General features: G+C 45.1%; 2 protein-coding genes across 4 annotated transcripts; one reads left to right on the top strand and one right to left on the bottom strand.

The window, feature by feature from the left end:
* The first annotated feature begins 9,920 nt into the window (after window positions 1–9,920).
* Window positions 9,921–74,863, top strand: CPM (carboxypeptidase M). Of its 2 annotated transcripts, XM_083182520.1 has the most exons (9): window positions 9,921–10,218; window positions 12,572–12,731; window positions 47,035–47,132; window positions 55,224–55,396; window positions 55,806–55,990; window positions 59,558–59,701; window positions 68,349–68,501; window positions 71,720–71,868; window positions 72,124–74,862. In XM_083182520.1, exons 1-9 carry the CDS (start codon window positions 10,210–10,212, stop codon window positions 72,349–72,351), a joined length of 1,299 nt encoding a protein of 432 aa, XP_083038646.1. In that variant the 5' UTR covers window positions 9,921–10,209; the 3' UTR covers window positions 72,352–74,862. The 2 variants fall into 2 exon arrangements, with proteins under 2 accessions (XP_083038646.1, XP_083038645.1); XM_083182519.1 differs by lacking the exons at window positions 9,921–10,218; window positions 12,572–12,731 and adding an exon at window positions 20,421–20,693 and having other exon boundaries at window positions 72,124–74,863.
* An 18,741-nt stretch (window positions 74,864–93,604) lies between these two features.
* MDM2 (MDM2 proto-oncogene) lies at window positions 93,605–120,492 on the bottom strand. Of its 2 annotated transcripts, none has more exons than XM_083182521.1 (11): window positions 120,311–120,492; window positions 119,377–119,461; window positions 118,541–118,615; window positions 118,272–118,405; window positions 114,136–114,185; window positions 110,559–110,626; window positions 110,249–110,327; window positions 109,999–110,159; window positions 100,038–100,199; window positions 97,365–97,442; window positions 93,605–96,598 (listed from the first exon to the last, which is right to left on the bottom strand). In XM_083182521.1, the coding sequence occupies exons 1-11, from the start codon at window positions 120,340–120,342 to the stop codon at window positions 96,035–96,037; spliced, it is 1,488 nt and encodes a 495-aa protein (XP_083038647.1). In that variant the 5' UTR covers window positions 120,343–120,492; the 3' UTR covers window positions 93,605–96,034. The 2 variants fall into 2 exon arrangements, with proteins under 2 accessions (XP_083038647.1, XP_083038648.1); XM_083182522.1 differs by lacking the exon at window positions 120,311–120,492 and adding an exon at window positions 119,733–120,173.
* Window positions 120,493–144,179: the final 23,687 nt, after the last annotated feature.

Genomic DNA, 144,179 nt, shown 5'->3' on the forward strand with positions numbered 1-144,179 from the left:
CCAGCTAACTAGTGGATATAGGTGACTCCCCATCTGCACAAGCTGGTCTGTCTGCATATCTCCCAACTGTTCCGCTCATCACGGGAACGTCCTGTTTTTTTGGGATGTTCCCGCATCCCTCCTGTGGCCAGCAGTGTCCCGCGGGGCAGTTGTTAGTTCCCCCCTGTCATCAATGAACAGACGCTGTGCGCATGCGCAGCTTCTATTCCTGCAGCCGGAGGGGCTGGGGGCATAGCCAGCAGCTCACACAGCGGCGAAACGGGGCATGGCCTCGCAGTAGCACCACAAGTATAGGCCACGCCCCCTCCTGCGGGGCTACACCCCAAAAATTTTGCCACACGCCTGCGCCACGCACATTGTCCCGACGGGCATCGGCAGAATGTTGGGCGGTATGTATCTGAGTCCAGAATCATGTTGCATAACATTACTTTATCATTTCTCAAACCTGTACCGAAGACCTGTTGGAACCTAAAACTAGCTCACTGACCAGCTGAATACTATAGAAAATGCTTTTGCATGCAATGTTACCTCACTTTTGATGTATGCAGATCATTTGAGCTTTGTGCACCAACTTCCTCAATCACTCTTTTGTCACGTGTTACACCTGTGGTTAGATCTTGTCTGGAAGTAACCACAGGCTTAGGGGCTGTCTGTTACTGGAACCTAGGAGCCTTGATGAGGGTACTGTGCATGTCAGAGACCATAAGACAGCAGCTAGACATGACCACGGAGTAAAAGATAAAGGGGCAGATTTATTAAGCTTGGTGAAGAGATACACTGGAGATAAAGCGGAGAAAAGGTAAAAGGAGATAAAGCACCAGCCAATCAACTTCCAACTGTCTTTTTCAAACACAGCTGATTGGCTGGTGCTTTATCTCCTTTTACCTTTTCTCTGCTTTATCTCCAGTTTATCTCTTCTCCAAGCTTAATAAATCTGCCCCAAAGTCTTTATTGACCACAGAAGACAGTATCATAAACGGTAGACTTTGGATAATGATAAGGTATTGCAGGTAATCACAGGCAGTAGAAGATATGCATTAATAGTAATATCTAGATGGCAATATCTGCAATGTGGGACTGATGAAGGACTGATGTAGGACTGATGAAGTCCAACAACATATAGCATATGTGGTAAAGGTAGCTGGTACAGTGTAGTAACACCGATGGAGCCCAGAGCATATATGGTCATAACTGGTACAGTGTAGGAACACTGAAGACGTCCAGAATAGAAATAATGCAGATGGTTGACCACTCTGGACCTGGAGAATACCACGGAAGCCCGGTCATGGCATGGAAGCACTGATGGTGGGAAATATCGACCAGGAGATCACCAGTGAAGGAGAGAGTCGCAGATGCTAAGTATCAATGGAGGACATGGATGGTGGTAGGTATCGATGAAGGATGCACCTTTAGCGATCAGTCGTGATGTAGGAACATCGATGGCGATGAAGGTAAATGAATAACACACCAATGGAATTGAAGTGTCGTTGACGGAGCACTGATGATGAGAAGTACTGATGGCGAAGCACCAATGAGAAGTACTGATGGCAGAGCACCGATGGTGAGTAGTACCGATGGTGAGAAGTACGGATGGTGGAGCACCGATGGCAGACCACCAATGGAGCAAGGCAGCTGCTGGTACTTGTGTATTATCACGGTGCCCCCAATGTTGGTCGCACAATGTTTTTATCGCATCGCATGCCATACACCCGATGGCATGCGATGCGATTTTACACCACTATTCGATTAAAAATTGTACAAGCACCCTAATGGGTGGTTTTAAGCACCCTAATGGGTGCTTACAATGTAAAATGCACCCCCACGCCCCCCCCCCCCCACTATAAACGTGAACCCGAAGCATGGCGAGCGCAGGGAGCCCGCGAGGGGGCGGCGGTACGCATCATACGACCTTTTCATACCCCCACTATCCACGTCGCCGTGGAGTTGATTTTAAATAGTGTGGCGAGCGCAGTGAGCCACCGAGCCCGAAGCGTGGCGAGCGCAGCGAGCCCCGTGAGGGGACGTGTATACCTGTGAAGTTATGCACGTCCCCTTGCGGGGCTCACTGCGCTCGCCACGCTTCGGGCTCGGTGGCCATTGTAAGCATCCATTAGGGTGCATTTAACATTGTAAGCAGCCATTAGGGTGCTTACACAACTTTTGGTAGTTTACCTAGAACGGCGCCCACAATCTATATCGCGGGTATCTTGCCGCAAATCGCAGGCATCGCATGCATCTTATGTGTTTGTAATGTTAAATTCCCTTCCAATCAACCAGATCAACCCAATGGACCCGATTTTACATAGGGAACAATCTTAAATTCCCTTCCAATCAACCAGATCAACCCAATGGACACGATTTTACATAGGGAACAATGTTAAATAGCCCCCAGACCACAAATTGAATTGAATATCCACCCTGAAGTGTGAAATGCCCCCCCCCCCATTGTTAACGTCACCCCGCGGTCAACGTCATCCCGAAGCGTGGCGAGCGCAGCAAGCCCGCGAGGGGCGGCGGTACGCGTCCTTTGGGCTAGGTGGCTCGCTGTGCTCGCCACACTTTCTACTCTTAACTCCACGCCGACGTGGATAGTGGGGGTATGAAAAGGTCGGAGGACGCGTACCGCCGCCGCTCGCCACGCTTCGGGATGCCGTTGACCGTGGGGTGACGTTAACAATGGGGGGGGGGGGGGGGGGCATTTCACACTTCAGGGTGGTTATTCTATTCAATTTGTGGTCTGGGGGCTATTTAACATTGTTCCCTATGTAAAATCGTGTCCATTGGGTTGATCTGGTTGATTGGAAGGGAATTTAACATTGTTCCCTATGTAAAATCGGGGCCATTGGGTTGATCTGGTAGATTAGAAGGTAATTTAACATTGTTCCCTATATAAAATCGCTACAATCGCACCCATCGCATCGCAGGCATCGCATGCCACTATAATGGCATGTGATGTACATGCGATCAACGCGATGGGCGCCGTGCTAGGTAAACAGTACCCAATTTTTAATCGCATCTCATCGCATTGGCCCTTATTCTGGTTGGTGCGGCCAGAGCCGCACACGGGGCTCCAGCCGCACAAACCAATCCCCGCCCACCCTACGGATCGCCACGGCCGTCCGTACACGGACGGCTGGCGATCCGCACGAAAATGGTGGAGGCGTACGCCTCCACCATGCTGGGAGCTGCCCCCTGCATTCGATGGTCGTCGACCATCGAAGGCAGGTCCGCACGCCGCGGCAGCTCCCGCAAGCTGAGACCACACGGACAATCGTCCGTGTGGTAGCTTGTATGGGGGCTGAAAGCTGACATCCGGCGACGTCAGCTTTCCGCCCCCATGAGTGGCGTCATGCCCCCATTACCATGCATACGCCCCGCGTTTGCATGGGAACGCCCATGAAACGCGGGGCGTACACATAGGGAAATGAGGGCATGATGCCTCTCACGCCCCTATACGCCCCCTTTGCGGCGGACGAAATACGTCTGCGGCGAAGGGGGCTGCACATGCGCAGATTGACCTCTGCGCATGTGCAGTGTCAAAACATCGGCGGTACGGCCGCACGCGGGCCGTACCGATCCGATTAGAATAAGGGCCCTTGTATGGCATTGTATGCCATATACAATGTCATACAATTTTAAAATTGTATGCCATTGTACAACATTGCGTGATATCGCATCGCATACCATCGTATGCGATGCGATGGGCGCCGTGATAATACACAAGTACCCAGCTGCTTGCTGGAGATGACACAGGACCTGGAAGGAGCAAAATCCTCTGAAACAGGGAACCGGGAAAGCAGCTTGAAAACACAGACACCATGCAGGTAATACACTCAGGATGAGATCAGTAGCACTGGCAACTGGCCTTACTTACCAAACATAGATATAGGAAGTGGATTGGCTGGGCAATTAACCAGACTGGGGAACTGACAGGATTGGCTGTGAACGGCCATGTGAAAGGGAAAGACATGACTGCTTCCATGTCTGAGAAAGCATGTTTGTTTGGCACATGGTCTGAGGCCTACAGTAATGGTGACATTGTGGAAGCCGCATGCAGGGCTGGTGTAAGGCTTCTTAGTACCCTAGGCAAAAATTCAACTTACCCCCCCCCCCGCCCCTCCCCATACTGCCACCAGTACCCACTTTCCAACCTCTTAAATCATACTTGCCTAACATTCCGAAAAAGCAGGGAAGTTCCCAAAAATCCCCAGATCCCGGCCGTCTAGGCAGCTGCCTAAAGATAGAGCCGGCCCTGGCCGCATGAGACTGAAGCTGGGCATCGGAGATGACAGGCAGGGGGCAGAGTGCAGGCGGGAGACTGCTGATGTTGTACACTGCAGGCTAATCACACACAGCTCTGTTCAAAACTATGTCTAGAGTACAGTGCCAGCCTTCTCGGGCATCTGGAAGGTAAATATGCCTGCTGTAATACCTGGATGGTGACAACTGGCTTTCTGGAGTCTGGTGTTAAACTCTCACTTCCAAGGCAAACCATGATGATTTCACAAAGAATAAAATCCTTTGTTGGTTCTACCGCTATCTGCAGCTTGGAGAATAAGGAAACACCAGCCAGTATTCAACAATGGCCCTAGATCAGTGATTTTCAACCTTTTTACCTTGCGGCACACTAAATAAGATTTTAAAATTGCCAAGGCACACCATGAGATCCCCACAGGGCAAAACACACTGGCCCCACAGGAAGAAAAAAAAACCTATTGCCCCCCATATAAAAAACAATCACACTAGTCCCAACAGGTAACACAAATAAAATACATTGGCCCTTTAAATGAAAAGAAGAGACCAGTAAACAACACTTGAATTGACGGTGGCTGTAAACTAGTTTGGGCATCTCTAGATCTGGAGGCACACTTGAGAACAGCTCAAGGCACACTAGTGTGCCACGGCACAGTGGTTGAAAAACACTGCCCTAGATCCTCAACTTCCACTGATCTTCCCAAGCAAAGCTAATAGTTATTGAAGGGGTTACTTACCCTCAGAACATTTCTCCAAAGGAGGACTATAGGTTCTCTATGTTCTTTCTACTAATGTGGAGGACAATACTAGGTCTATGGGCCTGATTCAGACCCACTAGCTGGTCTGCAAATTTGCTGCCCGGGCACTGTGAGCAGGGGGAAATAATTTGATGGTAAATGATTTTCCCACTGTGTGCACAGCTGCAAACGCATTTACAGCTGTGCACAGGGGTGGGGGTTGTTTACCTGCTCACTGGGCTCCAAACATTTGCAGACCAAAGAGCAGGTCTGAATCATGCCCCATAAGTTGGGCTTGTGTGGTGCTACTGCTCTAGACATTCCCCACTTCTGTTGCGGTAGCTATCGCCCCACATGTGCTACCCCTGAACATAACGTTGTGTCTCAGGCACCTCATCACCAATCATCTTAGCAACCTAATGGCCAGAGGAAGCATTATTAGTGCTATGTACCACGCTAAGGCTATCCCACCAAATCTGAGCTGCTTAACGGCTAGCTACCCCTCCTAACTTCACTACACACTTTTTTCCCTTAAGGTGCCCATACATGGTACGATGATCGCACCCGTTATGGGCTGGATCGCAACGCGATCCGCGGACAGTACAAAAAGTATGTGCAGCGCATACTTATTGTACTGTAAGATGCAATGCCCACGGGATCGCGCATCGCAACGCATGCGTTTTGCATGCAATGCGATCCGCAGACAGTACAAAAAGTATGTGCAGCGCATACTTCTTGTACTGTAAGATGCAATGCCTGCAAGATCGCACATCGCATTGCATGGTGCTATCACACTGTGTATGGCCACCTTCAGTCATATCCTGATCAAAAACGGACTAAAATTCTCACAAGTTTCTCCGCACTGCCCAGAATGCAGGGCCTTATAGTGTGACTTTGATAAAGGGCCTAATTCAGGTTGGCTCACAAAAATCTCTCTCTAATGGGCAAAACCATGTGCACTTCATTTGGGTGGGGTTTGTTCAAGCTGAAATCTAAATTGCAGTGTAAAAATAAAGCTGTCAGTATTTTCTCTGCACATAAACAAAATAACTCACCCAAATGAAACTCCCTCTGCACATGTTACATCTGCCCCACCTGCAGTGCACATGGTTTTGTTCATTAAAGAAGGAGTTTGCTCTTGCAAACCAATCTGAATCACCCCCATAGGGTTATGAAAATGTGGCATGCCTTCTTCGTCTGAGGTAGCATCTCAGTGCTGACTGTACAATTGATCTCTACACATTATACACAATCAGTTTTTCTTTAAATAATGCAATTTTTTATTTGCCAAGTTCTGTAATTCATTTGAGGGTAAATGAAGCCCATGTGAGTATAAATAACTGTACAGAATGTACTGAGTTTTTGTATTCCATTGTTACAAAGAATTATTTAATGTATTTTTAGAATTTTTAAAGAAACAATCCTGAAAGTCTGCCTGAGTAGGACTAGCATAAACCACAGCAATATAAAATATTTACAGCTAACCTTTAAATGTTTACAGCTAAAAGAAGTTTTAATAACAGTGAGTCATTGAGACACATGAGACATTTGCAGTTGTCCTTCCACTTAACCCATGACTTAAAAAACAGAAAATGATAGAATACACAGCTTAATTCATATTTTTTCCCATTGAAAAATGTAAAGTGGCTGTTGTAGGGTCTGCGGCGGGTGCAACCACAATGCCAGGTCTCTCACTCATCCAAGGCACCACACCCCCCCCCCCCCCCTTTAAAGGCCCTTACACACTGGGCAAAGCAGCAAATTTTTGGTGTTTTGAGAACTGCTTTTAGCCCAAAACCTCCCAGTGTGTATGACCCGGCAATGAGCGGTAAGCACACTCCCGCATCATCGCCGTCCGTCGCCGCTCATCTGCTGGTATGACCAGCCAAGTGGAAGGCTATCCATAACGACCTACTATGGAAAGCCGTTCACCCCACATGAAAATCAATGGGCCAGTCAAAAATCACTCAGTGTGTATGCACTGTGCAGTTTTCAGCCCATCAAGTTTCACAGAGTTGCTCTGCATACACGCTGGGCAAAAACGTATAGGCACCTTAAGAATACAGCAAACCTGAGGCCTGTTCTGAGTGACTCTTGTCCACTAATGGGTGCCTGGAAGGCTAGTGTCATCACCGTGCCGTTGTCACGGCCTGGATATTCTGTGTTCCCGGCAATGACCTGGGTGAGCCAGTGGAGGGCGCAGGGAAACGGAAGCTGGGAGGTTTTAGATATCTGGAGCTCATGCACGGAGAGATGGGGTTGATAACCTGCTGGGGACACAGAGGATTGGCTAGACCTAAAGCAGAGGCGCGGAGTATAAGCCGACAGTGGTATTCACCAGTGACCCCACAAGGGGAACTGCCGACCAGGTCACGGCCCTCTGCCCAGGTTCCTATGTGACTTCGCAGGGATGATACTATGGAGACGGGTAGAGCAGAGATGCTCTACTTAAACCATCAATGGTGGATCGATGGTACTGAATGCTTGGGTAGCAACACAGAGGGCACAGAAGAATAATGGTAGCAAGGTGTGCTCAGAGGAGACTGGGTACAGAAGATGAGCCTGGGAGCCGGTCGATGGTATTTGATGATGCGGCCTGGGAGCCGGATGAAGATACTCAATGGTGCGGCTTGGGAGCCGGTTGATGGTACTCGATGGGAAACGATGGTGATCACTGGAGATCGCTGGAGCGGCCTGGAAGCCGAAAGGAAACAGTTAAGGGAACCCACTGATATCCGGAGACTTCTACTAGTAACCTGGGCTGCAGACAGATAGCTGAATCACACGGAAGATGGAACTCGTGGAAACTTCTGGCAGGAGTGGAATGACCAGGTAAGCAGCAGATGGTAGCAGGTAACAGCGGGACACAGGTAACCGGATCTCTGGAGCAAGTGGGGAGTCTTGAAGAGAGCTTGACTCTAAAGAACTTGCAGGGGAACTGACATGTTGTTCATCCATCTCTGGTCGCCGATGAAAAGGGGGCATTGAGCGATATATCGCTTGGTAATATATCGCCCGGCAATATATCACCGGGTGATATATTGCCCCGTGTGTACGCACCTATAGAGGCAAAATGGACAAAACCATGTGCACTGCAGGTGGGGCAGATAAAGCATGTGCAGATATAATTAGATTTGGGTGGGGTTTTTCTTCAAAGTGAGATCTATATTGCAGTGTAAAAATAAAGCAGTCAGTATTTTACCTGCACAGAAACTAAATAATTCACCCAAATCTAATTCTATGTGCACCTGTTACATCTGCCCCCCTGCAGTGCACATGGTTTTGTCCATCTGAGAAGGATTTTGCCTCTAATAGTGAACTAGAATAAGGCCCATCATTAATCATGGATTTGACCCCGTTCCACAGTTTCGACATTACAAGCATTGTGAGACAAGGACACCTCGGCTGTGGTGGTGGTTGTGTGCTGCAGGGGGAGTAAGTAGGTAGTGCTGGTCGGAAGACTTGCCCACTTTTCTGGGGTGCCAGGAGCGCCAACCGATTTTCAGGAGCCTCCCATTCATTCCGGGAGAGTAGACAAGTATGCTGTTATGTATGGCCAGACATATCAAGTGGCCAATCAATAAGTGTATATGCTTATCAGAATCAGTCACTTGGTCGCCAGATATGTGGGTTGCAGAGAAGAACTCAGTAAAGTTTATAGACTTATACCCCTTTTCCACTAGCCTAAATAACCCGGGTTTTTGCATGGGAGCGCGCAAAACCCGGGATTTTAGGCAGGTGGAAATGCTCCCTGTTGAAATATCCCAGGTCGTGAGACCCGGCATTTCTATCCAGGTAGTGACCAGGGTTGAACACGGGTTCATCCTGGTTCACTGTGTAGTGTAAACAGGTAACCGGGTCGATGCGACCTGGGTCCCATTCACTACAGTGCAATAGCCGGCACTGGGAGATGCTCTCATCTCCCAGCGCCGCCCGACCCCACCTCCCGATGAGATCACTTGCCCGGCATTATGCCGGGTGGAGACTCTAGTGTGAATGGGTTAGCAAGCCGGTTCGCACCCAGGTTGTAGCCGGGTACAAAATCCTGGGTGCGACCCGGGTTGTAGATGGAAAAGGGGTATTATTTTCATGGTGTGAGACTTCTGCTTTTCACATTTTGGGAAAGATGTACTAAAAGCCTTGTGGAGAGATGAAGTGGCCAGAGACATACTTGCCTACTTTTGAAAACTAGTTTCAGAGAGATTATATTTGGCAGTAGAATTTTGCATAGCACCCCATTGAAGGGGCATGTCATGCTCCACTTAAAGGGCGTGTCTAGTTCCATAAATGGAGAGATTGTGGAAAGAGATTGTGAACGTGGCACCTAGAAGCGTGGGTGTGTTCTGATACATGTGAGAGGAATCTTTTAAAATTACGTATATCCAAATGTAGCTGAGCCCCAAAGTAGTTAGTAAGATCTACTATACTTGGTAAAGTGCTGGAAATGGTGCAGATGATTCAATGTTAATGTATCTCTCTCATTCCTTTTCTCCCCACAAATGTTAAGTGTAATGTGGGCTAGGGTTAATTAGGAAGGGAGAGAGGGAGATTGCTGCTATTTCAGGGAGTCTCCTGCAGAATGCAGGAGGGTAGGCAGCTATGGAAAGTACCAGACAATAAACTCCTAACTTTGAAAAGTGTCAGGAGCTGGTTAGTTAGCTACATCTGCCATCATAACTTACTGAACGATTGCCAACTTCTGGGCAGGCCGTTATAAGCAATGACTGCAATGAAACGAGTAACATACCAGGGGGAGCATACTGGTAGGTCTACATGCACAGACTTCTCTTGTCATGTTAGCTGTTGCACATGTTGAGACATACACATTGAGCTAACAGTGAGATATTTGTCCATCTGCTTCCTGTACTTGTAACCCTCCCATTAATCACATTAATGCTTTATTATGACAGCCAACTTGAGAGAAGGATCTGATATTTACTGTGAGTTGTACAACCACCGCTAGGTGGCGTTAAGCTGTGTGGACGCTATGAGAGAGAAGACTACATGCACTGTTTGCTCCAGAGAGACAACTTTACATTGTGCACTCTATGAAGAGACAACCTGGAGTGTCACTTGCGGGGGAGAGTGAGTGCGGCTGGATTAGAGGCAGCACCGGTGACAGCAGAGAGAGGACGAGCACCTGGGCAGCACTACAAGCTCGGAGCCAGCCTGTCATCACGGAAAGTTTCTGGACAAGTCCCACTAACTACTAAGGATAATGCACTGGGTAATGGAGAAGGCAGTGCTGACATTTGTACATAATATACATCCATTTGTCACTTCTGACCTACTCGGATGATCTATAATTATTTCTGCTGTATAATATTTGTTAACCTAATAACCTGTTGTTGATTATGTTGGGTGGTGGCACAGCTGTGTTGTAGAATATGTTAATGTTTGGATACTTGTTTTATTGTATTTCCTATACCACATTTTATTTCTATGAAGTGTATAATATATACAGTATAGATTTGCTTTTCCTATTGTGCAGCACCTTGCAGAAATGAATGGTTAAAATGTGGCCTGACAGACATCATCCTTTATTTTTATTATATAGTATAATATTGAGATGTTTTTTTAATTGCACGTGGGTGAAATAGGTAGGGAGGGAGGGATTGGGAAAACACCATTCTCTTACTACTAGTGTAGCGGCACATTACTAACCTCAAATAGACTTGGCAACTTCTACAGTTATAGCCATACCAAGTTTGTGCACATTATGCTGCCTACATATTGCCTTGTTTTGTCAGTGTAGCTGGTTTCATTTAAAATGACCACACATTATTCTATAGCTGGGACAAAAACATAAAGTGATCTCAATGGAAATGTGTCAGATGCTTTTACTGTGGAGTAAATCAACCAAGTGTTTTAAATAGGAGCCTGGGCATGATGTGCCAAATGGTAAACTAAAAGCTATGCCACCATTCACACTCCTGTGTATGTCCATATTGACCACAGGCTTCCTCAAGATCTGACTCAAGGGCACTTAAAAACAGTTTATATTTATATTTCACTTTTTTTTTTTTTGTATCAGCAACATCACCATTAGACACAATGTAATCTTATCAGAACAATTAGACACAATGTATTGTATCAGCACTTTTACTCAGTGTGATTGGCTTCTAATAGCAGCTGACTGGTGGTATAAATGTGCCCATACAATGCCTGATCGTCTGCCCAGCATTTACAAAAACTCCTCCTTTATCATACCTCCCAACATGACCCTCTCCAGGAGGGACACAATGCTCTGTTTCTGGACCTTATAAATGTATGATTGCCATCACCTGTTTTAAACAGGTTAATTTATTTATTAAAAAAGGTGTTTCACCACAGGTGATGGTAATCTTAAATTAAGAGGGAAGTCCAGAAATATAACATTGTGTCCCTCCTGGAGAGGATCATGTTGGAAGGTATGCTTTATGTGTATTAAACCAATTAATGCAACTGGACTCGGACCATAGTCACAGCCCAGCCTTAAGGAGCCCATACACGGTCCGTTTTGTACTATGCGATGCGCGCTCCTGCGCATCACATAGTACGGTACAAAAAGTATGTGCTGCACATACTTTTTGTACTAGCTATACATCAGATCGGATCGCAGTGCATGCACACTGCATGCACAAGGGATGCGATCCGATGTGTGCTGTTTAAGCACACAACGGATCCGATTAACGGACCGTGTATGGGGGGCTTAAGTTATTGCTATCCGATGGTTTGGCACATTAGGGCATGATTCTGAGGTGGGAATAAAGTAAAGGTGCATACACACTAGACAACAATTTTAAACTGTATACACCATAACAAAATTACTCCCACGAGTCGATAGCAATGTCCCTGCAAGCTAACAGAGTTGGATTAACCCCTTTTCTACTGAGCAGTGCAATAACATTGGATTTAGTGGCTGTGGAAAAGGGGTATTAATTGCACTCTTTGTCTTTTGTTCTTAAAGGTCCATACACACTGGCGTGTATGGACAGCGATGATCGCGGTCATCGCCTGGGGGGGAAGCCGCTCAGTGCATACACACTGAGCAGCTTTCCCCTTGCCCAGCACCATCAGGGGGGGCACTGGGGACGGCTTTGCATAGCTCAGAGCAACGCTGTCCTAAGCAGCTCATCTGCTGGTATTACCAGCAGATGAACGGCTTTCTCGGCGATGATGCTGGAGCGCGCCACAGCGCTCACCGCTAATTGCCAGGGCATACACACTGGCGGGTTTGAGCTGAAAGCCGCTCAAACACGCTGTTTTGAGCGACTTTCTGTTCAAAGTCGCATTGTGTGTATGGGCCTTAACTCTCTAAGGGCCAGATGTATCAAGCTTCAAAAAGTGATATAATAGAGTGATAAACAGATAGCCAATCAGCTCCTACCTGTGCTGTTACAGGCTGGGTTTGAAACTTTGAAGCTTGATACATCTGGCCCTAAATACTAGTAAAATTTACCTTTCCTTAAACACATTTACAATTCCCACTTTACTTTTCTTTTTTTTTTTTTTGTAATAAACTATTTACAAAAATGTACAAAAGCAAAATGCTTTACGGAAACAATGTAATAAAGGCCTTTGAAATCTCTATCACACAGGTGATCATGTCCTGCATGTGTCTGGGAGGGCTCCATCTCTCCATACAGAGCCTAGATTTTTCATATCACAACACTTTAGAAATGGAAAATATATTAAAGGAGTTCAACAGCAATTACCCAGCAATAACTTATCTCCACAGCATTGGGAAGTCAGTGGAAGGTAAGTGCCCTAATGCAAACTGTTCTGTAGTAGAAAAATGGGTACTTGTTTCCTAGCACGGCGCCCACGATATTCAGTCGTACAGCATCGCATGCCATATGCCGGTATGCGATGCGATGTGATTTTAAATTGTATAAGCACGCTATACAATTTTTAATTGTTTAAGCACCCTAATGGGTGCTTACAATGTTAAATGCACCCCCACTATCAACGCCCACTATCCACCTTGGCGTGGAGTTGATTTTATATAGTGTGGCGAGCGCAGCGAGCCACCAAGTCCGAAGCATGGCGAGCTCACGCGTATTACTTTACATGTATTCCGCGTCCCCTCACAGGGCTCGCTGCGCTCGCCACGCTTCGGGCTCGGTGGCTCGCTGCGCTCGCCACACTATATAAAGTCAACTCCATGCCGATGTGGATAGTGGGGGTATGAAAACATTTAACATTGAAAACACCCATTAGGGTGCTTATACAATTTGAAATCATATACCATTGTATATGGCATACAATGGCATACAATTTGATGGTATACAATTTAAAATTGTATAACATCGGCTGCCATCGCGTAACATTGCATCGCATACCATCGTATGCCTTATGGTATGCGATGCGATGGGCACCTTGCTAGGAAACAAGTACCGAAAAATGTATGAACCTCTTAAGTGGTCTTTGTAGCGATGTCACTTTTAGATTCCCCTGGGACCGCAAGGGCTGATCGCGGCACCTGGGAATCAGAAAAATGCATTAAACACTTAAACCCGCCCCCGGGCTCCTATTGGTCTGGCGGGGGGCTTAACTGTTAGGGGTGTGGTTTTTGGATTCCGCACTAAGTTCTTACCCACCTAGGGTGAGAGAGCTCAAGAGAGATCTAGTCTCACCTGTGGTGGGGGGCGGCCTGGGTAGCCTGTAACCAATTTTCAAAAAACAATGTCTATCTCCCAAATTGGGTACAGCTATTTTGAAGAGTTGGTGGTGCTCCCCTGAGTCCAAATGTACAGTAGCAATGGAAAGGAGAAAAGAGGACTCTCTTTGTGGGGCACTCTTGGTATGTCAATTGGTTATGTTTAAAACCTAACTTTTATTTAGTTTTAATTTAAGATAGGTGGGACAAATAGGCCTGTCGTATAAAATCGGATTAAATAAATTGAATACTTCCTATATCCCTTTTGCAGTGAGCCTTTATGATATATGCTATGCACTAGGGCAGGGGTTCCCAATCTTTTTTGAATCCTGGCACCCTAGAGTATCGGAATTTTTTCACGGCACCCCTAGGCCCCCCAAAAAATTATTAGATTGGGTTTATATGCAATTCTTAGGTTCAGTTATGTGGTAAAGGCCAGGATTTGCTTCTGTTTGTACACATTTTACCATTGGCAGCCACCAGCACTGGTTTTGCCCATTAATAATTAACCATAAATAATTTGAATTGGTCCTGGATCACCAACCCGGGGCACCCCTGCAAGTGTTCCGAGGCACCCCAGGGAGCCACGGCACACAGTTTGGGAACCACTGCACTAGGGGATGTTTTTATTAGTAGGAAGGATTATTCCCCTGTGGGGGTCTTAAATCAACGATGTTAACCCAGAGTGGCCGAAGCTCTGTGGTCTGGGGATCGTTTGGAGGCAAAAGTTTATTTTTATAGAATCCTGTATAGGTAATTAAGGGTTGTATTCCCTATTATTGAAGGAGTATTCTAAATATTATTGATGAGGAGGGGACTGCTATTATTATAGTACCAGATATTGTATGTTCAGGGTCTGACTACAGTAAATAAATGTCTGTGAATGCATTGGCCCTTATTCTGATTGACGCGGACTTTACCGCGTACTTACGGATCGCGTCTTTACGGCGTCTGCGCATGCGTGGCGAACGCTACGCGCATGTGCCACGCCTTGACTCGGTACCAGTTCGGGCAAATCCCGTCCAAAACTGTTCACCGCTATCAGTCGGGAAATAGGGGCGTATTATGGGCGTCATGCGGAATGACACATGGGCGTAGTTTCAAAGTGGGCAAAACGGGGCGGAAACATGGGCGGACACGGGGGAGTACACTTATGTTGGGGGGCGTACATTCGGAAACCACTCCGAATGCACGCGATCAAAAAGGGCAGAAATGTGCGGTGTCCACAAGTGTACTATTGCTTTGCGGACACCACTCGTTCATGCGGTAGGCGAACGTACGCCTAATGACTACAACCATTAACACCTGAACCCAATAGAATCTACTCCTTTACTCATTACTCACTAATAGGCCGCTTGTCAGTGCTTTAATTGAAACCATTGCTGCTTCAAGGAAACCTTACTAGTCCCCCACATATGCTGTACTTGTCAGACACTTTCAAACTGCTAACAATGGACATGACAGAATATTAATACTAGCAATACACATGTGTTACTTCATAGTGGGTTGTTTGGCGTAAATACTCCGCTTACGTGCGGTAGCACCGCTTGGCTCCCGTTCGGATGCGGTATTCCCGAGCATACTCTGTAATACTCTGTAATACCGTGCCGAATCGGAGTGTTTCTCCCGCACACGCATGCTTTGTATGTCGTCCGTAAACACGCCCTGTTCTTAAAGAGTGAGTCCGTCCGAATGCGGAGGACACGTGGGCGTTTCTACGGACGATGGCCGCACGCGGCAAAACACCGTGGCGTGCGGACCGCTCCGTAAGAATGCGGGAATATCCGCACCGATCAGAATAAGGGCCATTATGCTGATTCCTGGGCACGGCAAATTAACACTGGTGATTTTCCCCCATGCACTTCCCCCTGCATATTCATCTGGCCGCAAGATTATAGTAGCATATCACACCCAATTTCTGGTTATTGGTGCGTACTCACAGTATTCCCACTATATAATTGGGTGTTAACATTTTTACTTAAAAACTTGTCTTAAATTTTGTAGCTTTAAAAAACAACAACTTATTCTTATTGGTTATCAATATTAATATCAATGATTCCTCTTACCACCTAAGTCCCAGTACAAAGCAGGAAAAGAGAAAAGTCTCTCTTGTAATAAGTAATCAGAAATTTAGATTTGAACTTTTAATATAAAATATAGTGTTTATGGACATACAATAATATAATAACATCTATCAAAGGAAAAAGAAAGACATTTCTTGTTAAATAAACAAGAGAAGATTCTGTTGTATTTACAATATCAGTAATCACAGTAATCAATTATTCCCTTTTCACATCGCACTTTTAAAACGGTATATTGCCGTTTTTTTTCCATTTTAAAACGTTTAAGGCTGCAATGTGAAAGTGCCAGAGTTGATTTACCGGTTAAAGTTAACCGGTATTTCAACACGGTTAAAAAGCAGAGTCCTGCACGTTTTAAAGCCGTTTTATTGGCAGTTTGAACAGCTTGAAACGTGTCCCTTGGGGGTTAAACGGGTTGAATGTTTGAATTAAAACGGTTTTCACCTGCAATGTGAAAGGTCTCAAGGCTCAGACCCGTTTTAAAGTCCCATTTAAGAGTACCGTGTCATTACCCATTTCTGCAATGTGAAAGCAGTATTCGTATGCTTATCATAGAATTTTTGTGCAAGTTTCAAAATATAACACACACACATATATATATATATATATATATATATATATATATATATATATATATATTTTTTATAGATAATAGTCTCAAAATATAGCAGCTCTACAGGTTGTTACCTATACTTTCCAAGAATAACCTAGGAATAATATACAATCTGCATAAATATGCAGATAGATTTTTGCAAATTCTTGAGGAAATAGAAGTCTCAGACCTCAAATTTTATTGTACAAACACTTAATTAAATAGATAACAAATAGACACAGTTCAAAGTCTATTGGCAATATTTATATGAAGTAAGATTAATATAACTGTTGCTGCTTGCTTGGTTAGATAACCTGTCTCATAATAAACAAGTGAGTGAGTTATACCTGTTTATTACACCAATTGGGAGTGGAAAGTGCAGCCTGTCCTGGCTAGTAAGTACGGTGCCCAGAGTAGCCGATAGTCAGTGCAGTGCATTTGCACCCGGAGGCCCAGATGAGAGTGCCCAGAGTATATAGGTTATAGAAGGAAAGACGGTCTTCTAAACTCACAGATCTGAGTGCTGCTGTTCCTCACTTGCCGTTGGTATAGGTGCGGAATGAGTGTCCCATATAGCGAGAGAGCACCTGGAATAATAGCCTTAAGGGCTGGTAAGCAGCACCTGGAGAAGGGAGAAAAGTGTGTGGTCACCGCTGTTACCTCTTTGTGGATCTGCTCTATATCAGGTGACATCCTATAGAGAAGACCAGGAACTTGTGGTGTGTGCAACTGCCTGATGTGGAATGGGGATGAGCCGCCATATGCGGCATGGGATTCAAACAGACGGCCGTTTCGCACCTGCTTGCTCCTTCTGACTGAGCAGGATCCTCATACCTCTTTATCAGTCTGTTTGTTTTATTGCTGTTGTTTATAATTGTAAGAAGCACGGGAATATGCCTTGCTATATAAGAAACTAAATAAATCTGGATTAAGTAATCTACTCCTGCATGCACCTCTTTTAGCATTAGTAACATTAAACACTTTCACATTTGTGTGATTAAAATGATCCACATTTACAATGTTGACATTAGAATCTTACATGGATTGAATGTCAGCATTGTGATTGTTGACAAGTTAGAATGTTAACATACAGTAGTATTTTTTAATAGTAATTTAGCCGTAACTTCAGCCTAATCTGAACCATAACCCTAAACTTCGCATTTAGCATGTTCTACTGACATTCACAATGTCAGCATTATGGCAGTGTTGCAATAATGAGCAAGTACCCTCTATATTTACACACAACCATTAAAAAATGTGACGTATTTTACTTTCTCTGCTGTTGTACATCGTTTTCACTGGTAACTTCCCATTTTAACTTTTGCTTTTTTTTTTTTTTTTGCTCAAAGCTGTTGCTACAAGTTTTACGTTAAAGTCTTGCAAGTAAATAGCAAAGTATGTGTTGCTAATAAGCTATAGGAAGGGTGCAGGCACTGATATTTGATCAGGGGATTGATCTTCCATTCTGAAATGCATAGTGATACTGGTTTTCTGTAGTCTGAATTTTCTCTTTGAAAACTATCCCTTGCTGCACTGAAGTAAAATAACTGATGGCAGCTAAGGTGTCATGCTAGCATTACTATTTTGTTAAGGACTATGGTAGTACCATATTGTCTATTTAGTAGTTAACTGAATCCGTAATTTAACATGGCTGCTACATATTAATACATAGGCCCTTATTCTGATCGATGCGGCCAGGACCGTGCGTGCGAAACCCCGCCTTCCATACGGATCGCCAATTCCGTCCGTACGCGGTAAGAAGCTGGCCGAACGGACCGCACGTGTATTTTTCACGGAATACGCCTCCTCCATCTCAGGGAACCTCCCCCATCATTCGATGGTCGCAGACCATCGAATGCTGGACCGAGTGTTCCACCAGCTCCCGCAACCTCAGACCATTTTACCGTGCAAAAGCAGTGATCTGGGCGGGCAGCTGACATCCGGCGATGTCATATGTCCGCCCCCTACACGTGCGTCACGACTGCATTACCATACGTACGCCCAGCGTTTGCATGGGAACGCACATGAAACGCGGGGCGTATGCATATGGTAATGAGCCCAAATAGCCCTTCACGCCCCTCTCCACCCCCTGTTCGTAGTGTCCACATTTCATGCGGGATTTGGCCGTACCCTCCGCTCGCACATGCGCAGAGACGCCTCTGCACATGCGCAGACACAAAACATCGGCGGCACGAACGCACGCGGTTATTACAGCACCAACCAGAATAAGGGCCATAGTGCACGAGCAATTTAATAAAGTGCAACACAATGCTGTGGTTTTGCATATATCAAAAAAATCCATGCAAATGTGTGCCCTCCTTCTAGGACAAAACCTGTCATTAAATAAAACTAATAGTCATTATTTTAGTCTCCATTTATGGCTCATGCAAGTGAGGGGATTTAATATTGTCTTTATTACGTTAGGCGTTTTTCGGCGTGAAGCTTTGTTATGTTGCATAAAAAAACAGGTACTTGTTTCCTAGCACGGCGCCACCGATTTTGATTGTATCCATCAGGTCGGAAAAATCGGGTCGATCGCATCGCATGCCAACCAAATCGCATGGAATCAATGTAAAATGGTCCCTGAGACCCGATTTTACATTGATTTCAATGTAAAAAGCCCCAAAACCCCCCATTTTAATACTAAACCCCCCCTCATGTTTCAAATGCCCCCCCCCCCACTGTTAACGCCACCCCACTATCGACGCCAACCCGAATCGTGGCGAGTGGCGGCGGTACGCGTCCTCCGACCTTTTCATATCCACGTCGGCGTGGAGTTGATTTTATATAGTGTGGCGAACCCCGTGAGGGGACGTGGATACCTTCACTGGTATCTGCGTCCCCTTGCGGGCTTCACAGGTATCCGCGTCCCCTTGCGGGGCTCGCCACGCTTCAAGGGCTCGGTGGCTCGCTGCGCTTGCCACACTATATATAATCAACTGCACGCCGACGTGGATAGTAGGGGTATGAAAAGGTCGGAGGACGCGTACCGCCGCCCCTCGCGGGCTCGCTGCGCTCTCAACGCTTCGGGTTGGCGTCAATAGTGGGGTGGTGTTAACAATGGGGGGGCATTAAACATCATTTTTAACCATATTCAATGTGAAATGGGCCATATTGGCCCATTTCACATTGTCACCTATGTAAAATAGGGTTTATCGCGTTGATCGCATCGCGGCCCATTATAATGGGCCGCGATCAACCCGATTTTCACTTTAAAAAAAATTAACATTGTTCCCTATGAGAAAAATCGGGTTGATCGCGTCGGTCACATCGCGGCCCCTTATTAGGGGCCGCGATGGACGCGATCAACCCGATTTTTTCTTTCACCGGCAAATTAGCTGGTGATTGAGACAAAATTGGGTCCATCGCGTTGATTGTATGCCTTAAGTGCCTTAAACTTAAGGCATACAATCAACGAGATGGGCGCCGTGCTAGGAAACAAGTACCAAAAAACAAACATAGAAAATTTTAAAGTACTCTCATTAATTAAAGTAAGTCTTGATTAAATCATGCTAGTGAATGTAGGTGTCACCAGAAATATAAGCTGCACCTTGAGGTTAATTATTAATGTTACAGTAAAAGGAAGTAGTGCAAGGTGAAGTCGTATACTGTCTGCTGATATTCCTATTGTGTTCTAAACTAGTTTGACTCGGCTATCTCTTGCGTTTCTGAAATACCAGAGATATTTCATACATGAGCAGAAAAAGAAAACCTTTGTAGCTTGTACTGCTATTTGAAGAATATCTTCTATATTTAGCCAGATCTGTCAATTACCTGTAACTAGTGCTGGGCGGAGTTACATGGGTTGATTGACAGGCCCCCCCAACCAGCGTTATACACACAGGGTGATTCACAGATTACCATATTGCCCCCCCCCCACACCCAGCGTAATACACACAGACGCCCCCTGCCAGCATTATAACACAGACCCCCCCACCCGCCCATCGTTATACACAAGCTAGGCCCCCCCAACCTTATGCACACACACACATACACATGGGCCTAATACATACCCTCCAACTGTACCGTTTTAGCCGGTACAGTACCGTTTTTTAACGGTCTGTACCGGCTAAAATAAACTGTACCGAATGTACCGGTTTTTTTAACATCAGCTCTGGCTGACTGGGGGACTCTGGGAGATGTAGTTCATTATACTGCCGACTGCTCCCCAGGGAGCATGGAGGAGCAGCCAGCCGGGACTACATCTCCCAGGGTGCACGGCGGAGGGCTGTGTTACGTTCAGCTCCCCCTGCTCAGGGAGAGACTGTGGAGGATGTCACGGATGTGCAGGGACTACAAGTCCCGGCCGCACAAGCCACCACCTCCTGGGCGGCGTGACATCAGTGCAGCGGGCGATGTTATGGCCAGACATCACACAGTGGAACGAGGTAGGAACACTTAAAGAAATTGGCCATGTAGTCGAAAAGTAAAGTGGCCAAGGCCACGCCCCCTTTTGCCCATGGCCACGCCCATCTATCATTGGCCACACCCCTGTACCGTTTTTTAAGTTGGGAATGTTGGAGGGTATGCTAATAGCCTATGAGCTTACTTCGCCCGTCTCCATTCTCTCCTTCGGAAAATAAACCAAGACAGCAATGGTGGATGCCTTCATTGCCCCTGATCAGTGGGGCTCCCAGCAGCACAGCATCCATGGCCCCACCCCTCCGCGAGCTACCACCAGTTTCCATCTCCACTCTCCCCCCGCAATCTGCCGCCAGCATCTCCACACCGCCGACCGTGCTACCAAGACCGCCCAGAGCTATCAGGGCTGGTGCTGGTGTGGGCAGCAGGGACCATATTTGTTTAAGGCGATGCTGCCCTTCTATGCAGGCTCCAGGCTGCAGCCGCGGTTTGCAGATGGATGATGTCATCCGCTAGCGGACTGCAGACTGGAACCTGAAGGAAGGTCAGTAACACCCCCCCCCCCCCCCCCCCTTGGCATCAGTGCATCCCCCAGCGCCCCCTTCCCCCAGGCAGTAATGCTCCCTCCCCCCTAAAGTAGCGCATCACACAGCCCCCCCAACCCCCCCCCCCCCCCCCTGTGCACCAGCGCATCCCCCAGCGCCCCCCTACCAGGCAGTAGCGCGCGCCTCCCCTGCTCCATCCCTGGAGCTGTTGTCGGCAGCCGCACACATATTTGTTTAAGGCTATGCCGCCCTTCAATGCAGGCTCCAGGCTGCGGCCGCTGGTCGCAGTCTGGATGACGTCACCCATGAGCAGACTGCAGCGTAGAACCTGAAGGCAGGTCAGTAACACCCCCCAGCCCTGCCACCAGCACATCCCCCAGGGCCCCCACCCCTCTAATAGCGCATCCCCCAGCAAACCCCTTCCAGCACCCCCCCTCCGGCCTGCATCACAATTGTTCCCAACCCAGATATCTATGCCAATCCTCCCTTGACACACATCCATCTCAACCTGCACCCTCCCCACTAGCTCCCGGTTGTTTCCATGCCCGCACCCTCCCCCACGCGATCTGTGGCAGCATCGCCACAACCCCCCCCCCCCCCATCTCCACCCGCTTCCATGCCCGCACCCCCCCCCTCCCCCTCTAGCTGCTGCCAGCATCTATGCCACAACAGTGTCACTAACCCCAATACACACCCACACAACCCCCCTCCACCAGGAGAACTAGGCAACGCAGCATCCATGCCCACCCCCCTCTCTCCACAATCTGCCGCCAGCATCTCCGCACCCGCCCATCTCCACCTGCACCCCCCTGGCTCCCACCTGCTTCCATGCCCGCACCCTCCCACATGCGATCTACAGCAGCATCTCGGCCAAACACACCATCCACACCCCCAATCACCCCCCCTATCTCCAAACCGTGTCCCCAGCCCTCAGTCTCCCAACAACATCACCATCTGCCCCTCCCCCCAAACTGCAATCTCCCAGCAGAGTCCACAGACCTTCAGTCCCCCGACAGCATCACCAGCCTCACCCCGCACCCTCTCACCAGTGTCCCCAGCCCTCACTCCCCCAGCAGCATCACCATCCGCACCGCACTCAATCTCTATCCCCCCCAATCTCCAGCGCCCTCATTCCCCCGGCAACATCGCCAGCAGAACTGCAATCCCCCACCCATCTCCGGACAGTGTCCCCATCCCTCAGTCTCCCATCAGCCTCACCAGCTGCCCCCCCCCCCCCCAAAAAAAAAGCCGCACCACCCCCGATCTCCTGCCACTGTCCTCAGTCCCCCTCATCACCCCTTACGATGGTGTGAAGAGCGCCCGGAGGGCACGATTAATCACCTAGTGATACAGTATTTTACTTATTTTATGCTACTTCTTTAGTTTATGTGTGTATTGTCAGGCAACAATGTACTGGGTGTGCATAACTAGCTCACTTTTATTTTTCACATTACTATTGAAAACATGTTGAGAACATGAAACCACATACAGGTCTAACTGCACACATTCCTATAAGCACGCAGTTGGCTAATGTTGGATGGTATTTCATTTTTTATTACCGGTTATGTATATAGCGTGCACATATTCCACAGCACTACAGATAATATTTGAACATTTACATAAGTCCCTGTGGTGAGCCAGTTAACCACAATTTTTTGGATTGTGGGAGGAAACCGGAGTACCCGGAGGAACCCACACAAGTATGGGGAGAATATAAAAACTAATATACATGTGATAGGTCAATGTTGAGTTGGGAGCCAAAGGAAAGATAAGAGCATTGAGGCCTCTTCTATCATTGTAAATATTTTGACCAAAGAAGGAGCCAGCACTGTACAAAATAGGCAATTTGTCTTGCCAAATAGTGTATGCATAATACATTCTAAAATGCATTACATTCATCAAGGATTCCTCTCTAAGTCCACATTCATTTTGTGGCAGCCAGATGTCTGGAGCCCCTAGGCAGCTTTCTAAAGGGGCCTAATGGTATAGCCAGCCCTGGTAGTCACCATTTTGAGGTATGTGTCCCAATAAATAGACCTGAAAGGGTTAGGGCCTATCATATCATGTCTGTTACTTCACCAGACCACGATTGCCAATTGGCAGATCAGAGTGGAATTAATTTATATGAATTTCCTGACCTAATAAATGATTGCTACTAAAAAAATGTGTACATCATTTTGGCTATAAATGTATAAAATGATGGCATGCAGACTGCTATTGTGTTGGACAACATACAAAGTAGAGAGCATGAAAATAAGCATGCCTGCTCTGTACGTTGATTGACTTTGTGCTGTTTATTTTCTTGCAGTTAACTTAATTGGATGCCAGATACACCGGGATAAAAACTCTACTTTGGCATTTACTTTATTTACTTGGTAGCTTTTATGCAAAGAAGTGCAGCCTGACAATGGAGTATATTGCAAAATTTGGATTTATGTGAATAAGAGCATATCAGAATGTTTCACCTGGAGCTGCTATTCATTGTGTAATATTGATAATAGCTCTAAGGAACAAATGTGACACTTACAAAACCAGCTGGTTGCATATACCTGAAATGAATGGTATGATTATACTTTTGTTGGATCTGGCATGCATGAACACTTTCTATAATACATAAATATAGCCAGATTACATGAACAAATGTTGTACTTGTCTGTGTGACCATAATGCACCTACTGTATGTATATGCTTGTGGAAATAGCCATCACCATTAACAGAATGCACATTCGCTATCTCTATAGCTGGTGCAAAGATCCATATATAAAATCCAATGCAAATGCATAGCCCACAGTTCTTTTTACACAGCCATGACACTCATTTAAGCCTCAGTTTAAAAGCCCATTGCCATCCAATTACAGTCCTTTAGCTTCTTGTGGAGAAGAGTCTGACGTGTGACTCAGAATAGACCAAAGTTGTTCATAGTTGTATACACTTAGCTATAGATCATGAGCAATGTAGTGTTCATTCTAGCACCCGCCAACTTTGAAAACTCATGCAGTTCCTCTTCCCTGCCTTTGGTGTCGCTGTCTGCTGTGGTGCTTCTAGCACAGTATGGTCTGTATATCAGCACTGATTTGCAAACCAGACCTGTCCTAGAAACCCCACAGCAGACTGTGACACCCCAGGCAGGGAAGAGGAACTGCATGGGTTTTCAAAGATGGCGGGTGCTAGAATGAACACTACAATGCTAAAAATTGCAAGATCTGTCCACAAAAATGACATTCTGCCAGTCTGCCTTAGCCCCTTTCTGAGCAATGTCTTGTAGATGATTGTTACTTATATTATTGCTCTAGGTCTTCTTTTGTAGCATGTGGATTTATTTTTAATCTTGCATATTTGTCAAATATTGGTTTTATGACCTGTTCACATCTCTGCAGAATATTACTTGGTTGGCATGGTTGGCAGATGCACAAATGTTCTGTGATGTAAATTTTTGAGCTTTGTCTTGGTTCAGGCTGTCGCACAAAATGTTTTTGTCCATATTGAACAAAATCTTAGTTTTTACTGTAGACTGTTTGTAGTTAAATGGAGAAATACATGCTAGCTTTCTGACCAAACGAACACGGCACAGTCACCATGTTACAACCACAAAGAACCACTGCTAGATATAGCTGCCGTACCTTCACTTTAGGATTGTGACATATGCGACATTATGCACACTTCACATACCATCTACCCATTTACAGTCTTCAGCTTGACAACAAATTGAACACTATATGGCTGTAACATTACACATGGCACAAAACAGTTACTTGTTAAAGCGACTGAAAAAAATTACAATATTGTTCTGTATGGACAGAACTGTTATGGGTGAGACAGCCCTTCCTCTTTATAAACTAAAGGTTCCCAGCAATAGCTGGTAGCAGCAAGGATCTGTATCAAGCTATTACAGTTCATAAAAGTGTTATGTTAGTTAAAGTTTAACAAATTGTGATTTATCGCCATAACAGCAACAATAGCATACGCTGTTTGAGTTGTCTCAGTAGTGTGCAAATGTTTCCCTTTTTAACACTTCTTCAGAGGACCTTTCAGGTCTTGGGAAGGGCCGGATTAAGTTTTGGGAGAAAGAGTGGTGTATCAAATTGTGCATAGCTGTCAACATGACCCATTCCTGGAGGGACAAAATGCTCTCTATCTGGACTTCCCTCTCTCTATATAATTGGCGGCACCTTTGTTCAACTATGTTATATGTAATAAAAAATTTTAAACCCAGGTGATTTACATATCAGCTTTACATATTTACATTCACATAAATTTAGAGGGAAGTCCAGGTAGAGAGGATTTTTTCCCTCCTGGTATGGGTTCTTTTTCGGAGGTTTGGCTTATGTATATTTGCTTTAACCCCTTCCTGACAGAGCCAGTTTTTGCGTTCCTGACAGAGCCCTTTTTTTCAAATCTGACATGTATCACTTAAGTGGGGATAACTTTTTTTTGCTTTTACTTATCCCAGTGATTTTGAGATTGTTTTTTCGTGACACATTGTACTTCAAATTAGTGGTAAATTTGGGTCGATACAGTCTGTGTTTTTTTGTGAAAAATACCAAAATGTTGTAAAAAAATGGAAAATTTAGCAATTTGCAAAATGTTAAATTTTCTGCTTGTGAGACAAATAATCATACCACTCAAAATAGTTAATAACTAACATAGACCATATGTCTACTTTATGTTTCCATCATTATTTCAACTTCCTTTTAATTTTTTTGGACACTAGGAGGCTTACAATATGAATAGCAAATTCTCAAATTTTCAAGAAAATTTCAAACACTGATTTTTTTAGGGACCAGTTCAGTTCTGATGTGACTTTGAGGGACTTGTATGTGAGACACCCCCATAAATGATACCATTTCAAAAACTGCACCCCTCACAGTATTCAAAACAGCATTTTGGAAGTTTGTTAACCCTTTAGGTGTTTCACAGGAATTAAAACAAAGTGTAGGTGAAATTTCAAAATTTCATTTTTTTTGCAGATTTGCAATTTTAATACATTTTTCTAAGGAACACAGTACATTTTACTAGAGAAATGTGACTAAAAATTGATTCCCCCCAATTCTTTTGTTTTCATAAATATCCTATATGTGGCCCTAGTGTGCACGTTGACCAAACCACAGGCTTCATAATAGAAGGAGCACCTACTTGATTTTGGAGCCTCCTTTTTATGAGATTATTTTTTAGGCACCATGTAGGTTTCTAGGCACCATAAGATGCTAAAATTTAGGAACCCCCCCACAAGTGACCCCATTTTGCAAACTACACCCCTCAGGGAATTCATCTAGGGGTATAGTGTACATTTCAAACCCCCAGGGGTTTCACCAATTGTGGTACAACTGGGCAGTGAAAATGAAAAATTAATTTTTTTACACAAAAATGCAGTTCTGGCTCCAAATTTTTCATTTTCACAAGGAATGAAGGAGAAAAAGCACCCCAAAATCTGTGCCCCAATTTCTCCCGAGTACGGCAATGCCTCACATGTGACCAAAAAATACCATTTGGGTGCATGGCAGGACTCAGAAGGGAAGGAGTGATTTTTGGATTTTGCAGCTCAGATTCTGGTGGAATGTTGGTGGGTGCTATGTTGCATTAGCAAGACCCCCCAAGCACCAATACAGTGGAACCCCCCCACAAGTGACCCCATTTTGCAAACTACACCCCTCAGGGAATTCATCTAGGGGTATAGTGTACATTTCAAACCCCCAGGGGTTTCACCAATTTTGATACAACTGGGCAGTGAAAATTAAAAATTACATTTTTTTACACAAAAATGCAGTTCTGGCTCAAAATTTTTCATTTTCATAAGGTATGAAGGAGAAAAAGCACCCCAAAATCTGTGCCCCAATTTCTCCCGAGTATGGCAATGCCTCATATGTGACCAAAAAATACCAGTTGGGTGCATGGCAGGACTCAGAAGGGAAGGAGTGATTTTTGGTGGTGGAATGTTGGTGGGTGCTATGTCGCATTAGCAAGACCCCCAAAGCACCAATACAGTGGAACCCCCCCACAAGTGACCCCATTTTGCAAACTACACCCCTCAGGGAATTCATCTAGGGGTATAGTGTACATTTCAAACCCCCAGGGGTTTCACCAATTTTGATACAACTGGGCAGTGAAAATTAAAAATTACATTTTTTTACACAAAAATGCAGTTCTGGCTCAATTTTTCATTTTCAGAAGGTATGAAGGAGAAAAAGCACCCCAAAATCTGTGCCCCAATTTCTCCCGAGTACGGCAATGCCTCACATGTGACCAAAAAATACCAGTTGGGTGCATGGCAGGACTCAGAAGGGAAGGAGTGATTTTTGGATTTTGCAGCTCAGATTCTGGTGGAATTTTGGTGGGTGCTATGTCGCATTAGCAAGACCCCCCAAGCACCAATACAGTGGAACCCCCCCACAAGTGACCCCATTTTGCAAACTACACCCCTCAGGGAATTCATCTAGGGGTATAGTGTACATTTCAAACCCCCAGGGGTTTCACCAATTTTGATAAAACTGGGCTGTGCAAATGAAAAATTACATTTTTTACACATAAATGCAGGTCTGGCTCAAAATTTTTCATTTTCACAAGGAATGAAGGAGACAAAGCACCCCAAAATCTGTGCCCCAATTTCTCCCGAGTACGGCAATGCCTCACATGTGACCAAAAAATACCATTTGGGTGCATGGCAGGACTCAGAAAGGAAGGAGTGATTTTTGGATTTTGCAGCTCAGATTCTGGTGGAATGTTGGTGGGTGCTATGTTGCATTAGCAAGACCCCCCAAGCACCAATACAGTGGAACCCCCCCACAAGTGACCCCATTTTGCAAACTACACCCCTCAGGGAATTCATCTAGGGGTATAGTGTACATTTCAAACCCCCAGGGGTTTCACCAATTTTGATACAACTGGGCTGTGCAAATGAAAAATTACATTTTTTACACAAAAATGCAGTTCTGGCTCAAAATTTTTCATTTTCACAAGGAATGAAAGAGACAAAGCACCCCAAAATCTGTGCCCCAATTTCTCCCGAGTACGGCAATGCCTCACATGTGACCAAAAAATACCATTTGGGTGCATGGCAGGACTCAGAAAGGAAGGAGTGATTTTTGGATTTTGCAGCTCAGATTCTGGTGGAATGTTGGTGGGTGCTATGTTGCATTAGCAAGACCCCCCAAGCACCAATACAGTGGAACCCCCCCACAAGTGACCCCATTTTGCAAACTACAGCCCTCAGGGAATTCATCTAGGGGTATAGTGTACATTTCAAACCCCCAGGGGTTTCACCAATTTTGATACAACTGGGCAGTGAAAATGAAAAATTACATTTTTTTACACAAAAATGCAGTTCTGGCTCAAAATTTTTCATTTTCAGAAGGTATGAAGGAGAAAAAGCACCCCAAAATCTGTGCCCCAATTTCTCCCGAGTATGGCAATGCCTCATATGTGACCAAAAAATACCAGTTGGGTGCATGGCAGGACTCAGAAGGGAAGGAGTGATTTTTGGTGGTGGAATGTTGGTGGGTGCTATGTCGCATTAGCAAGACCCCCAAAGCACCAATACAGTGGAACCCCCCCACAAGTGACCCCATTTTGCAAACTACACCCCTCAGGGAATTCATCTAGGGGTATAGTGTACATTTCAAACCCCCAGGGGTTTCACCAATTTTGATACAACTGGGCAGTGAAAATGAAAAATTACATTTTTTTACACAAAAATGCAGTTCTGGCTCAAAATTTTTCATTTTCAGAAGGTATGAAGGAGAAAAAGCACCCCAAAATCTGTGCCCCAATTTCTCCCGAGTACGGCAATGCCTCATGTGTGACCAAAAAGTGGCAGGACTCAGAAGGGAAGGAGTGATATTTGGATTTTGCAGCACAAATTCTGGTGGAATGTTGGTGGGTGCTATGTCGCATTAGCAAGACCCCCAAAGCACCAATACAGTGGAACCACCCCACAAGTGACCCCATTTTGCAAACTACACCCCTCAGGGAATTCATCTAGGGGTATAGTGTACATTTCAAACCCCCAGGGGTTTCACCAATTTTGATACAACTGGGCAGTGAAAATGAAAAATTACATTTTTTTACACAAAAATGCAGTTCTGGCTCAAAATTTTTCATTTTCAGAAGGTATGAAGGAGAAAAAGCACCCCAAAATCTGTGCCCCAATTTCTCCCGAGTATGGCAATGCCTCATATGTGACCAAAAAATACCAGTTGGGTGCATGGCAGGACTCAGAAGGGAAGGAGTGATTTTTGGATTTTGCAGCTCAGATTCTGGTGGAATGTTGGTGGGTGCTATGTGGCATTAGCAAGACCCCCGAAGCACGGTGAAATGATGAACCTAATAATCCATAGATGTGTGGTATATTTTAAAACACTCCTTTATACATAGGCCGGGTTTGTCGGGGCAAGTTTCACAGTGGAAAATAGTTTCCTTTCTTATTCCCTTTTTATAGCAAACTTTGCACCTTTTTTGTGTCCTGCCCTTTCTTGCAGTGGAGGGGATTTCGTTCGGAAAATGCTGCCCTGGTACAATACGGGAGCCAGTACTAGAAGTACTGGGGCCCTCTGCCTGTTGGTTCCCAAATACTAGGCCCTTTATGACTTCCTCTTGAAAGTGCATAAATGTCCCCCTCTGGCCGGTAGAACGGAATAGCACGTAAGCGTTATACAGTGCCATCTGGATGATATACACGGCCAGCTTCTTGTACCAGATTTTTGTTTTCCGCAGGGCACTGTACGGCTTCAGTACCTGATCTGAAAGATCCACTCCGCCCATGTACCTATTGTAATCCAGGATACAATTAGGTTTTGAGGTGTGGGTACTGGTACCTCGTACAGGGACGGAGGTGGTACTGTCTCCGTGAATTGTTGTCAGTATAAGGACATCCCTCTTGTCCTTATATTTGACCAACAACATATTTTCTGTGCATATTCCCCTGCTTTCACCCCTTCTCATTACTTGGGCAATGTGCGTTTTTGGGAGGCCTCTTTGGTTCTTGCGCACAGTACCGCAAGCTGCTGTACCTCTTGAACCAAGGGCCTTAAACAGGGGGATGCTAGTGTAAAAGTTATCCACATAGAGGTGATAACCTTTATCCAGGAAGGGGTGCACTAAATCCCAGACAATTTTTCCACTAACACCTACGAGGGAGGGGGGGCATTCTGGCGGTTCAATTCTTGAATCCTTCCCTTCATATACCCTAAACCTGTGAGTGTATACCCTGAGGTGCTTTCACACAGCTTATACATTTTTATGCCATACCTTGCCCTCTTACTGGGAAGGTACTGGCGGAATTTAACCCTTCCTTTAAAATGTATAAGGGACTCGTCTATGCAAATGAATTTATCTGGGATGTACATCTCTTCAAATTTGGCACTGAAATGATCAATGACCGGCCTGACTTTGAATAGCCGGTCAAAGGTGGGATCATCTCTGGGTGGGCACTGTGCATTATCGTTGTAATGCAAAAATTTAAGGATCGTCTCAAATCGAGCCCGGGGCATGGCCATACGGTAAAATGGGGTGCTGTACAGAACATCTGTACTCCAATATTGCCTAATTTCTGGCTTTTTTACTATGCCCATATGAAACACCAGACCCCAAAACGTCATCATCTCTACTGCATCTACAGGGGTCCACCTAGCAAATGATGACGTGGGGTTTTGAGCAATAAACTGCTGGGCATATAAATTAGTTTGGTCCACCATTAAATTTATAAAATCATCAGAGAAAAATAATTTGAAAAAGTCAATTTCTCTGAGACCTGTGGAATCAAATTGGATTCCTGGCATGGCCAAAAACTCAGGAACCTGGGGCTCAAAATTGTCTGGTGGTGGGGTCCATACGAGATCAATTATTGGGGGGGGGGTCTCAGCTGCTCTACGGGGACGTCTTTGAGGGGGTCCCTCATCACCAGAGGAGAAAGAGGAGCTTAAGACGAATCCTTCAAATTCCCCGCTTGCCTCACTGGCTGTGTCAGAGTCAGAGGCAAGCATGGCATATGCTTTCTCCACTGAATACATTCTTCTGGATGACTGGGATGACATTTGGGATGACATTTGGGATGCCATTTTTATTTTTGTGTTACTGGTAGTGAAATGTTTCAACAAGTGTATAGTGTAGGGGGGGTACAAACTTTATTTCAACCCGGGGGGTATGTAGTGTGTAGTGTGTATGTAGTGCAGAAAAAAAAAATACTTTATACAAAAAAAAAAAATTGAAGGGGTTAAAAAAAAAAAAAATTGAAGGGGTTAAAAAAAAAAAAAAAAAAAAGGTCCTGCGCCAAAAATTGAGCACAGATGTTGGTCAGTAACGTCCGTCACTGAACAGCGCTCAAAGGCAACAGGAATTTGATCAAAAAAAAAATAAAAAATAGATCAACCCTGTGCCGAAAAAGCTGATCAGTGATGTACGTCACTGATCAGCGCACAGTGGCCACAGGACACCCACAAAATCACAGTGTGTGTAAAAAAAAAAATTAAAAAAAGACCCCACAACACCCACAAAAAAAAAAAAGGTGATCAGTGATGCGACACTGATTACCAGTGAGGGGCAGCAGGTGCACAACCTTTGGTGCAACTGACAGTGCAACTGGCAGCAACTGACAGGTATATATAAAAAAAAAAAACTCTGCACCCCCAAAAAGTTGCTGATCACCTCAGATATAGTGATCAGCACAAAAGGCGGGGGCAGCAGACACAAAATATATCACTCTCTATCACTCTCTGTCACTATCTCTCTCTATCTCTCTATCTCTCTATCTATCACTCTATGACACTGCAGCAGCAGCACTGACAGTTATATATATGAAAAATAACCCCTGCACCCCCAAAAAGTTGCTGGGGGTGCACAAAAGGGGGGCAGCAGACACAAAATATAGCAGTCTCTATCACTCTCTGTCACTATCTCTCTCTATCTCTCTATCTCTCTATCTCTCACTCTATGACACTGCAGCAGCAGCACTGACAGGTATATATATCTAAAAAAAAAACCTGCGCCCCCAAAAAGTTGCTGATCAGTTAATTTATACTGATCAGCACAAAAGGGGGGGCAGCAGTCAGTTATATAAAAAATATATAGCACAATCTGTCACTATCTCTCTATCTTTCTCTATCTCTCTCTCTCTATCTCTCTCTATCTCTCTATCTATAGCTCTATCACACTGCAGCAGCACAAAATATAGCACTCTCTGTCACTAGGCCTCTCTATCTCTCTCTCTCTATCTCTCTATCTAATAACTCGCAGCAGCACAACACAGCACAGGATGTCACAGGATGTCACAAGAATAAGCAAGATCCAGGCAGTGATCAGGTAAGTATTTTGCAAGGTTCTGGTCAGGGTATCGCGGCAGCCAGGCACGGTGACCGCACTGCACGCAATTCCAGACCGGAATGGCGTCTGCAGTGCAGTCACCGTTAGTTTAAACCCCCCTCCATGGCTGTGATTGGTTCGTCGGTCCGACGAACCAATCAAGGCCTTTGGGGGCGGGCGGGGTGAGGTGGGGTGACACCAGTGTCACCCTTACACCCCGCGGTGATTGGTGCTGTACTTTACAGCACCAATCACCTCCGATCCCTGTGTCACCGGCGACCGTTATTCGCCGGTGACACAGAAAACGCTGTGAATGGCTGTTTACACTGAACAGCCAATCACAGCGATCGCGGACGGGGGGGGCGGCATCACAGCCCCCCCTGGGCATGCAGGGACATGTCTGCTGTCAGGGACAGCAGACATCGTCCCTCTGTCACTGCGTCTCTAGACGCAGTGACAGTTAGAAGTCATGACGTATATATACGTCATGTGTCGGGAAGTACTTCCCGGCCATGACGTATATATACGTCAAATGTCGGGAAGGGGTTAAACTAATAGTTTACTAATGCCTGGGTACTGTTTATAGCTCCACCTAATTTAATTTTTTTAATAAAGAGTACAATTATTCCGATGGGATCATTTACAGGCGCTACTGTGGGCTTCTCTCAATTATCAGCAGTTTAATTATAGGGAAAGTCAGTCCCTTGTGTATAGACATGTAGATGTAGATATTGAAAAGTACACGCTGTATGAAATCAAATCTTTCCTCTTTCTTCTTCCCTTTCCATTTAATTTTTTTATAAAGCTTTCTTACAATGGAACAAAGACTACACCTTATAATACACATAGAAAAATAATCTACTGTATCATCTTGTCACATGCATAAATAGCAGCAGCCTCTGTACTACTTACACACCGGGACAGGAATCAGGAGAGCTAGTCACTTTGCTTAGACAGGGGCCCCCTGACATAGGGGGGCCCGGGGTACAGCTGTCAAGTATGATTTTGATACTGATGCCATCATACAGCATCTGCATATAGTGGGATTCATTTTTTTTTATGTGAATAATGTGAGGAGTAATGTACATTAGGTAAAGTGGTACTACAGTGTGATGTAACGTGAATAAGGGACACCATTGCATGATATAATGTGAATAAAGTGGCACTACTGTGTGGCATAATTTGAATTTGGGGTACTATTGTGTGGCCATGCCCCTTCCCAGCAAGAACAAACCCCTGTTTGGGCTGCGCACCGAATGTGTGCACTGTTTCTATTTAAAATATTGCGGGTTGGAGCACCAAAATGATAACTGCTATGATGAGGGTTGATGGTGCTGGGAAATGGGAGCAGGGTCAGAGGCGGAACTAGTGGCGTTGCTAGGGGGCACCAGCCAAAATCTTGCCTAGGGCATCAGTTAGGCTAGGGCCGGCTCTGCTGTTAGATTACAGTGGGGGCTAAGGATGTATTTTCTGTAACAGTACAGTGCATGACTATTGCTCAGGCGCTAAAAAGGACATTCTGCCCTGTTGCGGTAACTACCTACATGGTAATGCCTTGTACAGTAGTTAAAACCCCTACTCTGCTTACACACTGCCATATAAGTTACCCTTTAATCACTGAGAAGTAAATTCTATCCCTTTGTTTTTTCAGTATAGGAGATATTAATCTAACCTGTACCATTATCTTGACCAATGTATCAAAGTGAGCTTTGTAGTGTAACCCACTTCTGGCTGCCTGTACTGGGAATGGAAACAATAAATGCAAGCTTTGTCGCTGGAACCTTTTTGAGTCCTCTCAAAACACTTGTAAGTTACTTTTGTTTTTCAATTTCAAAAAAAGTAAAAACCCGTACACACTAGGCAACAGGTGCAGGGAGCTGGGCGAAGTCCACATCGCTCAGCACACATGCACCTGTGATGTGTGCTGAGCGATCCATGCGGCGCTGCATTGATAGGCAAAATAATGAGATCTAAACAGGATACGATGGTGACGTGCATCCCGTGCGTCACCATCACTATAGCCTGCGCATACCCAGCAATCTGGGCTTATTTTCTAAGCGATCTAGTCATATTGCTTAGAAAATAGCCTCAAATCGTCCCAGGTGTACAGACCTTTACTCTGTTTATTGTCTATAAACACACACACACATATAGTGGTTATGATATATATATATGGATTTTTGGCACAATTCCTAGTAAAGGAATTGGCGTATAACCTTCAGAGCACACAGGGCAAGCATGTAAAAGTCCAAACTACTAATACTGTAGTAGACCCTGCGCCATTTAGTATCATTTGTAGCTAACAGTAATAAGAAAGAGGAAACACAAGGGCTGCTTTTATTCATTGTGGCAACTCTAGCTGTTTAACTATTTGCTACATTTATGACTGAGCTTGAAATTGGATACACAAAATGGTTTTCCTTATGACCAGACCAGAATAGCTAGTGATTCAAGTCCTCTTGTCATTTTCCTGTAAGAAAATGTTTAAAGTATAAAGACTATAATATAATAATAATAATAATAATAATAATAATAATAATAATAAGAGATAATGATGTTTGGAAGATGTTAGAAAAAAATGAAAATGCGTTCTGTTTTTCAACCTATCCTATTAGAAAATCACAAAAGCTGGTGACCTGCAATGACAAATACCAGTGAAAAGTGTTGGTGAAATAGGGAAATCAGCATGTAAACCCTGCCCGCCCCCCTTATGTCGCCACACGAAACATGTCAAAAGGTCGACACACACATTAGGTTGACATTAGGAAGGTCAACATGGGTTTTTCAAATTTATTTGTCACAGTCGACATGGACACAGAAAAAATGCTACGCGTCCCCCTGCATGGCTAACTGTGCTCCTAATGCTTCGTGGTCAATGCCTCGCTACGCTTGACACACTATTCTATACTCCCTCCACGCCCTAGTAGATGGTAGGCATGGAATACCATCTGTCAGCACATTTCGGCTCATAAATAACCTGAAAAACCCATGTTGACCTTCTCAAAGTCGACCAAATGCTTGTATCAGCCTTTTGTCCCCATTGACCTTCGGTATTTCAACCTTTTTCATGAGTCGACCTTCAGTGGTTGACCCAATGTATGTTGACCTTAATAGTGTTGACCTAACGACCATATACCGACCTGTGCTGGCTGGTCCCTATCATGCGAGAGAAAGCGAATGCAGTTTTGCTATTTTAGCAAAACTGCAACTACACCCGATGCGCATGATTCAGCATGGATCGCAAATCAGAGAAAAAGCTGATCAGAAAGCTGCCACCCATAAAGAGAAAACACCCTGTGCAAAATTGCATGTAGATCGCGATGCATTCATCACCGTGTACTTTCCTTCTGAGTAAGTCTGAGGGGATGCGGTCAATTTGCCGGCGGTCGGGATCCCGGCGTTCAGAATCCCGACACTGGAATCCCGACCGCCGAAATCCCGAAACTTTCTCCCTCCGTGGGTGTCCACGACACCCATAGAGGGAGAATAAAATAGCTTGCCGAGCGTAGCGAGGCACTGGTCCCGCTGCGTGGCGAGCGCAGCGAGCCCGCAGGGGGGGGGCGATCCACGTCCCCCCCATGTCGGGATTTCGGCGGTCGGGATTCCGACTGCCGGGATTCCGTTCGCCGGCATTACGTATCGGATCCAGTCTGAGGTGTCCACTAATCTGTGACCGATCCACCCCAAAAATGCCTTGGCTGACCTGCTTTTCTTTATACACACCCAGAAAATTCCCTGTTTCCACTCATCTTCATTTCAGTCGCAATGTGAGCGCGGTACGTGCGTAGTTGGCTGATATTCACTGTAATTAGCGATCCTTGCTGATTTGGGAATGTAGCGAGCAAACACTGCGATTTTGCAAAAGACCTAAGGATATATTCAGTGGCCACATACAGGACTATGCGGTTGTGGATGATATCCTCGTATTGAGCTGCATCTAGGGCTGTCCAGAAGACATTGTTTATAACCGTGCGTACACACTGGGCAATTTTAAAGATTTTTAGTTACAATTGATGCGCAGTGGTCACATGAACAAGTCACAAACAGTCCTATAATGTGTTTTAGATTTTGTTTCTAAATTGCAAGTGTTTGCAGTCTAATACTTGAGCGTCAGACAATTATACTGCTTTGCTAAGAAGCATTTTCAGCTAGTAAATGAGAGATGGCTGGAGGTTTTAAAGTGTTTTTGTAATAATTATATATGTCACTCAACAATTGGCTGGAAAATGGGATAGTACTTGTAACACTGACATGAGCTCATTGTATAAAATGTTGTTTTAATAGAAAGGAGTGGTGGGCCAAACACCCCACAATGCAGGTTTGCTTTTCTGCAGTGATGCTTATTAAAAGACATTCACACACCTAAAAAAAAAACCATAAGGAGGCTTACGTTCAAAAAAGAAACAGAGCCCATTTATTTTACAGAAGGATCTTTGATTTCTTTAGCACTGTGCAGCTCCTTGTGTGGCACTAATTGTTTTAGGTTTTTGGGCAGGGTAACGTGGCGCTGATTCGTAGGGATCAGCCTGGTCTATACCAAAAGGATATCCCAAATGAACAAATTCGAAAGAGTGGTGTGAGGTATAGACACTTAGGTGCTCCTTTTTGTTTTTCGACAATGATGGGGAACAAAGGGGGTCTATCACAAAAAAACAATATAAGGATAACTTCCCTTCTCCTTATTTTGTCTGTTTCCCTTGTGAATTTCTCCTGTTCAACAATTTTCAACTCCCAATGCGATATGAAAAGAGATACAAATATAGAACCAATGTGAAGGACAATTTTATGCTGAGTAAATTTCTCAGAAAGAATTGATTTTATAGTGGAGTGGATTGGCGTCACAATAAAATGTAAATTAACACACATCAAGGTATCTTTGTGGATAATCACAAAGGCGTACCGGTACTCACGGTGAGATGTGGGAAATAACGCTCATCAAGGTATCTGTTTCCTTTGTAAAATTTATTGCCAGATAAATAACTTTAATAGACTAAAAATGTAGAAGATCTGTATGGATTGAAATGGTGGTAGATAAGTAGCGCTCCAGGTTGTCCTATTAGTAGGTTCTATCCGGATATCGCCCACAAAAAAGGTATAACCTGATAGCTAACTGACCTTAAGCACCTTCCTCCGTCTGGATCACACTAGATCTGGATCAACATGTTTCGAGAGCCTCTCTTCCTCAGGATGCCAGACTAGTGTGTACAGGAAGTTCCTTTTATTCCTCCCTCCCCTTCTGGTTCCGGGTGACCTGCCCCAAAAGTGCATCCCCATGTCCGTACTGAATCTAAAAAGATATTTTATTTGCTCTTTAAAATGTTGTAAAACATAATATAGGTGCTGTGAATCTTCTCCTTGTGTGGCACTGTAAGAAGCTGCTGGCCATTCTAATAGACTCTACACACTGAGCGATATTCAGCCACTTTCTGAACGATTTTACATAATCGCTCAGAAAGTGGCTTACTATCGCTGTGTGTGTAGCCCACACAGCAACCTAGATGCGCGGCCCCGTGCGACCCCGATTCAGAACAGCCCTGACTGTTATTGCCGCTCAGAAGGCCCACACATTTCTGTTTGTGTGGTGGCCTCTGAGCGATCAGCTGCCTGAGTCCCGCCCAGCAGCTGTCATTCAGCCGCCCTGAGCTCCACAGGAGACGCCGGAGTGGGAGCAGCGGTCAGTGATGGTAGCGAGCACCCTGGCCCGAGTCCCACCCCGGCACTGGCAGCACTCCGCCATGGCTGACCGCTAAGAGGAGAGCGCAGGAAGAGCACTCCCCGGGCAGTGTCACGGGACATGGTGGCAGGGGCGGATCCAGGATAAAATGACAGGGGGGGGCACCATGATAAAAGAGGGTTTAGGTGGGGGAGGGGCAGTGTTAGTGGTGCCAGTGTACATGCTAAGAGAGCGGCAGAGAGAGGGTGGGAATGGTATTAAAAATAGGCCCTGGCGGTTAAAGTACGCAGGCCCACCATGGCGACAAAAGTGAAGGATGTAATTGTGCGCGCGCCAGAAAAGGGGGTGTGGCCACTCAACAGGGGGCATGTCCTTGAGTGTAGTGTACAACACCATATACAACTTCTACACATTATGCAACAAAATACTAGACCCCATTATACTTGCCCCTTACACATGATGCCAAATGGAATGAGCCAAAATTCACATAATGCCACACGGATTGAGCCAGAATTTACATAATGCCACACGGATTGAGACAAAATTCACATAATGCCAAATGGATTGAGACAAAATTCACATAATGCCACATGGATTGAGCCAGAATTCACATAATGCCACATGGATTGAGCCAGAATTCACATAATGCCACACAGATTAAGCCAAAATTCACAATACGCTTCATAAACAGGGAAATTGTGCGCCAAAGGCGCGCATTAAACATTTACACCATAATGTCCATTACACGTTAAGTTACAAGCTATTATGTCCATTGTGTATTATGCCAAACACCATAATGCCTATTAAAAAATTATGCTACATAAGTGCTGCTTATCTACATGCTCATTGCCAAGGGTTCCATGCTCATTGCCAGAGGTTCCATGCTCGTTGCCATGTGGGATTACATGCTCATTGCCAAGGGGGAATACATGCTCGCGGTAAACGGGGACAGCTGCCGCAAGGCAGAAGTGATAGCCACTGACAGAGGCAGAGCCTGGCTGTATTCAGAGCACTGCAGGTCCCGGCTATTTGTAAAAATACCCCTTTCACACCAGAAAATGCATTCCCAGGTTGGCCCCTTTTACACCAGCCTAGTCCCTGCATTTTCTGGTGTGAGGGGGAGAGAAAACCACCCCTTCCCCTTTAACCAGTTATCTAATTTAACCGGCTTTATCTTCGGAACCAACTGACCCATTTATATGAGACAAATATCATATTGAAGAACTTTTGAGTGGGCTTTGAATGATTTTGGTCCAGTGAAACTGGAACATTTGGTTCCAGAGTAATCTGCCCTCAAAGAACATGAACAGCCATGAAATGACATTTCAAAAATAAAAAAATTGGTTTACATGCAATATCTCTGAAACTGATTGACCGATATGGACCAGCCTGGTATCATATTGAAGGCCCAGCGATTTGGAATGGAATGAGATCAACCACAAGCTTCTGCGATGCCAGGAGGGGAACTGGCAGCTGCCGGAACCAGGTGGGGGGGTTTGGAATTGACGGGTCCCATATTATGCTATGGGGAAAAAAACGTTACAGATTTGCCAGGCGATATCTCCGGTTCCCGGGAGGCTAGAGACACGGGGCTGGGCTCGTTGGAAAGCCCTGGTTCTCAGCTACAAAATTAATGACTGGGGCGGCATGTGCCAGGGTGCCCCCCCTGAATGCGCCACTGCATGGGGGTAGATTTATTAAGCTCGGTGAAGTGATAAAGTGTCTGGTTTTTATCACTGGCCAATCAGCTTCTTCCTGTCATTTTTCAAACCAAGCCTGTAACTTCACAGGTAGGACCAGATTATCCGGTGATAAAAACCAGACACTTTATCACTTCACCGAGCTTAATAAATCTGCCCCATGGAGCGGGAGGAAGCGCTGCTGCATGGTATCTCTGAGTGCGACTTCAGCTGTGTGGCAGACTACCCGGACCAACATGTAAAGGAGCCAGCACAGTGTATATATCACGTTTCTTGAGGTAGAAGTCATAAGTATGCTCTGATTAATATGTTAATTTGTTTGGGAGGGGGACATTATATCACCAACGTTTATGTTTGGGGGGGGGGAACACACTATTTTACCAACTTTTACTTATTTGAGGGGGGCGACGACACTATTGCACCAATGTTTACATGTCACAATGACCGTGACGTGTTATATGACTCTCCTCCAGGCTTTATTACAACCCATTATTTAAATTGAGACATTTGAAATCTCTCATGCTGAAGGTCAGCAGAAGCAAAAGGTTGGCATGACAATGCGTGACACATGAAAATGTGGACATAAGTGTTTTTGGAATCTCTTCTCATTGTTTTTGGAGTCTTTCATATTTTACCATGTGGAATCCAATAGGGACCAATAGGGACTAGTATTGTGTGTCAAGTACAGCCATAGTTTAGCGAGGCACCGGGCCTGAAGCATTTCAATAGAATAGAATAGAATCATCTCTTGTGAAGAGAGCACACAAATTGGCGATCCACATGATGAAATCTACAAATTGACGCCTGAAAACTCATGTTGAACTTTTCATGTGTTAACCATTGGTCCTCGTGAGTGTCAACTATTGTCGACCCATTGACAGCCTAGGCAGTCAACTCTTTATACCATAATTGTGAGGTGCTTCTAAAAAAATGCAAATACAGCCCACTGAAACTGGGATGCAGTCCATAGTCCGACAGTAATTAGTTTGACAGTCAATAGGTCCACCACTATTTGTCGACATTCAATATGTCGACTCATGAAAAGATTATGTCGACTAATTTTTGGATTGAACTCGATGGACTAATGTCATTTTCCAGCCTTAATTACTAGGTTAGGTCAATGTGGTCAAAATGTTGACACAAACATTAGGTTGACATGGAAAAGGTCAACATGAAAAATGTAGACATGAGTTTTTCATTATTTCATATTTGTTTAAAAAATGTCAAACAGCAAAGCACCATGCCCGAACATAGTGAGCCCTCAGAGGGGCATAGTACACTTATACGGTGGTCATGTCATCTTATATCGACATAGAGACAAAAAACATTAAAAAAAACACGGTAACTTTTTTCAGGTTGACCTTTTCCATGTTGAACTATTGCTTGTGTTGACCTTTTGATCATGCATGTCGACTTTTTTCATGTGTGGACCTTTGGACTGTCGACCTATTGACTGTTGACCTAATTACTGTCGACCCTATAACCCATACCCCTGTAACAATAGGTTAATGATTTCCAAAGACGTGTAAGTTTTTTAGAGAGAAAATTGCTACGTACCCTTCCAAAATGTGCCTCATTCTTCCAAGTCTTCCCTGAAAATGAAAAAAACATATCTCGTTACTGTGCCTCTGTCATGATACTTACCAAACCAGCATAATGTCTATGGGGTATATTCAATGCTCTTTAGCGAGCTGTGACTGATAGCTCGCCGTCACAGCTTGCGGGTCAGTATTCAACTGACCCCCTTGCACCCGCCGTTTCAACCTCGCTGGATTTTGACAGCGAGGTGGAAACAGTGTGTGTGGCCACCCAAACAGTGAGGCTCCCAGCTAAATGCAACAGGCTCCCTCCATTAGCCGCGAATGACGCTGTTTGGGGGAATCCTCACCGTCCTCTGACAGCAACGATTCCCCCAGAACCTAGAATAGGATGAGTGGCTGGCACTGGGGTTAAATGGCGAGGATGGCTTGTTTGCTACAATACTCCCCCAAAAAATAGCCATCCATTCCTCGCCATAAAAACCCCCTCGCCGGCCACATTGAACACATCCCATTGAGTAACAGAAACGGAAAAGTATCTAGTGTTCTAATAATCAGAAACCCTTTGTCCAGTCCTGTGACGTTTTGTATACTTTCCAAGCTTGCAACACTCCGGAAATATAAGTTTATAAATAAACATTATCACATGTGCTGCACCTGGGGATTGAATGTGTGTTCTTTGTATTCTGCTCCAATCAATTAGGGTATACAAAGACAAATTAAGATCCTGCCTGCAGGCAATCATACATAAGTAACTGGCATGCAATCTTGTGTGTGTTTTTGTTAGAACTGTCATAACCAGTTCTCCATAGTGACGGCAACCAGTTCTAATTGTTCTATGTTGAGGACATAATGACACAGTAGAAACTGTAAATGCATGGATATATACATAGGCGCGCGCAGCCCATTTTCTTAGAGGGTGCACCATGGGGGGGGGGGGGGGGGGGGGGCGTGTGCATCACCATCTATTGGGCGTGTCCATCACCGCCTATGGGCATCAATGCAAACAAAATAGGTGACTTAGTTATGTATATGCACTTCAGAATACTAAAAACAGGGACAGTCCGCGTCGAAATGCCCATTACACATAATGCCACACACAGTAATGCCCATTACATATAATGCATTGCACAGTAATGCCCATTCTACATAATGCCATCCAACATAATGCTCATTCCACATAATGCCACACACCATAATGCCCATCACACAGTAATGTCCATTCCACATGCCAGGGCTTGACAAATTTTTGTAAAATAGGGACCATAGGAACAGTGCGCGCGACGAAAATTTACACCGTAATGTCTATTACACGTCACACAGACATTACATAGTATACCACATGCCATAATGCCCATTATATGTTTTGCCTCACATGGTTATGCCCATTACGTCTCAGACCGTGATGCCCATTATACATTATGCCACCCACCATGATGCCCATTACACATTATGCCACACACCATGATGCCCATTACGCATTATTACACATTATTTGACACAAGTGATGCCCAATTTATGTTATGCGACACACCATAATGCCCATTACATGTTGCGCCTCACACCGTGATACCCATTACAAGTGCGCCTCACACCGTGATACCCATTAGACGCTGTGCCTCACACCATGATGCCCATTACATCTCAGATCGTCATGCCCATTACACATTAAGCCACACACCATGTTGCTCATTACACATTATGCCACACACCGTCGTGCCCATTACACATTATGACACACACACCGTAATGCCCACCCATTACATATTATATAACACAGGACAGACGGGGGCAAAGATGGACAGATAGAACAATATAGATAGACAGATGGATAAGGGGAGGGGCGAGCACAGATAGATGGATAGATGGGGGGGGAATAGACAGATGGGGACAAAGTACCATATTGGGGGACAGACTGACGGATGGAGGGGCAGCATAGACAGAGGGAAGAGTTGGGGGGGGGGGCAAAGGAAGGAAAGGCTAGGAAGAGCAGGTGGTGGATTATATATTATATATATGTAAGTACAGTATGTGTGTATGTTTATATATATATATATATATATTTATACATATATATATATTTATACATATATATATATATATATTTATACATATATATATATATTTATACATATATATATATATTTATACATATATATATATTTATACATATATATATATATATATATATACAAACTCATACTGCACTTGTAAATGTAAAAGTGGTGCCTTTCTTTTACTTATGTAGATGCCTGGCAGGGCAGACAGGCTGTGCACAACGTCTCCTAGAGCACTGCAGGTCCACGCCTCCTTCCTTCTCCCTGCAGCCTGCGTGCTCAGCCAGTCACTGAGCCGCAGGCTGCTGTGCCAGATATGATTGGACAGCTGAGCCATCGTTCAGCTGTCCTGTCCTATATGGTGCTGTCAATCTAATCAGCAGCAACTAGGTCCCGGGACCCGAAGCAAGGAGCGCAGCGCAGCTAAACACACAGCTTGTCCTTCACAGGCGTCGGCGCCCACCGCTGCAATCGTGCGGGGTGGGGGGGGGTTGTTCCTGTGCACCCCTAGCACCTCCCGTGCACACGCCTATGGATATATACCTATATGGATGACACTCATAAAGTTATTCTCTTATAGTAACAAAAGATACTTAACTAATCTTATATTGATAGAAAGGGTGCCGGACAGTTTCTTGACAGTTGGGATCCCGACAGTCATTACCCCGACGTCGGGATCCCGACAGTCAAAACCCGAACACTCGGGGTCCCGATGGCAACCGGCTATTCTCCCTCATGGGGGTTCACGCCCCCATAGAGGGAGAATAGAATAGGTGGTGAGTGTAGCAAGCCACCGTGGCCGCAGCGTGGCGAGCGCAGCGAGCCTGCAAGGGACTTTGTTGCCCTTGCCCCGCTGAGTCCGGCCAGTCGGGATCCCGACGTCAGGCTAATGACTGTTGGGATCCCGATTGTCGGGACCATATACCACACCCGTTCGAAATGAGGATCCAAGTAGAAATGCCTAAAAGAATTGGTATAGAATAACAAGTCAAGGAATTTTGAAAACTCAGCGTTACCATATAGAAAAAATTACTTCACAAATTTTTGCACGTAAGCGCGCATCTCTTCGTACAGAAAGGACGGAGCAGGAACAGAGCGTGTATGGGCTCCTTAATGCAATTGCTTAAGAAGTAAATAATCAGCACAATAGTAGCAGCTATAATGGGGGAAATTTACTAAAGGAAATTTGTAAAAAAAATAGGTGTATTTGTATCCAGAAATACACTTATTTTTGACATTTACTATCCTGAAAATACGGCAATTCGTATCAATACGAATTGCCGTATTTTCGTGATAGCAAATGTCAAAAATAAGTGTATTTCTGGATATAAATACACCTATTTTTTTACAAATTTCCTTTAGTAAATTTCCCCCAATGTCTTTTGCTATTATGCCTAGAGATTAGATCATTTAACCTAAATGGGGTATGGATAATTGGATAGAGAGCAACCAGGTCGACAAACATTAGTTTCATACCACTAGGTCGACATGCATGAAGGTCAACATGACTGAATGTCGACATGGGGCTAGGTCGACAGAGTCATTAGGTTGATATGCATGAAGGTCAACATGACTGAATGTCGACATGGGGCTAGGTCGATATGGGGAAGGACAACAATCAAAAGGTCGACATGGGGGTTTTCACTTTTTTATCCCAAATGTTGACACAGTTGACATGGACACTAAAAAAAGGGTACTTGTTTCCTAGCACGGCATCCACAATTTTAATCCTATGACATAATTTTGATCGCATCGCATGCAACGCGATCGATGCGTTCAAAACGATTTTTTAATTGTACAGGCACCCTGATGGGTGATTACTATGTTATATGCACCCCCATTGTTAACTCCACCCCCACTATGAACGCCAACCCAAAGCGTGGCGAGCGCAGCGGTACGCGTCCTCCAATCCTTTTCATACCCCCACTATCCACATCGGCGTGGAGTTGTTTTTATATAGTGCAGCGAGCCACCAAGCCCGAAGCGTGGCGAGCGGACGTGGATTACTTCACATGTATTCCGCGTCCCCTCGCGGGGCTCGCTGCGCTCACCACGCTTCGGGCTCGCCTCACTATATAGAATCGGCTCCACGCCGACGTGGATAGTGGGGGTATTAAAAGGTCGGAGGACGCGTACCACCACCCATCGCGGGCTCGCTGTGTTCGCCATGGTTCGGGTTGTCGTTGATAGTGAGGGCATTTAACACCCCATCAGGGTGCCTGTACAATTACAAATCGCATTGCATGCCATTGTAATGGCATGCGATGCAACGCAATATTAAAATTGTACAGTTCGCCTCTTAGAACCCGAAAATCGGGTCCCATCGCATACCTTAATTAGTGGTATGCGATGGCAGAAGATGGGAGCCGTGCTAGGAAACAAGTACCAAAAAAAAGTGCACCGTGCACACTATTTTATTCTTCCACCATGCCGTAGTGGATGGTAGGGCATAAGATACCGCCTGTCGACTAAAAAAAAGTGAAAAATCCCATGTTGACCGAATGACCCTTTTGACCTTCATGCATGTCAACCTAATGCTTGTAGACCTAGTGACCGTATCCCACCTCAATGCAGGGGGAAGTAATAATTACCAACATCTTAAGGAGATGGGGTCTGGGTCTCATGTAGTGTGATCGGAATAAAGGGAGTCCCATTTCCACAAGAGAATAGTTGTTCTGAGTGGGTGATTCAGGTTGGTTCTGCACTGCAGGTGGGGCAGATGTACATCTTGCACATGGTTTTGTCCATTAAAGAAGGAGTTTGCTTTTGCAAACCAACCAGAATCACCCCAAGTCCCTTGTTAGTCTGCAGATGTTAATGACTTAGCTGTAATGTTAAATCAGTTGCAAACAAAGTCTCCTGGTTCCAAGGCTGGTTTGGACCACAGTGGTTAAGATGTGCAATAAGAGGGTCTGGCAGTTGTAGTCTCAAAGGTGGTTGATATAGTTGGTATAAAATAGCAGTTAATGTATATCCAGAAATTAATAACATGGAACCATAGTCCTACATAGGTAACTCGATTGCAAGACTACTGAATTTACACTCGTGGAAAGATTAGTTGTGTAGTCTTCAGGAAAGTCTGCATTCTGTTCAGCCAGTGCACAGTACAGGTAATCACTGAGCAGAACGTGGCAATCTAATAAATAAACGTTCCATCTGCAATATTTCCATCCAGCGCTTACAGACCAGTGTCAGTGTGCCCACCAGGATTATTTCAAAGAAAAAAATGTGTTTTGACTAGCTGCTGTGGTACTACATTGGGGTGTGGTACAGGGTTCCGACAGTCGCCATCCCGACCGTCATTAGCCCAACGACGGGATCCCGACTGGCCGGACACTCCACCTATTCGATTTTCCCTCTATGGGGGTCGTGGACCCCCACTAAGGGAGAATAGCCGGTGGCCGTCGGGAACCCGTGCATCGGTATTTCAACAGACGGGATCCCGACGTCGGGTAAATGACTGTCGGGATCCCGTCCGGCACCCTTACATTGTAAAAATGCACTTTAATAAAAGCTATACTACATGGATGTAAAATATATTGTCATGTCTTCTTTTTCATTAAGGCAGAGATCTGTGGGTTTTCGTTGTGGGAACAAACCCAACCAAACACACTATTGGCATTCCTGAATTCAAGTATGTTGCAAATATGCATGGGAACGAGGTACGTGCCTGATGAAAGGAAATTAAAGTTCTGTAATACATTGTACACATCTCCACTGCACACAAAAGTATTGCTAGTTACCTATTATTGCACAATACTTCGAAGCAGTGGTGCAGCTAGGTGTCATGGTGCCCGGAGCAAGGGCATATTTTGCGCACTCCAATTTGTAGCAGGCTGCCACCTCCCCCTACCCCCTAATTTGTAACAGACCGCTAACTCCCCCCCCCCATTTGTAGCAGGACGCTACCCCCCCCCCCCATTTGTAGCAGACAGCCCCCCTCATCAATTATATTAAATGTACCTTCGGCAGAGGGAGGGGGGAGACCGGGGAGCACATGGAGCCTTTCAGGGCGGCACACACACCAGGTGAGCGGCACACCAGGCAAGCTGGCGGGCGGTACAGAGATCAGATGGGCGGTGCACGGCTCTGGTGCCCTGTGAACTCTCGGCGCCCAGAGCTTGTGCTCTGCCCTAGCTACGCCCCTGCTTCTAAGAGGCAACACAACATAATTTTAAGTGATATGTGTATACCTTATTTGATTACATGTTTGCAGAAAAGGTATCCAGAAAAGGTGATGTTTCCACTCTCCAGGTGGTGGAATTATTGTGCAGATCAACGTTATTTAAAGGGCGTGTAAAGGACACCTGTTAGGGGTGTTGGTAGATTGTGTACGCAGAAAATTAGCATTCACAGAAATGCCTGATATTTGCACCAGGGGAGAGTTTTGTACCTTTATTCGAATTTATATGTGAGAACGTTACTGAAGACACATCCTGGAATGACCAATCACTCCTTTTCTTCACACAGAGACAGTGACCATGGCAAAGTGAATGGCACCACTACCCCCCCCCCCACACACATAGACACACACACAGACACACACACACACACACACACACACACACTAGAAGTACAGAAAAACTAGTATTAATTATGTCCTCTAAATCTATATTCACCATATTTTGCTCCATTGACAGTATGGTAGGATTCTCAAACCCATCCCCTCTAAACAAAATGTAATCTGAAGTTGTCGGACCTCACCATCACTGTGCATTCTGTGACCTATTTTGAGCATGTGCGCTCATGCAACCCTTGCTATTCAAATATTTTTTTTTTAACTTGACCCCTGTGCTGCAATTCTACAGTGCCTGAAAGAGTGGGGAATAGAATGCTATTAGTGGCTCTCAGCAAAGTATTTGAGCTTTAGTGACAAAAATAAAAGTAAGCAAGTGGTTCACAGGTTACAGCATGGCAGGTTTTCCAGCAGGCAACACATACTGTAGGCTTCACAATACACTTCAATGATCCCTAGCATAATTCCCCACATTCCCCACCAGCCTATTATCCAGCTGCCTAAAGGCATTGAGAACCCTGCCCCTTTATTCTGAACAGGTCAGTCTGACAGCGGAGTGAGCCGGGTCCCCAGCACTGAGAGCAGACAACGGAGACCCTGCTGAGTCCTGACCTCCGTGCAGGGGACCCGTCTCTCTCCGCTGTCAGACTGGTCTGACTGTGACAGCGCTAGGCTGCGTGTAAGGAGCCATGCACACTGTGGGAGGGGAAGGGGATGGCCGGAGGCAGCAGTAGTAGGATGTTGGGAAGGGACACTACTGCTGGTTGTCTGTCAGTGTGGGGTGAGAGGAAGGGAGGGAGCAGGACTTCTGGCTGCCTAGGAAGGGGGGGGGGGGCGATCAGAGGCTAGTGTGCCAGGAGGTGGGGTGCAGATGGTTCAGTGTGCCAGTAGGTGGGGGTGCAGATGGTGCAGTGTGCTAGGAAGTGGGGGTGCAGATGGTGCAGTGTGCCAGGAGGTGGCATTGCAGCTGGGTGCAGTGTGCCAGAAGGTGGAAATACAGCTGGACGCATTGTGGCAGGAGGTGGAAGTGTTGATGTGAAGGTTGCGCATTGTGGCAGGGTATGGCAGTGCAGGTGGAAGCAGTGTGGCAGGGGGTAAGATGTATGCAGTGGAGGCAGGGGGTTAGGCGGATACAGTTGACAGGGGTTAAGCGAGTGCAGTGTGGGTGGTTGCAGTGGCATAGGGGTTTAGGTGGGTACAGTGTAGCAGGGGCTGGCAGTGCAGGTGCATGTAGGGGCTTAAGTGGGTTAAATGGGGCAGTGAGTTAGGTGGGTACAGACAGTGTGGCAGGGGGTTGCAGTGCAGTGGGGCAAGGGGATAGGTGGGTGCAGTGGGATAGATGGGTGCAGTGCCCCTGCTCGCTGCTGTCCCTGGCCGCGCTGTGTGTGCTGGGGGCAGCTGGTCGCATTTTCCGCACGGGCCCCCCTTCTTACCCATATAAATTATTTTGGCTTAAGGTTGCCTTGAAAAGACATGGATACCCAAAGGGTGCATTGGACAGAAAAAGTTTGGGAACCACTGCCTTAGCTTGTTGCTTATATTGGACCTAATGCCTGTTTGCCAAGCATAGCTTGCATGTTTTTGCACTGCGCATTCTCAGGTACTGTGCTATGCATCTATAGGATAAGTGTAAATACTTCTGCTTCCAGGCTTTCATTTTCTACTACAGTATGTGCAAGTGACTACAGGTGTGTATGGGAAATCTAACCATAACTGCTCTGTATACAAACACTGTATACAGGGAACGCCTTCCCCCATCTGTATCCCCTGGTGTTTGAACTGAGCTGGCTAGATGAGAGGTGATGTAGAGAATCATGGGGAACATTTGCTTAGGTGCATCAGAGTCGCCTTAAAGCTAGTTGAAGTTTCCTGTCATCCCACCTTTAAAAAAAAAAAAAAAGGAAAGGAAAGAAAACTGTGAATCTGTATGTATGTAATTTATATATTTTATATATATTAATGACTTAAAATAAAGAACACACACACAACTCACAAAATTATATATACAGTTTTCTCAGCTGGTCCACAGTAACCACAGTGAATCCGCAGGGCCCCAGTTACTCTGTTTGACAACTGCTGGTGTTCAGGGTCAGATTCACAACATTAGGATGCCTGCAGTATGCAGAATCAGCATTCACTGGTGGGTCCCATCTCACAGTCCAGTGGCGACTGGTGCACCGTTGCTTGCTGTTAGCAGTACCAGGCAGGAGCCATCCTGCATCCTCTATTGTAGGTGTTAGCAGCTCTCCTGGTATAGAGACTATAGAGGCTCTCCCTAGATATAGATATCTACCTGGGTGCCTCCTGGAGCAGTAGTGTAGAAATCAATTCAAGATCGGGCAGCAGGCACTCCACAGCATGTGTAAAGATAACAAACTTTAATGGTGACTAACAGTGTTTCGACAGTGTACTATTCTCCAATGCAGTTTGCAGCCAGTAATGACAAGTGCAAGGGGGCCCCCCTGTCTAAAGTGGCCCAAAGTCCTAATCTGGCACTGGTTGGAAGTACAGCTTGGAACAGGGGCGCCGATTTAAGAGTTTTCTGGTGGGTGCTCTCCCCAGACTACCGCCCCCCCCCCCACACACAGACTACCGCCCCCCCCACACACACACACACTTCGTGCAGCCGGGAGAGTTCGGGCAGCGAGCGAGTTCCAGCCTCTGTCACTCACTGTTAGGCAGCGAGCAGGTTCCGGCCTCAATGACTTCCGTGACGCGGCGCAGGCTACTTCGCTGCACCTCTGGCACCGGATCACCGGTGCCCGACCTCTCCCGACCACCTCCTGCACACAGCAATCACCTCCATCTGGTGTCACAGCAGGGTCCCTGCGGAAGATGGGAACTAGTAGCGGTATTAATACCGCTACTAGTTCCAATCCGCCGAAGGGACCCCCGCTGCTGACAGCATATCCTCTGCTGGGACCCCGATGCCGTAGCCTGTGGGTGCTCCTCAATTTCCGTGGGTGCTCGGGCCCCGGAGCACCCACGGTTTCGGCGCCTATGGCTTGGATCTTCCGTTAAACCACACAGATGCTATGTACATGCAGGTGCCCCTTCATGGCTTAATGCCCATAGCTTTTGGGGGTTACGCCCCTGCTTGAAATGTACTCTGCTAGTATACTAAAGGCTTCACATCTCCCACAAGCCACATCAGACCAGTCTTCAGTAAGTGCGTCATTAGACCATGGTTGCTGAAGTATGATGCTTCTTGCCTTTCTCTATTCTCACTTCCATGTAGAATACCTGATTAACTGGTTATGTACAGTATAGTGAGTGGAATAGTGTCTCAGCAGGCTTTATAGTAATTTGCGAGGGTGGGTGTTTTATGTTATCTAGGGCTAGGCTTTATGTGCAAAAGGGTGAGCAGACTAAAAGAAAAGTCTTTCAGACAATTGTAATAGGATGCAAGCTGCCTGTTCGGCTGACATTACAAAGCAAAGGAAGGAGATGTCTCTTGTCCTGGATCAGAGGTAGATGGAAATCCCATAGTGACTGTGAGCTTGCACGCATGTATAAATGTCACAGCTATTGAGATGCCCGATGGCGGGGTCTCAAATTCGTTGCTTGCATACAAAAACACACCATCAGCCACACTTCAATTATCACACTTCTGAGTAACCCTATTGTTACTTGAAATGACTGTCTGAACTAAAAAGCTATTACCTTTGAAGCTACATACAGATGCAGTTACAAGTGGAGACATATCCCGAAATGGTTGCCTCTTTGAGTTACCATCAAGGGCGTAACTACCATAGGTGCAAGTGGTGCAGCTGCTGTGGGGCCCAGAGCTGAGGGGGGCCATCTTTACTGTCTAATTAATGTTTTACATACCCTTTATCTCTATCAGTTGGTAAATGGGGGGCCCTTACAAACTTTTGCTATGGGGCCTACTGATATCTAGTTACGCCTCTGGTTACCATCCCTGACAGGGCCGCCGACAGGGGGGTGCTGTGGGTACAGCTGTCCCAGGCCCAGGCAGCTTATTTTGCCCACCACAAACCCCCCCCCCCCGACCTCCACTGTGATGCCTGCTTCTTCAATGCAGGACCAAGGCGGCCAATTAAAATGCTTCACCGGCTTTTGAGCCAATCATAGCTTGTGTACCGTTAGCTAATCAGAGTGGCTTCCGGTACACGAGCTCTGATTGGCTCACCATCCAGTGCTGCATTTTATTTTCCTGCATTGAAGAAAGTAGAAATATGGAACAGCGCTGTGCTGAATAATATATTCAAATTTATTAAAAATTAAACAATATTGTGGCCAACAATAGACATAAACACAGGCTTCTGTACTGTAAGGCAGGTAACAGGCAGCAGCTCCTCACAAGCACAGTACAGTATGGCTAAATAGTGTCTCACTGTACGCCTGACCACTTTGACATTAATGAGATCACATTGATGGAAAGAAAATCATTTCCAAACCTTCTTTTCATACTGGAACGACCCTTACTTTTCTCAGTGGTAGCAGCTGTGATACCCATTGCCAGTCTTATGGGCAGTTGATGTTTCAGGGTGTCTGTTTTGTACAAAGAAATTTGCAAAAGCAAAAAAAGGAGACTTTTTTTTTGTTTGTTTCCAGGACCTTTTTGTCATAAAAAAGAACATTGTTACATTATTGTAAAGTGTTGTTATTCTCAATCCATTTTTACCACTATATCAGGGCAAAAAATAAGTGTGTGTACTTTTTTTTAAATGTGGGTAGTGTACATAAGGAGACACACTTGATTGTTTAGTTGGTCAGATAATCATTCGGGGGGATGGAAATTTATACCTTGTTTAGCCAGCCTATGGTTACTTGTGTGACTTGAGATATGTGGACTTAAGGGCCCCTTTAGACTTGTGAGATTTTATGAGATTTGACCCAATTCAGGTGGATTGAGTCAATTTATCTGTCAAAATCTGATGTGCCTGTCTGACAAAAACTTATGTGCCTGATGTGTAGGACCCAAAGCACAGTCCCGTGCCATTGGGTATAACCAAGAGATTGCAGTAGATTGATCCTCCTGCACATAGGATAAATCTTGAGTCAATCAGGTCCAGTTTGCTGAACAATAAGTTGGACAAGTGTAAGGGGGCCTTTAATTCAGCATTGATCAATAATTAGAGAAAAGGCAATTTAAGCAATTATTGGGTGACTGCACATGTGCTACATTCCCAAAGCAGGAAGCCAGCATTTCTGGGTGGAAAATGGCATTTTGTGGGAGTGGTTCCCCCCCCCCCCCCCCTCATTCTCTTATTTAAAATATGTCTTATACTCTGGTGGAATCGATGCAATAAAGAATACAGTATCTATCCTTATGTATCAATGCCTATTTCCCTATAGATTGTAAGCTTGCGAGCAGGGCGCTCCTACATTTTGACTGTCTGTAAATACCCTGTTTTGTTGTATCACTGTCTGCTATTGTAAAGCGCAACGGAATATGCTGCGCTATATAAGAAACTGTTAATAAATAAATAAATAAAAATAATACTTTTGATATATGAACAGTGTCCCAGCAAAGTCTTCTTTTCTACTTTTTTCTTTGTGTTTGTTAAAATGCAGGCGTGCCAAGCTGTTTTTTTTATTTTATTTTTTTAAGGTGGGTCTCTGATGTCCCTTTCAACCCATCTCTGTTGCAGATTAGTGGACTTTCTCAGATGGGAAGTAGTCTTTGATGTTCCAGAATTTGTGAATGTAGGGCCTAATTAACTAATCGGCTGATTAGGCTGCAGCCTAGAGCAGTAGGGCTGGGGGCGCTTTGCAGGTAACAGCCTAGGAATAAAATTAAGGCTTAATTTATTCTATGCTTTTTAGCTATCACCTGTCCCGATGTACTGTACGGGGAGGGGGGATAGGGTTAAGCCAAAGTTTCAATTATACGCCACAAGCACTAGATCATACATGACAGTTGTATAACCTCTGTTACATGCACATGGTCAGAATGAATGGAGAGTCCCTGAGCGCTCATTCACATGTGTTTAGCAGCATTACAAGGGGAGCTACATGTGCATTAGACTAGGGAACCCGGGACCTTTTAACCCCTTGAGTGGTGTTTTTTTTTTATTTATTTTTAGGGAGCACTCCCCACTGGGCGAGTTTTTTTCTGGGAGCGCTCCCTAAAAAAAAAACCACCACTGTGTCTCCGGGTCCGGACGGCGGCGCTGAACAGTGTAATAGCCGCCGCCCGGCTATATGCTGCGTGACATTACAAGGTCATGCCGCACACATCAGGGGGAGGGAGAAGCTGAGTGTGTCGCTGATGTCAGCGCTCAGCTAAGCAGCACTGCCCGGCAAGGGAGAGCGCAGCCAGTGTCACTCCCGAGAATTTTCCGGGAGTACCACTGAAAGGGTTAATCAGGCCCTGTGTGTTTGGATCTGCAAATGCAGTCGCAATTTTGCAATAGGCGTTTTATTCTTTTTAGGGTGATCTTTTATCTAGAGCCAGTTAACCTAACAGTATAATTTTGGATTGTGGGAGAGAAACACTTTTGTTTGCTATGTGACACCTGTAAAAACAAAAGGCTAATTTTAGTGTATATGATTTTATGTGACTCCTTTCGGAATGGTTGTTGGATGTCCTTGATGAAAAACTAACTCTCACTCTGTCTTGGCCTACTTTTATGTGCCAGTAATAATTTTCAGCTGAGTGCATCAGGCTGTCCGCAGCTCCGCCTTTGCTGCGTGTAGAGGGAGACACGGCTTGATGATGTCACTTGCAGGTATCGGTGCGATGTTCGGGCTGCGTGCCGCAAAACCGGTCCATCCAAGTTGTAGTCTGTCTTCAACACATGTATGTAATGCGGGGGGGCGCGGTGTATGTAATGCGGGGAGGGGGGGGCTCACCTACTGGATCCAGATGCCGAGCGGAGGGGGAACTCGAGCAGTAAGGTCTCTGCAGCCTGCTCCGTCACCACCACCGCCGGTTCACCAGCTGCCATTCCGACCTCAAAGCTCCACAAGGTGCAGGAAGTTGGACCCACATCTGCCTACCTCCGCGTGTTCCCAGCAGCAGAAGGCCCATGGGAGGTGCTGTGCTCTGTTGCACATGCGCAGCAGCCCTCCCGTGGCAATTTTGGTTTTGGGCAAAGTGCCCAGGCAGCCCAGGGGGAGGCAGCCCAGTTTTAGTGAGTTTGAGCCCGGCTTACCGAGAAATGGCCCGGTGTCCCGGCGGGCCAATTCGCCCATGGATACTGCGCTATTTACACCCCCTTTGTTATATTTCTTTATTACATAGATTTTTCTGTTTTGTTTAAACCAGGCAGTTGGAAGGGAATTAATGCTCCACCTGATAGAGTACCTGCTAACCAGTTATCAGAATGACCCAGTTATTACGCAACTAATTGCAAAAACCCGAATACATATAATGCCTTCTATGAACCCAGATGGCTTTGAAAATTCAATCCTGCTGGACTGTTCCTCTATAACTGGCAGGTAAGTAGAAAGTTTTCATCAGCATGTACGTATGACTTCATAAAGTTACTTGATTCGCTTGCAGGATGAATTGGGCCACTGGGAGAATGGAATACTTCTCAGTGGTCGTGCCCCTTCGTTTACCAGTGAAAGGCTACAGGAAAGGATGGGGTGGGCATAGAGACATGTGAACAGCAGCTACAATACTATGGATCCGCTCACTGAATAAGCTGTGACTGTGATGGACGGAACAGGGTGATGGGGATGCGAGTGGGGCAGAAGTTTGCGGAACCGATGATAATGAGGGGATATGTCCAGACTGTGAGAGGAGAAGGATGATGGAGGAGAATATGTGGTCAAAACCCACACAGACATTTCTCCTAAAAAAAAAAAAAAAAAAAATTTTTAACTCTAACTTCATATTTTTTAGGATGAATGAAAATGGTTTTGACCTGAATCGAAATTTCCCTGATGCTTTTGAGGATAACATTGTGAAGACCCAGCCAGAAACACAGGCAGTGATTGACTGGATTAAGACTGAGAACTTTGTACTATCTGCAAATTTTCATGGAGGAGCCCTGGTTGCCAGCTACCCCTATGATAACTCTTATACCAGTAAGTTCCTATACATTCATTCTCAGTAATGTGCTTACTCTAGTAAGAATATTGAGCAGTCCCTGCATTGTGGTCACATTCTCTATAGGCTACCTGTCCATTTATAAATTACTAAATCTTCCTAATGTTAGATGCCCTGGAAAATGTTTCAGTTAGTTAACTTATAGGGGGTTATTCGGATTGATATAGCAGAGCCCTGCGTTTGGATATTCACCGCCGGCCAGAGTAAAATCTCACACTGTGCAAGTCTATGAATGGCGGTGGTGATTGAATAGTTTTCCATTGAGTGTGTAACCCAGAACCTACTCTACCTGTGCAATAGCAACAGGATGATCGAGGGGCGGAGCTGACCTCACACGTCGCCCTCCCTGAAAACACTTGGGAACTCCTGCGTTTTTTCCTGATACTCCCAGATAATGAACGGGTGACACCCACAAATGGCGGCTTCCTGTCAATCAACTTGTGAACAGCTGGCGATCAGAATAGACACTGGATTATGTCGCTTGATTGGCCTTGCATGTGCGATATGAGCCATATGCATGTGCACTTGTTAAATAATCGCCCGCCCTGCAAATTTGCACAACAGCGATCAGGTCTGAGTAACCCCCTTTGTCTCTGTACAGGATATCTGTGGGAGGGTGGACCGGGCGGGTTGCAAGAACATCTGTCTGCAGACATTGTGGTCCGAGCGATGCAAGGGGCTGCGGTTGACTTTCGGGTCAAAAAACAGTGAAAAAAACCCTTGTCGTCCTCGCGGCTTGTCGACCTAAACCCATGTCGACCTAGACACCTGTCGACCTTCACACATGTCGCCCTAGTTGCCTGTCGCCCTAGTTGCCTGTTGACCTAATGACTGTTGACCTAAGTCGGGTCGACAATACGATCCACACCCTCCCAGATTTAGCTAATGTTCAAGCTGACTGGTGCTAAAAGTGAAAGATGTTTGGATTGAGGATAGAATATATCATTTAGTGTGTATAAATCTTAAATTGTATATTGGACTTGATCCAGAATGCTTGTTAGGTGATACTTTTTATGTTAGGAAGTAAAAGGCCTTAAAATCTTTGTTGTAAATATCTGGCAGGGAGTTTAGGAAACATACTGTACATGGCTATTTTGAAGTTCATTTTTAATGTGTCTTAAGTTACCATTAGCAGTAAAACAATAGGGGGGAGGATTTGTCTGACAAATCCCAATTACAGCCTGATTCAGGCTTGTTTAGAAGGGGCCAATTTTGGCCCCGTCTCTGATGGTGGGGGGTATGTGCATATTTGCGCATCTGCAGACCCCCTGTGCAAATGCCTTTGGTGAGTGTCACACTTGCTAAGGTGTTCGCACGGTTAGGGGGGCGTCAGGGCAACACCCAATGTTTTATGGGCATCCCCGTAGAACGCTGGGCATTACCCTTGGAAGGCAGGTGGGTCGATGCCTGCTGGGGACGGGCGGCTGACATCACATTTTATTTTCTCTGCAGATCAGAGAAGAGTGGGTGGGCACTGACATCACGTTCTCCGATCTGCAGTGGAAATAAGTCAGCTCAGACTGACATTTATTTCCGTAGGGGAGTGAAATGCTCGGCAACTATTTTCACTTCGGCTGCATGCAAGAAGATGAATTCTTGTCAGGGTGGTGCTTACCCGCTCGTTATGCAGCATATATGCGCTGCCTAGCAAGCGGGTCTGAATCAGGCCCTTTGTTTTTCTGTGGGAAATTGTGAGGGTTTTTTTATGGCTTTTTTTTTGTTGGGGTGTTTTGGAAATGCTGTGTTTTTTACTGTTTATTTATCTTTATTTTAGAATACAGTTATGTTCTAAAGCTATGTACACACAGTTCAATTCTGGCTCATGGACGATTTTTGACTATCCAATTTGTACTATTCGATTTTGGCTAAGTGCCATTTAGATGTACTTTAGATTTAGGCTATCTTGATATTTGGCCCTTGGCCAAATACATTCTACAGAGGAGATAGTCAAAATCGATAGCCAGACTGGCACCGTGTGTACACAGCGGGTGAGATTTAATAGGATGAGAGGTTCAGAAAGTGAGAGATTTTGTGAGAATTCTCCAGTTTTTTTGAAGCGGCAATCATTTACACTGCAGAACCAGTTTGATTTTTGCAGTGTAAATGATTGCCGCTTTAAAAAAACTGGAGATTTCTCACAAAATCTCTCACTTTCTGAATCTCTCATCCTATTAAATCTCACCCAGCTTCTCTGTATCAGTCACCAGATTCTATGCTGACTTTTTGGGGGAAATTTACTAAAGGAAATTTGTAAAAAAGAGGTTTATTTGTATCCAGAAATGCACTTATTTTTCACGTTTACTATCCCGAAAATATGGCTATTCGTATTTATAGCACATCAATACGAATACGAATTGCCGTATTTTCGGGATAGTAAATGTCAAAAATAAATGTATTTCTGGATACAAATACACCTATTTTTTTTACAAATTTCCTTTAGTAAATTCCCACTTTATGTTCTATCTTATCTTATCTTCCACATTGGCTTTATCTTTAATATAATTTCTCTCTGTGTGCTACAGGAAAGCAGTAAATTATAAAGGAAGCTTGAGAACATGCTAATTTACTCTCTCCTGGGCCAATAGGCAACATTGCATTGACTACCGCAATTCTAAGATGGCGGCAGCCCCATTGCAGTCTATAGGCTACTTACTGCACTGCGGTCAGTGATGTCAGTGCTGACTGCTTTTGCGCAGACCTCCCCGTCACCTGGCTGAGCAGTTTGCAATGACCGTGTCCTTTCGGGGGCTCCTGTTCCTGCCTCTGCCCCTACATAAATTTGCCAGTTAGCATCACATATTGTAATGTGATCCTGAGCGGTCTATCCCACCCAGATCGCCTTATTTATTTATTTATTTACAGTTTCTTATATAGCGCAGCAGATTCCGTTGTGCTTTACAATAGTAGACAGTGATAAGACAAACTGGGTAACAACAGACAGACTTGGAGGTAGGAGGGCCCTGCTGCAAGCTTACAATCAATGGCGATATAGGGGGGAAACATAAGGACAGGCAGGCCTTATATATGCAATCCCATAGTAAATGGTTTCCCTATATCTCTTTGTCCCTGTGTTACTTAATACTGTGAGAAAAAAAATTCCATAGCTGCATGCAAACAAAACCATGATGAACTAACATTTAACCCCTTCAGTGGCACTCCCAAGAATTTTTCAGGTTTTGCTCCAGTGCGCAGACTGGCAAACCTGGAAAACTCTTGGGTCAGCTTCAGCGGCTGCACGGCTTTTGCTGCTCGGGCCCTGCCTCCTTCCCCCCTGCTGTGTGTGGTGTGCCGGGTTGCCTGGGGCAGGGCCGGGCAGTGGCTGATGGACTGTTCAGTGGCGCTGCCTGGACCTGGGGTTACAGTTTTTTTATTTAGGCAGCGTTCCCCATAAAAACTCCCCCGGTGGGGAGCACTCCCTAAAAAAAAAACCCACTGAAGCGGTTAATAGCATCAGTTACAAGAGCTTGCTACAGCATGCAACTTCAAGTGTCATAGATAACATGTTTTATAGCAATTTGTCTAAGATTACCATCTTTCTCATACAGCGCCTCCAGACGAGGATGTGTTGCAATATATAGCTTTGTTGTACTCTAAAAACAATGCCAACATGTACAATGGCGCATCTTGTCAAGGTTCAAGCGGTTTTCAAAATGGCATCACCAACGGAGCTTCGTGGTATCGAGTGCTAGGTGAGATATTTCATCCTCTTCATCCCTGATGACATGAATGTATTTTAACAGTTAAATGTATAATGTTAACATTACACATAATTAATATGATTTTTGAGTGTAAAGCTTCTAAGTTGCTGCAAAGATCATGAGGGCACAAGAAGGTGTCGTAGTTATTATGGACTATTATTTTTAATGTTCCTGCATAATTAATGCTTTTCAGAAACTGTGGTGACATTTTAATACCAAGACATAGCAAACATAGACATGAGATATAGAGGACTAATGTAATCTATATAGTAAGGGAAAGAAGCAAGGTACTCATAGAAGACAAGCTATTGTAACATTTAGAGCATAGTTGCCTACCCTCCTGCATTCTGCAGGAGACTCCCTGAAATAGCAGCAATCTCCCTCTCTCCCTCATTAGTCTAGCACAGTGGTCTCCAACCTTTTTTGGGGTGTGAGCTACTTGCGGCAAAATAAACCACACAAAGAGCTACTAAAATGTAAAAAAAATTAAAAAATCTGCCTAATAACCAAATAATGCCCTTTGCACATTATGCCACACACTGTAATGCCCCTGACACATTATGCTGTGTGTGTGCGGCGTAGACGTGCACCAAAAAATGGGTGTAGCCACACCACATCGTGCGTCCAATGAAAATGGGGGTGTGATACACACATGTCCCCAATAGTGCCAGATACATATATGCTCCCACGGTGCCAGGTATGCCCCTCACAGAGCCAGAAACAGGAATACCCCCACGGTGCCAGGTATGACCTCATGGTGCTGGGTATGCCCCCACAGTGCCAGAAACTGGTATGCCCCCACAGTGCCCGCAATGCCTCCACAGTGTCCGCAATGCCCCCACAGTATCAGGAACACGTATGCCCCAAAGTGCCGGGTATGCCCTCACAGTGCCAGAAACAGGTATGCCCCACAGTTCGAGCAATGCCCCCACAGTGCCAGATATGCCCACAATAGTGTCAGATATGCCCACAATAGCGTCATACACAGTGTCTCTATGAGCCCTGCTGGGTGAGGCACCTTTAAGTGCTTGGAGTCGGTGATTGGGTAAGCGTTGGTGGGTAAGGGGCGAATGGGTGGATGGGATGACCAGGGGATGTTACCTCAGAACTTACCTATGCAGGCTCCGGCCCGTCACTCTCTCCTGCTGCGGCCTCCTCCTTTGATCTGCCGCTGTCCTCCCGTCAGTCACCGCCGGAGCACCCGGCACGTAGATATGTGTCTCTTCACAGACGCCGGCTCGTCACCCAGCTCCCCGTCCGCCCTGATGCTGTGTCACACACATCGTCTAGCCGCTGCGTCTCCCCTTCTCCCTGTGACTGGGTCTGAGCTGTCAGCAAATCAAAGCTCGCGGGCCGGCTCCTGATTGGCTGCTGGCCAGCGAGCTCTGATTGGCTGATGGCAGCCCAGTCACAGGGATATACACTGAGGGGAATGGAGAGATGCGCGATGCTCTCTCCTCCCCTCTGAACTAGTGCCGGGGATCGAGGGAGGGAGAGATGGGCGGGCGGCAGTGGTCGAGCCACCCGAATGGCTGCCGCGAGCTACCAGTAGGTCTAGCAATCTCCCTCATTTCACCTAGCCCACATTACACTGTTTGGGGAAAAAAAGGAATGAGAGATAGATCAATTTACATTGAATCATCAGCAGCATTTGCCAGCACTTTACCAAGTATACTAGCTCTTTCTAACTGCTTTGGGGCTCATCTACATTTTGATAGAAGTAATTTTAAAAGATTCCTCTGAGATGTAGCAGTATCTACAGGTTCCATGTTCACACTCTCTTTTCACAATGTCTCCATATATGGAACTAGACTCGCCCTTTGGGTGGAGCATGAGATGCCCCCTCAATCGGGCGCTGTCCAAAATTCTACTACCAACTATAATCTCCCTGAAACTAGTTTTCAAAAGTAGGCAAGTATGATTTAGAGGCAAGCCGTAACTATGGAAGAAGTTCTGCAAGTGATTAACTTCTTTGGTGCAAATTCTAGATTTGTACAGGCAGGGCCGTAACTAGGGGGGCTGGGGGGTCACGCACACCGGGCTGGAGGGGGGGTAGGTGCTGTCAGGTATGGGGACAGCCAGCGGGGTACCGGGGACTGGTGTAGCTGCTATATCGGCAGCTTACTTTGACTCCGTCCGTCTCCTACTAGCGCGGCAGCGGGAAGTGGTCATCAGCTCTTCTCGCTGCCGCGCTAGTAGGAGACGGACGGAGTCAAGCTGCCGCTACAGCGGCTACACCAGTCCCCGGTACCCCGTTGGCTGCAGACAGGTATGTATGTACAGTATGTATGGGGGAATTCACAACTTTCTTGCCCTCCATCACAGGAGTTTTGAACAGGAGCAGAGCACATTTAAATAACCTGTCTGCATCTATGTGTATGTAAACTATGTATGAATGTGTGGGCAGCGCAGCCCACTGGGATGGACGCTATAGTGGGAGATATTTCTCTACCAATGCCCAGCAGCACACTCCCTGTCCGCACTAGCACCCACCCTGCCTAACGTGCTGCTGCTGCTTTATTTCCAACTTTGTTTGTCAGCAGCAGCAGGGAGACAGCAAGTGAGCATCCCGTAGCCCCCTCCTCTTGGCTCCATCCTTTCCTTTGGGGGGGGGGGTCTCCGGCGCCAGGGGCAAGGCGGTCATTTGGTCCTGTCCCCCCAGTGGGGGGAAGGGGGGGGGGGGCACCAAATGACTGCCTTGCCCTGGGCGCCGGAAACCCTAGTTTCGGCCCTGGTACAGGCGGGCATAAGGTAGATGTGCTGTTAGGGTGCTGTTGCCAGCATTTGGCAATGGCAATGCCAATTCACACCTTTTTGTTCTGGAACTCTGTATAAAGTATCACAAACCAAATGATAAACTGAAGACTGTTAAATAGCAAAATAGGTACTTGTTTCCTAGCAGGGCACCCAGATTTCCTACGTACGCTCAGTAGTTAATTTATTCACTGCACCCTGAGTGAAATCGCATTGCATGGCCCTTTTTTGTGGCGTGAGATGTAAGATATGCGATCTCTGTAGTTCATATGGTAAAATACCTAAAACACCACCACTCTCCACGTCACCCGAAGCGTGGCGAGCGCAGCGGAATGCATCCTCCGACCTTTTCATACCCCCACTATCCACGCTGGCGTGGAGTTGATTTTGTATAGTGTGGCGAGCGCAGCGAGGGGACGCGGAATACATGTAAAGTAATCCGCCTACGCTCGCCACGCTTCGGGCTCGGTGGCTCGCTGCGATCACCACACTATATAAAATCAACTCCACGACGACGTGGATAGTGGGGGTATGAAAAGTCGGAGGACGCGTTCCGAAGCCCCCCGCTGGGATCGCTGCTCTCGCCATGCTTTGGGGTGACATGGAGAGTGGTGCTGTTTTAGGTGTTTTACCATATGAACTACTGAGATTGCATCTCACATCTCATCTCACATCTCACATCTCCTATCACATCTCATCTTATCTCACACGATGTGCGATGCGATTTCACTCAGGGTGCAGTGAATAAATTATTTAAATTAACTACAGAGATCGCATCGCACACATCGCAAGGCACAAAAAGCCATGCGATGCGCCGTGCGATTTCACTACGCAGAATAGCCCACTAAGCAAATAGCTTAGTGGGCGCCCTGCTAGGAAACAAGTACCGCAAAATATAATAAATGATGAGCAGACTTATGTCAATATTGGCACAACATTCTATGGGGCATACCAGAGCCCACTGTAAAGGTGCCCACACACTAGAACGATTAATCGTCCGATTTCATTGTTTTTGCTCGTTTGGACGATTAATCGTTCGATTTTTGTGTGCACATCGTTCAGTATTTTTTATACTTACCTTCCAATGCGCGTCCCCGTGTGTCTTCTGCGGCGTCGGCTCATCTTCCCTGCTGCAGGGAAGATATGCAAATATTCTGACCAATTTCCGGAAGCTGTCCTACTTTTCTGACAACCAGACAGCCGGACACGTGCGGCGGGGACCTGGCAGGAGACGCGGCGGGGACCTGGCAGGAGAAGCGTCGTGGGAGTCAGTGTGTGCCCCGGGAGGTAGACACCTCCTGCTCCCAGCCACACTCAACCCTGCTCTGTCGGAGCCGCATAGCCGCCAGCCAGCTCCGGACACTGTGTGTGACACTTTTTCAGTAGTCACACAGACATTATTGCTGTACGATGGATAATGGCATCTTAGCTTTGCTTTGGCATATTTGATGTGATGAAGGTGGAGGTATGCCAGTGTGGTGGGTACGGGGTCTAGTTTTAGGGGCCCTGGAGTGAAGAAGGGAGGTTGTATCCATGTGAGCAGACAAGTATAATATATAGATAGATAGATAGATAGATACAACCTCCCTTCTCCAATCCAGGGCCCCAATAGCTCCAGGGTCCCAATAGCTCCAGGGTCCCAATATATATAATGTATGCTTATGACCTATTTCAATTGACCAGTAACAAGACATTGGTTCCTCCAGCACAATGAATAGTAATAGTAACCAATCTTGAACACTACATGATAATAGTATTCAGAGATATTGGTTACATATACCTGCGTAGGTATATGTAACCAATATCTCTGAATACTATTATCATGTAGTGTTCAAGATTGGTTACTATTACTATTCAGCGTGCTGGAGGAACCAATGTCTTGTTACTTACTTAAGGCCCCCATACACTAGGGAAACTTGTCCTTAGGACAAGTCAGCCCCGATTTCCCCTGAGCTTCCCTGGCAGCTCCCCGGGGGAGCTTGATAAGATTTGGCACTTGATGTGCCATTTTTTACATATGATAAATCAGATGCGATTTATCACATGTAAAAATCCGGGGAGCTGCTGGGGAACTAGCGGTCCATGGGAGCGAGGACCGGTCCGAGGGGAGGCGGGAGCGGCAGGGAGTGGGGAGCATCAGGAGCAGGCTGGCAGTGGGTACCTGTCCGGGGAGCGGCAGGAGAAGGGAGTGGTCAGGGGAGCGGCACGAGATGTACCGGTAGGCTGGTAGTGGGGACCTGTCCGGGGAGCGGCACGAGATGTACCCGCAGGCTGGCAGTGGGGACCTGTCCGGGGAGCGGCACGAGATGTACCTGCAGGCAGGGAGCGGGGACCGCGGCGCAGTGCAGACTCAGAGCAGAGAGACCGGAGGCGTGGCGGGAGAGTAGAAATAAATCCTGTTCAAAAGACTGGCGGGCGCTGATTTGCTGGGAACTCAGCCAATCAGCGGCCGCCCAGTCTTTTGAATAGGATGGTTTCTATTCTCCCACTCGCCGTGGGGAACGCAGAGCAGCGGGAGAATATAAACCATTCTATTCAAAAGACTGGCGGGCCGCTGATTGGCTGAGTTCCCAGCCAATCAGCGTTCGCCAGTCTTTTGAACAGGATTTCTTTCTACTCTCCCGCCGCGCCCCCCGGTCTCTCTGCTCTGAGTCTGCACTGCGCCGCGGTCCCCACTCCCTGCCTGCAGGTACATCTCGTGCCGCTCCCCGGACAGGTCCCCACTGCCAGCCTGCAGGTACATCTCGTGCCGCTCCCCTGACCACTTCCTGCTCCTGCCGCTCCCCGGACAGGTCCCCACTGCCAGCCTGCTCCCCCAGACGGCTGCACATGATTAATCTTATGTGCAGACCGTCCGACATCTGGATCTGATCCGATGCGCACGGGACCGCGCATCGGATCAGATCAGATGTCATACCCTACGCAATTTGGCCAATTTCGGGTGAAATCTGGGCCAAATAATAGTGGTATGTGGGCAAGACATTGATAAAAGTTGTGGCGCTGGTGCAGAGGACCGTGGGGTCACTTCTGGCAGTGGGGGAACCTGCAGCGCGGCAGCCAGGGACGGATTTCCCACTTAGGGGCGGCAACTGCTTGTGGCGGTACAGGATCCCCCATTGTCACGGGGGTACGTGAAATGCGGGAGCGGGGGTCCGCTGGGGGTTGGAATTGCCGGAAGGGGGTCAGGGGGGTCTGCAAATTGCAGGAGGGGGTGTGTGCGGGGATCCGCGATTAGCGGGAGGGGGTCCGCAAATCATGGGAGGGGGTGCGGGGGGGGGGGCTTTTGAATCGCGGGAAGGGGGGTCAGCAAATTGCGGGAGGGGGGTTGTCGGGGTCAGTGAGTGGGGGTTGTGGAGGACCGTAAATCGCGGGAGGGGAGCGTGGGGTGTCGTGAATCAAGGAAGGGGGGGCACAGGTGGGGGGTGGCGCGAGGGTCCGTGAATCGCGGGAGGGGGCATGAATTGTGAGGGGGGTGTTGGGGGTGCCGCGAATCGCGGGAGGGGGGTCTGCAGATTGCGGGAGGGGGTCTGCAAATTGCGGGAGGGGGCGCTGGAGGAGGTGTGTGAATCGCGGGAGGGGGGGTCCGCGAATCAGGGGAGGGGGGGTGCAGGAGGTGCCTAGGGGGTCCGCAAATCACGGGAGGGGAGTGCTACGGGGGGTTCCGTGAATCGCGGGAGGGGGCGGAGGTCCGCAAATCGCGCGGGGGGGGCGCTAGACTTGCGGGAGGGGGGGTCGCAAATCGCAGGAGGGGTGGTGGCGTGAATCGCAGGAAGGGCAGTGGTACACATATCACGGAAGGGGTGGGTCGCGGGGGTCCCGTGAATCGCAGGAGGGGGGGTCGCGGGGGTCCCGCAAATCGTGGGGGGAGGGCTAGAATTGCGGGAGGGGGGGCGCAAATTGCGGGAGGAGGGGTCGCAAATCGTGGGAGGGGGCGTTGGTCTGCAAATCGTGGGAGGGGGGGTCGCGGGGGTCCCGCAAATCATGGGAGGGGGGGGCGCGGGGACTACCTCAAACCCACAGAAATAGTAATGATATTAATTTTCAAGTACTCTCCTCCTCTCTGCAACAACAGCTTGCTCCTATTTTTGCATTCACTACTCCTGAGATGCGGTATCACACCTAAACCTACCTCTCAAAACAGCCCTGGATGAAGTGGCTCTAGTTACCCACCACACTCCCTGTAGGCCTAGACACCAACCGTGGCACTCTAAATTAACAAGACACCTACAAAATCCCTCACGCAAAGTTGAGCGTAAATGGCGTAAATCTCACAGTCCAATGGATTTCTTTACATATAAGACTATCTACTAGTCCTATAGTTATGCCCTGGAAACTGCTCAACAAACATATTTCCAAACTCTAATTTATGCTCAAGCTTCTAACCCAAAATTACTTTTTAATACATTTAAATCCCTTCTCATCACCCAAGCCACCAGCCACTATCCATGCACAGGATCTTGCTTCCTACTTCAGGGATAAGATTGAGAAGATCAGAGATTAATTGGTATGCTCCAACTCAGTGGGTGATCTGCTCAATTCCATACCTGAGCCCTCTGATGCATTTACTTCATTTGGTCCCACGAATGAAGATGAAGTATGTGCACTTTTCTCTTCCTCCCACTCTACTACCTCTCCTCTTGACCCTGTACCCTCACAAATAAGAAAATATCTGTCTCCTGTGCTCATCCCAATCTTAACTAAAATCTGTAACCTCTCTTTCTCTACTGGTGTCTTTCCTTCATTGTTCAAACACGCAGTTATTACTCTGATTCTGAAAAAACTGAATTCTGACCCAAGCTATCTCTCAACTTCCACGCACCTCCAAACTACTTGAAAGACTTGCCTTCACTCGCCTCACACACTTTCTTAACTTGCACAACTTACTGGACCCGCTTCCGTCAGGCTTTCGTGCCCAACACTCCACAGAGACAGCACTGAATAAAGTTGTGAATGATCTGGTCACTGCTAAGTCTAAAGGCCACTATTCACTACTAATTCTTCTAGATCTCTCTGCTGCTTTTGACACTGTTGACCACACACTTCTCAGACCAACACTACAATCCCTAGGTTTTAAAGACACAGCCCTCTCTTGGCTCTCATCCTACCTATCTAACTGCTCCTTTAGTGTTTGTTTCTCTGATTTTACCTCCTCTTTGCTACCTCTTTCAGTTGGAGTACCTCAGGGTTCAGTTTTAGGTCCTCTGCTTTTCTCAATCTATACATCATCTCTTGGCAAACTAATCAGCTCATTTGGATTTCAGTATTATCCCTATGCGGATGATACTTAGCTCTACCTATCCTCCCCTGACCTGTCGCCATCTGTATTGAGCCGTGTCTCTGAGGGGTAGATTTATTATCAAGTCCCTAACCTTCATTATCAATCTAGTTTTGCTTCACCACTTTTTTGTGGTGAAGCGGCCCCGCAGTTCTCCCGAATGTATTAACTCTGAAGTCGTCGTATTCGCTATATAAGAAACTGTTAATAAATAAATGATAATAAATAAATAATAAATAAATTGGAAGCAGTAATCTTTTTGAAGCGCTTCCTAACATGTGAATCACTTACTGTATTGTTTATGATATTGCAGCACAGGTAGCCAGCTTGAAAGTATTCCTTAGGTTAATTTAAATTATAATTAACATACACACTGTATATTTAATTAGCCAATATTTAAACTATGACACTATTAAGGTACTATATGTTGATTTTTCAAATGATTAATTCTAATAGACTATAGTTTGCATGGGTGTGTCCTGCAGAAGTAAGGCAGCACATGTTAATTTTATTCCACTCAACTAATCATTGGTGTAATTAGAGTTTGGCATGATGGTGTTACATGTTATCTGTCTTAGTAAATATAACCAATGTGTTTTGTGATTCCAGGTGGCATGCAAGACTACAACTACATCTTCAGCCAGTGCTTGGAGATTACTCTGGAGGTGTCATGCTGTAAATATCCAGATGCTTCTACACTTCAGCAATTTTGGACTGATAACCAAGTATCTATGATGGAGTACATGAAGCAAGTACACATGGGTATGTGCACATCTGATTGTCCTTATCCAGTTAATTGCATTGTGGTGTGTACAGCTGTGGAAATATCTACTAAAAACAGGTGCTGAATCTATAATGAAAGTCTACAGGGCTCAACACATTCATAGTCATTTCTGTAATTATGTCTAATCCACTCATAATATCGTGATGGTTTGAAATTTATTATTCCTGTGATATAGAAAACTCGGTACTCTTTACCTAGAACGGCGCCCATCGGGGTGATCGCGGGATCGCGGGCAGTACATAAACGGCCGCGACGCGATGCCCGCGATCACCGCGATTTTCCCATAGGGAACAATGTTAAAAAGCCAGATTGACCGCGATTTTGCATTCAATGCCTCAATGCCCGCGATTTTACCATAGGAATCAATGTTAAATGGGCTACAGAGCCCAAATAGGCTCAATTAACCCTTAAATGTCACCCCAATTTTTTGACGCCACCCCACGATCCACGCCAACCCGAAGCGTGGCGAGCGCAGCGAGCCCGCGAGGGGCGGCGGTACGCGTCCTCCGACCTTTTCATGCCCTACTATCCACGTCGGCGTGGAGTTGAGAATAGAATAGTGTGGCGAGCCCGAAGCGTGGCGAGCGCTGCGAGCCCCGCGAGGGGACGCGGATACCTTCACAGTTATACGCGTCCCCTCGCGGACTTCACAGGTGTCCGTGGCGACGCCGACACCTGTGAAGCCCGCGAAGGGACGCGTTTACCTGTGAAGGTATCCGCGTCCCCTCGCGGGGCTCGCTGCGCTCGCCACGCTTCGGGCTCGGTGGCTCGCTGCGCTCGCCACACTATTCTATTCTCAACTCCACGCCGACGTGGATAGTAGGGCATGAAAAGGTCGGAGGACGCGTACCGCCGCCCCTCGCGGGCTCGCTGCGCTCGCCACGCTTCGGGTTGGCGTGGATCGTGGGGTGGCGTAAAAAAATTGGGGTGACATTTAAGGGTTAATTGGGTCTATTTGGGCTCTGTAGCCCATTTAACATTGATTCCTATGGGAAAATCGCGGGTATTGAGGCATTTTACATTAAAATCGCGGTGAATTAGGCTTTTTAACATTGTTCCCTATGGGAAAATCGCGGTCATCGCGGGTACACGATTTTGATGTACCCGCGATTTACCCGCGATGCCCGCGATTTTTTACCCCCGACGCCCGCGATTCTGATCGCGGGCGCCGTTCTAGGTAAAGAGTACCGAAAACTCTTACATAGCCCACCAGATTCTCAACTATATGTTCTTCATATATATTCTAATGACTCGCTTTTATTATTATTCAATTACCTTTTTAATGTTTTCTGATTATTGCTGATTGTCACAATATTTATAAAACAATAAAATAACACACATCTAATGGATGTGCAGTGTAATGGGTTTAATGTATGGTCTGGAGGTGCAATGGAATGGGTGTAAGGTATGGCCTGGAGGTGCAGTGGAATGTATGGCCTGGTGGTGCGGTGTAATGGTTGTACTGTATGGCCTGGATGTGCAGTGTAATGCTGTGTACACACTTGTACAATCTGCATGAGATCCAGATGAGATTTTGACTATATAGTCAAAATCTCATCTGGATCTCATGCAGATTGTATGGGTTTGATCCCAAGCGATCCAGATGTGTTCAAGATGCGCGCTCCCATATCTCAGCCAGAAAGTCTTGGCTGCCCTGTCTATATAGTGCAGATCTTTACTATATAGTCTAAATTGTATGCAGATAGTCTAAATTGTATGCAGATAGTCTAAAATGTAATCGCATCTGGATCTCATGCAGATTGTACAAGTGTGTACACAGCATATGGGTTTACTGTATGGCCTGGATGTGCAGTGTAATGCGTGTACTGTATGGCCTGGTTGTGCAGTGTAATGGGTGTACTGTATGGCCTGGATGTGCAGTGTAATGTTTGATCTGGTGATGCAGTGTAATGGGTGTACTGTATAGCCTGGTTGTGCAGTGTAATGTATGGTCTGGTGATGCAGTGTAATGGGTTTACTGTATGGCCTGGATGTGCAGTGTAATGCGTGTACTGTATGACCTGGTTGTGCAGTGTAATGGGTGTACTGTATGGCCTGGATGTGCAGTGTAATGGGTGTACTGTATGGCCTGGTTGTGCAGTGTAATGGGTGTAATGTTTGATCTGGTGATGCAGTGTAATGGGTGTACTGTATGGCCTGGTTGTGCAGTGTAATGGGTGTAATGTTTGATCTGGTGATGCAGTGTAATGGGTGTACTGTATAGCCTGGTTGTGCAGTGTAATGTATGGTCTGGTGATGCAGTGTAATGGGTTTACTGTATGGCCTGGATGTGCAGTGTAATGCGTGTACTGTATGACCTGGTTGTGCAGTGTAATGGGTGTACTGTATGGCCTGGATGTGCAGTGTAATGAGTGTACTGTATGGCCTGGTTGTGCAGTGTAATGGGTGTAATGTTTGATCTGGTGATGCAGTGTAATGGGTGTACTGTATAGCCTGGTTGTGCAGTGTAATGTATGGTCTGGTGATGCAGTGTAATGGGTGTACTGTATGGCCTGGATGTGAACAGTATGGTCTGGATGTGCAGTGTAATGGGTGTACTGTTTGGCCTAGTTGTGCAGTGTAATGGGTATAATGTATGGTCTGGAGGTGCAGGTGCAAGGTAATGTGTGCACTGTATGGCCTGGATGTGCAGTGTAATGTATGGTCTGGTGGTGCAGTGTATTGTATGGTTATGGTATGGTATGGTATAGGGTGGAGGGGAGGGTGGCTGTTCATGATACTGTGTTGGCAGATGCTGGAGGCTGCCTAGCTGTTTTGGAAGAGCTAGGCCAGCCCCCAGCATGACATGAATGTGGATGTGTCCTTGTGCCAATGAGGCCACACACATTTTTACAAAGTGCATACAAGCCCTGACGCCTTATTCCTAAATGTTAGGAGGTATTATTGTATTAACGCAAGCCTCGTACGTCAGATATGAATTGCCCAACTTCAATTCTCTCCAGGGGGCCTTAAAATGCCTGCAAAATTGAAATAAGGGATGAACCTTAGTTATTTACCCATTAGGTATAGATCACATGTGTCCTTGTTTTAATATTTTTCGGATTTAGTAAATTATATTCATAATTTCTTGGATTAATGGATATACTAAACCTTATAAAATTGAAGCAACATAAACTTTTTTGTATGCAGTGTGTTTAGGTAGGTTTATCATTTATCTCTCCTAATTAATTTGCAGGAATAAAGGGACGGGTATTAGATGTCAATGGAAACCCTATTGAAAATGCTATAGTGGATGTCCAAGGAAGGCAACGTATTTGTCCATACAGATCTGATAAAAATGGGGAGTATTACCTTTTGCTGCTTCCAGGATCATATACCCTTAATGTAAGTATATGAAGGTTCCAGGTCTGAAATGGTGATACTGGTGATATTCAGTTCGTCCTATGAGCAAGTACATTGACTGACACCAGATTAGCTTTTCTATCACCTTATTTGTTCATTTTGTTTCTGACAAATCTTCTACAATCTCACATTTTATGCAGAGCCATATATCAAGTGTGGCAACAATTCTGCCATTCTGTGACAGCCTTAAAATAATTATACTGAAATTTGGTTTATTTTACTTTTTTATCTTTTTAGGTTACAATGTTGGACACCTCAATTTTAAAGACAATTTCCATACCGCAGAGTGCAAATTTTTCTGCAATGACTTATAATTTCCATTTCACCAAAGAGACGAGCAGTACAGTGCCTGTGACAACAACTTGTACTCCTGGCGGAACCAGCAGTAGTAGCAGCATGCTACAAACATGTTTCCTGGCATGCATGCTGAGGACTGCGCTAGTGTTGTTGTCTAATGCCCAATAGCGTACACATTCTACAAAAGAAACCTACAGTATGCAAAGACAGACCGGTGCTGGGCTTGATCCAATTACAAATGGAACCAGAAAATGTGCCATAAAAATCTTCAATCAAGTGCTACCAATACAAACTTTTTGGTGTCTTTATTCTGCATATCATTTGTCAAAACTTGTCTGTTAATAAGGTGCTGCTCTGAAGGTCAATATCAACCAAATATGTACAGTATGTGATTACATAAACTGCTTTCAGGCTCTGTAGGGTAAAAAGGAGTTAACTACTGTAGAATATAAAGTTCACGTGAGTGGTAAATACAATGATGCATAAATGATTGTGCTATGAGTAACATCATGCTGCCAGTTAGTGGTAATGTTTGCTTACACTGTAACATTTCATTAAGAGCAAAAAGTGTTTTGTTTTGTTAATCTTACCAGCCCATAATTTTCTTTTAATCAGGTATTGTGAAGTTGCTATACACCAGTCACTTGATCACAGTTCACATGGCAGTGATTTAACAACTCTACGCACTTCTATTTTGCTTCATTCCAGTGACACTATCCTAAGATGATCTATTTAACACAAATCCTCCCCTTTGACCCCCAACCATAATTAAGTTCCATAATCAGAGACAGTCGCAAATATCATTGCAGCTGCATTTCTATATGCAGAAGCTGTGCAAATATTGCAGACACTGGTGTTTGTGCTGTATACGCCCACAATCAATGTCCCGGATCTGCCACTTGTACACACGTACGCAGCATTGAATCCACATTGAATGGGCCTCCGAACTAAGACCCAGGGCCATTTTGACAGCACACAGGATTGCAATCATAAGCTGCAACATGCCCCTGAAGCGAGTGTGACATGCACGCCTTTCTTTAGCCAAACCGGTTTCCTCCCACAAATGGTCTCAGATTGTGTGAAATAAAATGCTCTCCATAGCTGCAGTCACAAAACCTCCTGGCACATGAGCAGTGCGATTTAGAGGTATGCCCAGTACTAAACAACCAATATGTGAAAACATTGGCATTATGGCCTCCCTGAATCGGGTCCATAGTATAATCTATTTTACAATTTAACTTGTAGGAAACACTATTGATCTTCTAACTCCAAATATGTCTCTGTTTTTCATTCTCTGTATTCAGACAGTTGTTTTTGCATTGTCTTCTTTGATTGTATTCGGCTGACTTTTTCCATAAATGAAAGGAATGAAACTATCCCAGATTTCTGGTTCATTCTATGAAACTCTCTGGGAGTAGGACACTGGTGCAGAGGTCAGTTTCCAACACCTATGGCAGCTGAAGACCTATTCAACGCCTCAGGGGCTCTCTGCCCCTGGCGTCGAATTTTACCCCTCCCCCGGCGAATGCTGCGGGGAGCTGGGGGACGGCTGCAGGCAGGGAGATGGAAGCCTCCCTGCCTGCGCTGGACACTGTGGGGGTGAAGGAGGGCTGGCAGGGACACAGGGAGAGCCCCCCTAGAGCTGGCAGGGGCTGGGAGAGGAGCCGCTGCACTCACTGGTCCCGATCCTGCATATGTAATGATTGGGACCAGAGTGCAGTGAATATATGAATATTAATGTGCGGCTCCCGGCCCCCTGCTGGCGAATGTGTAAAAAAAGATATATTTTTAAATATATTTATGTGCTGTAAGCACATGAATAAAAATAGCATGCCCCTTCACAGAAAAAAAAAAATCAGATTATTTTTTTTTACACCAAAAATAAAGTTAAAAAAAAAACCTTTATTTTAAAAGATCACATTCCAGTTCACCTAAAAAAGATGACGGATGTAAAATGGAGAATCATGGCGAAAAGCAATGGAGAAAGCAGTTCTCCATTTGAGTATTGAATACATTCTCAGCGAATCCCAGTGAAAACCCCATTGAAATACACCAGCGAATTGCAGCAAGCATAAAACGGAGAACTGTCCGGCATTCACTGTTTGCTTTCGGCGAACAGTGAACATTGAATAGGGTGAATCAGATTTTCAGTGAAAAAGATTCACCGCAAGGAGTGAAAACAGCCCGATTCGACGAAAAAACGGTGAATCGGGAGCATTGAATCCTATCCCCCATTCCCGGCCACAGGTGAGTGCTCATCCACATACTGATGGAAGAGAGATTTATCCTGGTGTGGTATAATTTAAAAATTAACTTTTATTGGTACTTTAATACAAAGTATTGGGAACAAACAAAAGTGTAAGGACGTGCTGGTGAGAGTGTGCCATGCATATACAATTTCTTTTAAAAATAAAATTTCTCCTTTTGTGATTAAGTCTTATTTTTAATAAAGTTCAAGCTCCTAAGTTGTGTATCATCAGAATATTTACTATATTGCATTGACAAACAAAACAATATGTTTTATTTCTTGCCAAGGATTTAAGATTGGTTTGCGAGTACTCGTAGGTCCTATTTTCGCATTAGATCTTCGCTATTGGCTCCAGTTTTCAAATGAATGTAAAAATGATAAAATAAAATGATTTTCTCAATTTGAAGCACCTTAATAGTCTAGGCTGCTTTACTTAACCCTTTGAGTGCCAAATGAATTTTTTTTCATCGTGACGTGTAATTTTTCTCCTATACAGTAAATATAGGGTGACCTTTAATAGGATGCGATTTTTAGTAACATTTAGAAATCGCACCATATCGCATTTTTTTTAATCAAATTTTTTGCTGCGAATTTGCATATTTAATGAGGTGCGTATTCCGGGTAAAAAAGTGCGATACGGGGCCCCCCGATTTTTTGTTCCCCGTATTTTTGGAACCAGAACCGGTGCAAGAGTCTGGGGCTGGTTTCAGAAATACGGGGGACCCCTACGCTTTTTGTCCCCAGTATTTTTGGAACCAGGTCCGACTCAATGAGCCCGGGGCTGGTTATGCTCAGGAGGGGGGACCTCACGCCATTTTTTCTTTTTTTAAACACAAATTCGCACATTTTCATGACTAAAATTCTAGTCATGAAAATGTGTGAATGACCCAGTAATTTAAAACGTTTTAAAAATGGGTCAGACAGCCTTAACCCCTTTCACACCACATACAGTATCTTAAACGGTATATTACCCGTTTAGGTGCGGTCTGAAAGGGGTATTACTGTTTCAATGCCGTTTTGTCCCATTACATTACACAGGGACATGAAAATGGGTAGGACGCTGCTTTTTAAGCAATTTGAATTACCGGTTGGTACTTGTTTCCTAGCACGGCACCCATCTTATGCCATCGCATACCACTAATTAAGGTATGCGATGGGACCCGATTTTCGGGTCCTAAGACCCGCACTGTACAATTTTAATATTGCATCGCATGCCATTACAATGGCATGCAATGCGAATTTTAATTGTACAGGCACCCTTTTGGGTGATTACTATGTTAAATGCACCCCCATTGTTAACGCCACCCCCACTATCAATGCCAACCCGAAGCGTGGCGAGCGGCGGTGGTACGCGTCCTCCGACCGATTCATACCCCCACTATCCGAGCGCACGCGGAATACATGTGAAGTAATCCGCGTCCGCTCACCTCGCTGCGCTCGCCTCACTATATAAAATCAACTTCACGCCAACGTGAATAGTGGGGGTATGAAAAGGTTGGAGGACGCGTACCGCCGCCGCTCGCCACGCTTTGGGTTGGCGTTCATACTGGGGGTGGCGTTAACAATGGGGGTGCATTTAACATAGTAATCACCCATCAGGGTGCCTGTACAATGAAAAATTCGGGTCTGATCGCAATGCGATCAAAACGATGGCATAAGATCAAGGGCGCCGTGCTAGGAAACAAGTACCTACTGGTATTCTTGAACTGGTAGATTCAAAACAGACCTTTCACACTGCACATATTACCGTTACCGGCATTTTAACTGGTAAAAAGTGAAGTCTGAAAGGGGTATTAGCCTCCTCAGACTCTTATTGGCTAGTTCACAGGAGGCTGTGATACATAGTGCCACTGTTAACCCCAGATACACTGCCAGGACATTCATTAAACACATCTTCACATGTATTGCATTTTTATATGGGTTTAAAGCCTCCCCCCTGCACTAGGTAGTTGACGTTGCAGTACAATAGTCAGGGGAGCATTCGCCATAGACCTTACAGGGAAGATTCCCAGGAGGCCACCTTTCAAGAGCTTTGGCCCCATCCCCTTCCTGTCTCCCACACAAGCCACCTTGCTTGATCACAGATCAGAGTACCCAACATTGCAAATACTAATCTACCGTAAATCTGTTGCCAATCTATAGATTGGCAACAGATTTACGGTAGATTAGTATTTGTGAGATCTGTTAAAGGGACATGAGTGGGTGCGCAATACATTTCTGCAGTGTTTCTGCACTGCACTAGAGGAGGGGATATTTGTGGTAATCAGTACTCCCAATTCACATTATGGCATGCAGTGTTCTCGGTTCATATTATGTCACATTAGTGCTTCCAGTTCATATTATGCCACGCTATAGTTCCTCTACTTCATATTGTGCCACATTACAATGAGCAGGATCAGGAGTATAGATATATTGCAGACTCCAAGGCAAAAGTTTGTATGGGCTCTAATGTGCCACCCAATGGTAAAAATTGTCTATAAACACATGTACAGTAACTCTGATAGGGAAGGTGGGCTTTTCACAGCTGGTTGGATATGCCACTCAGGGCCGGCTCTACCATTAGGTAGCTGCCTAGGGTGCTGGGAACTGGGGGGCACCTAACAAAAAATCAAGGATGTCTATGAGGATCCTTGTTGTACTTAATGCAGGTGTCGGCTGTGGAACTTCTAAGATTTCATCTCCATACTTTCCCTTGAGGCACACTTCCCTACTTTGTTGCCCCCTCCTCCTTGTACTCTGTTGTGGGTCGCAAAGAAGACCGTGCATGGGGCCTCCAGGGAAAGCAGGGGACTTGCCCACCTCCCCGGGGGGGCTGGGAGGACGACACGATTTTTTGTGGGAGCTTGCCTACAATTCCAGAATGTTAGGCAAGTATGCCTAAAGGGGTTGGAAAGTGGTTAATGGTGTCAGTATGGGGGGTGGGGGCAGTACGATAAAGTTTTGCCTAGGGTGCTAAGAATAATTACACCGGCCCTGATGCCACTATTATTATTATTGACATTAAATACCAAATTCAATCAATGTCATTATTGTTTTCTTATTTACAATTAGTTAAAAATCACCAATCCCAATCACCCGTTACATGTTATATATAATCTGGGTTTGGAGATATCCGCACAGACCACTGTATTCACTATTGGTTGATTAGTCCTATCCTATGTATATATATTAGTCTTGTAATACTTGTTATATAGTATGATAGGAATCCCCCTGCCCTGATCATCAACAAATTACAGGTCCAGAAGTCTATTTTAAAATGAAAAAATAATATAAATTACCTGTGTATATTAGCATATACTGTAGACATTTGTCATTATGTAATTTAAACATTTAAAATGTAACACAATCGTGTTTATAATTGTTTTCATAATAATGTGGCTAAAATATATTAATATATTAATTATAATTAAGACATTTAAAAATGTTGTATAATTCATATCTGAAAAAAAAATTCGGTACTTATGTAGTATCTGGGCGTCCGATTTAGAAATCGGATCGGATCGCATCGCATAGCATGCGACCAAATCGTATGCGATGCGATGGTCAAGATTTTTCCATAGGATTCAATGTTAAAATGGTCTGAGTCCATTTTAACATAGAATTCAATGGGAAAAAGGGGTCCTTTTGCTTTCCCCACTATCCAAGTGGGCATGGAGTTGGATATAAACCTGTGGCGAGCGTAGCAAGCCACCGAGCCCGAAGCGTGGCGAGCGGACACAGAATACTTTTTAAGAAATATGCGTCCCCTCGCGGGGCTCGCTGCGCTCGCCACGCTATATAAAATCAACTCTATTCCCACTTGGATAGTGGGGAAATGAACAGGACCTTCTTAACATTGAATCCTATGCAAAATCGCATCGAATCGCATCGCATCGCATCTGATTGTATGCCTTAAGGTAAGGCATACAATCACAAAATCGGACGCCCAGATACTACATAAGTACCAAAAATTCTATAATGTCATTTAATGTTAATAATTATCCAAAAGGTGTCAGTAAGACGGACAGGTCAGTATCTTCTGAACTTCTAATGCAATAAAGTTTAGTTATAGGTATATCTAGAAATATGAAAATATGTTATTTGAATATTACATTAATTTTAGCTGTGTTTGCATACGGCATTTTCAAAGTTAAGATTTTTTTCTCACATAACCACACCCTCCCATCAATCAGTCAATCTTGGAGATCATGATGAATCAGGAATCATTTTTCTATTAAAACCAGTATGAAGGGGCTGGTCTGTGCCTCCCTATACACATGACAGTATGGATAAAGGGGGTCTGGCACATCAGCCAGAGGGAACCATGGGTAGATGATGGATGCAATGGAGGGTCACTGCAAAGTGATGGTGCCCAGAGAGGGTTGTCAGGGAACCAGCAGCCTTCCACCCCATACCCCAACATTTGACCTGAGCAGCTCCAGATTTGGCCTCCCCTGGATGCCGTGGATTGGCTTTTCTCTTAGGTTACACCACAGAGCGGCTGCATACCTGAGGCAGTGCAACACCAGGGCAAGCTGGCTGGGACCATGGACTGTCAGACTGCAGCATTTTGATCAGAGCTTCCCATGTATCCAAAAGCCACCAGCACCAGTAACACTACTTCTTCCAACATACAGCGCAACATTGTTCAGGAGCAGCCAATGTTGGCACTGCAGCATGAATAAAGATTGTGATGGGCCATTTGCAGATGGGTGCTAGGTAGGGGAGGCTCATACAGATTCTTGAGCGCATGCATGGGGCAGTTCTGCCCACAGGTCAACTACGCTGTGTGTGGTGCACAGTAAGCACCACCCTAGTTATGGCTGTGTAGACAATGATGAAATGTCATCATATCCATGGTGACCCAGTGCTCCTTTACCAACACCTGACAGCTGCAGTGGTGTTATCTGTGTACCAACGCTCATGTGATAATTACATCTAAAACAGACATCTGATCCTTCTAGTAGGTATTTTTATATTCCTAACGCTCTCACCCACAGCCTAACTCAATGTCAACATTGTGAGAATGTCAACATGTTATTTGTTGACATTATGAGAGCTGACATTGTATATGTTGATTTAATGAGTCCATCCCCAGTTTTTACTTATGCTGGCTACAAATGCTGTTAAATCATCTTCAGTCATATGCTGGGTAGATGGCTGCTGTTGGCTTTTGTGTGTGTGTGTGTTTGTGTGTGTGGTAATCTTTGTCACCTTAGTAACCAGGTGTGACTGACGTTGTCTGAATATGATCATTGGCCAGAGTGCCATGATCAATTTCAAACTTATCCAACCATGTTAATGGGCAAAATGAACATGCTCAAACTTCAGGCTTGGTTATTAGAATCATTCTGTTTAATCATGCTAAGACAGTGATTACAACACTGCAAACTAGTTAAAAAAAAAAAAAAAACTAGATGGGACATACTGGGGCAGATGTATTGTATTAAGCCTTAACAAGAGATAAATGCAAGGGTGATAAAAAGAGATAAACGTCCAGCCAATCACCTCCTAACTGCCATGTTACAGGCTGAGTATGAAAAAAAGTCAGTAAGCAGGTGATTGGCTGGACGTTTATCTCTCTTTATCACCCTTGCATTTATCTCTTGTTAAGGCTTTATACATCTACCCCACTGTGCCTTGCACTATACACACTGGTTGCAATCTGCACTCATCCATTTTGGTATTTTAACAAATATTGTTTTTTTATTGTACCTCATTTAATGCTTTGCACATTGTATTTCTAACCCCAATAAATATATTATAAGGGTACTTGTTTCCTAGCACGGCCCCCGTCGCGGTACATCGCATGCCTTAAGTTAAGGTACTTAAGGCATGCGATGGACGCGATTTTCTGTTTAACTGGCTTAATTGCCGGTAAAACTGAAAATCACATTGATCGCGTCCATCGCGGCCCCTCGCGACCAACGCGATTTCCCCATAGGGAACAATGTTAAAGTGAAAATCAGGTTGATCGCGTCCGTCGCGGGTCTATATAATGGCCCGCGATGCGATCAACCCGATTTCACATAGGTGACAATGTTAAATGGGCCAATATGGCCCATTTAACATTGAATATGTTAAAAAAGCTTGGTTAATGGCCCCCCCCCCCCCCCACAATTTTAATGCCACCCCGCTATTGACGCCAACCCGAAGCGTGGCAAGCGCAGCGAGCCCGCGAGGGGCGGCGGTACGCATCCTCCGACCTTTTCATACCCCTACTATCCACGTCGGCGTGGAGTTGAGAATAAAAAGTGTGGCGAGCGCAGCGAGCCACCGAGCCCGAAGCTTGGCGAGCTCCGCGATGGGCCGCGATACCTGTGAAGGTATCCGCGTCCGCTCGCCACGCTTCAGGCTCGCCACACTTTCTATTCTCAACTCCACGCTGACGTGGATAGTAGGGATATGAAAAGGTCGGAGGACGCATACCACTCCGCTCGCCACACTTCGGGTTGGCGTCTATAGCAGGGTGGCGTTAAAATTGGGGGCCATTTAAAACATATGGGGGGGGGGGGTTTATACAAATGGGGTGTTTTGGGGCATTTCACATTAAAATCAATGGAAAATCGCTATTGATGCCAACCCGAAGCGTGGCGAGCGGCGGCGATACGCGTCCTCCGACCTTTTCATACCCCTACTATCCACGCCGGCGTGGAGTTGAGAAAAAAAAGCGTGGCGAGCGTACGCAGATACCTGTGAAGCCCGCGATACCTGTGAAGCCACACGGGTTGGCGTCTATAGTGGGGTGGCGTTAAAATTGGGGGCCATTTAAAACATCAGGGGGGGTTTCTATACAAATGGGGTGTTTTGGGACATTTCACATTAAAATCAATGGAAAATCGCGTCGATCGCATCGCATGTGATTTGGTTGGCATGCGATGAACGCAATTTTTTCCGACGCGATGCTCACAATCAAAAACGGTGGGGCCGTGCTAGGAAACAAGTACCATTATAAGTTTTGGGTTAAATTAGGAGCAAACCATCCAGTGGCGTAACTATAGCTCCGCAGCCCCCGCGGTGGCGGGTAGGCGCAGAGAAAGTGTGGGCGCCGGGGAGTTTGCGGGGCTATAGTTACCTGCTGCTGTCTGCCGGTACCAGGCCTGCCGCATCTGCGGTCATAGTTCCATCTCTCCCGGCACCGGCTCCTGCTGCTATAATGAAAAGTGACACTTAGAAAATGGCTGCCCCCATGCTGCAGTTTTTGAGAAATAGAAATCAGGATCCCATAACACAGGAATAACACGTCACTGCAGCATGAAGTTCAAAAGAAGTAAAACTTCAAATTTATTGCATAGAAATATATATATATATAAACAAAATTATCATAATGGGCTGGGTTAAGGGCATACCAAAACAAAGAGGCGTGAGTACAGAACCTAAACAAAAGTGACGGGTTATGTGTCTAAAAAGCCGGCAAGGTGACTAAACTTCTATATAGAAATGCCAGCTAGGACTGTATGAATTAACTGGGGTTAACAGTGATTAATGTGAATTCACAGGAACCTTAAGCAGAATTATCCTGTGATGGTTCTCTAATGAGTCTTAAATAAACACTGTTATCACTGCGTGTCTGGCCCCGCAGTTAAAGTATATAGATTTGGACTAGTCACAATATAAATAAAGGAGACGTATCACAGAGTCTCTGTGTGTTCTGTCTACGGAAGGTCAGAAGGGCAGAACCAAACCCGGGGCAGCTACTATGGTTGCATCAGCCGGCATTCCTCTGAGCCCCTGCATCCCTGCTGCCTACATGTAGCCATGGTCTGTTTTATCAGTTGACAATGGCCCAAGTTTTTGTTATAAATCATAGTAATTCCTGAAAGGTTGCTAGACTGTTTGAAACCGGCTGAGAAATGTAAATCTTCCAGTTTTATTGCCCTATGAACATATGCAGCAGCGACTGCTGTAGATCCTCTGCTTGAACCGGATTCCACTAAAGTCACATTATCTCCAACGGGCAAAGGATTACAACGGTTTTGTTTAAAAAAAAAAAAAAAAAAAAAAAAAGCAAAAAAAAAAAATACAAAGCAGCTTACACTATGCCAGCATTCCTCTGACCCCCGGCATCTGTGCTGCCTACTCCGCTCCACGACTATGGGAACCAGGGCAGCCTGTGTCCCGACTGTACGGGCGCCTGAGACAGTGAGGAGGGGGCAAGATATTTTATTTTGGCACTCACTGTCTCAGGTGCCCATAGAGTCGTCTATGGTCTGTGTGTGTTCCGTCTATGGACGGTCAGAAGGCATAGTGGTACCCGGAGCCTGTTGCGGATGCTCGGGAGTAGTCACACTGTGCTGCTGCATATGAGTGAGTGCCGAAATAAAATTATATCTTGCCCCCTCTTCACGGTCTCAGGCACCCGTACAGTCGGGACACAGACTGCCCTGGTTCCCATAGTCGTGGAGCCCCGCCAGTGACATTGGTGGAGCGGAGTAGGCAGCACGGATGCCGGGGGTTAGAGGAATGCCGGCTGATGCCGGCATAGTGTAAGCTGCTTTGTATTTTTTTTATTTTTTGCTTTTTTCAAACAAAACCATTGTAATCCTTTGCCCGTTGGAGATAATGTGACTTGAGATTGCCCCGGAGCAAAGGCTCTAGTGAGGCTCTGTACTGCAGAGGCTAAATCACTCGGCTAGCTTCTAGATGTCTCCCTATCTTTCGGAGACTAAGCGTGACATGACATCTGTAAGCGGTGTAGCCCAGAAAGGGGGGTCCACTTGGGCTTGTGTCACGTGGGGATTTACAGTGCATTTATCACAGTATACAATCCCTGCAGAGGAAGGTGTAAATTTAGAAGTACACGTTTTACAAGCAACTCTCTTGGAGCTTCCCCCTGCCATAATTGACAATTATAAAAGACACACAGACAAATCTATACACTACCACACACCCAAGGGAGAGTAGGTATAGAAGTTCCAGATAGAAACACTGGATGGGAGAGACAGTGAAAAGAAGCTGCCACAGGGTCTAACCAGTACATACATACATACATACATATATATATATATATATATATATATATAGAAATACAATATGGACCTCGCTTTGCGCTGACAATAATCTGCTGCTGCTCCGATAGGACTCCCCTGTTAGTGGGAGTCAGACAAGAGATTTAGAAAAGGGGGGGTTCTATTGGAGAGCGCTGATTGGTATACCACCTAATTACTTCAATACAACATACAACATTAATACAATTTGTGTAATGACGGTTCATATTTGTCCCTTTCCCGAATGAGACGTGCCAATCTGTTCAAGGTATAAAAAAGTTCGTTATTGAAACCCAACGCGTTTCGTCAGAACGACTTCATCAGGGGTAAAAACTGGAGGTGGTACAGAAAGGAAAATGGGATGTACTGATCAGTTATGAATTTCATCATCTTGTTTATCCAAATGGCAAATACATCTTTTAGTTTCAGATACATACCAATAAGATTTTCAAGTATGTGGTTTGGTCCACTTTTAGTACTTGTACAAGGTAAAATCTAAAATCGTTAAAATAACCATAAATTACAATTTAGGACAAAAACAATGTGAAGAGCAAGCAAAAGAATGAAGGAAAAAATATGAAGGAAAAAATAATAAAAGAGAGGTTGGCGTTTAGGCCAGACTACATACCCATATATGTGGTTTGGGCCGATATGCAGGCTTAGTGAAAAAAATGTAAATCCGCGAATAATAAAGGAAATTTAGGTCTGTAAATAATTATGGGTAGACTTAATTAATATGGCCCATATTATTGATATTCAAAAGAATTAATTTAAATTTTAATCTTTAACTTTTAATTTTTAACATTTATAACATACCCCTATTAGGATGGTTCAGGGGGAAATTCCGTATGGTTTGATGATATCAGGTCTGTGGACGCTGGAGGCACTGGTTTATGAACCTAGGTAACCATATATTAGTCAATTGTAAATATGGATTATAATTAAGATGGGGTAGATTAACTTATATAGTTTTACCCACCAGTAATAAGTGACTCCGTAGTATAAGCACAGGATCTATTTAGTAGATAATTTTGAATTTTTGTTATTTTACTAACCCATTAACTAATTGATACCATATTTTGTTATTCAGAATTATCTCCAAAACCACAAAATTCAAAATTATCTACTAAATAGATCCTGTGCTTATACTACGGAGTCACTTACTACTGGTGGGTAAAACTATATAAGTTAATCTACCCCATCTTAATTATAATCCATATTTACAATTGACTAATATATGGTTACCTAGGTTCATAAACCAGTGCCTCCAGCGTCCACAGACCTGATATCATCGAACCATACGGAATTTCCCCCTGAACCATCCTAATAGGGGTATGTTATAAATGTTAAAAATTAAAAGTTAAAGATTAAAATTTAAATTAATTCTTTTGAATATCAATAATATGGGCCATATTAATTAAGTCTACCCATAATTATTTACAGACCTAAATTTCCTTTATTATTCGCGGATTTACATTTTTTTCACTAAGCCTGCATATCGGCCCAAACCACATATATGGGTATGTAGTCTGGCCTAAACGCCAACCTCTCTTTTATTATTTTTTCCTTCATATTTTTTCCTTCATTCTTTTGCTTGCTCTTCACATTGTTTTTGTCCTAAATTGTAATTTATGGTTATTTTAACGATTTTAGATTTTACCTTGTACAACTACTAAAAGTGGACCAAACCACATACTTGAAAATCTTATTGGTATGTATCTGAAACTAAAAGATGTATTTGCCATTTGGATAAACAAGATGATGAAATTCATAACTGATCAGTACATCCCATTTTCCTTTCTGTACCACCTCCAGTTTTTACCCCTGATGAAGTCGTTCTGACGAAACGCGTTGGGTTTCAATAAAGAACTTTTTTATACCTTGAACAGATTGGCACGTCTCATTCGGGAAAGGGACAAATATCAACCGTCATTACACAAATTGTATTAATGTTGTATTGAAGTAATTAGGTGGTATACCAATCAGCGCTCTCCAATAGAACCCCCCCTTTTCTAAATATATATATATATATATATATATATATAGAAATTTGCATGCGGGCAGCACTCCTAAATAGCCATACAATGAGGTGCCCTCCGTGGAATACAGTAAGTGGAACACTGACTGCGGACATATGCACTGTGGTGGCGGCACTCTACTTTAAGCAAAATAAGACACAGGAGACCTTGTAGTTCCCGACGTTTCAAGCCTAGTGCAGGCTTTTTATCAAGGTGCAAGAGACAACAGTGTTAAAATACAAACATACCTTTATAGTGATCTTGAGCCGTCCACCCGCCCCGCGGCGTCCACCCGGCGAGGAAAATGACGTCACCAGTCGGCGTCGGCCGCTGAGGCCGTGGAGGGTTCACAGATCTGCCAATCAAAGTGAACAAAACCCATAATGAATAATAAGACAATGTAGACATATAAAATACGTGCATATAATAAGAATGACTACCCACGGGGTAGAAAGTGATAATTCAAAAAGTGAATGAATAAAAAAGTTTTAAAAGGTGATACATGTTAAAACATGGAATGCAGGTAGCGCTAGCTGAAGACTAGCGCACTAAACGTAAAAGGGTCACGTGACTTGCTTAATCGTGCCCTATTGGATAACGTATGATGTGACACAGACTAGAACGTACTGAGCATTTGGAATACAACTGACAGTTGCTAGTGACAACTGTAAACAACGTATAATGTGCCATCAGGATGTTATAAGAAATAGGACAATCCGGCATGTTCGTTTAACCCCTTCGGGGATAGCGTGTCAAGCCGGAAAATCCACCGACTTTCTGCTTGGCACAATAACAGCCCCCTGTCTCCTCCTCTCTTGGGACGGGGGATCTGCTCAATAATGCGATGTCTCAAAGATGACAGCGTGTGGCGAGCCGTGGCAAAATGCCTCGCCACCGGCTGCTCACTGGACCCAGACAGTAGGGCATGTTTAATCGCAGACCTATGGGCTGCTGCCCTCTCTCTAAACGATCTAATGGTTTTCCCCACGTAGTGTTTGCCACACGGGCAGCTTACCAGGTACACTACGTGGGTGGAGGTACATGTTACCCTTTGCCTGATTTTGAAAGGCTTCCCAGAGTACGGGTGCCAGAACCTGTCTCCCACTGTCATGTAGGAGCAGGTCGTGCACCCGCTACATTTAAAACATCCGGGCCTTGGGGCGCCCAAAAATGATACCGTTGACAGTCCAACTGTCGGCATGTCGACTATATCATTTTTAACAAGGAAATCCTTCAGGTTTTTTCCCTTAGTATAGGCACACATCAGTTGGGATTCTTTTAAGGATTTAAGTGTGGGATCTGTGTTAATGATAGGCCAGTGGGTTTTTGCCGTTTTGTTAATGGCTTTACTCTTGGGATGGTATGCATTGACCCAAATAAACCTATTCTGTTTTTGAATTTTAGAGCCATTCAATGCTTTTTCCCTGGGCATGGCCAGGGCTTTCTCACGGGCCCTCAACAAGTCACCTAATTGGTACCCCCTTTCCCTAAACTTCTCGACCATTTTGTCTAGCGCTGTTTCAAGAGCGGTTGGATCGCTCACAATGCGGCGGACCCGCAACATTTGCGAAAATGGGAGGCCATTTTTTAACGGAGTGGGGTGGTGACTGGAAGCTAACAAAAGGTTATTTCGGTCCGTGGGCTTACAATAAAGGGATGTGCTGATCACCCCTTCCTCGTTCACTATGTTGACATCCAAAAACTGAATGTTCGTTTTACTGATGACATAGGTCAACTTCACTGGAGATGTTGACAGGTTATGTGAAATGATCAAATTTTCCAGCACCTCCTGCGGGCCTGACCACAAGATCAGCAGGTCATCTATGTACCGTGTATATAGTACCAGATGCCTGCTGATCTCGGGGTCCCGCAAGAACAGCTGGTTCTCAACACCAAACATGAAGCTGTTGGCCAGCGATGGGGCCACTGAGGACCCCATCGCACAGCCACAGCGTTGTAAATAATACCGGTTATTTGACATGAAAAAATTACGAGTCAATGTGAGCCTCAACAATTGCATAAATAAATCGATGTTTGGTCCCTGGTAGAGAGGGTTGTCCGTTATGAGTGATCACTCATAACGGACAACCCTCTCTACCAGGGACCAAACATCGATTTATTTATGCAATTGTTGAGGCTCACATTGACTCGTAATTTTTTCATGTCAAATAACCGGTATTATTTACAACGCTGTGGCTGTGCGATGGGGTCCTCAGTGGCCCCATCGCTGGCCAACAGCTTCATGTTTGGTGTTGAGAACCAGCTGTTCTTGCGGGACCCCGAGATCAGCAGGCATCTGGTACTATATACACGGTACATAGATGACCTGCTGATCTTGTGGTCAGGCCCGCAGGAGGTGCTGGAAAATTTGATCATTTCACATAACCTTTCAACATCTCCAGTGAAGTTGACCTATGTCATCAGTAAAACGAACATTCAGTTTTTGGATGTCAACATAGTGAACGAGGAAGGGGTGATCAGCACATCCCTTTATTGTAAGCCCACGGACCGAAATAACCTTTTGTTAGCTTCCAGTCACCACCCCACTCCGTTAAAAAATGGCCTCCCATTTTCGCAAATGTTGCGGGTCCGCCGCATTGTGAGCGATCCAACCACTCTTGAAACAGCGCTAGACAAAATGGTCGAGAAGTTTAGGGAAAGGGGGTACCAATTAGGTGACTTGTTGAGGGCCCGTGAGAAAGCCCTGGCCATGCCCAGGGAAAAAGCATTGAATGGCTCTAAAATTCAAAAACAGAATAGGTTTATTTGGGTCAATGCATACCATCCCAAGAGTAAAGCCATTAACAAAACGGCAAAAACCCACTGGCCTATCATTAACACAGATCCCACACTTAAATCCTTAAAAGAATCCCAACTGATGTGTGCCTATACTAAGGGAAAAAACCTGAAGGATTTCCTTGTTAAAAATGATATAGTCGACATGCCGACAGTTGGACTGTCAACGGTATCATTTTTGGGCGCCCCAAGGCCCGGATGTTTTAAATGTAGCGGGTGCACGACCTGCTCCTACATGACAGTGGGAGACAGGTTCTGGCACCCGTACTCTGGGAAGCCTTTCAAAATCAGGCAAAGGGTAACATGTACCTCCACCCACGTAGTGTACCTGGTAAGCTGCCCGTGTGGCAAACACTACGTGGGGAAAACCATTAGATCGTTTAGAGAGAGGGCAGCAGCCCATAGGTCTGCGATTAAACATGCCCTACTGTCTGGGTCCAGTGAGCAGCCGGTGGCGAGGCATTTTGCCACGGCTCGCCACACGCTGTCATCTTTGAGACATCGCATTATTGAGCAGATCCCCCGTCCCAAGAGAGGAGGAGACAGGGGGCTGTTATTGTGCCAAGCAGAAAGTCGGTGGATTTTCCGGCTTGACACGCTATCCCCGAAGGGGTTAAACGAACATGCCGGATTGTCCTATTTCTTATAACATCCTGATGGCACATTATACGTTGTTTACAGTTGTCACTAGCAACTGTCAGTTGTATTCCAAATGCTCAGTACGTTTTAGTCTGTGTCACATCATACGTTATCCAATAGGGCACGATTAAGCAAGTCACGTGACCCTTTTACGTTTAGTGCGCTAGTCTTCAGCTAGCGCTACCTGCATTCCATGTTTTAACATGTATCACCTTTTAAAACTTTTTTATTCATTCACTTTTTGAATTATCACTTTCTACCCCGTGGGTAGTCATTCTTATTATATGCACGTATTTTATATGTCTACATTGTCTTATTATTCATTATGGGTTTTGTTCACTTTGATTGGCAGATCTGTGAACCCTCCACGGCCTCAGCGGCCGACGCCGACTGGTGACGTCATTTTCCTCGCCGGGTGGACGCCGCGGGGCGGGTGGACGGCTCAAGATCACTATAAAGGTATGTTTGTATTTTAACACTGTTGTCTCTTGCACCTTGATAAAAAGCCTGCACTAGGCTTGAAACGTCGGGAACTACAAGGTCTCCTGTGTCTTATTTTGCTTAAAGTAGAGTGCCGCCACCACAGTGTATATATATATATATATATATATACATACATACACATATACACACACACACACACACACAGGGAGCGCTATAAGCCTAATGTTTAACACAGCCCAACTGTCTTCACCTAGCTATATATAACCCCCACTGTAACTCACAGACCAGGTAGAGCTGTAGCAGGACGGTCACCAGGAGAGTAGGGATATTGTAACATGCAGCCTTGGAAGAGCGTGCAAGCGTAACAAGAGAGCCTCTAGCACAGGGGTGTCCAAACTTTTTGCGACGAGGGCCAGATTTGGTGAAGTGTAAATGTGTGGGGGCCGACCATTAAGCCTGACATTCTTTGAATCATTAATCACATCAGAATGGTTCTCCACTCTGCCCCCATTCACTCTATGCCCCCCAGCCTATCCCTTCACTGTATTTCCCCCAGCCTGCCCCTCCTTCACTGTATGTCCCCCATTCACTGTATGTTCCCCACTCTGCACCCATTCACTCTGTCCCCCAGCCTGCCTCCCTTCTATTAATGTCCATCTGTGCCTTCATTCATTGTATGACTCCCATTCACTGTATGACCCCTATTCACTATGTACCCCACTCTGCCCACATTCACTGTATGTCCCCCAGCCTGCCCCTGCTCCCCTTTCTCTGAATGGCCATCACTGCCTCCATTCACTGTATGTCCCCCAGCCTGACCCTCCTTCACTGTATGTCCCCCACTCTGCCCCCTCCCTTCTCTGTATGTTTTCCAGCCCCTTGTGTGAGCCAGAGGAAGGAGAGGCAAAGCAGGCACTAGAAGGACAGGAGATGCTTGGGCTCCCGCTGCTGCCCTCATCCGCTCTTCATGTTACGGGAGCAAGCTTCCCCCTTGCTGCCCCCCTCACCAAACACTGCTGTCACTTTAATTGTGGAGTAGGGTGATATACAATTGTAGCAGCAGGGGTAGGACGCCAAACACCTCTGACTGTGGCGGCCGGGACCTCCTCACTGCAGCAGACAGCAAGGTAAAGGCGCACTCACTGGGGCCCCACCTTTAGTGTCATGTGCTATGCCCCCTTCCAGCTGGAGGCTGCGGGCCACTTGAAATGACAGCACGGGCCGCAATTGGCCCCCGGGCCTGACTTTGGACATGCCTGCTCTAGCAGCACCAGGTACAAAGAAAATGGCCGCCGCCTGCACCCTGTAACGCTGGGGATAGCCAGGCCTCCGCCCCCCCACCGTCAGCTCCTTCTCCATGGCGCTAGTTTTCAAATAAATCCTAGCAGCGAGGCAGGGTATACTCACAGGAGCTGCAGCCTGCCATCGGCAGTTAGGTTGGGGGAGGATCGCGGCGTGCGTGGGTGAGTGGCGCCCGTTTCATATCCAGAGACTGTGGTCTCTGCAGCCAGGGAGCCGGGCGCAAAACCGCAGCAGCAGCCGGCTCCCTCCGGCAGGCTTCCCACGTAGCAGGCAGATAGTAGCAGCAACTATCTGTCTGTCCTTAATGAAAAATTAACTTGCTGCTTTGTTCAATTAATAAAAATGCCCAGGAGTGAGCCAAGTGTGACCTGCTCCCTTGCGTGCACAAACCAAGACTGCCTGAGAGGGGAAGAAGAAGGGGAGAAGTTGGCCACATTAATTTTATATTTAAAGTACCCATGCTCCCTGTGGTTGCCTTCTATTCCCCAGTGTAACTCCAGTGACACCTAGTGGATGAAGGAGAAAGTGGCACTGTGCAGGCAGCCTACACATGGTTAGGGGGGGCCCACACCATACCCTTAATTCCCTAACCAAGGGGGTGGGTTATACTCACCAGCTGCCTTGCATACAAGTGTGCAGGCAACACACAAAGCCCATTAACCGTGTGGCTAGGAACCTGGAAACAAGCAGCCATGTAGGGTCCCCTCCAGTGGCTGCCCATGATACAGGCAGACTGCAATATACTTGCAGTCTGCCTGACCTCGTGTTCAGGTAGAGAGGAATAACCTTCAGACTGGTCATATTCAAAATTAATAAGGGGGCAGGAGACAAACTCCAATTCTTGAAAATAATTAAAGTGCCAGGCTCCCCTCACACTGGTCTATACCCCAGTGTAACTCCAGAGCACCCCAGTGTAACTCCAGAGCACCCCAGTGGATGAAGAAAAGAAGCATTGTTCGAATTAAATATTTTAATAACATTAAATAATTCACAATATTTGAACTATATACAGTGTATTTAGTTAGATGTTTTAAACAGAGGGTGATCATGTACACATCGTCTTACGACTGGGAAATATTTCACAGTGCAAAAACTATTTCTAAGAGCTAAGAGGCGAAAGTACTAAAAAAAACCATCAGTGGTTTTATTCTCTGCATCTGTGTATATGTACAATAAAGCAAGTATTATTGTAGCCGGACCTACAAGAGATTGTAACCTGAAATAAATACTAAAAACCATTAACAAAACACACAGTATAACTATTGATAGAATATAATTTTGATTGAATGTATTCGATTTAAAATAATCATGGATATAAATCAGTAGCAGTAAATATTTAGGGAGGGGGAAATCTTTATTATTTACCTTTAATTGTTGCGTAACATTAATGTGTTATTTATTACATGGGGTGGTAGCAAGTGGCTTTCAGACAGTACTCAACAGAACCTTTGCAGTACCGGAGGGTTACAAACGTTTTGTACATTAACAAATATGGCCAGTTATTATCATGGACATATATTTTATGTTTTCGCTGCAAATTTTAGAGAAATGACTTGTTTTATAATATATTAACTATATTGCATGTAATTATTAATGAAGTCCCCTCCATTATCTATGACTAACCCTCCATGGGGAAAACATGATAGGGCTCTGAAGGAAATTGAATCCAAGACCTCAGTGCTGCAAGTCAAACTATCCTTAGCACTACTATGCAATCTTTTAGAAATAGTTTTATTTAAACAAGTAAACATTTGACATAAAAAAGAAATATAAGAGAATTAGCAAAGCAGCAGTAATAGTAAATAATGTTCCCGTACTATGTTCATCATAAAATCTGCAGTCTCAAAGAGTTTGATAGAATACTATAGTTACTATAGTTAAGTGAAAAAAAGAAAAAAATGTTCAAATACAGAAATATAACAAACCAATGAAACAGGGAATAGAACAGTACCCTGGATACTAAGTTTAGCAGTGGGTGGCAAAAAAATGTCATAATGTTTAATAGAAACAAAACCGGAAATAAATTACGCTGATTATATAATCAGAACACAAAATCCTTAAACAAAAATAGCCAAAGTCCACTTCAGCAATCTGTGCCTTAATGTATTGGGCAATGGAAGTCAATGTGCCAGAGTACTAGGCAAATAAGCATACCTGGAATTAGACAGAAAAGCCTCAAGGATTCTGTTTTGTGAGTGACTGTAGGTTGCTACTCTGTACAGCCAGTAAATATTTCACATTTCTGTTGCCCCGTTACCCCAATCTATTTTGTCTGCCATAAAGTGTAAGTCAATTGCAATATTGTACACTGAGGTAAAGGTAGCTACAGACATCTTTCAACATTCACAAACTCTGCCTGGCACAGGGACTGGGAACCTTTGGCCAGCCAGCCGTTGTTCAATTACAAATCCCAGCATGCCCTGCAACAGTTTTAGCATGTCCAAATGGCAAAACCGTCAAAGGGCATGCTGGGATGTGTAGTTTAAAAACAGCTGGAGAGCCAAAAGGTTCCCCATCCATGGCCTAGCACAATGTGAGTAGTACCATTATATCACATTAGCAATGCAGTAATAAATTGTACTATAGGCAAGTGTTGGGAGTGTTAATTGAATATTGAGCCCAGGCATTAAGACAACAGTCCAGAAATCAATATACAAGTGTAATCACAATTTCCAACCAAACAAGAAGAAGGCACTTATGGTATTAGTGTACTGCACAGCAGACATGGAATATATAGCATATCTATAACAATTTTTCACCATAAACTTTCGGTCATAAAACTATGAGAAATACAGGTGTATATAACCACATAGGCCAATGCTAAACTGAATGTAGTTCACACGTTATTACATTCATGCTGCACAAAACACTGCCAGCTGTACATACAAGTTGTATTCAAAAGTTCCTGCAAATACACAAAACAAACTGCATGTGCTCCACATTATATGGAAAAGTGCATGACCTCATTCTTCATTACCAAAAAGATTCCTTCTGGGGGGGGGGGGGGGCTTGGACGCGCTAGGAGAAGGCAGCAGCTTCCCAGGGCTCCCGTCTTATATCCTGCAGAATACCCTGTTTAACCCCGTTGGAGGCCCTGTTACCTGTGTGGATTGAAGGACAGGTTCCTAAACATCTTGTGCCTCCGCTGGTGTGGTCCAGCTGGCTGTATCTGCTGGACCACTGCTGGCCTGCTGCTACTCCAGGCCCTGGTGATCTCTCTGGAGTATTTAGCGGGGAGAGCAGGAAGCTGTCTCTCGAGACATTCTGCCGCGGTCCGCACGGAGGGAGCCAGCGCCATCTTGTCCTGTCCGCACGATCACTGGGCTGTGTTGCTGGGCAGAGGCTGCTGTGGTTCTGGTGGCTGTTGCCAAACCATTTGGAAACACTCACCTGCCGTACATTGCTTCCTAACAGGGCCGCTATGCTGCCCCTGCGGTGTGGAACTCCTGACAATTACATTTTGGATGGCTATGGAATCGTCTACTACACAGATCCTATGTGCAATCTATCCCTCTGCAGCTAGACTGTGTTACAGTTGGATGATGTGCAGAGAGGTGTCCCATCTTATCACTATAATCCTGGAAGACGAGATATAGCAGATATGGAAGCTTTCTCCATATACACTGATCCTCTGGCTTCTCCTTCTACAATCATAAACACTACATTGATGGAGGATATCCGGAGTGACAACCCAGCCTCTCTCTTCACGCTTAGAAGACGAGACATAGTTGATGAGAGAGATATTTATATATCTACTGATTCCTTGGCCCTTCCTGCTACGGTCCTGAATACTACATGTGGACTTCTCACTTCTGACAGCGCTTTCTCATGTCTAATTCGGGAAGCCTATTTCCGATTTACCGCTATACCCTGAATGGAATGGTTCTACTCAACTGTGTCCCAACCTAGCTTAGAACATCCTGTCAACTTTGCCCCTACTAAATATCCGTTTAATCTCCTTTCTATGGGGGGGGGGGTTAGTTTAGTGAAGGGGAGGGGGCAGTTCCGGGGATCCAAGTATGTCTAGGTTGGGGGGTTATGGGATGTTTGCTTTTGGTCTCCTATTGGAGTTGCAGGATACTTTTTGGTGATAATGATTTAAGACTGGTCTCCTTTCTATCCTGTTTTAGTATGCCCGGATGGCGCCTCGATGTACATTCAGATTTATCGCTTGATCCTACATGATGTTTGTTTACATTGTCCTCGTCGGGGCTGATTGTATTTTGGAAACTTTAATAAAAATTACTACATAAAAAATAAAATAAAAAAAGATTCCTTCCAGAATCCTTAAATAAACTTGTCCACAGTGCATAGGAACATTGCTACCCCCCAAACCCACAGCCTTATTATAAATTAAATATTAAAAAATTAAATTCCAGAAGCTTTTGAAGGTTATGAATGGGTTTTCTTTTTTTGGGAGCAAGCAGGATTTAGAATCACACTGCTCACGGATTAGTAAGCGACTATAGAAGCCTCAGTATACTTCATCACAATTTAGATAAATTCATATGTTCTCCTAGAAACACTTAGGGGGGGGGGGGGGCGGGTCAATCCTATTAACTGCAGGGTGTGATGTGCCTTTGCCACAGCTTTTAAAAGCCGACAGCAGCACCTGATCCCGCACCCTTTGCATGTTGCACAAAATTGTTTGTTGTCCTATGGAGCAGCGAGCACTTTTTGTGCAACTTCGCATCAGTGCGACCATATCATGGCTAATAACACTGACCCCATACAGACTACAGATACCATGTGAATACATGGGAAGTGTGACAGTCACTTCATGTTATTATGCTCTGCCATTACTCCTCTTGGTCGTTTGTAAATGACCGGTGACTATTTCAACGTTTCTCTCTCACATCACGTGTTGGCAAAGGCTTGTATTATACAAAATGATGTTACTAATTGAAAAACTAATGGTGTGTACACAAGGGTACAATCAGCATGAGATTTTGACTATATTGTCAAAATCTCATCGGGATCACATGGGTTTTTTAACCCTTGCGATCCCGATGCACGTTCACGTATCGCAAGCAGAAAGTCTTGGCTGCATTGACTATATAGTGCAGATCTGCACTATATAGTCAAAGTTGTGCGATCCCGATGTGATCTAATCGCGTCAGGATCGCATCTCACCGTACTCGCACCGTGTGTACACATCATTAGGAGAACATAAAAAAAAAAAAACCACCACACACACACACACACTGCATTCCCTCACAACTAGAGTACTTTAAACTAGTCATCATTTTTTCAGGAACTTAAATAAACTTCATAAACCACTACTAGCATGTCCCCATTGAGCTTTAAAGTAAAAGGCTTTTGTATCTTCACTATTCCCACCATATGCAAATATATATATTTATAAATTTATCTGAGCTATTATAGGTTACAATCGTCTTTTTCCAATCTGAGTAAATCCTTAGAAGTATGGAAAGGTCTTAGCTGAAATAGGTTAATACGATCATTTGAATTGGCTGTCTGCAGACAGGACAAGGCTTGTTCCTTTTCTTAAGCTTTTTGGCGCAGGTAAAGCACGCCATGAGATGCCCTGTTCTTCCGTGAACAATACATCCATTCTTCGGCCTGGTCTGACAAATGACACAAGGTTCCACAACAGAGAGGGGAAGGCCTCGATCTGTATTTCCCTCCTGAGCCTGTTCCTGCACACTCTCTCTGTACTCCTCCTGACTGCAGGAAGCAGTGCTTCCAGATGTGGAAGGCTGAGAAAATTCCTCAGTCTCCTGGGACTCTGAGCTTTGTATACCATCGTCCACTTTCTTTGAGAGCGCTGAAACGTTAAGATCTGTCAGTTTTGCTTTTTTCCCATCAGGTACATCAATACCCTCATCTTCCTGCAAATCTTCCATCTCTTTTCTCTTCAATGAGTGAGGATTTGTATCCTTTTGGTCAGGAAGCCAGTCTTTACGAAGAGACCAACATCTGTGACAGTATCTAGGAATAGGTGGGTTCATCTCATCACATTGTGAACACTTCCAATAATCCTGGAATGACAGGTAAATATCAACTGTTGGTTAGTTCTATGCGTACAATAACCGGTATAATGTAACCATAATTGAGCTGCTTTTATGGCTAATCTTAAATGGTTTTACTACACACAAGGCCATGGGCGTAGTTTCTTGGGTACCCTTAGTGAAAGGGTCTCATTTTAAATTGTGGCCAAAACCACAACAGGAATAGAGGTATCGGAATCCGAAGATTACTCTATGAAGTAGGAAGTAGATACTTACACCATCCAGATAAACAATATACTGTACTGTGCAAAGAATAATTTCATGTTCACAAAACCCCAAATTCCAATGTAAAAGTTACTACACTACAAGCTTCCTATTGGTGTCCGTGGGTGCCGGACAATTTCCCGACAGTCAGGGTCCCAACAGCCAACGGCTATTCTTCCTTGTGGAGGTCCACGACCCCCATAGAGAGAGAGAATAGAATAGGTGGTGAGCGTAGCGAGCCAGCAAGGGGCTTTGTTGCGCTGGCCCTGCTGTCTGAGTCCGGCCAATCTGGATCCCGACGTCGGGCTAATGACTGTCGGGATTCCAACTGTCAGGACCATATACCACACCCGGTGTCCGTATCTCTCGATCAGGTCTGGTTTGGCAGAAGGGAGTTCTGAGTTATCGCTAGGAAACTTTACAAACTTTTTTCATAAATTTATCAAGTTATATTTATAAGCGCATGAAAAGGGATATTTGGGAAGTTTCTCTCATTCATAATGGATTCTCTATTCTGCACAAAATTACTTACAGCTTCAGAAATTTCAGTATCTTCATCGAAGGAGTCAGCATCCGTATCTTCAGCTTGATATATAGTCACTTGATACACCTACATTCACAGAAAAAAAAAACAATCCATACAAAATGGCTTTTGATGAAGCAATAATACAAATCACAATTAGTAATTCTGAGAACTACATTGATTGCATATACTTAACGTATCATAGTCAGTCGCCTATAACAATGGAATGTCTGTTGGTACCATGGACAAGTAACTGATTTTTGTCCATCCAAGAAGGAATTTGCCAGAAGGAGTGAACCAGAATAAGGCCCAGAATCTCCCAAGAGCTGCTGTGCTGAGGGCCTGTTTTGCGTGACTGAAGCAAAGATGTAATGTACCTTTCGCATTTTCACAGAATTCTCAGACTGATCATAAACAAAATTTACTCGAGTAGATTTATTAAGTGGTGATAAGGGGCATATCTGCTATCCCCATACGCTAAAGCAGGGGATAGCGCTTCCCTTAATCTATGACACCAGCCGAGCGGGTGTCTAGCGTGTGGTGCTGTGGGGCAGGAGGCATAGCGCAGCTACGATATTTTGTAGTGCGCGCCTGCCTGATTTATGAACGGTCAGCACCGCTGACCGTTCCGCCACCTGCAGCTATCGACTTAGACAGCTGCAGGCGGCGATGCCCTATGCCTACAGCAGGGACAGCGCGGTCCCTGCTGCTGGCTCTGAGCTGTGCTGGGGATCTCGCGTGAGTAGCGAGATCCAGCACATGCGCAGTCCAGCCGGCCGGGGAGAAGCAGACAGTGCGTCAGTGTTAACTGATGCGCTGTCAGCTGCAGGAGGCATCGCTCCCCCGCTTCGGCGGGCAAGATCTTAGTAGATCTTGTCGCTCTCCTCTCCTGCTTCGCCTCGCTACTGAGGCAAAGCAGGAAGTGTAATAGCGGCGCTTTTAGCGCCGCTATAATAAATCTACTCCTGTATTCTAGATTCCCATGCTAAAGTACTAACCCATATTAACTCCCTTTCAATGATGATCATCTTATGCTCTGGGTGCAGTAAATGGAAACAGCATGGAAGAATGACTTGGGTAACTCTTGGTCATGGATCTGGTTCAGGGGTCCGTCGCACAAGACTATACAGAGTAGAGATAAATGTATGTGTGAGGCCCCCTGCTTGATACAGGTGAATGGTGGTTAGATTAATAACTATGCAGAGGTGTGCTACCACAGACAACGAGTAATATTGAAGTAGAACAGTAGAGTATGGTCTGTCACGGTGTGGTGCACAAGGAAAGAAGAGACTGTAAAATATACCTTTTAATTGGTTTATAGTAAAACTGCTAAATAGAAGAAAAAAAAACACAAAAACATAACACTAACTGAATTAAGTGTGTGCTAAAAAAGCATGTGCTCAGTGTATTCCTCCTTGTAACTTGTTCAGTGTGTCATTCACAGATGTGAGTAACTTATAATCACGCTTCCTTCCCTGATTATTGTGGCTTTATAGCCGATTCCATATTTGGGAGGAGACCGTGTATACTTACTGATCTGCTATAGGAAGTGGAAGCTTATGATTTATTAGGATATGGTTGCTATTTCAGAAATATAAAAAGCTTCCATTCCTTAGGTAGCAAATGTTGCTGTGTGCTGGTATTGCAACGAAGTATTGGTCAACCATAAATAAGTTAATATGTTGCGAATACAGTCTCAGTCTGCTGCTCATAAGTGTTAACCCTAGTTGGTGGGGTAATCTGAGGAGGCTCTGTTACTACAGTGATCTGATGCCGATGCAAGTTCAATAAAATCTGATACGGAGATCTACATTGATTGTGCAGTATGATTGTATGCGGGTCAAAAGGGTTAATGCCGTTGTCATGGTAGACACAGGTAATGCACTGTTAGTGCTGTTACTTTAATGTAACCCTTTATTGCCAGGGAGAGAAGTAGCTTAATAGTAAATATCTGTAGCTCTACATAAAGTAGATAGAGCGAATATATTTATAAGAGCTTGTTCATATTGTTTTACCACATTAGCAAGTGTACAGTGCTGTGATTGGTGATTACATTCAGCACGGTTGCTTGCGCAATTGAATCCCAGGAGATTAATTTTGTGCGGCTAAGCAAACAACGTATCACACCTAGGGATTATCATAACAGTCTCTTGTGATGTGCTGAGTAGTAGATTCTTATATACACCAGGTGGACACTTAAAAGGAGTCCTCGCACTGCCGGTGCTGTAATTTAAATGACTGGTATACCTTGAAAATAAATGGTTAGAAAAAATATAACTGCTTGCAATAGCACTAAACTCATTATTTTTTCCAATTAATGGTTCACACACTAAAAAGAGAACATCTTGCATGTACAGTGCATCCGGAAAGTATTCGCAGAGCTTCACTTTTGCCACATTTTGTTATGTTACAGCCTTATTGCTCCCTGCACATTACATTTGCCCCACCTGCAATGAAACATGGTTTTGCCCATTTGAGAAAGATTTAGCTTTTCCAGTCAACTCTGAATCAGGCCCAATGTATGGTTTATTTTTAAGCTGTGCGATTTGTATGCCTAACAAATAGAATTCCAAAGACACTAAATGAGTAAAACAGATGGTGCTCCGTTTTCTTCATCACATGTAAGTATGCATCGGTTTAGAAATGACATATATATATATATTACTTAATGCATATTCCTACCTCATCATCTAAATCATTATCTGCAATACTCTGTTCCTCTCCACTTGGACTGTAATCCTCTGAATAAACAGATTCCACTTCAAATTCAACACTGAACTGGTCAGAATCAGAATCTGGATCCAGCCAATTAGAGTGGTCACTTACTGAGCGTGCATCGCGGTCCTATAATAAAAAGCACAAGGTAAAATAGACTATAAGTAAATATCATTATACATGCACAACATCTCTACTACAGACCACAATGGAGATGGCTGATAAAATAGGCTACCTTACTGGAAGTTGTATTTATATATTTCACACACAGACGCTGTCCATTGAAGTGTGTGGAAATATTGGTAAAACTGCGAACAACACTAGAACATGCCAGTTACCCATCCTATTGAAGGTCTGAGCAAGTGCTTACTGCACAGTGACTCAACCAGTTATGTCGCACACCATACTGACCAAAGCCACATTAGGCATTTTCTATATACAGAAGGGCATGTGATTCTACCTCAAAACTACAGCTAAATTAATCTGCTGTAATCTGGAAGTATAAGTGAGGTGAAATGGGCCAAACAAACAAACATGTAAACAAGAAGGATATTCCATTTAACAAGTCTGCTATTTAAATTGAATGAAAGAAAGGTACCTAAGCATGGCTTAAAATGAGCTAAGTTTCCGCAAGCTAGAAATTCCACGAAAAGCAAAGTTGTACAAAATGGCCATTCAGTTCACAAAAGGAGAAAAAATAAGAAAATTAACGGTACTCTTTACCTAGAAGGGCGCCCATCGCGGTGATCGCGGGCAGTACATTAACGGCCGCGACGCGATGCCCGCGATCACCGCGATTTCCCATAGGGGTCAATGTTAAATTTAGTGGTGACCGCGATTTTACATTCAATGCTTCAATGGCCGCGATTTGGACATAGTAATCAATGTTAAATGGGCTACAGAGCCCAAATAGGCACAATTAACCCTTAAATGTCCCCCCAAATTTTTAACGCCACCCCACGATCCACGCCAACCCGAAGCGTGGCGAGCGCAGCGGTACGCGTCCTCCGACCTTTTCATGCCCTACTATCCACGTCGGCGTGGAGTTGAGAATAGAATAGTGTGGCGAGCGCAGCGAGCCACCGAGGCCCGAAGCGTGGCGAGCGCAGCGCGCCCCGCGAGGGGACGCGGATACCTTCACAGTTATACGCGTCCCCTCACGGGCTTCACAGGTGTCCGTGGCGACGCGGACACCTGTGAAGTCCGCGAAGGGACGCGTTTACCTGTGAAGGTATCCGCGTCCGCTCGCCACGCTTCGGGCCTCGGTGGCTCGCCACACTATTCTATTCTCAACTCCACGCCAACGTGGATAGTAGGGCATGAAAAGGTCGGAGGACGTGTACCGCTGCCCCTCGCGGGCTCGCCACGCTTCGGGTTGACGTGGATCGTGGGGTGGCGTTAAAAAATTGGGGGGACATTTAAGGGTTAATTGTGCCTATTTGGGCTCTGTAGCCCATTTAACATTGATTCCTATGTCCAAATCGCGGGCATTGAGGCATTTTACATTAAAATCGCGGTCAATCAGCCTTTTTAACATTGTTCCCTATGGGAAAATCGCGGTCATTGCGGGCACCCGATTTTTATGTACCCGCGATTTTTTACCCCCGACGCCCGCGATTCCAATCGCGGGCGCCGTTCTAGGTAAAGAGTACCAAATTAACATTTCTAAACCAGAGCAAACAAGTAGTTTGTAAAGGTAGTATGTAATATTAATGTTTTTTTTTTAGTCACAACACTTCCACTTATACAGTGTTTCTCAGACTAGATGTATGAAGTGGTGATAAGGGAGAAAAAGCAAGCCGGAGAAGTGGCCCATGGCAACCAATCAGCACTGAAGTAACATCTATAATTTGCATAATATAAAATTATACCGAGCAGCTGATCGGATGCCATCAGCTTCCTCACAGGAAGGTGGAATTTCCAAAACATTGGTGTAACAGTAAAAGCTGCATTACTTAAGTGTTAAACGGATGTGCTTGAGTGTAAAAGTAACAAAAAGTCAGTTCACTGAACTAGGTCAAATTACACACCGTGACAAGAGTAGTGTTTTATGCATTTGTAAATCAGATTTTTAATCCAATAGTAATTATAATTGTCTACAGAATTAATTTGAGTGACTTAATGTCCTTTCCCAGTGTTTCTCTTTAATAAAGGTTGGGACTATTTGATCCCTAAAAAGGCACCCCCTGAACTTTATATCCAATTCTACTATTGCTGATCCATATCAAGAATAAGATATATATAGATATATATATATATATATATAGATATATATAGATTTCGTAAAGTTGGTTAAAATGCAAAAAATAGTTTACACGTTTGATACATTTATCTTCGGAAACTTTATATTGAAGATGCAAGTCAGTATCATAAGTCATTCTATAGGATTCAGTATTGAATCCCGGCGTTCAGAATCCTGTTGCCGGAATCCCGACAGCCGAAATGCCGACAAGGGGGGGGCCGTGGATCGCCCCCCCCTTGCGGGCTCGCTGCGCTCGCCACGCAGCGGGCCCGGTGCCTCGCTACGCTCGGCACACTAATTTATTCTCCCTCCAGGGGTGTCGAGGACACCCGCGGAGGGAGAATGTGTCAGCATTTCGGCGTCGGGATTCTGAACGCCGGGATCCCGACCGCCGGGATTGTAACTGCATCCCATTCTATATTATATTACCTAATTATTTTATTAAATCAGTTTAAGTGAAATGTATTGAAGCCAACAAATTCCACAGGTGCAGGACTGCAGAAGGAGGCACAAGTTTCAGATGGAAAGCGAGAGCCCAGAGTCAGAGCCAGAACACCCAGAGGTTAAATGGTAGAGGAACACGAGATTAAAAAGGAGTGAATGGTCCTGGAAAGGTGGTCAACCAAGCCCCCGACCTACCAATGTGCCTGGAGATAAATGCATCATTCGCTCCCCCACCCCTTGCCAGATGGTTATTACCACAATGTCCGAACTCAGTGCTCCAGGCACTTTGTCCCGCCTCCCGAGAAGCTACCTGGTTGATCATGTTAGTAGGATATGCTGCTCTCAAAGATTAAGTAATGTAATTAAGTAAATAAGGCCAGCAGAATGAAACTACAAAGTGACTCACTAAATCAGTTATCAGTAAAGAACTAAAACAGTTATCAGTAAAGAGCTTTTGGACCTCTCTGGTTCTGCCCACATAAGCGTGCAGAGCCCACATCAAGAGAGGATTCCTTTGGGTACCGTTTAGAGCAGGGCTGGGCAACACCGGCCCTCCAGATGTTAATGAACTACACATCCCAGGATGCTTTGCGTTAGTTTTGCTACGTGGCCATGCTGAAACTGATGCAAGGCATGCTGGGATGTGTAGTTCATTAACATCTGGAGGGCCGGTGTTACCCAGCCCTGGTTTAGAGTATTAACCCCTTCATGACAGAGCCAGTTTGTGCCTTCATGACAGAGCTCTTTTTTAAATCTGACATGTCTCACTTAAGTGGGGATAACTTTTTTTTGCTTTTACTTATCCTAGTGATTTTGAGATTGTTTTCTCGTGACACATTGTACTTCAAGTTAGTGGTAAATTTGGGTCGATACAGTCTGTGTTTTTTTGTGAAAAATACCAAAATATCGTGAAAAAATGGAAAATTTAGCAATATGCAAAATGTTAAATTTTCTGCTTGTGAGACAAATAATCATACCACTCAAAATAGTTAATAACTAACATAGACCATATGTCTACTTTATGTTTCCATCATTATTTTAACTTCCTTTTAATTTTTTTGGACACTAGGAGGCTTACAATATGAATAGCAAATTCTCAAATTTTCAAGAAAATTTCAAACACTGATTTTTTTAGGGACCAGTTCAGTTCTGATGTGACTTTGAGGGACTTGTATGTGAGACACCCCCATAAATGATGCCATTTCAAAAACTGCACCCCTCACAGTATTCAAAACAGCATTTTGGAAGTTTGTTAACCCTTTAGGTGTTTCACAGGAATTAAAACAAAGTGTAGGTGAAATTTCTAAATTTCTTTTTTTTTGCAGAGTTTCAATTTTAATACATTTTTCTAACGAATACAGTAGATTTTACTAGAGAAATGTGACTAAAAATTGATTCCCCCAATTCTTTTGTTTTCAAAAATATCCTATATGTGGCCCTAGTGTGCACGTTGACCAAACCACAGGCTTCATAATAGAAGGAGCACCTACTTGATTTTGGAGCCTCCTTTTTATGAGATTTTTTTTTTTAGGCACCATGTAGGTTTCTAGGCACCATAAGTGCTAAAAGTTAGGAACCTCCCCCACAAGTCACCCCATTTTGCAATCTACACCCCTCAGGGAATTCATCTAGGGGTATAGTGTACATTTCAAACCCCCAGGGGTTTCACCAATTTTGGTACAACTGGGATGTGAAAATGGAAAATTACATTTTTTTACACAAACATGCAGTTCTGGCTCAAAATTTTTCGTTTTCACAAGGAATGAAGGAGACAAAGCACCCCAAAATCTGTGCCCCAATTTCTCCCGAGTACGGCAATGCCTCACATGTGACCAAAAAATACCAGTTGGGTGCATGGCAGGACTCAGAAGGGAAGGAGTGTTTTTTGGATTTTGCAGCACAGATTTTGGTGGAATGAATGGTGGGTGCTATGTTGCACCAATACAGTGGAACCCCCCCACAAGTCACCCCATTTTGCAAAGTACACCCCTCAGGGAATTCATCTAGGGGTATAGTGTACATTTCAAACCCCCAGGGGTTTCACCAATTTTGATACAACTGGGCAGTGAAAATGAAAAATTACATTTTTTTACACAAAAATGCAGTTCTGGCTCAAAATTTTTCATTTTCACAAGGAATGAAGGAGACAAAGCACCCCAAAGTCTGTGCCCCAATTTCTCCCGAGTACGGCAATGCCTCACATGTGACCAAAAAATACCAGTTGGGCGCATGGCAGGACTCAGAAGGGAAGGAGTGATTTTTGGATTTTGCAGCACAGATTTTGGTGGAATGAATGGTGGGTGCTATGTTGCATTAGCAAGACTCCCAAAGCACCAATACAGTGGAACCCCCCCACAAGTGACCCCATTTTGCAAACTACACCCCTCAGGGAATTCATCTAGGGGTATAGTGTACATTTCAAACCCCCAGGGGTTTTACCAATTTTGGTACAACTGGAATGTGAAAATGGAAAATTACATTTTTTTACACAAACATGCAGTTCTGGCTCAAAATTTTTCATTTTCACAAGGAATGAAGGAGACAAAGCACCCCAAAATCTGTGCCCCAATTTCTCCCGAGTACGGCAATGCCTCACATGTGACCAAAAAATACCAGTTGGGTGCATGTCAGGACTCAGAAGGGAAGGAGTGTTTTTTGGATTTTGCAGCACAGATTTTGGTGGAATGAATGGTGGGTGCTATGTTGCACCAATACAGTGGAACCCCCCCACAAGTCACCCCATTTTGCAAAGTACACCCCTCAGGGAATTCATCTAGGGGTATAGTGTACATTTCAAACCCCCAGGGGTTTCACCAATTTTGATACAACTGGGCAGTGAAAATGAAAAATTACATTTTTTTACACAAAAATGCAGTTCTGGCTCAAAATTTTTCATTTTCACAAGGAATGAAGGAGACAAAGCACCCCAAAGTCTGTGCCCCAATTTCTCCCGAGTACGGCAATGCCTCACATGTGACCAAAAAATACCAGTTGGGCGCATGGCAGGACTCAGAAGGGAAGGAGTGATTTTTGGATTTTGGAGCACAGATTTTGGTGGAATGAATGGTGGGTGCTATGTTGCATTACCAATACAGTGGAACCCCCCCACAAGTGACCCCATTTTGCAAACTACACCCCTCAGGGAATTCATCTAGGGGTATAGTGCACATTTCAAACCCCCAGGGGTTTCACCAATTTTGATACAACTGGGCTGTGAAAATGTAAAAATTTAATTTTTCATTTTCACAGCTCAGTTGTATCAAAATTGGTGAAACCCCTGGGGGTTTGAAATGTACACTATACCCCTTGATGAATTCCCTAAAGGGTGTAGTTTGCAAAATGGGGTCACTTGTGGGGGGTTCCACTGTATGGGTGCTTCAGGGGTCTTGCTAATGCGACATAGCACCCACCATTCATTCCACCACCAAAAATCACTCCTTCCCTTCTGAGTCCTGCCATGCACCCAACTGGTATTTTTTGGTCACATATGAGGCATTGCCGTACTCGGGAGAAATTGGGGCACAGATTTTGGGGTGCTTTGTCTCCTTCATTCCTTGTGAAAACGAAAAATGTTGAGCCAGTACTGCATTTTTGTGTAAAAAATTAAATTTTTTTACACAAAAATGCAGATCTGGCTCAAAAGTTTTCATTTTCACAAGGAATGAAGGAGACAAAGCACCCCAAAATCTGTGCCCCAATTTCTCCCGAGTACGGCAATGCCTCATATGTGACCAAAAAATACCAGTTGGGTGCATGGCAGGACTCAGAAGGGAAGGAGTGATATTTGGTGGTGGAATGAATGGTGGGGGAGGGGGGCTGGCGCTGCGACTGGTGGGGGGTGGGAGGGGTGCTGGCGCTTCGGCTACCGGGTGGGAGGGAGGGGGGCTGCCGGGTGGGAGGCTGGCGATCGGTGGTGATCGGTGCTGTACTTAACAGCACCGATCACCACCGATCACTGTGTTACCGAGCGGCTTAGCCGCCGGTAACACAGAAAACGCTGCAATTGGCTGTTCACATTTGAACAGCCAATCGCAGCGATCAGGGACAGCAGACATCTCCAAACTGTCACCGCGTCTATAGACGCGGTGACAGTTCAAAGCCATGACGTATATATACGTCAACGGTCGGGAAGTAACTCCCGACCATGACGTATATATACGTCATATGTCTGGAATATCTATCTGTCTATATGTCTATATATATATATATATATATGATTTCATTTTATACATTTTGAAGATTTTTACATGCAGGGGGGTTGGAGCTGGGGGGGAGCGCTGCGGCTGCTTCTTGATGACAGTGACAGGGAGCGAGGGAGGGGGAGCGGCTGCCGGAGGGAGCGCAGCTGCCGGGCGGGTGGGAGGGAGAGCGGCTGCCGGGCGGGTGGGAGGGAGAGCTGCGGATCGGTGGTGATCGGTGCCAGCACCGATCACCGCCGATCCCTGTGTTACCGAGCGGCTTAGCCGCCGGTAACACAGAAATAGCTCTGATTGGCTGTTCACATTTGAACAGCCAATCACAGCGATCGCCGACCGGTGGGGGCATCCCTGCCCCCCCCGGGCGGCGAGGGGGGATGTCTGCTGTCAGGGACAGCAGACATTTCCAAACTGTCACCGCGTCTCTAGACGCAGTGACAGTTTGAAGCCATGACGTATATATACGTCAACGGTCGGGAAGTACTTCCCGGCCATGACGTATATATACGTCAAATGTCGTGAAGGGGTTAATAGATGGTACCACTATCTCCTAGTTGATGTGAAACTACAGATAACCACCAATTCAGGATGAAAACTCAAAAAAGGAGAAAGGCAAGATATGGCACTCAAGTCAGACACCCTGTAGGCTCAAATGGCGTAGACTGAAGAGCTTTAAGAATGAACACAGAGCTTTAAGAACTCAGGTCCAGTGGAGCAACTAGACGAATGTGCAGGGCATCAGCTATGAGAGTAAACGTCTGGTAACAGAGCAGAGATGCAGCCCTTGTCCAGGTTGGTCAGAATTATCCACCACAAGACAGAAGTGAACCTCCTCCAAAAGGATCACCTGTCAATGTCCTAATGTTGGACTACAAAACCTGAAACTTGGGCACATGAGATTTCAGACCTCAACAAGTCTCTCTCCCACAGGACAAGTGTTACATCTCCTTAAGCGGTATTAATGAAGACTGTGCCAATTTATTTGACATCCGTGTGACTGCAGAATATCCACCATTAGCTGAATGTGGGATTGTGAAAACTTCCAGTAACAGGGCAAGGAAAAGCAAGTCATTGAGAGAGGGTAGGAAGGAACTAGAGACCCCTGCGATGCAGGTAGCTGTCATGACCTCATAAAGACCTAAGGTGCTGTTGACAGCCCAAACGGTACAGTCTGAAATTAGAAATGATCAGTTTGAATTGCAAACCTGAGGAAACGATGGTGGTTGGCATAGACAGGAATGTTTATACAGACATCCTGGAGGTCCAAAGATGCCATGGAATTCCAGGCTCCACAGTTAGAATGATAACTCCATGCCATTCCAAGCAGATCCAAAAATACTTTTCAACGCATTAACGACTATCTTGTCCAACGCCTACCCAAAGATAGATAATAGAGTAAGCAGTCTGCAGGAAATTCTCCAGCTTTCAATCTGTGGGATCCTTAAGGGAAAATTTATCTGGAATAAGAAGGATAGACAAAACATCACCGGGTCCAGACAAAGAAAGAATTGATAGAGTAGTATCGCTTATCGCTTAAATCGATTCTGTTTGTGATGGTGCACGCCTTTTTTAGCTGGTAAAAATTTGCCTGATTAATTTTGATGATGAACAAGAATCATGCATGCTATCTCAGTGCCCAGCTGCTTTGAGGGACAAGTGTCATTCAGACATATGAGATTAAGCAATAAGAGATCCGTTATACCCTTAGATGTCGGGGCTGAATTGAATATACTGAACAGAGGGGTGTACTTCTACCCTTTGCCAACAAGTGCAGGTATCTCACTGAGTCCCATTTGTGATTAGGATCAGACATTGATCCCCACCCTCTTCCTGGCATCCCAAGTGCAAAGTTGTGGTCGATTCCAAAACGTCTGGTTCCTTCATGGGCTATTACACTTCATCAGATGAGACATCGGTCTTCCTTTTTGCAGACCCACATCCATCACAACACTTCACAGCCATGTGAGTTTTCAGCCAAAAAATTCTGCAGGCTGCCTGTGTCCATGGTAGCGAGCACACCGCTGAGGGAGTTGTATTCTTTTGCTGCTTAACTTTTTAGCTATTTTAAACAAAGTTATTTTTGCATTGTACATTATTTTTTTTTTATATATGTGTGTGTTTTAATTTCCTTATTTTGATCTTTATGCCTAGAATAAATTTGAATCTAACAAATTAAAACTTGAAATATTAAATTAGATTTTTGTACAGAAAGCCATGTAAATTATACAAGATGAAGATTGCAAAAGCAAACTTACAAAATTTGCGAATTAAAATACATTTGAGGAGAAAACACCAGTTCCACCTAGTAGCTACAGTCTGTCCATCTCACAGCAGTAGCTCCAGTAACTCAACAGTGATCGCATTACTGTCTTTTAAAGAAGCCTTTTAGGTGTAACAAAGAATATATTAAAAGCTAAACTACTTTTGTGCCCACTGTACCATGATGGGAGATAAACAATTATCGGGGGCGGCCTATGGGTAGTGAGAGGATCCTGGCCGTTATACTTCCCATTGGCTTGTCCTCCCGTACACGGCACGCACCCCCCAAACTGCCAGTCCTTTAACCATGAGGTAAGGACAGCTCAGTACACCCCACGAACTTCCTCACAATCACTCAAAAGAGTTTAAAAAATTAGTAACCATTTCTTTTTCCACATGTGCCGCAATTTTTACTTTGCAATTATTATGTTTTCAGTTTTATTTCATGTAATTATATTTTCATATTTAGTTTCATTATCATTTCACATCCACTTCACCTTGCTGTAAATCTTTTCTTCAGCACTCAATATCACCCTATTCATAATAAATCTTTAATTGGTCATCTTTTTCATCCCTCCTATTAATAGCACAGCGTCAACCCAAGTTTTAAAAATGACCTATATGCAAGACATGCAAACGCACTATGTACTATAAAAACAGACATACTTCTGCAGGATTCCTGGAGGACAGCCAATTCCTTGAGGAACAGTATATGCTGCAGCAAATGGTCACTAGACACCCCAGACTAGAAACTTATCTATAGTGGCCAGCTAATAACCTTACTTACTGCATTAGAAGAGGTGTCTGTTGAATCACCGTTATTTCTATCACAGCGTAAGCCACTTATCACCCACCACGATAGGCTTTCATCAAAGGTTAATGAAATACTGTCTGACTTATGCCGCTTTCTCTGTTGCTCTGCAGGTTGATCATTTGAAGAATTATCTTCTAAGCAAACAATACCAAACAAAATAAAAATAAATCATGGATGCCATTAGGATGTGGGAAAAAAAACAAGGGTGGGACAATACATTTACCTGACTCGCTGTGGGCTTTCTTTGGAGGACAGAGAGAGGAAAGTGGCGTCAGCTTCTCTTGTAGTTCCTGTGCTGAATCCTAGACATGAGAGAACCCATCATGTTATATTGTGCAACTGGCAAATGCTAAATGTAGTGTGTTCTAATAATGGCCTATATCCATTCATTTTAGTCTATTACATAATTCAATCCATAGCTAGGACATGGAGCTTTTATACAAAAACATACTCTGTTATCAAAGATAAAATGTATATTTTTGGCACAGTCCATACAGATTGCTTCTCAAAAGTTTAGTATTGTAATATCATACCTGCTTAGAGATCTGCGGTTGTGATAAAGTGCATGATTCACTCCCACACAAAGTGTCTACAAAGTAATCTGCAAGAGAAACCACTTTTATCCATATGATCATGCAGGCATCGCTAGGCATGTATTGTATTTAAATCCAGCAGCAGATTGAAAAAGTACATACGACATTTACTCCATGGTCAAGAAGTGCATTTATTGCTCAGACCAAACTTCAGCATTGGGAGGAAATGTGATCTAAGTGACTGTGACAGTGGAATGATTGTTGGTGCCAGACGGTGGTTTGATCTCCTGGGATTTTAATGCCAAGTACTCACTGGAGTATACAAAGAATCCAATAAGCAGCAGTACCATGGGTGAAAAACCCATGACTGAGGGAGGTCAGAGGAGAACGGTCCAAACTTTATATATTTATACAAACTTTAGACTGAAAGGAGACCCAATACTGGAGTTTATAAAGTATAATTTGTCATAAACAAAGTTCACATTTCCCGTGAAGCAATGTAGAGGTTGAGCAGTGCTGCGGACACAGGTCTCACCAGGCATTCCAGGTGTTAGAGAAAGGGAAAGGAGGTCCTGCCTATTTTGTCAGTCCCAGGCCCCACAATTTCTGATGGCAGCCCTGTCCACTCTGCATATAGATTGGACTTCGAACAACAGACCTATTCAGAAGGAACATTACAGCAGATGAAAGTTACATTTTAGCAGGTTGCTTGCCAGCTTACACACAGCAACCACAGATGCTGCACTGAGAGAAGCTGGGAACAAGAGACCATTTATTCCCTGTGAGAACATGGAGCAAATGTGCCAGTACAAAATGCTAGTTTAGGTGAAGAAACTTGTGTATGGTGAAGGCTGAAATACATAAAAAAAAACAAAAACAACACTATGCACTATGAATCGCTCAGCACATACCGCTGCATTAGTGATGTGTGCTTAGTGATCTGTCCCTGCCTAAAATACCAAGCCTGGCTATAGAGCTGCGCAATGCTATGGGGCCCACACACAACCATTTGCACTTAATTTCTAAGCAATCTAGTCAGATCACTTAGAAATGGCTCTTAAATTTCCCTGTGTATATGCCCCATTAGACCAAGTTTAAACTCTGACATCCATTTTCTTTTTTGAGACCAGCTAGGAGATTAATGCTTGTTTTGTGCAGAGAATGATTAAGATACTAAGAAGGGTGAAAAAAGGTACACTAGAATAATCAGGGGTTCATAAATCTCAAAAGCCAAATTGTAGTAGTTCACAACCTGAGTGCCGCTGGACATCTGCAGAAGTGCCACGGATTGGTGGTCCGGGGCCAAATTCAATTATTGTCAATGTGATAAATAGGCTTGTGGCTGCTGATCATAAAATAGGTGTACAATCATAAGCCCCTGCCTGCTTGCTTATGGTATAGCAGATTGATCGACCACCCTTTATCGAACTAGTTTAGTTATATCCTTTTCACACCACACAAAACCTGGGTGGATCTGGCGTGCAGTGTGAAATGCTCAGCAATCTGACATTGGATAAAAAAAGTGTTATTCCCAAATCGGACAGGGGTTGCTGGGCAGCATGAACAGGTAACCTGGGTCCTGTTCACATCTAGGGAGGAGGCAGCAGCATAGTCACCTCAGTGCTGCTTCCTTCCCCTCCTGATGCTCCACCCTGCCTCCTGAATGAGGTCAGCGACCTGGCAATAAGCCGGGTCGCTGTCAGCAGGTAAACATCACAAATGCTGGGCAACTCACGGGACGGACCAGTGTTCAAATACCGGGTGGAACCCGCCATTTGCAAAGTGAAAGGGGTATTCGACCTCTAAAGATAGTCAGCCGCGTCTAGATCGACAGAAACGGAAGTTAGACACCAGCAATAGAGCAACGGGAAAGTGGTCGGCATGAGTTTTTTGTGGTGCCGAATGTCACAGGGGTCCCCGTGAACTCAGTATATAGAATAGAATCTACTTTATTGGCCATGTGTTTGTATTTACAGTGCAGCATCAAGCAGGGATGAATGGGGGGGGGGGCATCACATTGAGACATTACATGCGGGGAACACATGCCCGCCAAGCAGCCATTAGCGGCGCCACTGGTCGCTGCAGCAGCCAGGTAGGTAACAATATAAGCAGGGACAGAACAGTATCACATAGGAAAAACATACCCGCCAAGCTGCACAGCGCCTAGGCAGCCATCCACTGGTTACTTCAGCAGCCAGGTAGGTGACAATATGAGCAGGGACGGTATAATGGCGCACAGAGAACATATACCCGCCAAGCTGCACATCGCCTAGGCAGCCATCAGTGGGGCCACTGGTCGTTGCAGCAGCCAGGTAGGTAACAGTATGAGCAAAGACACCGCAGATATAGCAGAGACACAGGGTTACATATGCTGAGTGCACAGATCCTAGGCAGCTATTTGCGGCTGTAGGAGAACCAGCATGGGCGATGGTGGTGGTCGAAGAGAGTCACTGAGGCCTGGGGAGAGTCAATGAAGCCTGGGGCAGGAGTTGGGCACCCCCTGGGCTGAGTTCCACTCCGCTGCCCCCAATAGTCTGATCATACCTCCTCACTGGGGGGGCGCCGCCACAGAAGAGAGGGCTCCTGTATCTGCGGTGGTCAGCGGCTGGGGCCTGATCTCTCCTCTCTGTTCACGGCCGGGTGCCGATAGGGGTCACCGCCGCCTCAGAGGTCATGCCGGGGACCGAGCCTGGTGTCGTCCCAGGGGGCCGAGCTTTGCGCCGCTGGTGGCCGGGTATAGTGCTGCTTTCTCTTTCGACTCCTCCGTGCACCTCCTGCTCGGAGGTGGTCCTCATGCCAGGGCCATGGCAGTGCACCCGGCCGGGTGGTCACCGTGCCACCAGGTCCTCCCTATTCCTTCTCCCCCTCCGTCCACAGGGCTCCCTGTCTCCGGGGGCCAGGGATGTAAGCTCCAGTGGATGGGAGCCCAACTGCTCTCCTCCTCGAATGTGCACATTGTCCCCTTGCATGGCTCTCTACACTATTATAATCTCACTCTATGTCCACTTTGGATATTAAGGTATGAACCAAAACAGCCCTGTGACATTAGGCAGCAAAAAAAAAAAAAAACTCATGCCAACCATGTGACAACCGACCACGTTCCCATCACTCCAACGCTGGCATCTACCTTTTGCGACTGTTGATTTAGACATGGCCAACCATCTTTAGGTGTCTAACTAGACAGGTTTGACTAAGCGTGGTCCACTTGAACATACTTGTTCTATACATAGTAGATCAGTCGACCGAATATCGCATGCTCACCCCCTCATACCTGAACCTAAGGACATCAGGTAATTTACTTAATTGAATAAGAAATTTGATGCACTTGGGTGCCATGTTTTTTTGTTTATGTTGGTTTTAAATTGTAGAAAATTATCACTTCATAAAATCCTTTAAAAGAATAAGTAAACATTATTGTATTAAACAGGGGTGCAAGGGTGTGGTAACAGCCGAAGGTAAGTAGCTACAAAAAAAAAAACGGATCATTAAAATCTGCTAATAATTTTGCATTTCAACTAAACAGATGACAGCTGCTATTCTAAGCACACATAATGAACCAAAAAAAATAGCAACTAACCTTGTGAATCAGCAGTTACCAGATTCTTAGAAATCATTGCATATAACCTCCTGAAGTAAAGAAACAATGTGTTAGAGGAATCTACATTTCCAGCAGACACTACAGTATTATAAGTCTCAAGTTTGTGAAATTGTTTTAAAAAATTTTTAACTGTGTAAATTTCTGATTTCATTAAAAACAAAACGACACATTTCAAAATCACTCATTTGTTACATGTTTACCTGTTTTTGAAGTCTGTAAAGCGATGTACACAAGAGTCAGCACAGGCTGCGAGGTGTCATACTAAGGGTGCTTTCAGTAACCAAATCTTGTATTAATCACTTTGGTTAATGCTTCCCCTACACACATCATAACTCTGAATACAAGAGTATTTAGAATTCAAGACCTGTTGTTTGTGGCATCTATGTTTACCTTAACTCAGGGATCAGCCTTTAGCCCTCAACACCCCAGTATGCCCTTCAATCATTTTAGCATGGACAAATAGCACAGTGGTTCTCAACCTCGGTCCTCACTCGGTTCATGTTTTCCAAGACACCCGACAGGCGCACTCATTACTCGCTGACATTTTAAATGTTCCACAGGTGGAGCTAATTATTTTACTTGAATCTGTGAGGAGACCTGCAAAACATGCACTCTGTGGGGTCCTGAGGATCGAATTTGACAACCTGTGAAATAGCAAAACTATATCCGTGGTATATTAATTTATTAGTTAATGGAATGAAATGTGAAATTCAATAAGTTATGAATAATATAGTAGGTCATTTAATTCATATAATACACGGTGAAGGTTTTTGCTAATTTATTTTAAAGAAAACCTAAGAAATCACATGTACATAAGTATTCACAGCCTTTGCCATGAAGCTCAAAATTGAGTTCAGGTGCATCCGGTTTCCACTGATCATCCTTAAGACGTTCCCATAGCTTAATTGGAATCCACCCGTGTTGATTGGATTTGGAAAGGCACACATTTGTCTATATAAAGGTCCCACACTTGGGGACAGTGCATATCAGAACACAAACCAAGCATAATGTCAAAGGAATTGTTTGTTGACCAGCAGAAGAACGCTGGCAATGGTGCGGAAGTGAGCATCAGCGCTTACTGCCTGCCCATACACACTGGACTTTTCAGCTGAAAGCGGCTCAAACGAGGAAACTAAAGGTGCCCATACATGGTGCGATGAATGCTGTGCTTTTAATACTAGATTGCATAGCATCTAGTACAAAAAGCATACAATGTGCTAAAGCACCGTGCATTTTGTACTAGATCCGATGAAATCTAGTACTAAAAGCAGGGGCTGCAGAGACTTTATGTGCTATGCGATGGGATGTTCATGGGAGTGCGCATCTCATCACACTGCCCTGTCGCACAGTGTATGGGCACCTTAAGCTGCTTTCAGCACAAAATCGCCCACTGTGTACAGGCCTTAAACCTAACTATGTCATATTTCCCCAATGTATTACAGTGTAGAATTTTGAGAAGTTCTAGAAACTGGCACAGCTTTTTGTAGCTTACCCAAAACACTGATTCTGTCCAATACAAGAAGAATCCAAAAAGCAGCAGCATAACACATTTGGGACATACACACGGGGTGATTACAGCCCCATTTCTAAGTGATCTGACTAGATCGCTTCAAAAAGAAGCAAAGATCGTTCCGTGTGTATGGCCCCCGACAATGGTGATGCGCAGTCCCACACATCACCAATCGCCTGACTAGATTTATACTGCATGAGGTATAAATCTAGTCATCGCCCATATTCTCAATGGAGAACACTGGCAGTGACAGATTGCTCAGCACACATCGCTGGTGCAGCACTGCGTGGCAAGTGATCTGTTGAGCAATCTGAGCGCAATACTCAAAGGTTATGCCCCGTGTGTACAGGGCATAACCTTTGAGATAGCTTTAGGAGAGTTTAAATAAAAATGTTATTGAGGAGAAAAATTTCCCCAAATATTATTTAAAAAAAAAAAAAAAAGTTTTCACAATCAAAGTTTAAAAAAAAAAAAAAATAATACCTTAAAATTCTGGACCAGAATAATTATGTTTCATTATAGTTTTTATTGTTTGGATTCAATTAGGAGCTGCTGTGTTAGCCAAAAGATCCTGCGAATGAACTTCATTCAGAACTTTTCCACACTTTACGATCCACATGGACAAAAGTAAAGTGTGCAGAGCAGAGAAAGGCACCACAAGCAAAGCGAGTATACGTGATAGACCAGTTAGTGGTCTTTTCATGCGTCAATCATTCATGGAAGAACTAATGATCCGCACCTAAATTGACCCCACCACTTTTATCTAAAATTTTGCATCACTTCAATAAATTTAAATTAGTGATGTGTATTTTAAAAACACATCACCCTCACATGAAGGAAAATAGCTTTAGGGCGATTTTTTATCAATACTTGTTGAGATAAAGTGTAAGATCAAAAGTACCAACAAAACAGCACTTGTCATTTACATGCTGTGTTAGGTAGGAGTTGATTGGTTGGTAATTTATCTGTCATTCTCTCTCTCTCCAAGCTTTGCTAAACAGCTTTTTTCTTTTCAAAATTTGTTTATTGGTGAATCAGGATACAAAATAGAAATAGCTCCATAACATAGAAGCATAAGAGTACACACATAAATTGGAAAAGCCATTTGCGGTGATAAAGAAAACGTGATCCATTTTAACAATTTTATAAAGAAATGAGAAAAAATTGGGAGAAGATTAAAAGATAAAAAGGAAAAAGAGATCAAGAGATAGAAAAGGAAGAAGATGGTAAATGGAGGTAGCGAGAGAGGGAGAAAGAAAAAGGAGAAGGAAAGGATGGATACTTGGTGAAGTATGATAATGATAGTAATATATTAGCGGTCAGTCTGCATGCTCAGTATCATATAGTGAAAGGGGAGGTAATCTGTTGAAGGGAAACGCAAGGAATGCAAACAGAGTTGAATTTTGTAGAGGTGTGTTTAAGGATGCCATATATTACATGCAGTACACGTGCCATAAGCGGGATATTATGGAGTGCTTGGAGGGAGCCGCCAGCTTTTTCCAATCCATCGCAATCTGGCAAGTGGTCGCAGAAACAACATGATGCATCATTTTATTTTGTGGCTTGGGTAGGGTTCGGACATCTAGTGGTAGGAGAAAATATTTGGGGTCATTTGGAATGGGTGCAAGTAATAGATTTTCTGTGTATTGGATGACCTATTTCCATAAATTGGCTATCTTAGGGCATGCCCACCAAATATGCATGAATGATCCTGCAGCATCACATCCTCTCCAACATCTGTCTGATACATTGAGGTATCATTTGCTAAGACTAGAGGGAACATAATACCACCTATAAAGCAATTTGTAGGTGTTTTCTTTCATTTTGACACAGATAGAACTAGAGGCAGCAGACCTCTGACCAATCCTATTCAGTTCATGAGCCATTTAGGTCCATTCCACAAGCGCTATACAGCTTTTTGAGCACCTCTACTGATGATTGCTCACAATATAAAAAAGGGCGATAGATCAAATACACATAGGGGGATATTTCTCAAAATTTAGAGATAAAGTTGTGAGCAGTAAAGTCAAACAACCCTCTCCTGTCATTTTTCAAAACACAGGGGTAGATGTATTATAATCGCATGAATCATAGTAACATCTTGTACCCTGGAGCCTGCCGCTACAGCATACAAAGCATATGCCTAGTGTCGATGCACTGTGGGTCTCCCCACTCCACAGACCTGTCCCTCCAGTGGAGATAATGCAAACATGCCCGTAGCTGTCAAAATTGACAGGTGTCAGAACAGAAAGAGCTTGCATATTGGTGTGCTCTCTTTAAGAAAGCAGCACTGATATACGTCAAGCAGCAAACACCACAAATTGAATACATGGGGAAGAGGTATCAGTACACACAACGTGCGCTGACAGTCTGTGTAATGCAAGGCAGAAGCTGATTGACTTGTACTTTATCTCTCTTTGAGCAAAACACCACTCCCCCCACCCGCCACAATCAGACAATTATTTCTATACAAGTTCAACAAAACATTTCTCTACAATGATAGAACAGCAGCACAGCCGGTATTATTGGGCATTTATATGTACAAAAATCCCTTTAATAAATATAACATAGGAATATGGTTACATACAAATTATATTTAGGTTACCTGGGTTCTTTTACAGAGAAGTTCTGTACCCCAAATAGTTCTCCAAGAGGATCATTAGAGCAGTGGACAATATGTTGTTGCTTCTCGTCATACAACTGCTTGGCCTTAATGTACTGACCAAGATGGTAAATAACCTATAGCGCAAGTACGAAGACAATGCAATGAACTATATAACAGGAAACATCACATCATGGAAAACGTACTCATCACGTAAATGAACATAAGTGTGTTTCTTCTTTTTATTATTAAAACTGATAAGAAATGCCCACCTCTTTCATTGTAAAGGTTTCCTTCTGTGCACCAGATGATTTTAACAGATTCATAAGAAGCGGATTTGGTTTAACCTTAAAAAAAAAAAGTTGCAAAAGAGAATGGTCACATTTCAGTATTTGGTTATAGTAAGCAAATGTTATTTTTTTGTTGGTACTTGTGTAGATGCGATCCTATGCGATTTTTTACCTGTTCATAACCTCACTATCCACTACGCATGGAGTTGATTTTATATAGTGTGGCGAGGGGACGCGGATTACTGCGGTCGCAACACTATATAAAAATCAACTCCATGCGTAGTGGATAGTGGGGTTATGAACAGGTAATTGCATCCGATATATCAGGCGCCGTGAAACTACACAAATACCTTTTTGTTTTGTTTTTTGAGGATTTAAAGCCTAAGGGGGAGATTCTCTAAGAATCTCCGCCCCCCCCTTCGCCGCCCATCGCATACTTAATTATCGCATATGTTGTCCCGGCGGCTCCCCCCTCCCTCACACACCCGGCGCTGCTGCTGCTGCGCCGGGCTCTCCTCCTCCCTGCACCCGGAAGAGGATCAGTGCAGGGAGGAGGTCACAGGTCCGGGCAGCACAGCTCTGTGCTGCCCGGACACAGGTGAGGGGGCGATGCGGGGCGGCGGGGGGTCGGCGCGGGGCGATTGGCTTCTATGGGGCATCGCCAGATTTTTCTGGCGATGCCCCCCGCCGCGGTAACCCGGCGAGGGATGCTTACAGCATCCCAAAATGCTGTAAAAACCCCGATAACGGGGTTTTTACCGCATTTCTTCTTTAGAGAATCTCCCCCTAAATGTATCAGGTTGTGCATTTCAGCTTACCAGGGTTTCTTTATCAGTTGCCATAATTGAAGAACTTTCTAAACAATTTATGGGGTTTGGGGATATGTCCATATTGTACTCTTGCCTGTAACCAAGAAATATTTTAATCACTTAAGTATCAAGCAATATAAATGATTATGTCTCCAAATGTACATCAGTTTAAATAAAAAATGACAAACAATTATCATACATGGAGCAATATGACGATAAATCTATTTACTAACATCTTAACAAAACCGGACAGTTAAACGTTTATCTAAAACTACTGTCATACAACTTAAGCCCCGCTGACAGGCAGGGAGTGTACACACCACAAACACTATCAGGCGCACAGCAGGAGACAAGTGCAGTCTTACCGTGTAAAAGTAGGAGAGGTAAAGTGCTGTGCGAGTGCCGGAACTGCCGGCTCCCTGTCTGTGTAAAGTGCTGGAGTTACCTGGCTGCCGCGTCTCTTTAAATGTGTGCGTGAGCGCGGACAAGTCGGGACTAGATCCCTGGCAGATACTGTGCATGTCTGAGCATGACCGCAGCTGCTGTGCTGACTCACCCCCCCGCCACTACTCAGTCACACCGGTTCATCCACTCACACTGTGACACTGCCAGCTGCTGCGCACACTCACACCCTGCTGTGCCGTCACCGTATCGCACATATTACACCGGCAGCGCTATAGGTGCTGCTACTGCCCACACATCCCTCTGCTGCTGCTATGTCCGCTGGTCTATGCGTGGGGGGTGGGGGTCGCGGGAGGCACACACAATACACAGAGCAGCCTCATCTTCCTTCTCCTCCTTAGTGTATGGGCACAGCATTGGCTGGGGATAAGGCCGCCAGCAAACAGACGCAGCGCCGCTCACACAGGCCGCAAGGCCTACTCACCACCAAGCGCCTCCCTCTGGCTACTGCCGGCTACAGGCACCGAGGCCACACACTCACCTCAGCTCCGGGAAGCCGTCGGTCTCTTCCATGCTGTCGCCAAATAGACCTAACGCCCCGTGTTCTTCATACTCATAGTTAGATTATTATCAGCACCCGCCGGTACACTACACACCGGGTCCGACACTACTCGCTAACCGACATGCATTGCGCCGCTGCAGCAGCTCACTGGCGCGCTCTGCTGGCCGGCTGCGCATACAACAGGAACACTGCACCACATGCATGGTGAGTGGCTGAGGCGGAGGAGGCTGCACGTGCAGAGAGATACCTAATCTTATCTCACCGACTATACTCTGCATGTCTCATCTCATCCCTACACAATAAGATTACTGCTATGCACAGCAGGATAACAGCGTGACTGTGCCCGAACTAATGCACTTGTCAATAAACAGTGGGATTAGGTAAAACATTCCAGACCTGACTGGCACCAGAAATTGTGGGCCCGGGGCTGAAAAATTAGGCATGGCCCCCTTCCCTATTGTTATAAAAAAATATATTAAAATAATAATAATAATAAAGCTGCAAGATAAATCAGGCCAGCATGTTAGTTCACATTAGTGCGCTGATGTTTGTTGTTGTGTGCATGCACACTGTGGTGCAGATCACGTTCTCCCCCTCCTCTTCCAGCCGAAAAGAGGGTGTACACCGCTAACTGATTGAATTCTTACATATAACAATTAATAACAGGCCAATAATTTTCTATTCTTAAAAGACAATTAATTAGTAAACAATAAAAAATACTTTTGTGTGTAAAAGTATGAGAGGGAATTAGTGTGATGGGTCAGTCCATACAGTACGGTATTTCTTTTTGAAGGATAAGATCCGTTCCTGTAGTGCCTTTAGTAATGTCCTGTTAAGGATCCAATATTGCAAAGGGTCCAATTTAACCACAGTTTGCTTGGTTTTGGTAAGTCCTTTTGTTTGTATGGGTGCCTTCCAAATATGGGGTGGCACTCCCCAGCAAATGCGTGAAGAAGATCCACTCAGTTGGACTATAGACGGCTCCTACAAGCCTGGGGGGAAGCAATAGTGAAATTTGTGGACAAGGCTGGTTCGGTCTCAAAGGAAATCTCAAGGTGCTTGTAACAAAGAATGCTGGACTGTAGATTCCCTCCTCCAACGCGTTTCGCCCATAAAGCGGATTTTTCAAGGTGTATAGGGGCATTGTAGTTGCAGGGTTTATATACTTATGTTGTTATGCTTATGAGCTACCTAATTGGCACCTGTCTTACACATCATTAGTATAAAAGTATCTTAAAGTACATATATAATAAAGGGATCGCATGAGCAGAAGGAAAATACAATATATATATATTCATATATATATATATATATATATTTAGTACAATCAGAAAACGAGCATTGAAAAGTATAAAAAACATAATTGATTTATTTCATATATACCGGAAGTTCAGTCCCGGAGCTATGTAACGCAGTATACTCACGGATTTAGGCATGTATTCCGGTCCGTGGACCGCATGCCGTTTTTGGGTGCATCCATGGTCTATATCAGGCATGTCCAACGTTGGCCCTCCAGATGTTTTGAAACTACACATCCCAGCATGCTTTGCAATAGTTTTAGCATTCTCTAATAGCAAAACTGTGGCAAAGCATGCTGGGATGTGTAGTTTCAAAACATCTGGAGGGCCAACGTTGGACATGCCTGGTCTATATGCACACAGTGGATTCAGCCTAAGGAGTCATCCTTGCCCCCTGTCGCACCCGGATATGGTAGAGACATCTCATATACCAGTGGAACGCAACTTATTTCCGGGTTAGTGTTCCACTTAAACGGCAGCGCATATTTACTTGTTATGCTGACTGCACATTTATAGTAGCAGTAGCCTCCTTACGCTCACAGCAGCTCAACATACATTAGTGGGGCTGGCAAGGACAGGCAGAATCCATTGATAGGGAATGGAGAGGAGGGCAATAGGAGTGTCAGACACAGGCCCTCATTGAAATCCTCTATCAGGCCTGGGTAATTACTACTCACTCCCATCTCTGACCACTAGATGGTAGGATACATATGTGAGGTATTGATTGGAAAAGTTTTAGTTTTTTTTATATCAGATGGTGTTGCATGTGTTTTTCATCAACTTTTTTACAACAAGCTCATACTGCACCCTGTTTTAACCTATTTTTCATAGCTTACATAGGTTAACCATTTCCCTGTGTGTTGGTAATTACGGACCTTTAAAAGCGGTACTTGTATCCTAGCACGGCGCCCCCGATTTTGATCGTATACAATCGCATCGCATGCACTATAGCGGCATGCGATGCAATTCGATTTTTTAATTGTACAAGCACCCTTATGGGTGCTTACAATGTTAAATGCACCCCCACTATCAACGTCAACCCGAAGCGTTGACGAGCGCAGCTAGCCCGCGAGGGGCGGCGGTACGCGTCCTCCGACCTTTTCATACCCCCACTATCTACGTCGGCGCGGAGTTGATTTTAGATAGTGTGGCGAGCGCAGCGAGCCACATGAAGGGACACGGATTACTTTACATGTATTCCGCGTGCGCTCGCCACGCTTCAGGCTTGTATTCCGCCTGCGCTCACCCCACTATCTAGAATCAATTCCACACCGACATGGATAGTGGGAGAGACAACCCTTGAGAGAGCAGAGAGACGATCCTTGAAGAAGCCGCCGTATAAGTAGGCGGGGAAATACGTCTAACTACCAAACGTCTCTCTGCTAAAAAGGTTAGCCGGCCGGCACCTACTTTGGCCGAACATCGCGCCGGGGGAAGCTCAGCTCCAAGCTAAGCTGCTGGGCTGCCCCTGGGATACTTGCTCCTGAATAAAGTGAGTTGTGCGTCCTGCGGTGTCCAAAAGGTCCCCGGCAGGAGGAGAATCTTTTGGACACCGCAGGACGCACAACGCACTTTATTCAGGAGCAAGTATCCCTAACTTTACTGGCTTATATCCCCTTGGTGGAGTATCCAGAATTTTCCATAGTGGTGTATTCTCAGGAGTCGGGTGGTGAGACCTGAATGAGACTGCGGACAGTTTATCACTTCTAATGATGATATGCTTGTTTTTAACCATGCTATGTGAGTGAAAAATCTGTACTTTTTTCCTAGCACGGCACCTGCGATAAAGATTGTATTCATCTGGTCCAAAAAAATCGGGTCGATCGCATCGCATGCAACCAAATCGCATGCGATGGACGCAATTTTTACATTGGAATCAATGTGAAATGGTCCCCGAGACCCCAATTTTTATTGTTTCCCAACCCTGATGGGTCAAATGCCCCCCATTGTTAACGTGACCCCACGATCAACGCCAACCCGAAGCGTGGCGAGCGCAGCGGTACGCGTCCTCCGACCTTTTCATACCCCCACTATCCATGTCGGCGTGGAGTTGATTTTATATAGTGTGGCGAGCCCCACGAGGGGACGTGCATTACTTCACATGTTTTATGCATCGGCTCGCCACACTATATAAAATCAACTCCATGCCGACGTGGATAGTGGGGGTATGAAAAGGTCGAAAGACGCGTACCACTGCGCTCACCACGCTTCGGGTTGGCGTTCATCGTGGGGTGGCGTTAACAATGGGGGGGGGGGGGGGGCATTTGTCATGTCAAATACCTATAAGGGTGGCTATACAATGAAAAAATCGGGTCCATTGGCCCATTTAACATTGTTCCCTATGTAAAATCGCGTCCATCGCATCGGACGCATTAAGGTAAGGCCTGCGATGGACGCAATTTTTTAATTGTCGGGGAAAAGGCTAAAAATAGCCCTGAAATCACGTCGGTCGCATACCTTAAGTTAAGGTATGCTATCACCTGCGACGGGCGCCGTGCTAGGAGATAAGTACCGAAAAATCACACGGTAACCTTTAGCGCTATCTATAGTCACATATATAGAAAGACCATACAATTTAAGATGGAATGTAATACATAACTTATTGACCAAAAGGACACTGTAACTTCATAAATCCCAGATGAGGTACCACTTTTTCCAAATCTGAAAGAAATATTCTCCAAATCTCCCACAATGGGGTTTTTTGGAGGAAAAAACAACAACTTTGGTGCAGTAAGTTTTAACAGATGGAGTGATGTTTATTTAAATGGTACACTCACAAGCGTGCAGAGGGTAAAAAGCACATCAATCAATCCTTAAGGCATAAATCCGCTGGGCTAATCCTTAACAGTTCACCATCCACAGATGTCACAGAGGTTGAAGGAGTCCAGGCGCCGGTACAAGGATTCCACAGCACAGTGAGTGGGGCCGCAGAGGAGTCAATCCAAGGTGGACAGTCCTCACATACTTAACGCAGTAGTAGTGGATATAGAGGGAGAAATTGTTATTAAATTCCTGTCTCCTGCTGGGCTTCACCACTATTCCAATTTAGGTGCGAGAGTCTTGATAACCCCCTGACAACGAGCAAGTCCTGTGTGCCGCCAGCAGCAGCCCTGTGACAACATGCAGGTACAGTACCTGTACCAGGTGCTGGAAGAGGGGTGGTGTGGGGCTGTTTAGGCGGGACCGGAGCTTGTCAGCATCTGGACTTGGAAACACTGGACGTCCCTCTGATTGGCTGAGAGAGCCCTCTCTCAGCGGCCTCAGCCAATCAGAGGGCCGTCCAGTGTTTCAGTCATCTGGTGTCGCTGCAGAGTCCCACCGCCTTAAAGCTCCACCTCTCCAGTCCCCGCTACACAGTGGCCATGCCTCCCCAGTCAGGTGGCGCTCCCTGCCACCGCTCCGGTCCCCGCTACACAGCCGCTATGCCTCCCCAGCCAGTTACCGCTCCCCGCCAGCGCTCTGGTCCCCATCCCGGCCCCGCTCCTGCCACTGATTGCATTCGAGCAATTGCATGTGGTTAAAAATCACATGCGATTGCTCATGCAATTCGATAAATATGTGCAGCTCATAATATTTATCGATGGGACATAAGACGTCGTGCCTGCGCATTGCGTCGAAGGTCAGCATAAAAATGTATGCAATCATTCGATTTATCGGCCAGATGTGGCCGAAATCAAATAATTGCATGCGATATCTCACATATGTATGTGCACCATAAGTTTTTTGGACTACTTTCTAGTAAATCTGAGCGCCAGTGACACTTCACAATCTTTTTTGGTGTACAGTTGTAGTCATCAGCCAGCCACTGGTATTTGGGTACATACTGTACATCATTTAGCAATACAATGGAAGTTGTATATTGTTATATGCTGCCCCTATGATATACACAAACAGCTCACTAAGTACCTGAAGGGTGAGGTATAGCAGGTCGACACTGGGGAAAAAAGTCACAGGTAAAGGATTGGCATGAGGTTTTCCAATTTTTGGTGTCATTGTTGATAGCTTAGCACATAGACCCTCAACAATTAGTGTACCATGGGGGTTATTCTGATTCACTCGGAAATGCACAATCACTCTCTATTGGACAAAACCATGTGCACTGCAGGTGGGGCTGATGCAACATGTGCAGAGTTAGATGTGAGTGTTTTATTGTTTCTGTGCAGGGTAAAATACTGGCTGCTTTATTTTTACACTGCAATATAGATATATCAGATTGAAGTACAAACCCCACCCAAGTGTAACTCTCCCTGCACATGTTACATCAGCCCCACCTGCAGTGCATATGGTTTTGTACATCTGAGAGGGATTGTGCCTTTCCGAGTGAATCAGAATACCCCCCCCCCCCCCACTATGCTTCAGACCAGGTGGCTTGTTTAGCTACCGCCGTGCGCAACACACAAGCATTCCAATAAGAGTTCACATGGATGGTAAAGTATAAAAAAAGGTTACAAAAAATAAAACAAAATCCTCAAAAACTTAAGTCAACTTTTTCTTGTGTCAACCATAGCAACACAGATCTTTTGACCATGTCTACAATATAGTGTCAGCCTAGACATAGTCCGTCAGCCATCTGGATACTGTATCTTACTTTTTGTAATAAATATATATCCATCTCAATAAGGGGCAGATTTATTAAACTTGGAGAAGAGATAAACTGGAGATAAAGCGGAGAAAATGTAAAAGGAGATAAAGCGCCAGCCAATCAGCTGTGTTTGAAAAAGACAGTTGGGAGTTGATTGGCTGGCGCTTTATCTCCTTTTACTTTTTCTCCACTTTATCTCCAGTTTATTTCTTCTCCAAGCTTAATAAATCTGCCCCTAAATTACAAACCCATTAATTTATTTATTAAGTTTCTTATATAGCGCAGCAGATTCCATTGCGCTTTACAATAGTAGCCAGTGATAAAACAAACTCGGTAACGGACGACAGACTTTTAATACCCCTTTTACACCAAAAACCCTGATCCGACCCTGGTCTTTGAACGCTGGAGTTTCCAGGGTCTGACCCTGCTTTATACTCCATTTACACAGCACTTCGACCTGGGTCGGACCTGGGTCTGCACCATTTATACTGAACCTGGGTCAGCACTGCCTTTCCTTGTGGATGTCATAAAAAATGCTCGCTCGTTGCCAAGGGGGGTAATATTGCTTGTTGCCAGGAGGCAACACATTATATATATATATATATATATATATATATACTACTTAAATAAAAATTCTGAAGGGGTAGAGGGGGGAAGCTGCCCCCTGGGGTGCTGGGAGAAGGGGGGTTTCTGCGGCTGCTGATGGAAGGTGGGGGTACCTGTCAGCCTGAGGTCGGAGCCTGAGAGGATGATGTGCGCTGCCCCCTCTGCTTCTGAATCAGGCCCATTATCATACAACTGCGGTCGATGATGGTCGGAGCCAGAGGGGATGATGTGCTGGTGAATCAGGCCCAATATCATACAACTGCGGGTCGCGAAGTTCCTGCGGCAAATGGACAGTCAGTGGCGGGGGTCCCTCCGGCGCATAGGAACTAGTACTAGTTCCCATGCGCTGGAGGGACCGCCGACACTGACTGTCCATTCGCCGCAGGGACCGGCTGCCGAGGGGTGGTACAGCAGTGCCTGCACCCGCAGCGGGACCATTTACACCGGCCTTTACACGGGTCCTAGCCGGGTTCTACCCAGGTCAGGACCTGGGTAGAGGACCCGTGTAAATGGACACGGATATACCCCATTTACACCGCCGATGATCCGGGTCTGACCCGCCGCTGACCCGGATTTTTCGGCGGTGTAAAAGGGGTATAAATTTCCCCCATTGCCTCTCACCCTCACTAACATTTCCTTTCTCTGTAAACTGCAGCACTTGTGCCTAATATAACACAGCAAACACATACAAACAGCAAATATTCTCATTTCCCCTCCTTATTTTAATATATGCTAATTTAGTTATATCAATGCAGGATCCATTGAAATGTACATGATCTAATATTCTGTATTACAGACCTAAGTAGAACCCAGGACTCACCACAACCCTGGATACAGTTTGACCCTGGACTATTTGGGTGCAGACATGATTAATTCTTCTACGTGCCTCCTGTAATCAGCATAATTAGCAGCAAGTAATAATGAATAACACTGACACCATACCTCCCAAATTTTCTTGGGTGGGAAGTGGGACCTTCCGCACCCGAGGTGGCGACCGCTCCAGAAAATGGCTGGAGGGGGGCAGGACTGAGCAACATGACCCATTTTTTACATTTTGGGGGAGTACCCAGCACTCCCTGAACAGACCCCGACCAAGACAGTTGAGAGGTACGGATTTACCAAGACTGCTGTGCATTCATCCCCACTAATATGCCCTCTTTTTATAATTCAGTGAGTTTATAGCATTGTCACTGTGGATAATATGTAGAATGGACCCATTTATAAGTGGTAATGCAAAGATTTTGTATGGGCACTGCATTCATAGGACAGGCTTACTGTACTCTCCTCGCCTCTTACAGCCAGAGTTTGTGTAAATTAGTAGTGCCATGGTGATCGGCCTCAGTACAATACTGTATGTCCATATAAAATACATTATTAGATCATGTATATGACAGAAAACTTAGTTTATTCCAATGTTTCTTTTTTTTTATATTAAACTTTATTGACAACAACAATATATGCAGAGGGACAGGCTGTTATTGTGATGTCATTATGATGTCACAATGGCTTTGTGCTACATAACCTAGCTCACTGCACAGACAGGTGTCTTTGCTGTAGACTCACTGGACAGTTAGCATCTATTACTCACTGTACAGAGTTAGCAGCTATTACTTGGCGTTTGCTTTTATAGTAATTCGCATCAAGTTAAAAAATATTGATATGGATTCCTCTAATGACAGCTCGGGGGAATCTAGCATTCCGTGGATGGATGAAGAAGAATATAATGAGGAACTACCACCCGCTAATAAGACTGTTTTTTCCGGAACTATGACCGAAGATCTGGGAGAACAACAAAGCGGTGAGCATTTCTATGAGCTTAGACCAGCGACAGCTCCACCAACTGAGGAGGAAACTCTCATGGTGACCAGAGAGAATGGAAAAGTGGAGATTTCAATGTTCGGCGAGACTATCATGCATCGCTTTGACCGCTATGCTCCTCAAAACGGCTGGATGGAAATGCAGATGGAGTACTATGCAATGTGGACCCTCGATGAGAGAGCAGAAAGGGACACCAATGCCACTGATGGGCCTGAAGATGACACCGGGGAAGGAGATGGTGGCAGTTTGGTTGCAGAGACCAATGCCCAACTGGAGGAAGTGGTAGAATCTCTTCCCAATGACACCGTACAGGCCAAAGAACACCATGAAAAAGAACTAAGTGCTGAAATAAAGCCGAAAGCCGCTGAACTGAAAGACCTGCAGCATCAGCAGAAAGAGATCCGTGATCAGACCGCACGCTTCTGGTGGCAACGACTGATAAGACGGGTTAGAACATCAGTGCTGAATGTAATCCACAGACGCAATAGGGTCGCGCCCATTGTATGAAGGTTTAAGGGTGAGCTCCAATATATTCCAACTGTTCCTGATGGACCATTATTGTTGGAGCTCTCATACCCATTGGACCCAAGTCATTATAAACCTGAACAGAAAATCCATCTGGGGAATAGGGCTACTGGCGATACCCCATAAAAAAAAACGACATTAAGCAGCCACCTCATGGGTGTGTTGGAAGAGCTGCTAACACTAACCATACCCAGGGCCGCCGAGAGGTACAATTGAATGGGTGTCATGTGATGCGCGCTCCCATGTACATCACATCGCACAGCACAAAAATGTACATGTCCTGCACATACTTTTTGTACTAGATTGCTCATTGCTTTGCAAAACGGATGTGATGCGCTGCAAAAGAGTCTAAATTGTATACAATAATTGTACCGTGTATGGGCACCTTAAGTTATATATGGAAGTGAAAAATTAAGAAAGACAAAATTAAACAACCAAAACATTGCCCCAATAAACAAACAAATAAATAAGAAAACACTGCCATGATAAATAAAATAAAAACAAACACTGTCCTAATAAACAAAAAATGATTTATGTAAGTTACATTATTGGGGGAAATTTACTAAGATGTGTATTCTACTTCCCATGTGATGCTGCTATGGGCAACCAATCAGATCCTGTCTACTATCTTCTAGAGGGTGCTAAATAAAGAAGTAGATTCTGATTGGTTGCCCATAGCAACAACACATGTGAAGTAGAATACATATCTTAGTAATACCCCTTTTACACCAAAAACCCTGGTCCGACCCTGGTCTTTGAACGCTGGAGTTTCCAGGGTCTGACCCTGCTTTATACTCCATTTACACAGCACTTCGACCTGGGTCGGACCTGGGTCTGCACCATTTATACTGAACCTGGGTCAGCACTGCCTTTCCTTGTGGATGTCATAAAAAATGCTTGCTCGTTGCCAAGGGGGGTGAAATTGCTTGTTGCCAGGAGGCAACACATTATATATATATATATATATATATATATATATATATATATACTACTTAAATAAAAATTCTGAAGGGGTAAAGGGGGGAAGCTGCCCCCTGGGGTGCTGGGAGAAGGGGGGTTTCTGCGGCTGCTGATGGGAGGTGGGGGTACCTGTCAGCCTGAGGTCGGAGCCTGAGAGGATGATGTGCGCTGCCCCCTCTGCTTCTGAATCAGGCCCAATATCATACAACTGCGGTCGATGATGGTCGGTGCCAGAGGGGATGATGTGCTGGTGAATCAGGCCCAATATCATACAACTGCGGGTCGCGAAGTTCCTGCGGCGAATGGACAGTCAGTGGTGGGGGTCCCTCCGGCGCATAGGAACTAGTACTAGTTCCCATGCACTGGAGGGACCGCTGACACTGACTGTCCATTCGCCGCAGGGACCGGCTGCCGAGGGGTGGTACAGCAGCAGCGGCGCACATCATCCCTCCGGCTCCGACCATCATCCCCCGCAGTTGTATGATATTGGGCCTGATTCACCAGCAGCAGCGGCGGCGGCGCACATCATCCCCTCCGGCTCCGACCGCAGGCTGACAGGTACCCCCACCTCCCCTCAGCAGCCGCAGACACCCCCCTTCTCCCAGCACCTGGGGACAGCTTCCCCAGTGCTGCACGCACTGCAGGCACCCGCAGCGGGACCATTTACACCGGCCTTTACACGGGTCCTATCCGGGTTCTACCCAGGTCAGGACCTGGGTAGAGGACCCGTGTAAATGGACACGGATATACCCCATTTACACCGCCGATGATCCGGGTCTGACCCGCCGCTGACCCGGATTTTTCGGCGGTGTAAAAGGGGTATAAATTTCCCCCATTGCCTCTCACCCTCACTAACATTTCCTTTCTCTGTAAACTGCAGCACTTGTGCCTAATACAACACAGCAAACACATACAAACAGCAAATATTCTCATTTCCCCTCCTTATTTTAATATATGCTAATTTAGTTATATCAATGCAGGATCCATTGAAATGTACATGATCTAATATTCTGTATTACAGAGCTAAGTAGAACCAAGGACTCACCACAACCCTGGATACAGTTTGACCCTGGACTATTTGGGTGCAGACATGAGTCATTCTTCTACGTGCCTCCTGTAATCAGCATAATTAGCAGCAAGTAATAATGAATAACACTGACACCATACCTCCCAAATTTTCTAGGGTGGGAAGTGGGACCTTCCGCACCCGAGGTGGCGACCGCTCCAGAAAATGGCTGGGGGGGGGGGGGCAGGACTGAGCAACATGACCCATTTTTTACATTTTGGGGGAGTGCCCAGCACTCCCTGAACAGACCCCGACCAAGACAGTTGAGAGGTACGGATTTACCAAGACTGCTGTGTATTCATCCCCACTAATATGCCCTCTTTTTATAATTCAGTGAGTTTATAGCATTGTCACTGTGGATAATATGTAGAATGGTCCCATTTATAAGTGGTAATGCAAAGATTTTGTATGGGCACTGCATTCATAGGACAGGCTTATTGTACTCTCCTCGCCTCTTACAGCCAGAGTTTGTGTAAATTAGTAGTGCCATGGTGATCGGCCTCAGTACAATACTGTATGTCCATATAAAATACATTATTAGATCATGTATATGACAGAAAACTTAGTTTATTCCAATGTTTCTTTTTTTAATATTAAACTTTATTGACAACAACAATATATGCAGAGGGACAGGCTGTTATTGTGATGTCATTATGATGTCACAATGGCTTTGTGCTACATAACCTAGCTCACTGCACAGACAGGTGTCTTTGCTGTAGACTCACTGGACAGTTAGCATCTATTACTCACTGTACAGAGTTAGCAGCTATTACTTGGCGTTTGCTTTTATAGTAATTCGCATCAAGTTAAAAAATATTAATATGGATTCCTCTAATGACAGCTCGGGGGAATCTAGCATTCCGTGGATGGATGAAGAAGAATATAATGAGGAACTACCACCCGCTAATAAGACTGTTTTTTCCGGAACTATGACCGAAGATCTGGGAGAACAACAAAGCGGTGAGCATTTCTATGAGCTTAGACCAGCGACAGCTCCACCAACTGAGGAGGAAACTCTCATGGTGACCAGAGAGAATGGAAAAGTGGAGATTTCAATGTTCGGCGAGACTATCATGCATCGCTTTGACCGCTATGCTCCTCAAAACGGCTGGATGGAAATGCAGATGGAGTACTATGCAATGTGGACCCTCGATGAGAGAGCAGAAAGGGACACCAATGCCACTGATGGGCCTGAAGGTGACACCAGGGAAGGAGATGGTGGCAGTTTGGTTGCAGAGACCAATGCCCAACTGGAGGAAGTGGTAGAATCTCTTCCAAATGACACCGTACAGGCCATAGAACACCATGAAAAAGAACTAATTGCTGAAATAAAGCCTAAAGCCGCTGAACTGAAAGACCTGCAGCATCAGCAGAAAGAGATCCGTGATCAGACCGCACGCTTCTGGAGGCAACGACTGATAAGACGGGTTAGAACATCAGTGCTGAATGTAATCCACAGACGCAATAGGGTCGCGCACATTGTATGAAGGTTTAAGGGTGAGCTCCAATATATTCCAACTGTTCCTGATGGACCATTATTGTTGGAGCTCTCATACCCATTGGACCCAAGTCATTATAAACCTGAACAGAAAATCCATCTGGGGAATAGGGCTACTGGCGATACCCCATAAAAAAAACGACATTAAGCAGCCACCTCATGGGTGTGTTGGAAGAGCTGCTAACCCTAACCATACCCAGGGCCGCCGAGAGGTACAATTGAATGGGTGTCATGTGATGCGCGCTCCCATGTACATCACATCGCACAGCACAAAAATGTACATGTCCTGCACATACTTTTTGTACTAGATTGCTCATTGCTTTGCAAAACGGAAGTGATGCGCTGCAAAAGAGTCTAAATTGTATACAATAATTGTACCGTGTATGGGCACCTTAAGTTATATATGGAAGTGAAAAATTAAGAAAGACAAAATTAAACAACCAAAACATTGCCCCAATAAACAAACAAATAAATAAGAAAACACTGCCATGATAAATAAAATAAAAACAAACACTGTCCTAATAAACAAAAAATGATTTATGTAAGTTACATTATTGGGGGAAATTTACTAAGATGTGTATTCTACTTCCCATGTGATGTTGCTATGGGCAACCAATCAGATCCTGTCTACTATCTTCTAGAGGGTGCTAAATAAAGAAGTAGATTCTGATTGGTTGCCCATAGCAACAACACATGTGAAGTAGAATACATATCTTAGTAATACCCCTTTTACACCAAAAACCCTGATCCGACCCTGGTCTTTGAACGCTGGAGTTTCCAGGGTCTGACCCTGCTTTATACTCCATTTACACAGCACTTCGACCTAGGTCGGACCTGGGTCTGCACCATTTATACTGAACCTGGGTCAGCACTGCCTTTCCTTGTGGATGTCATAAAAAATGCTTGCTCGTTGCCAAGGGGGGTGAAATTGCTTGTTGCCAGGAGGCAACACATTTTATATATATATATATATATATATATATATATATATATATATATATATATACTACTTAAATAAAAATTCTGAAGGGGTAGAGGGGGGAAGCTGCCCCCTGGGGTGCTGGGAGAAGGGGGGTTTCTGCGGCTGCTGATGGGAGGTGGGGGTACCTGTCAGCCTGAGGTCGGAGCCTGAGAGGATGATGTGCGCTGCCCCCTCTGCTTCTGAATCAGGCCCAATATCATACAACTGCGGTCGATGATGGTCGGTGCCAGAGGGGATGATGTGCTGGTGAATCAGGCCCAATATCATACAACTGCGGGTCGCGAAGTTCCTGCGGCGAATGGACAGTCAGTGGTGGGGGTCCCTCCGGCGCATAGGAACTAGTACTAGTTCCCATGCACTGGAGGGACCGCTGACACTGACTGTCCATTCGCCGCAGGGACCGGCTGCCGAGGGGTGGTACAGCAGCAGCGGCGCACATCATCCCTCCGGCTCCGACCATCATCCCCCGCAGTTGTATGATATTGGGCCTGATTCACCAGCAGCAGCGGCGGCGGCGCACATCATCCCCTCCGGCTCCGACCGCAGGCTGACAGGTACCCCCACCTCCCCTCAGCAGCCGCAGACACCCCCCTTCTCCCAGCACCTGGGGACAGCTTCCCCAGTGCTGCACGCACTGCAGGCACCCGCAGCGGGACCATTTACACCGGCCTTTACACGGGTCCTATCCGGGTTCTACCCAGGTCAGGACCTGGGTAGAGGACCCGTGTAAATGGACACGGATATACCCCATTTACACCGCCGATGATCCGGGTCTGACCCGCCGCTGACCCGGATTTTTCGGCGGTGTAAAAGGGGTATAAATTTCCCCCATTGCCTCTCACCCTCACTAACATTTCCTTTCTCTGTAAACTGCAGCACTTGTGCCTAATACAACACAGCAAACACATACAAACAGCAAATATTCTCATTTCCCCTCCTTATTTTAATATATGCTAATTTAGTTATATCAATGCAGGATCCATTGAAATGTACATGATCTAATATTCTGTATTACAGAGCTAAGTAGAACCAAGGACTCACCACAACCCTGGATACAGTTTGACCCTGGACTATTTGGGTGCAGACATGAGTCATTCTTCTACGTGCCTCCTGTAATCAGCATAATTAGCAGCAAGTAATAATGAATAACACTGACACCATACCTCCCAAATTTTCTAGGGTGGGAAGTGGGACCTTCCGCACCCGAGGTGGCGACCGCTCCAGAAAATGGCTGGGGGGGGGGCAGGACTGAGCAACATGACCCATTTTTTACATTTTGGGGGAGTGCCCAGCACTCCCTGAACAGACCCCGACCAAGACAGTTGAGAGGTACGGATTTACCAAGACTGCTGTGTATTCATCCCCACTAATATGCCCTCTTTTTATAATTCAGTGAGTTTATAGCATTGTCACTGTTGATAATATGTAGAATGGTCCCATTTATAAGTGGTAATGCAAAGATTTTGTATGGGCACTGCATTCATAGGACAGGCTTATTGTACTCTCCTCGCCTCTTACAGCCAGAGTTTGTGTAAATTAGTAGTGCCATGGTGATCGGCCTCAGTACAATACTGTATGTCCATATAAAATACATTATTAGATCATGTATATGACAGAAAACTTAGTTTATTCCAATGTTTCTTTTTTTAATATTAAACTTTATTGACAACAACAATATATGCAGAGGGACAGGCTGTTATTGTGATGTCATTATGATGTCACAATGGCTTTGTGCTACATAACCTAGCTCACTGCACAGACAGGTGTCTTTGCTGTAGACTCACTGGACAGTTAGCATCTATTACTCACTGTACAGAGTTAGCAGCTATTACTTGGCGTTTGCTTTTATAGTAATTCGCATCAAGTTAAAAAATATTAATATGGATTCCTCTAATGACAGCTCGGGGGAATCTAGCATTCCGTGGATGGATGAAGAAGAATATAATGAGGAACTACCACCCGCTAATAAGACTGTTTTTTCCGGAACTATGACCGAAGATCTGGGAGAACAACAAAGCGGTGAGCATTTCTATGAGCTTAGACCAGCGACAGCTCCACCAACTGAGGAGGAAACTCTCATGGTGACCAGAGAGAATGGAAAAGTGGAGATTTCAATGTTCGGCGAGACTATCATGCATCGCTTTGACCGCTATGCTCCTCAAAACGGCTGGATGGAAATGCAGATGGAGTACTATGCAATGTGGACCCTCGATGAGAGAGCAGAAAGGGACACCAATGCCACTGATGGGCCTGAAGGTGACACCAGGGAAGGAGATGGTGGCAGTTTGGTTGCAGAGACCAATGCCCAACTGGAGGAAGTGGTAGAATCTCTTCCAAATGACACCGTACAGGCCATAGAACACCATGAAAAAGAACTAATTGCTGAAATAAAGCCTAAAGCCGCTGAACTGAAAGACCTGCAGCATCAGCAGAAAGAGATCCGTGATCAGACCGCACGCTTCTGGAGGCAACGACTGATAAGACGGGTTAGAACATCAGTGCTGAATGTAATCCACAGACGCAATAGGGTCGCGCCCATTGTATGAAGGTTTAAGGGTGAGCTCCAATATATTCCAACTGTTCCTGATGGACCATTATTGTTGGAGCTCTCATACCCATTGGACCCAAGTCATTATAAACCTGAACAGAAAATCCATCTGGGGAATAGGGCTACTGGCGATACCCCATAAAAAAAACGACATTAAGCAGCCACCTCATGGGTGTGTTGGAAGAGCTGCTAACCCTAACCATACCCAGGGCCGCCGAGAGGTACAATTGAATGGGTGTCATGTGATGCGCGCTCCCATGTACATCACATCGCACAGCACAAAAATGTACATGTCCTGCACATACTTTTTGTACTAGATTGCTCATTGCTTTGCAAAACGGATGTGATGCGCTGCAAAAGAGTCTAAATTGTATACAATAATTGTACCGTGTATGGGCACCTTAAGTTATATATGGAAGTGAAAAATTAAGAAAGACAAAATTAAACAACCAAAACATTGCCCCAATAAACAAACAAATAAATAAGAAAACACTGCCATGATAAATAAAATAAAAACAAACACTGTCCTAATAAACAAAAAATGATTTATGTAAGTTACATTATTGGGGGAAATTTACTAAGATGTGTATTTTACTTCCCATGTGATGTTGCTATGGGCAACCAATCAGATCCTGTCTACTATCTTCTAGAGGGTGCTAAATAAAGAAGTAGATTCTGATTGGTTGCCCATAGCAACAACACATGTGAAGTAGAATACATATCTTAGTAATACCCCTTTTACACCAAAAACCCTGATCCGACCCTGGTCTTTGAACGCTGGAGTTTCCAGGGTCTGACCCTGCTTTATACTCCATTTACACAGCACTTCGACCTAGGTCAGACCTGGGTCTGCACCATTTATACTGAACCTGGGTCAGCACTGCCTTTCCTTGTGGATGTCATAAAAAATGCTTGCTCGTTGCCAAGGGGGGTGAAATTGCTTGTTGCCAGGAGGCAACACATTTTATATATATATATATATATATATATATATATATATATATATATATATATATATACTACTTAAATAAAAATTCTGAAGGGGTAGAGGGGGGAAGCTGCCCCCTGGGGTGCTGGGAGAAGGGGGGTTTCTGCGGCTGCTGATGGGAGGTGGGGGTACCTGTCAGCCTGAGGTCGGAGCCTGAGAGGATGATGTGCGCTGCCCCCTCTGCTTCTGAATCAGGCCCAATATCATACAACTGCGGTCGATGATGGTCGGAGCCAGAGGGGATGATGTGCTGGTGAATCAGGCCCAATATCATACAACTGCGGGTCGCGAAGTTCCTGCGGCGAATGGACAGTCAGTGGCGGGGGTCCCTCCGGCGCATAGGAACTAGTACTAGTTCCCATGCGCTGGAGGGACCGCCGACACTGACTGTCCATTCACCACAGGGACCGTCTGCCGAGGGGTGGTACAGCAGCAGCGGCGCACATCATCCCTCCGGCTCCGACCATCATCCCCCGCAGTTGTATGATATTGGGCCTGATTCACCAGCAGCAGCGGCGCACATCATCCCCTCCGGCTCCGACCGCAGGCTGACAGGTACCCCCACCTCCCCTCAGCAGCCGCAGACACCCCCCTTCTCCCAGTGCCTGCACCCGCAGCGGGACCATTTACACCGGCCTTTACACGGGTCCTATCCGGGTTCTACCCAGGTCAGGACCTGGGTAGAGGACCCGTGAAAATGGACACGGATATACCCCATTTACACCGCCGATGATCCGGGTCTGACCCGCCGCTGACCCGGATTTTTCGGCGTGTAAAAGGGGTATAAATTTCCCCCATTGCCTCTCACCCTCACTAACATTTCCTTTCTCTGTAAACTGCAGCACTTGTGCCTAATACAACACAGCAAACACATACAAACAGCAAATATTCTCATTTCCCCTCCTTATTTTAATATATGCTAATTTAGTTATATCAATGCAGGATCCATTGAAATGTACATGATCTAATATTCTGTATTACAGAGCTAAGTAGAACCAAGGACTCACCACAACCCTGGATACAGTTTGACCCTGGACTATTTGGGTGCAGACATGAGTCATTCTTCTACGTGCCTCCTGTAATCAGCATAATTAGCAGCAAGTAATAATGAATAACACTGACACCATACCTCCCAAATTTTCTAGGGTGGGAAGTGGGACCTTCCGCACCCGAGGTGGCGACCGCTCCAGAAAATGGCTGGAGGGGGGCAGGACTGAGCAACATGACCCATTTTTTACATTTTGGGGGAGTGCCCAGCACTCCCTGAACAGACCCCGACCAAGACAGTTGAGAGGTACGGATTTACCAAGACTGCTGTGCATTCATCCCCACTAATATGCCCTCTTTTTATAATTCAGTGAGTTTATAGCATTGTCACTGTGGATAATATGTAGAATGGTCCCATTTATAAGTGGTAATGCAAAGATTTTGTATGGGCACTGCATTCATAGGACAGGCTTATTGTACTCTCCTCGCCTCTTACAGCCAGAGTTTGTGTAAATTAGTAGTGCCATGTTGATCGGCCTCAGTACAATACTGTATGTCCATATAAAATACATTATTAGATCATGTATATGGCAGAAAACTTAGTTTATTCCAATGTTTCTTTTTTTAATATTAAACTTTATTGACAACAACAATATATGCAGAGGGACAGGCTGTTATTGTGATGTCATTATGATGTCACAATGGCTTTGTGCTACATAACCTAGCTCACTGCACAGACAGGTGTCTTTGCTGTAGACTCACTGGACAGTTAGCATCTATTACTCACTGTACAGAGTTAGCAGCTATTACTTGGCGTTTGCTTTTATAGTAATTCGCATCAAGTTAAAAAATATTGATATGGATTCCTCTAATGACAGCTCGGGGGAATCTAGCATTCCGTGGATGGATGAAGAAGAATATAATAAGGAACTACCACCCGCTAATAAGACTGTTTTTTCCGGAACTATGACCGAAGATCTGGGAGAACAACAAAGCGGTGAGCATTTCTATGAGCTTAGACCAGCGACAGCTCCACCAACTGAGGAGGAAACTCTCATGGTGACCAGAGAGAATGGAAAAGTGGAGATTTCAATGTTCGGCGAGACTATCATGCATCGCTTTGACCGCTATGCTCCTCAAAACGGCTGGATGGAAATGCAGATGGAGTACTATGCAATGTGGACCCTCGATGAGAGAGCAGAAAGGGACACCAATGCCACTGATGGGCCTGAAGGTGACACCGGGGAAGGAGATGGTGGCAGTTTGGTTGCAGAGACCAATGCCCAACTGGAGGAAGTGGTAGAATCTCTTCCAAATGACACCGTACAGGCCATAGAACACCATGAAAAAGAACTAAGTGCTGAAATAAAGCCTAAAGCCGCTGAACTGAAAGACCTGCAGCATCAGCAGAAAGAGATCCGTGATCAGACCGCACGCTTCTGGTGGCAACGACTGATAAGACGGGTTAGAACATCAGTGCTGAATGTAATCCACAGACGCAATAGGGTCGCGCCCATTGTATGAAGGTTTAAGGGTGAGCTCCAATATATTCCAACTGTTCCTGATAAACCATTATTGTTGGAGCTCTCATACCCATTGGACCCAAGTCATTATAAACCTGAACAGAAAATCCATCTGGGGAATAGGGCTACTGGCGATACCCCATAAAAAAAAACGACATTAAGCAGCCACCTCATGGGTGTGTTGGAAGAGCTGCTAACCCTAACCATACCCAGGGCCGCCGAGAGGTACAATTGAATGGGTGTCATGTGATGCGCGCTCCCATGTACATCACATCGCACAGCACAAAAATGTACATGTCCTGCACATACTTTTTGTACTAGATTGCTCATTGCTTTGCAAAACGGATGTGATGCGCTGCAAAAGAGTCTAAATTGTATACAATAATTGTACCGTGTATGGGCACCTTAAGTTATATATGGAAGTGAAAAATTAAGAAAGACAAAATTAAACAACCAAAACATTGCCCCAATAAACAAACAAATAAATAAATAAATAAATAAGAAAACACTGCCATGATAAATAAAATAAAAACAAACACTGTCCTAATAAACAAAAAATGATTTATGTAAGTTACATTATTGGGGGAAATTTACTAAGATGTGTATTCTACTTCCCATGTGATGTTGCTATGGGCAACCAATCAGATCCTGTCTACTATCTTCTAGAGGGTGCTAAATAAAGAAGTAGATTCTGATTGGTTGCCCATAGCAACAACACATGTGAAGTAGAATACATATCTTAGTAATACCCCTTTTACACCAAAAACCCTGGTCCGACCTTGGTCTTTGAACGCTGGAGTTTCCAGGGTCTGACCCTGCTTTATACTCCATTTACACAGCACTTCGACCTGGGTCGGCCCTGGGTCTGCACCATTTATACTGAACCTGGGTCAGCACTGCCTTTCCTTGTGGATGTCATAAAAAATGCTTGCTCGTTGCCAAGGGGGGTGAAATTGCTTGTTGCCAGGAGGCAACACATTATATATATATATATATATATATATATATATATACTACTTAAATACAAATTCTGAAGGGGTAGAGGGGGGAAGCTGCCCCCTGGGGTGCTGGGAGAAGGGGGGTTTCTGCGGCTGCTGATGGGAGGTGGGGGTACCTGTCAGCCTGAGGTCGGAGCCTGAGAGGATGATGTGCGCTGCCCCCTCTGCTTCTGAATCAGGCCCAATATCATACAACTGCGGTCGATGATGGTCGGAGCCAGAGGGGATGATGTGCTGGTGAATCAGGCCCAATATCATACAACTGCGGGTCGCGAAGTTTCTGCGGCGAATGGACAGTCAGTGGCGGGGGTCCCTCCGGCGCATAGGAACTAGTACTAGTTCCCATGCGCTGGAGGGACCGCCGACACTGACTGTCCATTCACCACAGGGACCGGCTGCCGAGGGGTGGTACAGCAGCAGCGGCGCACATCATCCCTCCGGCTCCGACCATCATCCCCCGCAGTTGTATGATATTGGGCCTGATTCACCAGCAGCAGCGGCGCACATCATCCCCTCCGGCTCCGACCGCAGGCTGACAGGTACCCCCACCTCCCCTCAGCAGCCGCAGACACCCCCCTTCTCCCAGCACCTGGGGACAGCTTCCCCAGTGCTGCACGCTGTGGACCTGCTGCGGGTGCCTGCACCCGCAGCGGGACCATTTACACCGGCCTTTACACGGGTCCTATCCGGGTTCTACCCAGGTCAGGACCTGGGTAGAGGACCCGTGTAAATGGACACGGATATACCCCATTTACACCGCCGATGATCCGGGTCTGACCCGCCGCTGACCCGGATTTTTCGGCGTGTAAAAGGGGTATAAATTTCCCCCATTGCCTCTCACCCTCACTAACATTTCCTTTCTCTGTAAACTGCAGCACTTGTGCCTAATACAACACAGCAAACACATACAAACAGCAAATATTCTCATTTCCCCTCCTTATTTTAATATATGCTAATTTAGTTATATCAATGCAGGATCCATTGAAATGTACATGATCTAATATTCTGTATTACAGAGCTAAGTAGAACCAAGGACTCACCACAACCCTGGATACAGTTTGACCCTGGACTATTTGGGTGCAGACATGAGTCATTCTTCTACGTGCCTCCTGTAATCAGCATAATTAGCAGCAAGTAATAATGAATAACACTGACACCATACCTCCCAAATTTTCTAGGGTGGGAAGTGGGACCTTCCGCACCCGAGGTGGCGACCGCTCCAGAAAATGGCTGGAGGGGGGCAGGACTGAGCAACATGACCCATTTTTTACATTTTGGGGGAGTGCCCAGCACTCCCTGAACAGACCCCAACCAAGACAGTTGAGAGGTACGGATTTACCAAGACTGCTGTGCATTCATCCCCACTAATATGCCCTCTTTTTATAATTCAGTGAGTTTATAGCATTGTCACTGTGGATAATATGTAGAATGGTCCCATTTATAAGTGGTAATGCAAAGATTTTGTATGGGCACTGCATTCATAGGACAGGCTTATTGTACTCTCCTCGCCTCTTACAGCCAGAGTTTGTGTAAATTAGTAGTGCCATGGTGATCGGCCTCAGTACAATACTGTATGTCCATATAAAATACATTATTAGATCATGTATATGGCAGAAAACTTAGTTTATTCCAATGTTTCTTTTTTTAATATTAAACTTTATTGACAACAACAATATATGCAGAGGGACAGGCTGTTATTGTGATGTCATTATGATGTCACAATGGCTTTGTGCTACATAACCTAGCTCACTGCACAGACAGGTGTCTTTGCTGTAGACTCACTGGACAGTTAGCATCTATTACTCACTGTACAGAGTTAGCAGCTATTACTTGGCGTTTGCTTTTATAGTAATTCGCATCAAGTTAAAAAATATTGATATGGATTCCTCTAATGACAGCTCGGGGGAATCTAGCATTCCGTGGATGGATGAAGAAGAATATAATGAGGAACTACCACCCGCTAATAAGACTGTTTTTTCCGGAACTATGACCGAAGATCTGGGAGAACAACAAAGCGGTGAGCATTTCTATGAGCTTAGACCAGCGACAGCTCCACCAACTGAGGAGGAAACTCTCATGGTGACCAGAGAGAATGGAAAAGTGGAGATTTCAATGTTCGGCGAGACTATCATGCATCGCTTTGACCGCTATGCTCCTCAAAACGGCTGGATGGAAATGCAGATGGAGTACTATGCAATGTGGACCCTCGATGAGAGAGCAGAAAGGGACACCAATGCCACTGATGGGCCTGAAGGTGACACCGGGGAAGGAGATGGTGGCAGTTTGGTTGCAGAGACCAATGCCCAACTGGAGGAAGTGGTAGAATCTCTTCCAAATGACACCGTACAGGCCATAGAACACCATGAAAAAGAACTAAGTGCTGAAATAAAGCCTAAAGCCGCTGAACTGAAAGACCTGCAGCATCAGCAGAAAGAGATCCGTGATCAGACCGCACGCTTCTGGAGGCAACGACTGATAAGACGGGTTAGAACATCAGTGCTGAATGTAATCCACAGACGCAATAGGGTCGCGCCCATTGTATGAAGGTTTAAGGGTGAGCTCCAATATATTCCAACTGTTCCTGATGGACCATTATTGTTGGAGCTCTCATACCCATTGGACCCAAGTCATTATAAACCTGAACAGAAAATCCATCTGGGGAATAGGGCTACTGGCGATACCCCATAAAAAAAAAACGACATTAAGCAGCCACCTCATGGGTGTGTTGGAAGAGCTGCTAACCCTAACCATACCCAGGGCCGCCGAGAGGTACAATTGAATGGGTGTCATGTGATGCGCGCTCCCATGTACATCACATCGCACAGCACAAAAATGTACATGTCCTGCACATACTTTTTGTACTAGATTGCTCATTGCTTTGCAAAACGGATGTGATGCGCTGCAAAAGAGTCTAAATTGTATACAATAATTGTACCGTGTATGGGCACCTTAAGTTATATATGGAAGTGAAAAATTAAGAAAGACAAAATTAAACAACCAAAACATTGCCCCAATAAACAAACAAATAAATAAGAAAACACTGCCATGATAAATAAAATAAAAACAAACACTGTCCTAATAAACAAAAAATGATTTATGTAAGTTACATTATTGGGGGAAATTTACTAAGATGTGTATTCTACTTCCCATGTGATGTTGCTATGGGCAACCAATCAGATCCTGTCTACTATCTTCTAGAGGGTGCTAAATAAAGACGTAGATTCTGATTGGTTGCCCATAGCAACAACACATGTGAAGTAGAATACATATCTTAGTAATACCCCTTTTACACCAAAAACCCTGATCCGACCCTGGTCTTTGAACGCTGGAGTTTCCAGGGTCTGACCGTGCTTTATACTCCATTTACACAGCACTTCGACCTAGGTCGGACCTGGGCACTGCATTTCCTTGTGGATGTCATAAAAAATGCTTGCTCGTTGCCAAGGGGGGTGAAATTGCTTGTTGCCAG

Source organism: Crinia signifera, chromosome 4 (assembly GCF_055691185.1).
Source record: "Crinia signifera chromosome 4, ASM5569118v1, whole genome shotgun sequence".
Lineage (NCBI taxonomy): Eukaryota > Metazoa > Chordata > Amphibia > Anura > Myobatrachidae > Crinia > Crinia signifera.

What these genes read in the sequence shown, in the direction of transcription:
- CPM (XM_083182519.1), top strand. Translation starts at nt 20,483, where the DNA reads ATGGAGGAGCAGCCAGCCGGGACTACATCTCCCAGGGTGCACGGCGGA. An exon ending in TTCGTGGTATCGAGTGCTAG is followed by an intron (nt 59,702 to 68,348) that starts GTGAGATATTTC and finishes TTGTGATTCCAG; the next exon opens with GTGGCATGCAAGACTACAAC. An exon ending in CAGGATCATATACCCTTAAT is followed by an intron (nt 71,869 to 72,123) that starts GTAAGTATATGA and finishes TTATCTTTTTAG; the next exon opens with GTTACAATGTTGGACACCTC.
- MDM2 (XM_083182521.1), bottom strand. Translation starts at nt 120,342, where the DNA reads ATGGAAGAGACCGACGGCTTCCCGGAGCTGAG. An exon ending in GACGGCTTCCCGGAGCTGAG is followed by an intron (nt 119,462 to 120,310) that starts GTGAGTGTGTGG and finishes TCTTGGTTACAG; the next exon opens with GCAAGAGTACAATATGGACA. An exon ending in ATACTGAAATTTCTGAAGCT is followed by an intron (nt 96,599 to 97,364) that starts GTAAGTAATTTT and finishes CTGTCATTCCAG; the next exon opens with GATTATTGGAAGTGTTCACA.